Below are 144,179 nucleotides of genomic sequence, written 5' to 3'. Positions count from 1 at the left end.
CAAATTTTCAATAATGTTTAAGTCGGGGGATTGTGAGGGCCATGGCAAAACCTTCAGGTTGCGCCTCTTGAGGTAGAACATTATGGATTTTGAGGTGTGTTTAGGATCATTGTCCTGTTGCAGAAGCCATGCTCGTTTCATCTTCAGCTTTTTTACAAACGGTGTGACGTTTGCTTCCAGAATTTGCTGGTATCTAATTGAATTCATTCTTCCCTCTACTAGTGAAATGTTCCTCATGCCACTGGCTGCAACCCAAGCCCCAAAGCATGATTGATCCACCCCCAAGCTTAACAGTTGGAGAGGTGTTCTTTTCATGAAATTCTGCACCCTTTTTTCTCCAAACACACCTTTGCTTATTACGGCCAAAACATTCTATTTTAACTTCATCAGTCCACAGGACTTGTTTCCAAAATGCATCAGGCTTGTTTAGATGTTCCTTTGCAAACTTCTGACACTGAATTTTGTGGTGAGGATGCAGAAAATGTTTTCTTCTGATGACTCTTCCATGAAGGTCATATTTGTCCAGGTGTCACTGCACAGTAGAACAGTGCACCATCACTCCAGAGTCTGCTAAATCTTCCTGAAGGTCTTTTGCAGTCAAACAGGGGTTTTGATTTGCCTTTCTAGCAATCCTACAAGCAGTTCTCTTGTAAAGTTTTCCTGGTCTTCCAGACCTCAATTTGACCTCCATCGTTCCTGTTAACTGCCATTTCTTAATTACATTACGAACTGAGGAAACAGCTACCTGAAAATGCTTTGCTATCTTCTTATAGCCTTCTCCTGCTTTGTGGGCATCATTTATTTTAATTTTCAGAGGGCGAAGCAGCTGCTTAGAGGAGCCCATGGCTGCTGATTGTTGGGACGAGGTTTGAGGAGTCAGGGTTTGAAGTTTTGAAATTTACATCACGTGGCCTTTCCTAACGATGACTGTGAACAAGCATTGCCCTAACAAGCTAATTAAGTTCTGAGACCTCAGTAAAAGTTATCTGTAAGCTCAAATCACTTGGGGTGCCTGAACTTTTGCATGGTTCCCTTTTCTTTTTTTCTACTCTAAAACTGTACAAAACAAAAATAATACACTAATCTTGCTTAAAATGTTGAAAAGAATGTTTCATCTTTAACTTTATGACTTTTGGAGATCAGTTCATTGTCTACTCACTTAACTATTCACAGTAACAGAAATTTTGACCAGGTGTGCCCTAACTTTTGCATGCTACTGTATACGGTGTTGGAGCTCTACCTATCCACATAGTCATAAAGGTAAAGTGAATAGAACAGGGGGATAAGTGCACATCCCTGCAGTGCTCCTGTGCTGATGGAGAATTTTTTTTGCCAATCCAGACTGACTGGGATCTACAGATGAGGAAATCCAGGATCCAATTGAACAAGGAGGTATTAGGGCCCAGGTCATGCAGTTTACTGATTAATTTTGAGGGGATGATGGTGTTGAATTTCAAGCTGTAATCAATAAAAAGCATCCTGATGTAGGCATTTTTACTGTCCAGATGTTTCAGGGTTGTGTGAAAAGCCAACGAGATAGCATCTGCTGTGGTCCTGTTGCTTCAGTAGGTATATTGGAAAGGATCCAAGTCACCGTTCAGACAGGAGCTGATATGCTTGAACACCAGCCTCTCAAAACACTTTATCACTGTGGATGTAAGTGCAACTGGGCAATAGTCATTGAGACAGGTTACCATGCTCTTCTTGGGCACCGGTATGACTGAAGCCTGTTTGAAACAGTTGGGTACCACACACTGCTGGAGCAAGAGGTTGAAATATCTGTGAATACACCAGCCAGTTGGTCGGCACAGGTCTTTGGTGCTCGGCCGGATACTCCGTTCGAATAGGATACTTTCCTTGGATTTGCTCTCCTGAAGTAAGTCTGCATGTCATCTTCAGACACTGAGACAAAAGGAGGTGTGCGCTGTTTCCTCCCTGTTCTGGTGGTCAAAGTGAATGTAGAAGGCATTGAGCTCATCTGTAAGTGAAGCTCTGCTGTCCCCTATGTTACAAGATTTAACTTTGTAGGAGGTTATGGTGTTCAAACCCTGCCAAAGCTGTTGAGTATCTCTTGTTGTTTCCAGTCTAGTCCAGAATCTCTACTTTGCCTGGCACATGGCTTCCTGGAGATCAAACCTGCACCTCTTGTAGCATTCTTGATCTCCAGACTTGAATGCCACTGATCTGGGTCTCAGCAAGTGCCAGATTCCATTGTTCATCTGGGGCTTCTGATTGGGGAAAACCCTGAATGATTTCATGGGGACACACACATCCACAGCTTTTTTAACAATGTCTGTAACGACTCTGATGTAGTCATTCAGGTCGTTAAAAGAGTTCTTGAACACGTCCCAGTTCATTGACTCAAGGCAAACCATTCCTCAGCCTCTTGCGACCATCTCTAGGTTGTGTTGATCTCTTGAGCCTTTCTCTTTGGCCTTTGTCTGTACGCTGGTAGCAGGAGTACAGCAAAACAATCCAACTTGACAAAACGTTGTGTCGGAAAGGATCAATAGGCATTCCTTACCGTGGTCTAACAATGGTCTAGTGTGTTGCGACCTTTGGTACAACAGGTAAATTGCTGGTGATAATTGGGCAGGGGTTTTTTCAAAGGGCCTGGTTAAAGTCATTGACCATGATTTGAAATACTTCGGAATGGGCCGCTTCTTGTTTACAGACAGCGTCTTGAAGTTTTGAGACTGCTTGTTTATAATCAGCCGCTGGTGACATGTAAACTGTGGTCAGGAGCATTGCTGCGAGCCCTCGAGGCAAATAGAATGGTCTACATTCCATTGTCAGTTGTTCTAATTCAGGGGAACAAGGAGTTCAATATAGCCCCAACATCCAAGTGCCAACAAGAATTGACTAAAAAGCATACGCCGCCACCTCTTTCCTTACCAGAATTCAAGGTTCGATCCATTCTGAAAATCTTAAAACCTTCTGGTCAGACAGCTGCATCTGGCTTGTTTGCTGTTAACCAAGTCTCAGTGTAACAAACTATTGAGATCTGCCTCATCAGCCTCTGACTCAGCAGCCTCATCCTGAGATCATCAGTCTTATTTTCAACTGACTACATATTCGCTAACAAGATGATAGGCAGAGGAGGCTGCGTCCCTCTGTGCTTCAGCCTGGTTTGACTCCTGCCTCTCCTGCCATAATTTTGGCCTTGACCTTGGCATTGATTCTTAAAGGCGCCGCGCTTTAATGGTCCACAGTTAACCATCGAACATGAGATCTGAAGATGACTGATGTAATCAATGTCAGTTCAGCCTTCAACATTATTGTCCCACAGAACTTGGTGAACAAACCGCTACTCTTTGGTCCATATACACCACCGTGCAATTTGGTCTTAGACTTCCCAACCAATAAACATCGTCTTTGCTCAAGATGGTTCCAGTAAACAATGTGACCAATAGCAATGTCCTGCAGAGAGTTCACAAACTACTTCTTTTACTTCATTCAAATATGATTCTACTACTAAGCTGTGTGAGATTGGAACCTATGATGTACATTTTGATTGTGTGCTTCAGGGCCCATTGAGCAATTTGTCACTCTGCTGGCTCTGAGGGATTTCAATGAGGTTTGGAGTAGAGTATGCGGCCTGAAGACAGAGCATGAGCCGATGATTAACTCCATTACTGCTCTACGATTGAGGCATCAAGGGTACGAGCCCATGATTGACTCCATTACTGCTCTACGATTGAGGCATCAAGGGTACGAGCCCATGATTGACTCCATTGCTACTCTCTGATTGAGGCATCAAGTAAGGTGGAAGTCAACGAGGATGAGAGCAGAAGACAAGCGGGTGTTTGGTGCAACCTGCTTGCCTTTGACCATGCTGTCAGAGGAAGGTGCAGGAGTCTTTGGATCCACGTTGCTCAGATTGATTGGCAAGGCTGTGGACTTGTTTTGGGGGACTTTGAGGTTCACGTTGCATGTGTTCCTGGATCTTGATTACTCTACTTTTTGCTGCTTTTGAGCAGTTTGATCAGGGCGATCGATGCGGGCTGGGGTGCTTCGGCGAAGAATGTCCCTGTGATCTTCACTAGCTACCAGTACAGCACTGAACTGAACTAACTGAATACCTCTGGTTTGATGTTTGTGTTGTTCACTCGTTTTTTGTTGTTAGTGCAATTTGTTCTTTTCTTTCATGTGTTGCATGTTTGATGTTTTCTTGACAGGGTTCCATGGTGTTTCTTTGTTTTGTGGCTGCCTGTGGGAGGATGAGTCTCAGAGACCTGCTCTGTTTATGAAGAATAAAGGTACTTTGAATCTTTCAATAGTCAGGATGTACAACCACTCCTCTCTCTCCATCTTCCTCAACATGGGTGGCACCCAGGGCTGTGTGCTGAGGCCAATTGCTGAACATTCTGCTCACACATGACAACACAGCCAAACATCTGAGTAATCACATTGTCAAGTTTGCCAGTGACACAACAGTGGCGTGGCTCATTACCAACAGTGATGAAGTGACCTACAGAGAGGAGGTGGGAGAGACTAAGGCCTGGTGCCAGGGAAATAACCTCTTCTTCAATGTTAGTAAGACAAAGGAGATGGTTATTGGCTTCACGAGAACTCAGACCATTCACACCTCCCTTTACATTGGTGGCCCAGGTGTGGAAACTGCGAGCAGTTTCAAACACTTGTGTGTGCACATCTCAAAAACCCCCATGGTCCCAGAACACATTATACACAATCAGAAAAGCTCACCAATGTCACTACTTTCTGAGAAGGCTGAAGTCAGCTGGACTTTGCACATCTATACTCACATCATTCTACAGATGTGTAATAGAGAGCATCCTAACAGGTTGCATCACTGCCTGGTGCAGAAACTGCACGTTGGCAGACGGGAAGGCTCTACAACAGGTAGTCAAAACTACCCAATGCACCAGTCTACCCGCTAACATGGACAAAAGTACAGAGAGGTGCTGGAAAAGGGTCAGTAATATCATGAAGGATCCCACCCACCCTGTTCATGGACTGTTTATCACACTCCCATCAGGGAGGAGGCTACGTAACATCCCTGCTGGGAACACCAGACATAAAAACAGTTACTTTCTCCAAACAGTAAGAATGATCAACACCTCAGCCCACTAACCCATCACTTTACATCCCCACCACTCCTTTTTATACCATTTCCTGTCAGTCACTTTATGTACAGACACTCCTCTGCCTAGCATCGCTTTATTGTCATACAATCAATCTAAATATATATAGTATATCTTGCATACTTATATTTATTGTGTGTTTTATTATTATTGTGTTTCTTCATCTTATTGAGGTTTTTATTTGTGCTGCATTGGATCTGAAAGAACAATTATTTCATTCTCCTTTACACTTTGGTCCTGGAAACAACATTAAACAGTTTTGAGTCTTGAATCTTACTTCAGTACACAAGTATGTGAAGGTTCTCAGTCATCCAGGTCATTGTATATCAAGCAGTGATATATCAAGGCAACTAGACTTGTTGTGTTGTCTAGAAGATGCCTCGCCGCTCATCCAAGAGGCTTCTTCAGTTCTGATCCATGGTGGGTAGTTTTCCAGCTTATAAACCCTGAGAGTTGATAACAGGTATAGCAATACCTTCGCATGAATGGTGGTGTGAACTGTTGTGGAGACTCCAAGGCAGAGATGTAAAGCACTGCATTGTAAATAGCTGATAGGTGATAGGTCTGCTCAGGGATGGATTTTCCAGTTTGACAAAAATGGCTTCTTTAGCCCCTCTTTCAAACCACCTGTCCTCCCTGTCTAAAATCTGCACATTGTTATCATCAAAGAAGTGATCCTTGTCTTTTAGGTGTTGATATACAGCCAAGTCTTGACCTTAAGTGTTTGCCTCCTATGTTGGGCTATCTACTTATGGAGTGGTTGTTTCGACTCACCAGTAAGCACAGAAGCAATTTAGCGGGTAATATCCTTAGAATTAAAAGTGAAGATAAATTAACAAAGAAGGGTAAACTGGAATATTCTAGTGTTTATGTGAACTGATAACATTTAAACCAAACTGGTCAGACAATATCTTCAGTGCAATGCTGGGAAGCACTGGGATGTAGACCAAGAACTACAGGTGGCAGGAATCCCACTTAGGGGTGGATCTTCCCTGCCAAGTCAATGGCACTGGAGGGATGGGCTAGTAATGTGCACTGTCACTATTTCAGCCAGCTGAGAGAGAAAGGAGAGGAATGTCCTTGACTTTCAAAGCTGAAGGATAGGATCCACTGTGGACAATACTAACTATAAGAAGGGGAAGAGGTGCAAGGCACACACAGCAGCTTCACTACCTTGGCACATTTGTCCTTGAGCCAAACTTGCTGTCTATATAAGGTGGTTGCTATCTCAAAGTATTTGTGAGAGCATTCACCTTTTCAAATTAAGGTGGGACCTCCATTTGACCCTATGAATTTATAGTAGGGATTTGTAGAATTCTCAATGAGCCCACCTCACCTCTATACTACATTTTCAGGACTTATTTGTTTAATTATACTTCCACAGAAAAGCACGCCTTTTATTTTTAGCAAGCCATGGTGTCTTTTTGCTGAGAGATGCCAGTGATCATTCGAGTTTTATTAGTGGCTGATTCAATATGATTGCACGGTCAGTCAAGGCCTTCACTGTCAATCTCTGTCTGGCTCAATAATTAATTACAGAAATTCTAGTAAGTTTCCTGTGACATGAAGGAATAATTTGAATCTGACCCTTTGCTTTGCTTTCATCCCCGTACATTTGTTTTTTTTAAAAAAATATCCAATAACCACTGAAATACGAATGTGCTACCAATCCAATGTTAGCACATAGAATCAAAATGCCAGTTATAGTGAAAGTCAGCAGATGTCAATCATTCAGGCACTGCTGTTTCCTTTGTATATATTAGCCTTCGATTTAACCTTCCCTTCCAAAATTGTGGACTAGAACATCAGATAAATGAACCTGGCATAACCCAATGAATTCTTGCTAACCCATTTTTACTTCTTATTTTCATTGTTGAGGAGAACCGGAGGAGAACTGTTAATCAATATGCACATTTTTGATGCAGCTTCACACTCTGCAGTGAGATGTTAGATTGCTGCTAGCTGTCTGGAGTTCCTCTGACAATGTGTTATCGGGTCGTGTTTGTGCTGACAGTCGCAACCCATGCAGGAAACATTAAGTCATATGGTTTTTTTTTGAGGTGGAATAAATCAAGCGTGCAGTATAACTGCAAGGAACTAATTTCCACCTTCAAATGGGATGATTATCTGTGTATCAGATGAGACACTTCCAGCTCCGGCACACTTTCTTACAGGTTCAGTGCTGTCACATGAATTTTAATGAATGCAGTTAGTTGTTATATGAAGTTAAAGTTGATTCTTTGATTTACATGCAAATTTTTGCTGTGACAACAGGCTTTTGCTCTAACAGCAGATAGCAATTAAACACATTGTTGTCTATATCTTGGAATAAAGTGGAGTGGACATCTCATAGTGTGAAAGTTTCCACAGCTTTCCAGCTGAAAAATGTTTTGCCTACAAAGAAATGTAGTGCGAGCTAATAATAACTCAGTGAGGACACCAGGAGCAGTGCACGACTGAATCAGAAACAGAATCAGCTTTAATATTACTGGCATATGTCTGAAAGGTGTCAAAATGGTTGTTGTGATGCGTCTAATGTGGTAGGGTGGTGGGATGTGCTTGTGGCTCTCACTTTCAGCTTCCTCTGCTGGCTGGCAGTCTTTCAAAAGGGAGAACTGAATGTGTAAGTCTCTCCCTGCCAGTACATAGCCTCTCCAACAGCAAGCCTCATGTAGTGCCTCCTCGCTGGTGAAACTGAACTTCTTCTGGACTCAGGCTGAACTACAGATGACAGGGAGGAGTTCTGGCCTCTGCACATGCAGCACGCAGGCCCACCACCATGTGGATACACCCTGGTGCTCGTAAAGCAGAACCCCAGCTATGAGTAAATAGCCCCACTGCCTTATGGGTAACCTCAGGAGAGCCGAAGGCTACGGGGAGTAAACCTGGACAGCAAATCTGGAGTGCAGCCCCTAATGCAGCTGGACGACATTAAACAACCTTCCGGCAGCAAGATATATGTATATACCTTGCCCAGTACACTGCTGGTGTTTAGCGCAGCAATGAAGGTTCTCCATCTTTGGTGGCATTCACAGCTTCCTTCATCATCTCAGTTACTTCCTCTCAGTTTACTGTTAGTCATGAACGTCCAGGTGGAGACTCAGGAATCCCTTCATGCTGTAGAAGGACTTCATTGCTGATGCCATAACAGTTTTGTTTAACCAGTCATTGTTGTTAGCCTTGAGTTAAAAACCCTGAATCTGGAGGATCGGTGGACCACTCTTAGCCTGGCCTCTACCCTTTGACCTGCTTGGCATGGGTGATCCTACCAACAGCCATTAGCCAAAGCATAAAGCCCTGACTCCAGCCAATATAGCTCTCTGGGTCATTGAGGCACGCAAGCATCCAAACTATGAAAATCTTGTGGTCCTTCTGCAGGATTTAAATATAATTAAATTGAACTAGTAGTGCAAAAAAAGAGAAAAGAAACTGGTGCAGCATACACTAAATGCTGGAGGAACTCAGAAGGTCAGGCGGCATCATCCATGGAAATGAACAAGCAATCAGCATTTCAGGCACAGATCCTTCTTCACGTGTCCTGAAGAAGGGTCTCAGATGATGCTCGACCTGCTGAGATCCTCCAGCAATTTGTGTATGCTGTTTTGGATTTCCAACATCAGCAGAATTTGTAGTGTTTGTGAAAAAACAACTGAGTTAGTTTTCATAGGTTCATTGTCCATTTAGAAATCTGATGACAGAGAGGAAGAAGCTGCCCCTGAAACACTGAGTGTCTGTCTTTAGACTCCTTTACCTGATCCTTGATGGTAGCAATGAGAAGAGGCATGTTCTAGATGATGGGGGTCCTTAATGATGGATGCTGCTTTTTGAGGCATCATCTTTTGAAGGTGTCCTTGTTGCTGGTGTGGCTACTGCCCATGATGGAGCTGGCTGAGTTTACAGTTCTTTGCAGTCTTTTCCAATTCTGTGTAGTGGCCCCTCTATACCAGACAGTGATGCAGATCTGTAGACATTCATGAGTGTCTTTGGTGACATACCTATTCTCCTCAAACTCCAAATGAAATACAGCCACTGACATACCTTTCTTGTAGTTGCAAAAATATGTTGGGTCCAGAGTAGATCTTCAGAGAAGCTGACACCCAAGAACTTGAAACTGCTCACTCTTTTCACTTCTGAATCCCTCAAATGAGGACCTACGTGTGTTCCCTTAATTTCCCCTTCCTGAGGTCCACAATCAATTCCTTGGTCTTACTGATGTTGAGTGCATGGCTGTTGCTGTGAGACCACTCAACCAGCTGATCTATCTCGCTCCTGTATGCCTCCTCATTACCATCTGAAATTCTGTCAACAATAGTTCTGTCAGCAGCCAATTTATAGATGGCATTTGAGCTGTACCTAGCCACACAATCGTGGGTGTAGAGAGAGTAGAGCAATGGGCAAAGCACACATCCTTGCGGTGTGCCAGTGTTGATTGTCAGCGAAGAGGAGATGTTTTGATCCGCACAGACTATGGTTGAGGATTCAGTTTGAAGCTTGTTGATTAGAAATGAGGGTATGAATTTGTTGAACACTGATCTGTAATCAATAAACAGCAGCCTGATGTAGGTATGACTATTGTCCAGGTGATCCAAGACCGAATGGAGAGACAGTGAGTTTGTATCCACTGTAGACCTATTGTAGCTATTGGCATATTGTGATAGGTCCAGGTCCTTGCTTAGGCAGGAGATGATTCAAGATGTGCAACATCTCAAAGCACTTTACTACTGTAGATGTGAGTGCCCCTGGGCAATAGACATTGAGGCAGCTCACCCTGATCTTTTTGGCCACTGGTATGATTGTTGCCCTTTTGAATCAGATGAGAACCTGCTGACTGCAGCAGTGAGAGATTGAGGATATCCTTGAACACTCCTGCCAGTTGGTTGGCACAGGTTTTCATTGTCCTACTAGATACACCATCAGAGCCTGACACCTTGCGAGGGTTCACCCTCTTGGAAGATGTTCTGATGTTGGCCTCTGAAACAGAGATCACCAGGTCACCAGGTGCTGCAGGGATGTATTTTTATTCTCCCTTTCAAAGCGTGCACAAAATGCATTGAGCTTATCTGGGAGTGAAGCGTCACAGCCATTCATGATGTTAGGTTCACTTTATAGGAAGAATGGCCTGCAAACCCTCCCAGAGCTGATGCGCATCTGATTCCATCTCTAACCTCTATTGGAATTGTTTTTCCACCCTTAAAAGAGCTTTCTGAATAAGCAGAGAGCCTGTATAACCAATAATAAATAGATTAAGAAATAAACAGGGTGAATTGTTGTAGACGAATTCAATGTAAACTCGGTTACCAGAGTGGAAACAGAAGGGGGAAAGAAACAGACAGAAAAAACAAGGAAATATCTTTGTAAGATTATTTTTTTATCAGGGATAAAGAAGTTTGTCAACAGTAATTATGCTTAAGCAGACTGCTAAATTCTTATTGTTTGCAAATCATTAAGACAAACACTGTAATTATGAATTACTGTCAAAAACCTACTTAGTCCTAAGCAAACAATGCTTACTATTTTCATCTTCGTTAGAGTTGACACATAGCGTGAAAGTTGGTGAATTTCTAGAAAAGTTACGATGATGTGGAGTGTGCTATGATACACCCTTGCAATAAAACAGACACCTTTAATTTGCCTTCTGCTTGGAAATGCATACTAAACATATGAGGCATTGATTATCAACAGATTATGTTCTGAGGGCCCTGCAAAACTCAGCGTCAAAACTTGAGTGAAACTCTGCCTAGGATGAGGGCTCAAGAGACGCTGTCGGAGGTGCTACCAGAGGTGCTTCACAGGCAGACACTCAGATAAGGAGGACCAGCTCGTTGGCCCTCTGAAACTGGATTATCTCAGTGTGGGCAGGTGTCACAATTTAGCTTAATAGAGCTAATACTTTTACTTTATGGAAGGAGAAAGCAGTCACAGTTTCAATATTCTTATTAACACTGAACCAATATTAAATTAAAAGATAATTGAAATTGCATTAAACTTCCATTTCTTTTAGTATGAACTGAAATAACTGCAGAAGTAGCAAATTTGTCATCTCATCGGAGAGGCCTAGTTAAAGAGCACAGAGCAATAAATAGGGTTGGCTTCCCAAGGTTTGAAGAGTCTCATTGACGGCATTATGAGCAAGCTCCATATAACATGAGCAACAACAGCTATTTATTCTCAGGAGATTGAATTGCTTGCTGTATTAAGGAAATGAAACCAGTTTCTATTGTTAAGGATCAGATAAATTTTCATTGTATTGAGCCTTTTGAAGATTGTGTGACCTTGAAGAGCTAGTAAGGGCTGTTAGTTGTATAACTAAGTGAATGAATAATGAGCTGGAAGTATTATATTAAATCACAGAGTTATGAAGCTCTACAGCACATAAGCATGTCCATCGGACCACACTTTCAGTGCTGACCAGCATGTCTATCTACACTAATCCTATTTGCATGCATTAATTTTGTAAGCCTCTGTGCCCTGCTCATTCAAGTACCTGCCCAGATGTCTCCACCATCTCCTCTAGCAGTTCATTCTGGACATCATTTACACATTATGTGAATTATTTACTCCTCAGATCCCCTTTAGATCTTCTTCCTTTCACCAGAAACGTTCCTCCCTCTCCCATTGAGTAGAAGGTACAAAAGCCTGAAAGCACATACCATTTGGCTCAAGGACAACTTCTATCCCACTGTCCTCAGAGTTTTGAAGGACCTTGACCTCACAATCTGATCTTGCACTTTATTGCACCTTCTCTGTAGCTTAGACTTCTTCTGCTTTGCTTTTGTTTTACCTTGTTCAACCTCAAATCACTGTGTGATGATTTGATCTGTATGAACAGTATACAAGACATGTTTTTCACTGTGTCTTGGTACATGTAACAGTAATAAACCAATACCAATACCAGTTAAACCTATGTCCTCTAGCTTTAGTCACTCCCACCATGTGGAAGAGATATTAGCTCACCACCCTGTCTATGCCTTTCATAGTTTTATCAGCTTCTATCACTTCACTTCACAGACTCAAGGAAAGCAATCCAGTTATCCAATCTCCTGATCGTTCAAGCCTTCCAATCCAAGCAACATCCCTGTGAAACTTTCCTGCGCCATCTTTAGCTCAGTCAGATCCTTCCAAGGTGGCACTGGTGACATTCTGTATACCTCTTTCTAATTGCTGTCATTGCAACTTGCAGCATGTAACCCCCTCCCCCCTCCCCAAGTATTGTACCTTTAAATCAGCTTAATAATCTTCACATTTCACATCATCTGAAGGACCCGGCAGTCTAGGTAGGTTCGGTACCTTCAAGCAGTTGATGATTCATTGCCGTGGCTGGAAGCAGGTCAGGAGGGGCAGACTCCAAGCCAGGCTGAAACGCAAAGGGAAAAGGACTCCTCTACCAGCATGTTGTTGGCAAATGTGCAGTCACTGGAGAACAAATTGAGAACATGAGGGCAAGATTGCTATATTAAAGAGAAATGCAAGGCTGTTGTATTCTATGTCCAGCTAAGACATGGCTTTTCCCCAGCACACCAGACAAATCAATCAGACCCGAAGGCTTCTCAGTTTATAGAACGGACCGAACTGCTGGTTTGGAAGATGCACAAGGTAGAGGTGTGTGTTTCATGATAAACTCTTGGTGGTGCTCCAGTGTGGTGGGTTTATCAAACTCATGTTCCTCCGACTTGGAACATCTAATGGTCAAATGTCATCTGTTCTATTTACCCAGGAAACCCTCATCTGTGATCCTGACCACAGTTTATATATCAGCTGCGGCTGACAATAATCAAGCGTGTGAGGTACTGCAAGACATCACCTCTAAACAAGAAACAATATATTTCAAATCATAGTCAGAGACTTCAACCAGGTTTGTTTGAAGAAAACTCTTGTCCAATTACCATCAGTATATAACCTGTAGCACCAGAGGTCCCAACATAAAGGATCAGTGTTATACTGAGGTAAGAAATGTCCAGACCACATTTCAGTAAATCGGATCATTTGGCTGTCCTTCTCTTCCCTGCATACAGGCAGAGGCTAAAGAGGAAGCCTCTGGAGATTAGGACAAAAAAGAGATGGCCGCAGGAGGCAGAGAAGCAACTGCGGGACTGTGCTGTGTTCGAGGACTCATCTGGGGATCTGAATGAATACACCATGGTTGCAACAGACTCTATTGAAACAGCTGTGGACAAATGTATCCCCGCAAAATCATTCAGCCCTGGATGAAACATGAGATTCAAAACCCTTGTGCAATTGGATCCTGGATTTACACACTTGCAGACCCCAGTCAGTTTGGATTGGCAACAACATCTCCTCCATTATCTCCATCAGCACAGGTGCACCAAGAGGCTATGTGCTTGGCCCCCTGCTCTACTCGCTTAATACTTATGACTGTGTGGCTAAGCACAGCTCCAATACTATTTTTAAGTTTGCTGATGACAAATCAAAGGTGAAGAAGGAATCAGCATATAGATGGGAGATTGAAAATCAGGCTGAGTGGTGTCATAACAATAACTTCTTACTCATTGCCAGCAAACCAAGGAGCTGATTATAGATTTCAAAAGAAGGAAACCAGAGATCCATGAGCCAGTCCTCATTAGTGGATCAGAGGTGAAGTGGGTTAGCAACTTTAAATTTCTAAGTGTTATTATTTCGATGACCTGTCCTGGACCCAGCATGTAAATGCAATAATGAAGAAAACACAGCAGAACCTTTACTTCCTTAGGAGTTTGAAGAGATTCCGTATAACATATAAAACTTCGACCAACTTTTATAGATGTGTACTGGAGAGTTTACTGTCTGTCTGCATCACAGCCTGATATGGAAACACCAATGTCCAGAATGGAAAATCCCACAAAAAGTAGTGGAATGACACAGTCCATCACAGGTAAAGCCCTCCCAACCATTTAGTACATCTACATGAAATGCCCTCACAGGTAGGCAGCATCCATCATCAGGGACCCCACCACCAGGTCATGTTCTCTTCTCACTGCTGTTGTCAGCAAGAAAGTGCAGAGCCTCAGGACTCACTCCACCAGGTTCAGGCTCTTGGGCCAAAGGAGATAACTTCACTCAACTTCACTTGCCCAGTCATTGAAATGTTCCCACAACTTGTAGACTCACTTTCAAAGATTCTTCATCTCATGTTCTCAATATTTATTGCAAAGTTATTTATTATTAATGTTTTTCTTTTTGCACACTTTGTTGTCTTCTGCACTTCGGTTGAACACACTAGTTGAGCATTCATTCATTAATTCTGATATGGTTATTATTTTATAAATTTATTGAGTGTGCCCACAAGAAAATGAATCTCAGGGTTGTAAATGTTGACATATATGTACTTTGATAATAAAATTTAATTTGACTTTGACTTTAAAATGTGATGACCATGAAGAGAAGTATTTCATCCATCTTTCTACCACCCTGTCTAGTTATGTTCTGATTTTCCAGGAACTATGTGCTTGCATCGCAAGATCTAGATACTCAACAATACTTTCCAGGACCCTACCAGTTACTATGTATGCCCTGCCCTAACTTAACTTACCAAAATGCATCATTTTCACTTGCCCAAGTTAAATACAATTCAGTATTCCTTTGCCCATTTCCCAATTGATCGATATCCCAAATGTATCATTAGACAACTTTCTTCAATGTCCACGTTGCCACGGGTTGACATGTGAAAACTTTCTAATTGTGCCATCTACACTTTCAAATAAATCATCAATATATATGACAGACAACAGTCGATCTTGCACCAATCCCTTCAAAACACCACTGGTTACAGACCTCCAATCTATTAAGCTGTAACTGGAAGAAATCACAACCACCGTCATTGAGTTGGAGTTTCGCCTTACAAGGCTGGCCTGACATGTTAACGTTATTATGTAAAAGGTTTTTAGCATGCTTTTGTTGCGTAGGTTTTGGAGTTCAATAAAACGTGTTACGGGTTTCATTAAACATAAAATGTTCTCTTTATACACACATGCTGTTCAACTCTCTGAGTGATTATGCAGAAAGTTTGAAGTTAGTAACTCATTAGTTAATAACTCATCGGGGTGATTGATAAGTTTGTGGCCCAAGGTAGGAGATGAGTTATTAACCAAACTTTCTGCATAATAACTCAAAGAGTTGACCTGCTTGTGCATGTAATGAGATCTGTATAACTCATCTCATTCTACCTTAGGCCACGAACTTAACAATCACCCTTGCTGTGCACGCTTCCTGTAGGTCCAAGATCCATATGCTCCACTATTGCTGGACTAAGTGTGTAAATGCAGGAGGGGACTATGTTGAAAAATAAATGTACTAGGTTTTCTAAAATTGACTCCTTCTACCTTAGGCCACAAACATATCAATCGCCGCTCGTGTGTATGTATGTGTGTGTGTATGTATACAAATATATATGTTTCAGCTGAAATTATTGTTACAATGCTTGGTGTTTTTTTTTCTTTAATATAATAAAAAGCCATATTCATTCCTTTAAGAGTGGCATTCACTCCGCCAATAAAATGATTAGATTTTCATTAATTTTTCATGAATTGTTAATCAAATAATTTTAAGAGCTTTATTTTACTTCCCAAAGGCCCTTCATGCTACTAGTGCTATTCTTTCCAAGTATCAATCCTTGATATTCTAGCACCTTAAACTTTGGATTCTCTGAGCTTGGTCTGGATTTAGAAACAGTCACTCAGTTCTCCCTGACAGGAATATTTGTACAGGCCTGATGTTTGAGCCTGTGTGAATGTGCCGATCAAAAAGGATTGAAGTAATGGGCTGACCATTCCGAATAGTCTTTAAAAAGAAGGCCATCTATTCAATAAATGCTTCATGGAACTCATCTCCAGGCAAAGCCTGACATTAAAAGACATGGTAGAGAGAAGATACTGGTCCCCAAGCTTAGAAACATAGAAAATAGCTGCAGGTGTAGGCCATTTGGCCCTTCGAGCCTGCGCCGCCATTCAGTATGATCATGGCTGATCATCCAACTCAAAGCCCTGTACCTGCTTTCTCTCCGTACCCCCTGATCCCTTTAGCCACAAGGGCCATATCTAACTTGCTCTTAAATATAGCCAATGAACCGGCCTCAACTGTTTCCTGTGGCAGAGAATTCCACAGATTCACCACTCTCTGTGTGAAGAAGTTTTTCCTCATCTCGGTCCTAAAAGGCTTCCCCTTTATCCTTAAAATGTGACCCCTCGTTCTGGACTTCTGATGAGACACCGGAAAAACCACACATAGAGGGAAGTGGGCAGTTGACATTTCAGGACAAGACACTTCATTCAGAATGAAAGATAGAGGGCAGGTTGTCAGTGTAAAACAGTGAAGGGTGGGATGGGCAAGAACTGATAAGCAATGTGAGGAGGAGTGAGAGGCAGAAAAATAAGGGCAAAGTAGAAATAACAACAGGGGCTGAGAGGTGGAGGCAACTCAGGGCTGCAAATGATCAAGTATGAGAGGAGAGGAAGGAGGAGAATGGAATCAGAAAATGCAAGTGTGAAAGGCAGCTGTCTGGTGCAGGGGAGGGAAGCATCGATAAAGTCATCGATAAAGATGATAAGCAGATGGAGTGGGTGGAGCAGGGGAAAGAAACAGGGAGCTAAGGTGAGTATAGGAATAACTGGGTAGATTCACTTTGTTCTGCTACCCAAACTACTCAATATACCTGACACATTTGATTGAACAGAATTGAATGGAATATACTGCAAGTAGCAACATTTAATCTCAATTGTCTATGCTGGCAGTTAGGCTCCATCTGAGTCCTTCTCCCACTTTTGCTCATCAAATTGTGTCAGAATAACTTCAGTTCCTTTCTCTCTCTTGTATGCTTATCTAACATCCCACCTAAGCATCGATTCTATTTACTAAAGTTTTCTATAATAAATTCCAGATTCTGTGCCTCTCTGGAAAAAGTTCTGAACTTTCCCATTTGATTGTTTTGGTTATTATATTGATAGCCTTTAGTTTTTACTCTTCTTCAGAGTGGATTCTTTCTCTGTGTGCAAAGCAAAACATAATTTCTGTCTTAATTTTGAAGGTCTCAATTTAACACTATTGATTGCAAGTACACCTCTAGATAAGCTTTCCTTTTATTTTTAAATGGTGAGAAACTAGCAACAGAAGAATTTGTATGTGCTGTACATGAAAAACAGTTAATGTGCAGGTGAAGAGGGCAATTCAGTGGGTAAAGGTGGGCTGGATTCAACACATTGAGGATTGCTCACAGCCAAATGCAGAGTTGGATGAAACCACATCTGAAATATTGTGTGACCTCTCTACCTACAGAAGGATGTTCTTGAAGGATTGAAGGCATAGCACAGGGAATGAGTAGGATTGGTCAGGAATGGCAGGAGACCTCAGTAAAAACATACAAGAATGGGACATGGATTAACAGGATATGTGAATGATACTGAACACTTTAATCATCAGTGGATATGCTTACTCCTGACCTTGCAATTAAAGGAAGGCTATTGAAAACTTTTGCTAGATGGTTGGTCTTAGGACACTACTCTGAGGGAATTCCACAGAGATGTCTTCTGGCTGAGATGATTAGCTTCCAATCAAAACAACCATCTTCCTTTATGCTTGAAATGATTCTTAGCAGGAGTGGGGTTTCCCCCATTTCCCAATAATTCCAATGTAACCACAGCTCCTTGATGCCATACTCTGCCAAATGTACAATAGTATGGCTGCATAGAGCCTGAGCAACATATTATATATATATATGTAGATATTCACAGGCTTGAATGGTTTGCTGCATTAAGGGAATGAAACGGTTTTGAATATTAACAGTTAGATAAATCGTTTTCAGTCATTTCAAGATTGAGTGACTTTGAAGAGTTATCCTTACTCTGGTAAGGGCTGCTAGTTGTAACAATAAACAATGAATAATGAGTTGGAAGTATAATATTAGATCATGGTGTTTATGGTCAAGGCGGAGCTCATCAGATATTTAAGCAGCAAGGAGCATATGCGAAGCAGATGGGATGGAGATGAGATTAAGGATCTGATATGATTTTATTGTATGGCAGAGTTTATCATGAGGTCATAGGACCTCTTCTATGTTTTCATCTTCTTGTGATCATATATTCTCAGTCCTGTTCTCACGTCCTTCCAGTTCATTTACATCCCTGTTATATTACTTTACCAGAATTTGAATTTGTGCAATTAGAATGGTTCTAAAAATGTTTGGAAAAATGAAAAGTGGCCAATAGTTACTATTTTAATTATCAAAACTGAAAGACATGTTACCTCAAAACATAACAGGGACTGAGGAGATTACTAAGAGCCAACATAGACATGACAGGCTAAATGACCCCCTTCCACATCTAAAGGAAATAATGTACACCGGAATAGCAGAGGGTGGACCTGCAATATGTTCATTCCTTCACAGAAGTGGTTCTTTAATCGGAGACTTGCTGTTGAGCATTAACTGCTTTGTTGCCTCCTCATGTCTGATTTACTGTTCCTTCTCAATCCCAGTTACTGCTTTCTCTAAGCAATCTTTGGCACTGTTACTAATCAAGAACCTATCAAACTCTGCTTTAAATATAACCAATGATTTGGCTCCACAGCCATCTGAGGCAATGAATTCCAAAGATTCGCCACCATCTGGCTAAAGAAATTCCTCTTCATCTGTGTTCTAACGGGACATCCTTGTATTCTGAAGCTGACACCTCTGGTCCTAGATTCTGCTACTAATGTAACCACCCTCCTTCTGTCTGTCTAGGCTTTTCAATATATACTTTGCATAGATATACATATAATTTCAATATATAGTGGCATGCAGAAGTTTGGGCACTCCTGGTCAAAATTTCTGTTACTGTGAATAGTGAAGTGAGTAGACGATGAACTGATAGCCAAAAGTTAAAGATGAAACATTCTTTTCAAGATCTTAAGCAAGATTAGTATATTATTTTTGTTTTGTAGAACTTTAGAGTGAAAAAAAGGAAAGGAACACCATGCAAAAGTTTGGGCATCCCAAGTGATTTGAACTTACAGATAACTTTTACCGAGGGCTCAGACCTGAATTAGCTTATTAGGGCTATGGTTTGTTCACAGTCATCATTAGGAAAGGCCACATGTGTAAATTTCAAAGCTTTATAAATACCCTGACTCCTCAAACCTCGTCCCAACAATCAGCAGCCATGGGCTCCTCTAAGCAGCTGCTTAGCGCTCTGAAAACTAAAACAAATGATGCCCACCAAGCAGAAGAAGGCTATAAGAAGATAGCAAAGTGTTTTCAGGTAGCCGTTTCCACAGTTCGTAATGAAATTAAGAAATGGCAGATAACAAGAACAGTGGAGGTCAAGTTGAGGTCTGGAAGACCAGGAAAGCTTTCCGAGAGAACTGCTCATAGGATTGCTAGAAAGGCAAATCAAAACCCCCTTTTGACTGCAAACAACCTTCAGGAAGATCTAGCAGACTCTGGAGTGGTAGTACAACGACCTTCATGGAAGAGTCATCTGAAGAAAACATTTCCTGCATCCTTACCACAAAATTCAGCATCAGGAATTTGTAAAGGAACATCTAAACATGTCTGATACATTTTGGAAACAAGTCCTGTGGGCTGATGAAGTTAAAATAGAACTTCACCAGAACTTTTGCCGCAATGAGCAAAGAAGGAATGTTTGGAGAAAACAAGGGTGCAGAATTTCATGAAAAGAACACCTCTCCAACTGTTAAGTACGGGGGTGGATTGATCATGCTTTGAGCTTGTGTTGCAGCCAGTGGCACGGGGGACATTTCACTGGTAGAGGGAAGAATGAATTCAATTAAATACCAGCAAATTCTCAAAGCAAGCATCACACCGTCTGTAAAAAAGCTGAAGATGAAAACAGGATGGCTTCTGCAGCAGGATAATGATCCCAAACACACCTCAAAATCCACAATGGACTACCTCAAAAGGCGCAAGCTGAAGGTTTTGCCATGGCCCTCACAGTCCCCCGACCAAAACATCATCGAAAATCTGTAGTGTTATGTCTGCAGCCCCCTCCTTTGTGAGAATCGCAAGAGCACTAGTAAGAGGGGGGTCAGTAGACCCAGGAAATGGGAGAGAGAGAGAGAGACGTGCCGAATAGACCCAGGAAATGGGAGAGAGATGCAAAATAATGCGACATTGGCCATTGTCTCCTGGAGATCACGTTTGTGGATTGGGGACTATGCTACGTGCAAGCCCTTGGGCAAAGTGGGCTGGTTGAGAGAGAGATTGCATCATCCCAACCTGATTGACATCTGTGACCCCGTGAGAAAGTATAAAGGAGGGTCTGGGGGGAACACCCCCTTCAGACACACCAGAAGAAACGCTAATGATCCCGTAGTAGTGGGAAGCCATTTGAAGGAAGTCACGTGCATTTGATTCTGTTGCTGGAATCGGTGACTGGAACCACTGAAACCAGCTTTTAGCTAACAACGGGGAAGCCTGCTCCCCTGATTCAACAGATTCGCTTCATAAAAGACCCGGGCAAGTTTCTTTTCTCATCAATCTCTCTCTCTCCAACAAGTGAAAACCCAGCGGTCCCCCAAAAGGCTGAAGCCTGCAGCACCTGAGTGACTTTTGTATTTCCATCGGACAATATATTATCCCCTAGACAAACGATCGAGCTGTTTCTTATTGATGGTTATTATTAGACCCGCTCTTTTAGATTGAGTAGTGATGACGTATATTAGCTGAATGTTTGTATTAATCTTATTTTTGTGCCCCTTTATAAATAAAGACTTTTAAAAATAGTACCGTCAGACTTCAACGGACCTCTCTATCTTTGCTGGTAAGTGATCCAGTTATGGGATTTCGTAACAGTAGATAGATCTCAAAACAGCAGTACATGCAAGATGGCCCAAGAATCTCACAGAAATAGAAGCCTTTTGAAAGGAAGAATGGTCGAAAATTCCCCAAGCAAGAATGGAAAGACTCTTAGCTGGCTATAGAAAGCGTTTACAAGCTGTGATACTTGCCAAAGGGGGTGTTACTAAGTACTGACCATGCAGGGTGCCCAAACGTTTGCTATGGGCCTTTTTCCTTTTTTGTTATTTTGAAACTGTAAAAGATGGAAATAAAACAGTAATCTTGCTTAAGGTATTAATGAAATGTGTCATCTTTAACTTAATGCCTTTTGGAAACCAGGTCGTCTTTTACTTGCTTAGCTATTCACAGTAACATAAATTTTGACCATGGGTGTCCAAACTTTTGCATGCCACTATATATGTTGAATATATTCAATAGGTTTCAAAATGAGTCCTCCCACATTCTTCTAATCTCTGGAGAGTACAGACCCAGAATCATCAGCCTAGATTATTTATGCACGCAATAATCTCTTTTAAAGGAATGTGTGCTTGCAATAATTTTGATTAATTATTTTAATATATGATAAATATGAGCAAATACAGGGGTACATTTTTACCTGCCCTGTCTGGACAAAAATCTGAAGACCGTAAAGGTTCTTTTAAAAACTCAGTCATTGAATTGTGTTACTAGTGATGACACATACCCACAGGAATGTGGAGAGCATCAGATCTCTCTTTAAGCTGACAGAGTACAATTAATGAAGGGAAACGATTAACTGGAGTTCTGTAAAAGTCACAATTTTTATTTCAATTTTGAATTCCAAATTCTTCTGAAGTTTTAAAACATTTTTATTAAGCTTAGCATTCTATTCTTTAATATTCCTATTCTCAATTGCAGTCCAGTTCAGTTTCCATATGCTGTCACTACTAAACCAGAAGATGGCACAATGTACTTTATTAAAGAAATACATGTTTTTATTAGCCTTGAAAACTATTTCAAACTGTACTTTCACAAAAGGAAAGCTTGAAGCACATAAGATTATGGAAATAAGATACAAGACAGAATCAGGATGATCATTGTGAATCCTAATTTATTTTGAGGTGCTGCAGTCCCTTTTTGAAGATTTGCCTCTGTTTGTCTTCCGCCACAGTCACAACTCTGCTGCCTCTGGCCACCAGATTTTTCACGTATGTTGAATTGGAATAAGGTGACTTGTACTCAATGTGCCAGTGTAAAATAACAAAGTTTTTACCTTGTGATTGGTTACAGGACACCACCAACCATATCATTCACATTTTTCAATTTATTTTGCAAGACTTTATCATATAAAATTACCTGGATTCATTGTTACGTTGTTCCATCCATTTCCCTCCCCACCAAGATCCAAGATCCAACCTATCTGTCCTCTCCTCTGATCTTCCTCATGTCCATGCAGCCATAGCAAGTGGGAGTGGTTTACAGCATGCTCCGGTCAGATTTAATGGTGTTACAGGAAAGCAAACTATGAAAATAATGCAATACTGCAAAAATGTATTTCACACTTTTTGTGACTTCTGATATTGTATTTATCTGCAACATCAGTTAGCATACAAAAGAGAAATGATCAAAGGCCAATTCTCAGGCAAAACAGTCTAGCTTTTGTTGTTCATTGTAACTTTTTAGTTCTGATATTCTTCTTATAGATGTTTACTGTACCAATTCAAGACTTTGAACAGTCAATGAACTCATGAACATGAACCCATTCTTTGTTTCATTCGCACTGTTTATTTATTCAGTTTGTAACTTGTAGTAATTTTATGTCTTTGCAATGTTCTGTTTGCACAGTACAACCCATTTCATGTCACATACAAACAATGAACTTGATTCTGAATCTGATTCTCAAGAACCTCAGGGTGGCATGTTAGCATAGTGGTTAGCACAATGCTTTACAGTTTGGGCGATGCAGGTTCAAATCCCACTGCTGCCTGTAAGGAGTTTGTACGTTCTCCCCATGTCCAAGCCAAGACATACCATTTGGTAGGCTAATTGGTCATTATAACTTGCCCTCAAGCTAGCATTAAATAGGGGGTTGCTGGGCAGTGAATGGTCAAAAGGGTTAATCCGTATAAATAAAGCCTCTATATTCCTTGTCTTAACTAGATGACCAGAACTGTGCCCATTGTTTTAAACATGTTATAGCCAAGAGTCTAAGTAAGTTTAGTAATGTCTCTCAGCTTTTAAATTTCTCTGGAAGTAAAACCTGATGACTTGTTAGCGATTTTTCGCTGTTCTGTTTATTTGTGTCGTTGCTTCTAAAAATTGTAATTTTGTGCTCCTCAGCTCCATTACTCCTCTGCCCCAGGCCAGATTTTAAATTTAAGAGTATAATTCAAAGTTTAAAGTAAACTTATTATCTGAGTACATATATGCCACCATATACAACCATTTGATTCATTTTTGTGGGCATTGATCATAAATACAAGAAACACAATAGATTCAATAGGATGCTCCAATAGGATGGACAAGCAACCAATGTGCAAAAGACAACAAACTGTGCAAATACAAAATAAAGGAAAAAAAAACAAAATGATGATTGTAAATAAATAAGCAATAATTATCGAGAATATGAGTTGTAAAGTCTTTGAAAGTGAGTTGTTAGGTTGTGTGAATAATTCAGTGAAGGGACGAGTGAATTTGAGTGAAATTATCTCCTCTGGTTCAAGACCTTGGGAGGTTGTGGGGTAATAACTATTCCAGAACCTGGTGGCATGGGTCCTGAGGCTACTGTACCTTCTTCCTGATGGCAGCAATGAGAAGAGAGCATGACCTGGATGGTGGGGGTTCCAAGGGTTAATAATTAACACCATGCATAGATTTGTGAAGGGAATATCACATCTAACTAACTTTCTTCAGATAAACTAATTGAAAGGGATTGATGATTCTCTGTTGAATACAATGTGGGTTTAAGAGCAAAAGTGAAACCTAAAGGAACAATGGTGGAAGCAGCATCTAAACAGAACTGGTTAAGGAAGAGAAGCAGCAAGTTGTGAATGACGGTTTCCCAGTTCAGAGGGAAGAATCCCGTGGCTGCCCTCAGCGGCTGGTATTTGGATCATGGCTTTGTTCATTGTACTAGTGAGCAGTTTTTCAATATACAGTATATAATTCTAAAGTTTGCAGATGACGTAAAAGCTTAAATAGTGAAAAAAAAGTAGTGGCAGACTCCTGGAGTACAAGGATATACCGATGAAAAGGGCAGTGAGATGGCAGTTATAGTGTAAAGAGAGAACTGTGTAATGAATGCATTATGAAAGAAAGGATAAGCTGAGGAGATTTAAAATGAGTACTACTTCTTTAAAGGAGGTGTAGTAGCAGAGGGAGCTGGGGAGCTCTGCAGATACATCTTTGAAGGTGACGGAGTAAGATGGCGAGGCTATTCTAATGGTATAAAAGATCTTTAGATTTACAAGCAGAATAGCCTACCAAACTAAGTTGCACTAAGTTTTTGCAAATTACCAGTTACACCTCCGATACTGCCCAGTTCACACTACAATACTTTAAGAAGGATGATCAGGCTATGAAACTGTATGGGGATGATTTGCAGGAATGGTATCATGGATATTCACTTACAAGGAGTGGGGTCAAGATTTAAAAGATTGTTTGCCCTTAGACCCAAGTAGATGGACAGGTGATCTTATGTTTTGTAACTTCAAAACATTAAATTAATTCAAAGGAAAACACGGGAGTCTTGGCATGCAGGAGTAACTTTGTCTTTACTTTAAGTGAGGCATGCAAATATCATGTGGTAGTGAGGTGACACATGCAATAAATGCATTTTTAGATATAACCTATAATGAATTATTCAAATGAACAAGCATGCTTAATCAAACAATATATCTACAAGATTACCCAAATATTACTGAAACATTAAATCCACCACAGGTGATTTAATGGAAATATTCAAAATAATAAATAATTTTGATGGAATTTCCATTGACAAAATTAAAAACAGTGAAAAGGGAATTACCCCAAAAGCATTCAAGATAAAGTAACGGAATTATTTTTCAATCAGAGAGTTTTTCACTCAGAGAATTATTTTTCACTCAGCGAATCTGGAATGTTTTGCCTGAATGGCTGATGGAAGCAGAGTTATTAGTAAATTTTAGAAGCAAATTGGATTAATATTTTACAGTGAATATTATAGAAGTAAAGAGACATATCAGAAGTGGGATTAATTTGGACAGCCCCAACAAGGAGATAGCAAGGCGTAAAGGACTGAAAGGCCCAATAGCTATGTTGAACGTCATTTTCCATTTACACGTTCATTGCACAAGAGTGTTAGATACATTGAGAGATGCAGCATAGAATCGTGCCTTTGGCTCAATGATTCCACCCTGATCATGCATCACTAATCTGACATTAATTACATTTTATTCACCCACATTCTCATCATCTCACCCCTCCCCCAAATTCTACCACTCACTTTCACACAGGGCAAATTTATAATGACCAATTAATCTACCAGCCAGTATCTCTTTGGGATGAAGGAGAAAACTGGAGCACCCAGAGGCATTTCCTGATGAGTGCTATCATTTTTAAAGAATTTTGGAATGCACTAGACATTTATATAGTTCCAGTAGGTACTTAACAATTAGTAATGCTTGATTTTTTTAATGGGTGGTGATTGGATGGAGTAAGTAGGTGCCACTGAAACCATGATTAAGAAAGGCATCAATCACTGACAGAACCAAAATATCCTCTAGATAGGGTTTCAAACACTCCAGAGAGGTCAGAAATTTTTTTACCCAAATATCAGTGAATTATTCAGATTTTCTCTCAAGGTATTTGAAAACATGGGGAACTAAGTTTGGTGTGGTAAAGTGGTGATAAAATAAAAAAGAAAATCAGCAACAAACTTTTAAAAAGGACGAACAATAAGAGTCTGAAGTCTACTCTAACTTCTATTTCTTAGGTTGTTATGTTCTTCTTCAGTCTCATAGCCCTTCCATTCACCACCCACAACAGCATCATCAGAAAACAGTGATGGCATGACTACACCAAGTTCCACCTCTTAACCATCTCCCTCGAGCCCTTGCTCTCTCCAATTGATCAGAATGCTTGTTTAGCCTTTTGTCCTAGCTGGGGAGAAGTTATATCCTCCTGAATATTGCAAAAATTGAAGGAATTGTCCTCCACCTCCATTACAGACTCTGCTTCGAGTCATAAATCTTCCCCTCACCCTGTCAGCAAGTGAAGCAGACCATTCACTGTTTTGGCATCTTTTTAACTGAGTCAAACTTCAGAGCACAAAGCTCCATTATCTCTAAGACTGCATATTCTCACCGCACACATCTCTGTCTTTGGCTAGTTTAACTGTTGTGAAATCCTTATGCTTGAGTTTTGAAATTATTGGACTTGACTATTCCAATGCTCTCCTCCTTGACCTCCCTCTTTCTACCCTCCATTGGCAGGTGATATCACATTTGCTGTGCTCTACTCCTTACACTCCCACTTATTTGTGTTGACTTGCAAGGACTCAAGCTAATCAATGTTTTGATGTTTATGATTCTCACTCTGTAATTTGCTCCATCCATATAAATTTAAGATATATTTAGGTCTCACAATTACTGTACCTTGCATTCATGGAATATGATTGCATCAACACTGGCAGACATAACTACACACACCAAGACTCTAAGCACTGAAATTCTCTTCCCACATATCTCAGCTGCTTGCTCTTTTACAAACTTTTCTTAAAACCTGTCTTTTTGACCAAGCTTTAGGTCATCCACCTTAACAATGGGGTTGCTGTTAAATTGTGTTTGTGTTAAATTCCCGTTCAGCCCCTAAGATTGTTTTGATATCTTAAATTCCTTTGCTATTATGTTGCTTAATAAAGATTATTCCCATTGCTTATTGGGAACTGATCCGGGTGATAGAAGTTCTAATTAATCCAATTATTATTTGGAACAAATTGACATTCTCTTCTTTTGTAGAATAATGGATCTACTTAGGCTGGTAGTTTTGAAATGGGGTGAGTGAGCAGTATTTTCCCTTCTGTTGGCCATGATTCTCAGAGAAGCAATAGACAGTATGCATCTGCATATACATATATGTAAACATATATGATGTTAATAACATAAATTTCTTCTGCATTCTTCACTGAAAGAGGTTAAAATCAAAAGGTTTCTTAAACCTTGAAATGGAGTTTATCAGTAGTTCAGACAACTGTAGGTGCAGAAAAAGTCCACAGTTTTTAATGCTTTATTAGTGTACAGCTGCCGAGATGTTGGTCATACATAGAATAAGGTTTGCCACTCCCTACGGTGATTTACTAATAGTAACCCATAAATCTAATGCATTTAAAATTTATACTATCTGTTCTTTATGCCACAGGGAGCTATTAGCATCAATTTGGTGTAATCCCAGTGAGCTCCAAGATTTGTAAACGAGGTGTAATTTACCTGCAAAAGCACTTCCCCCTGCATCTCAATTTCCATTTCCCTTGAATTTATGAAGCCACCTTGGAAGTGGTACATAGGAGTAGTTACCATTTTACCCCCTTACACCTTGTATCTTTCTTATAACCCCATTTTTCAAGTAATGGGCATCGACATATCACACACCAGCTTGTACTCCTACCCCTCTCACCCATCTGCTTATTCTGGCTTCTGCACGTTTCCTTTTCGGTCTGGGCCCAAAATGTCAACTGTAATGAGCACTGGCATGGTCACATGTAATTCTATTGCACCACTATACTTGTGGTTCAGAGTGATCGAGAGTTGTGATTCGATTTAATATTTCCATGCCTCTCAGTGAGCTGGCCAAAGCTGCAAATACACAAGTTGAGGGCATCCAAGATATTTATCGTGACTCAGGGATCTGAGAGTTGGAGGTTTGTGGGTTTATGCCCCAATTTAACCAATTCCTAACAAAATCTGGGCTGGTAATTCAGTACAACCTGTGGGAGGCAGAGTTCTTTTATGAATGTGTAGCAATAAAAATAGATCGAGCATCACTTCTGCTATTTCACAAAAAGTTGCTTAGAACATATTGGCAAATGCATTCGACTACTGAGGAATGATGGACTCTTAGAGAGACAAAAATAAATGTACTCATATTTTCTGAAAATTATATTTCTTTAGTCACTTAACATCAAGAAAAAAACCTGGGAATTATATTGTCCTGCAGTATAACTAGAACTAGGTATTCCTAGAACAATATTCCAAGTTAAGGTGCTACATAGATACAGCTTGGAGAGATTTCATCTCCAGCAGCTCAGCTTCAATTTTGACCTCCAATGCTGTCTATGTGGAGGTTGCAAGTTCTATCCAAGACCATATTCCTCCCAGGCACTCTGCTCTCCTACCACAACACAAAAACCTACCGATCTCTAGGTTAATTGGTCATTGTAACTTGCCTCTGGTGTACAAATGAGTGGCTGAATCTGGGGAGACTTGATGCCGGTGGAATGTAATGGGATCAACATAAACTAAGTATACAGATGCAGTTGCTGTTTTGTGGAATTGGTACAACTTCTATGTAACAAGAAGGATGTTTCAGCCATGCAGTCACTCTGAATTCTGCAGTGTAGATGTCAGTAATTTTCATTCCAATGGTCTGCAGTGTTTTGTATCTCAGAGCACAGAGGTGAAAGGGCAGCGATGGAGTTCAGTTTACAACACAATCTTTTACACTTGTTTTTATTCTGAAAAGCTCATGGTAACCAGTCCCAGGAAAATAAAACGAAAATAATCCATATTGTGCTACATGGTTCACCATTTTATATTTGCCTCTCTTAGTTGTAGCATCATCTTTGGAATGGAAATGTATCCTAAGCCCTTCCTGAGTAACTGTTGCCAGTATCACGGTGCAGTACTGAGACAGTGATGGAGGGAGTTGTGCAGCAGGATGTTAAACTACTCTTTTCAGTTTAGTACAGAAAGTATGTCAATATAGGTAATACTTCAGCAAATTTCCATAAATGTATTTCCCAGTTGTTTACACAAATAAGCTCTGCTATTTGGGTAAATGCAGCGATCAAACAGCTGCCTAATGACCTTTCCCAAAGATGCATCATAATTCACGTAACTCATACGAAATGCTGGAAGATCTCAGCAGAGTAGTTAACATCCACAGAAGAGAATAAACAATTGACGTTTCAGTTCAAGTCTCTTCCTCCGTATCAGAAAGGAACAGATAGAAGACAGAAGAAGGCGGTTGGGGAAGGGGATGGAGTACAAGCTGGCAAGTGATAGGTGAGATCCAGTGAGGGGCAAAGTGAGTGTTGGGGAGGGGCCTGATCTCAGCAGCTGGAAGGTGGTAGGTGAAAGAGAGTGAAGAAGAAATAATCCAAGTAAAGAGGATAGTGGATCACGGAAGGTGGGGAACCAGAAGGAGGTTATAGGCAGGTCATGGGGGTGGGGGAGGAGAAGAGAAGGGATGAAGGGGTCTCAGGAATGGGGGATGGAACTGAGAGAAGAAGGGGTGGAGGAAACAGAACTGTGTGATTAATGGAAGTTAGAGAAACCGATGTTCATACTGTTAGGTTGGAGGCTAGCCTGATGGAATATGAACTGTAGCTCCACCAACCGAAGTTTGGCCTCATCATGGCTGCAGGGTTCTGTCTTCTTTCTTCCCTCTTGTTCTTTCAAGTTCTTTCTTCTTGCCATCTCTAACTATTTTTACTCACTCACTTACACGTCTAACACATGTGAGCAGATAAAAGTGGGATAAATGTCTTCAACTAACATACCAGAATTACACATCCACATGATATTTCAGGTGACCCTGCACATCATGAACTATGTGTAGACATTCCAAAGTTTCACGATATAGAGGCTAGCTATTCAGAACTTTTTTGACACAGTACAATAACTTCAATTTTTAAGTTGGTGTACCAATGTATTCACCAAAAGTAAAGCGAAAGTGATTTTGTTTGTTCAGCTGTACATCATATTTTGAAAATTTTAAAAAATATTAAATATACCCATGAAAGCAAAATGTGCTTATTCTTATTTAAAGTCTAAACTTGGCACATTAGGGTTTACCGAGGATACGTGTAATATTTATAGCTGGATAATAATTGTATCATTATTGTTTGCTTCATGTTAAATTAAATTACAGACCAGAAACCCCATTAAATGATAAACAGATAAAGATACTGTATACGGGGCACCGGGGTGAACCTGGCCAGCAATCCTAATTGATCTTAATCATTATTTCTTGTCATGAATAATGCTTGTGGCAGAAACAAACCTAGTTTGGTTTATTTATAGTAATCTATTGCTCTTTAGCCACAGAAAGTGATCTTCCAACAAGGAGTAATAATAAAAGCATGTTTAGGCATTTTAATGCAACCAACAATGCAATCTAACAGGCAACCAATTACAGAGCAATTTGCTTAAGTGATTGTTGCAGTTCAAAAGGGAATCAAACTTTCCTATTCCAGTTTAAATATTTACTATTAATTACATCTATTCTTGTTGTTTCAGTTTGCTACTATAATGTCCTCCACTCTTAACAACTCTTATCTCATGAGTCACAGCTAGAGGGTGGAGAGTTTTTATTTCAATGGAATCTCACATGCAACCTCACAGAAAATTTCCTATATGTATTCAGTTCTCTTTCTTTAATTTGTTTCAGCTCAACACGATCACTACGTTCACTTTAAATATTAGCCATGGCATCACTGATAATGTGAATTTTCTGCTCCCAACTTACTTCAGAATGATAGGATTCCATGTGTGGAACTGTCTTCCTGATATTTCACTCAGGTTGATGCTTTGAAAGGATGGCCAAGAAAGCTGAATATTCCTATTCATCAGTCAGGATTCTCTTGATATTCAGTCCTGTTCCCGCCGAAACTACACCCCAAGGCCCTACTGCTGAATGGCCTTTCATCTGCTTTAGTTATGCTGTAGGCCCTTTAATTCAATATGCACAGTTGTTATTTCATGACAAAGAGGCTGCAAGACAAGTGCAATTTAAGCTAGTGCTTCAGCCTAAGACACGTCAAAAGGTGATCACATATGAGGCCGTACAGATATAAGATATTTCTCGACATCAACTTTCTGGGCAACTGCAACAGAGCTTCCTCTCAGCCCTGAAAAGTGACCTCCTTGGAGTTATCATCTTCTAATATTCCAAGTCAAAGTGCAAGGCTGAAGATAATGGCTGCAATGAATAATCATTTCTCCCCCTCAGTCCACTGACTTTGTGTTAGACTGAAAGCTGTACATTCAGCTTAATGAGGTGCTTGAGAAAAGGAGAGAAGAGAATTCCACACCTTATTTTCCAGATATGATGATTGAATAGACCTCAGTAATAAACAATGTGATGGTGGAAAATTAGTGTGAAAGGTGGTGGCATCCGTCGGTCTCGAGAGACCATGGATCTGCGCCTGGAGTTTCCAGGGCACAGGCCTGGGCAGGGTTGTATGGGAGACCGGCAGTTGCCCAAGCTGCAGGCCTTCCCCTCTCCACGCCACCGATGTTCTCCAAGGGAAGGGCACTAGGACCCATGCAGCTTGGCACTGGTGACGTCGCAGAGCAATGTGTTGTTAAGTGCCTTGCTCAAAGACACAAACACACCGCCTCAGCTGAGGCTCAAACCAGTGACCTTCAGGTTACTGATGCCTTGCCCACTAGGCCACGCGCCAACAGTGTGAAAGAAAGGTAAATAAAACTGTGTTTTTAATATGAAATACAGTACAGTGCAAAAGTTTTACACTCATATATAGCTGGGGTGCTCAAGACCTTTTCACAGTACTGCAGTAATTTTATGTATTGCACTGTATTGCTGCCACCCAAAAAAAAATTCATGACATATATGAGTGATGATAATCTTGATTCCGATATGGGTCCCTATTGTGGACAGAGAGTGGCAAGGGGGGGCAATGAGAGGAGAAGTCATGATTGGGAAAAGGGGAAGGGAGAGGGGAGGAAACAGAGAGACATTCTGTAATGATCAATAAACCAGTTGTTCGGAATTAATTGACTTTGCTGGTGTCTCAGGGCTGCATGTCTCTGCACTTCTGTCTGTGGCATCCTTTCTCTGCCAACTGTCCCGCAACACTCTCAGGTGCTCCACCCTCGCTATTCCCAATGTTGTTTGCCCATGCCAGACATACAAACTTGCCCTCCGCTGCACATTGATAAATACAGTACTGTGCAAAACTCTTAGGCACCCTAGCTATATATGTGGGCTTAAGGCTTTTATACAGTCCTGTAATACATCCATTTTAGAAGAATATTAATTCAGGTGATATAAGACAGGTTTTGGATGTAATTATTTCAGTCTTGGCACTGTTAATAAACTACTGTCTCTTTGGCTGCAGCACAATTGTTTTTGTCTCTTCTATTTCCCCAATTAGCAGGAGTGCTACTGGAGAATACTTGTGAAAGGATTAATATTACAACAAGAGCATTATTGTACATAGCATTCATATTTCTAATCTTAGTATAGAGGTTCAGTGTCTCTGAATGAGTCACCTAGCACCTAATACCAGTTTTCAGTTCTAACTTCATAATTTAGGAGTACCCAGTCAAAAATTATGAATTTCTGAATAACTAACATACTTTGCATCCTAATTAGTTAAATTCTGTTTGGAATTAAGCAAAGAAAAAGAGCCAGAATAGATTCTTTAACTTACATATGAATGACCATTGTGTTATGGAATCCCTTACTAAGGTCAGAAGCAAATATGAATGGAGCATTTAGCTTCCATCCTCTGACATCTAATTCTGCATTGCATTTATCATAAACTACTGCTGATGAAGGTAGAGGAGCAGTGACTGGATACTTTGTCAGCAAAAGCTTGGGCATCATCTGGAAAGGCATAGAGACCAGTTATGTAGTGTGGCCTCTATATAGATGGTGTCACTCTGTAAAGTGAAATTGCGTCAGAGTACAAACCAGTCAGGCCCCGTCTGGAACTGGCAGAGGAGACTGTGTGCGATCAAGAGACCTTGCTGAACTTCCAGTCAGTCTAATAATAATGCAATAAGGTGTAGCGGTAACAATCACAAAAGCTACCTGCAACCTCACTGGTTCATAAATTCAGTGGCAGTGCAGAAAGGAGAATGGTGTCATGATACGAAACTAAAAGCCTCTTCCAACCAGGATGTTAAGTATGTAATATAATAAATTTTGTTCTTCACTGGTCTGTCTGAATTAGCCTTAAATCTCCCATGTCCCAGACCTGTAGAAATTAAATGAAGGGATAAATAATTGTTATGCATCTGGTTGCAGTGTACACTACGCTGATCTCAGCAAGTGTTCCTCTCATATGAAATAATAAATGCAAGAAACTATCCTACTAAACAGTGATCAATTCCTATAGGAACATGTGATACTTGATCATCCCTAAATGGGGCAGCAGTGATGTATGGTTCCTGTGCAAACACTCATTGCTTTGCTCAGCAAAAATGCTTAAATCCAACACAAGAGGCATCCATCCATAGTTTACTCAGAAGACATATGAATCACCTTGAACTATAATTGGAGAACAGCATCCACTACTGCAGAGGGTAGCAGTACTGCTGTTTTTCTCAGAGCAGTGTTATTATCATCTCTTTTAAGTAAATTCTCAGAGATGCTGCTGAAGAGATCCAGCAGTTCTACAATTATTTTTAAACACAGAGGAAGTAAATGTTGCAAACTGTTTGTGTTATGTTGGGAAATGGAGGTGCTCTGAGGAAATGGCATAATGTATGAGGTCTCACTCTTCCAGTTGATTAGGAGTCAAATTGTAAGAGCAATGGGACTCTTTCACTTTTTTAAAACAATATTATTACCTAAACAAATGGGGTGCAGTAATATAAGCACTTAAGTGGCACTGAAAGCCCAATTTCTATATATTTTCAGTCACCTAGAGGTCATCCATTGTGCTATTTTGTCACACAAAAATGTTGAATTTCACTAACTGTGGATTGCATTTATCATTAACAGTGGGGTTTAAATACTGGTACACTCAGTGGTCATTTTATTAGGTACCTCCTGTTCCTAATTAAGTCTCCACTAGGTGTATGTTCATGGTTTTCTGCTGCTGTAGCCCATCCACTTCAAGGTTCAACGTGTTTGCTTTCTGAGATGCTTCATAGTTGTAACGTGTGCTTATCTGAGTTACTGTCACTTTCTCTTCAGCTCGAACCAGTCTGGCCACTCTCCTCTGACTTCTCTCATTAACAAGGTGTTTTTGTCCACAGAACTGCCACTCACCGTTTTTGTTTTTCACACCATACTCCGTAAACTCTTGTGACATTGTGCGTGAAAATCCCAGGAGATCATCAGCTTCAGAGATACTCAAACCACCCTGTCTGACACCATCATTCCATAGTCAAAGTCACTTGGATCACTTTTCTTCTTCATTCTCATATTTGGTTGAGCATCTCAACCATGTCTGCATGCTTTAATACAGCAAGTTGCAGCCATATGATTGGCTGATTAGATATTTGCATTAATGAGCAGGCGTGCAGGTGTACCTAATAAAGTGGCCACTGAGAGTATATGGAAATTATACTATTGTGCTGATCAATCTCAGCATTGTGCAAATTAATTCAGTGGGACTGTAGCCACTTAGAATGAAGTCAGACATAGGTGAGAATGCAGAATAGGTATCACTGCATGAATTATAATCAGGTGCACTGTATGACTTGAATATTGTAAGCTAATGCGATTTCCCTGCCCCACTCGCAATCTGTTCCTATCCAATCATCTATAAAGGCAAGGAAAACATTGGCATATTCCGATATACAACAGTGGGGAATACTGCAATAAAACTAAAACTAATCAACAATTAACCCCCAAACATCAAAAAACTATAAACACGCGGAAATCTGCAGATGCTGGAAATTCAAGCAACACACACAAAATGCTGGTGGAATGCAACAGGCCGGGCAGCATCTATGGGGAGAAGTACAGTTGATGTTTCGGGCCGAGACCCTTCGTCAGGACTAACACAAAAAAATATTCCCACAGGCTTGAGTAAATTCTCTTACCACAAAAATGAAGAATGATGATTGGCAACTTCAAATTATTTAGGGCTAAAGTTTTTCCTTGCGATTGGAGAAAATATAGTTATAGCATGCAGCTTGCAACACATACTTTGGTTCCTTCCGTACTCATTAACTTTGCCTTAGCTATGGTGCATTTAACCTTAAGACAACAATGCAACTAAAAAAATACAGTACATAACTTTCTGTGCATCATAATTTTCATAGAAATACAGTAACAATGCAACAATGTATAATGTAGGAAGGAGGATTTTTGATAATACATAAATTGTAAAGCTATAAATTCTGTATCTTGTACATTCTAGAAAGTGTGGCATTAATTTTCAATAACAGCAGCAGGTCACCCAGCATTTATAGAATATTTCCACTTTCCAATTCCATTGAAATCAATAAAATTTAAGTTGCTAATAATGTAGAGCAAAATTAAAAGTCTTTCTATAAATTCCCCACTAATAAATTTATGCACAAGAAGCCTATTTAAATGATGACAGTCATCACACATACAGTGATGTAATGGAGCTAGCTTAAACTTATATTACAATGTCCTTTACACACGTTGTTCTAATGCAGGCAGCTTCACACACATATTGCACATGCATGCATAAGATGTAGGATCCATCATGATATGGTAGAATATTGCCATCCCTTCATTGTCACTGGATCAAAGTCAGAATTGGCTTATGTTCTGAAATTTGTTGTCTTTGCAGCAGCAGTACAATGCAATGCATACTAATAGAGAAAAAAAGCCCTCAAATTCCTTAAATAGCCATATAGTAGTAGTTTGTTCAACTGAAGGATTTCAGTGCTCGCCATTTCACTTAGAAGGACCATTCACGCTGGACTGGCTAGAAATACCCAGATCCCCAATAATAAACAAGTATTAAAAAGTTAATTCCTAGTGGTACTGGTTGTAATGCAAGAAAAGATTATCTGGTCATTACAACCTTATTGGAGGTGAGAGCTTCCTACATGAAAGTTGACTGTGTTTTTCTTGCCTTACAATTGAGGCCACATTTTACATTCCATCAAATTTAAAACCTGCCAGAAACTGAATTGCATGACCCTTTTCTCTGTCAAGAGCTGCCAGATATTGCATATTATCCACTTAAAACAAACTGGTACAGCTCGTCTCTCATACTTTTCCAGCTGGTTTTCAAAAACTACTGAATTCCTAGGCCATAGAAGGGTTAACTTCAAGTACATGTTCATGTCTTTAAATGAAGCCTGTGTAAAAGTACAGTCAGCAGAGACAACATCTACTGCTGCTCTTTGCTGCCTGTCACAAATTACTATTGTTAACACAAAATAGTACCAACTGACAAAGCTGCCTTCAATATATCAATAAAATGACAGTATATATAATAATAATAAACTCTGTATGACAGAACAAAATAATAATTTAAATATGTAATAACTAAGTTCAAGGTTGTTTATGCCAATGGAATTCAAAGCAAATTTGGAATTAACATTTATAAGAAAACTGAATATATCTTCCTGGCTCTACCCTAATATTTAAATTTATGACAAAGATTTAATTAATATGAAATGTGCATGCAGTTTTCTGTACTGCGCTGATACCTGTAAAATCATATGCTTTACATTCCATCTCTCATAGAGAGCTGCTGAACACATTTTTGAGCTATCTTTTACGATAATCAAAGCATTAAATTAGGATATATACTTTAAAATAAGATAATTCACTAAGAAACATACAATGTTGCTGTCACCATATTGGAAACGGCAATTTTTCCTCAGCTAATATTAATAGCTAAATGTATTAAGTATCCCATTTCACACACTAATTGACAATGAGTAACAAATGCTCTTCTTATTGGCGGTGAACAATTCATTAGTCATCTTTATATAAAAACATATTTATTTCTCTGCTGCGTGGTCTAGACTTAATAAGATGTATATTTTCCTTTCAGGTAGCCATTTTAAGAAATTGAGCCAAAGGCTTTCCATCTCACTTAGTTTTTGCTTTGAACAGGATCCAAAACCAATCATCTTAATACCTAACCGGCCAATGTGTTTTCACAGCTGACACAATAATGCCTGTGCTGAGTGTTTGTGCAGGTGCTGGTGTTATCCTTCATTCTATGCTGAATGGATAAATTCTATTCTGATTCTGTAGCCCTGCTCACAATTACAGGACTTCCTAAACATATTTTGTTGATCCTTGGTAATCAGGGCATATTTCTACACATGGTCCTAGAGAGACAGAAACAGCTACATACATTTCATATTGTGGCTTTCATCACAGACTCCACCATAATGGCTTTTGAACTCACAGTATACCTTCTTTCATAAATATACTTTTTCAATCTAGACAATTACCAACAGCTGACTTCATTTTTACTCATATGTAAAATAAACAATGCAATAGCCTTCATTTGATTATGTTGTCCTCTCCTAAAGACACTGACTCATGCTAGTGTCCAGTTCCCTGGGTGCTGGCAGCTGTCCAGTATCTCACATCATCTTTCTGCCTAATCTACCCATTCTAACTCTAGCCATTGACTGTGTGTGATTGAACGACCGATTTGCAAGGGTCACCAGAACAAAGTCTGGCCTAGCACCCTCAGCAGAGGCAGACAACATTTGGATAGCTCCTCTTATCAAGCATCCCATGCCGTTTCATAATAGTGTTAGCTGACTAAACTTCTCAAGTAGCTGCATTAGCTCTTTGAAGATGTAGGTTTGAAGCAGTGTTATAAGGGAGAACAAAAGGCAAACAGATTGAGGGAAAAATTCCAGACTGTTGAAACTCAACTGAAGACACGGCTGCTAGTGGTGAACTGAGTAAAACTGGGAATGCACAGGAGCTTTGAATTGAAGGAATTCAAAAATTGCTGAGGATTGCAGGGCCGCAAATCCACGTCTGGAGAACAATAAATGATTGGAAAAGAAGAGAATTTTTAAAACCAACCTCTGAGTGCAGAGGTAAGGGAAGCTGGTTTACAACCATCTAGGTACTGGGTGACCTCAGGATGGCAAGGTCAAGCCTAAATGTAACAAAAATATTGAGGAGAGATTTAGCAGCAGATGAGCTAATGCAGAGGCAGAGAATCACTTTATACATTTCCAGCAAGGATTCATCGTTTAGGTCAGGTTTATTGTTGCCAATTGTCATTTTTGTTCTTCCACCTGGTTGGTTCATTCTTGCCTGAAATATTGATGTAGACTGAAACACATATAATTTAGTAGCCCTTTGTCTCCTGCAGAGATAAAATTAGATCCAAATTACTTTTGTGTCCTTACCTATTTACTTGGCTACTCCCTGCCCCCACTAAATCCTGTAGTTATGCTTTAATAAAAGGCAAACTTAAGGTTTAATATGCAACAATACAAGAGAGTGACAATTAGAACTATTAAAATATACTAGAAATATATACAAATCTACCATTAATTATAAGCATTTTGGGCCCAATAATGTGCAGATTTTTAATAATAGTAGATTACTTTACATTGATCCAATGCTTTTCTTCCTTTCCATGCCTATAACGTTAGTTTTAACAGGTGTAAAAAGATGGTACTTTGCACTAAGGGAAAGCTAATCCTTCGTAAAAGTATTCCTCAGACCAACCACACCTCGAGGAAAATTGTCCCTTATTTTGACAGTTCATAGTGGAAGTTCACCACTTCATTGGAGTCCCTGTACAGAACAATTCATTTATGCAAATAGAATGAATATTAAGATTTGAGAAACTTGTGCACCAGAGGAGACTTAATGTAATCTAAACACATAATAAATCTTCATCATAAGCAAGGAAAGTCAGAGCAGAGATCAGTAAATTTAAAACTGAAATGGTGATAAACTTCTTTATCGTAAATTAGATTATATATTTAAATAACAGTAGAGTAACAGAAAGTTTTCAGATGGTTGGACATCATAGTGGCTGAAGAAGGGAAAAAAAGCATAAGATAGGGTTATGATTTTCTGGGCCAGCAGGCTTGTCTCTGTATTCATGATATTGAGAGAATTATTAACAGTTTGATCACCTTAGTGTGGGAATCTTAACCTTTCACTGTTTGAGGCATAAGTATTTTTTGGCTATGCTGTGCACATACTTGCATCAACTTTTAATCCAACAGAACCCTTGTTTACTAATTTTGTTGCCTTTGCCCTAGTTACTGCATTGCACTCTGATGTGATAACTCTTTAAGCCATGGATAAATGGTATAATTTAATACTTATTGGATCAGCTTTCCAGTTTGATCCTTTGATGTAAACCATGTGGAATTAAAGTCAATCCTGGAAATGTTTAGAGTTAACATTTGAATGAAAAATTACTATCAAAAGGGAACAAAGAACTTCTGTTTAAATCTAGCCTTTCACAAGCTCCGGACATGTTTTAGAACCAAATGTAGTGCTTTGGAAAAACCGATACTTTTTGTGATGCAGGAAAACATAATCAGCCAATTAAACACTGTATGGTCTAAGATTTATACAAGCAGATTAGCCTTCAAGCAACCTGATTAAAACAGATTAATATTAGCCAGATGAGTTAGAAAGCTCCCTCACTTTTCTTCAAACAGCGTGATGGGATGTTTTACTGCAGCCTCATGGGAACAGGTAGGGCTTTGGTTTAATGTCTCATCCACAAAACTGAGGGTACTTGCCTTCCTTGCATTGTGCTGAAATTTAAATTGTGATTAGGTTTTTCAAATTGTTATACCTCATTGTTACAACAAAAGAAGTCTTTTACGTAATGTGCCCAAGCTGTACACAGGCGAATCTTTCCTGAGAAAGCTGTTGGATTGGGCAAAAGTAAAAAACAGAACACGCAAAACAGAAGAGCCTTGTGAGCCATTTATGCTAATTAAATGACAAAATATCTTTATCACCATGAGATGTTTCCAAGATCTTTTACAAAAAACTGGACAGCAGGCTGAGATGTAAAAGAAGATAATGGAATACCCAAAGGAATTGCATCACCCTGAAGTAAAAATTAAGGATTTGGAGGTGCTTGGGAAAATGAGGAGAAGAATAGGAAATCAAAAGTCTAACATTAGACATTGAATGAATGAACACAGAAAAGCCAAGTTTGAAGAAAACAGATAAATTAAGTTTTGAAGTGAAATGTGGTAGGCACCATAGCTGCATATGTTGAGGTAATAAAACTCTTATAACAAGAGCCAGGATAACATGAAGTGTAAATGGGATGGGATGTGACTGGTAAAGTTTAAAACTACTATTCATTTATGTAGATCAGACCTTTGAACCTTACTGATGGTGGTGTGGATAAGAATTTGAGGATGATAGTGCAATGAAGAGGTTGTTGATAATCTTTAGAAAGATGGAAAGACTATCTTGAGAGGGACTGGATCAGTGGTTTAAACTTAGAATCAAACTTCAAGTACATTATAAACAATAGATTCTACACATGCTGGAAATCCAGTGCAACACACATAAAATGATGGAAAAACTGAGCAGGCCAGGCAGCGTCTTTGGAAGTGAATGAACAGTTGATATTTTGGGCTGAGACCCCATATCAGGACAGGAAAAGAAGGGCGAAGATGCCGAATAAGAAGGTGTGTGAGAGGAATGAGGAAAAGCTAGTAGGGGATAGGTGAAGCCGGGAGGGTGGGAAAGATAAAGGGCTGGAGAAGAAGGAATCTGATAGGAGAATGGAGTGGACCATGGGAGACAGGGAAGAAGGATGGACAACAGGGGGAGGTGAGGAGAGGAGATAAAAGGCCAATGTGGGGAATAGAAGAAGAGGGAAGGGAGAAGAGAAAAAAAAGAAAAAATAATAATTACCAGAAGGAGAAATCAATGTTTATCGATGTTGAAGGCTACCTAGATGGAATATGAAGTGTTGTTCCTCCACCCTGAGAGTGGTAAGAGGAGGCCATGGATGAACATGTCAGAATGGGAATGGAGATTGAAATGAACATGGTTGACCACTAGGAAATTCCACTTTTGATGGACTGAGCAGAGGTACTCAGCAAAGTGGTCTCCCAATTTACATTGGGTTTCACTGATGTAAAGAAGGCTGCATCAGGAGCACCAAACACAATAGACATCCCCAACAGATTTGCAGGTGAAGTATTGACTTTTTGAGACCATAATTGGAGGTGAGGGAGGAGATGAATGGGCAGCAGTAGCATTCTGTCACATTGCAGGGCTATATGTCAGGAGGGAGATCAGAGGGGAGGGATGAGTAGACTAGGGAATCATGGAGGGACTGATGTCTGCAGAAAGTGGAGAGTGGGCCATGGGGAGGGAGGTAAAGATGTGTTTAGTAGTAGGATTAAGTATGTTATCCAACTCCATCAACAAGAATGAAATAGATTGGGTCTGATGTTTTCAGGGAAATGTGCAGTATTAAACCTTGATTAGATATTCAGTGAGACTTAATGGTTTATCTTCTTCTGGCTAAAAGTAGGAATTATAGGATATTTTCTGAAGGTCATCAGGCTCAGAATGAATACGAATAAACATGTTAGAGTGGCTTGATCAGGCATTATTTATGCCAAGGTCTACACTCATGGAAATTGCAGAGTAATGATATATTTGTTGCAGTGTTTTTATTTGTTCTCCATTAAACTAAATGCTAAACAACTTCATATTGCTTAGAATTTGATTTCTTCCTTTCATTTATGCTTGGAATCCAATTCTCTAGATCTTAAAGACAACAGATCAGGTCACTTTTTACAGGCATCTTGCTGCACTCAAACAGATTGCAGTGTTTTTAAGTTGCTGAATTGACAAAAAGGTCACAGCTACCTCATTGATCGTAGAGGACCTTGGTTCATACTAGGTCATAGAGGTGCTATATGTATCCAAGTTCTGTCAGTACTATTAAAGATGTGTAACTTTGATGTCTCCTTTGGAAATGGTTTCCCATAATAAGTCCCCTCACATTTATTTTAGATACCTTTTCACATCTTTGCCATTGGTGTTTTCTCCTGGGACATATATATCTTTGCATATTCACATGGAAAAGCTATCTCTCAAAAATTTGATATCATGTCATAGTCTTTCCAGATCACTGTAAGAAAAAAAATCTCTTACATCAGTGCGATTTTGTAAAAGTGCTTTCCCAATCACTCTACCACCATATGTTCCTCCTGCATTCAGTAAACACAGTTTTTGAGCTTTCTCCAAGATTAGAATCTGGAATTAGACGACAAAGCAATTTTCAGATGCATACACGTGTTCACTGCCAGTTGCACTGATCTTGCCTGAATAGAGTTCCCAGTTGTCAGCAAAAGAGAACCATTATCATTGATTTAAACTCAGTTTCTCAGATGTTAAGAATAGAGATGGAGGATACTGAAAAGGCTGGCAATGGCACGTAATTTGCCTGCCAACATGTCATTTTCATGTGATGGGATTTTATGGAGAAGTGCATATTTCTAAAGATGTACTTTGGAAAGCAAACTGACTGGTTGCATCACAGCCTGGTATGAAGGCTCCAATGCAGAGGATCACCAGAGGCTGCAAAGGGTGGTAGACTCAATCAGCTCCATTGTGAGCTTTTCCTCCCTACTGTCAACAATATTTTCAAGAGGTGATACCTCAAGAAGGTTGCATCCATCATCGAGGATCTTCATTATCCAGGACATGCCTCTTTTCATTACTACCATCAAGGGATGTGAAAGTAGTAATGAGACATCTTATTCACATCCACCATCAGGTTTTTGAACAGTCCATGAACCCTACCTCATTATTCCCTTATTTTTGCACTTTTTATTTGTTTAGTAATATATAGAAATTTTATGTCTTTGCACTATACTGCTGCCACAAACCAACAAATTTCACTCCATATAAGGCAGCAATAATAAACCTGACTCTGATTCTGATTATGGATAGTCCCTATTATTGCAGCTGTCTCATGGAATGAAAATCTCTGTTTGATGGCTGAGGGTCCTAGTTGGGCAGTTACTAGTCCAGCTGTTCCTGAGCCTTTGACTAAAATGACATCTCTCATTAATGCTTCTAATATACTAATGTACTTCTCAAGCTGGGATTCAAAGGAACATTATAAGAGAAGAAATAAATTACCGGTCTACGCCATGTAAAGTGATACTAGAACAGGTGATCAGAAGATTGGTCATTGAACATGACTAAAGGAGAAACTCAGAAGGAGGGGAAAGAAAAAGAAACAAAGGTTCAGTGAGGAAATTCAAATGCTAAAGTGATAATTTCAAGGCAAAGTTTACATCAGTGGAGTAATGAAATTTAGGGATAATAGAGGTGAGCTGTGATTAATGGGAGATTTTGATGAGCAAGTCCATTGGGATATTTGTACACAGGAAGAAGGCACAAGTCAGCATTCAGCAAAAAAGGACTTGGAGAAGCTACTTGCAGTAAATCCATATTCAACGAGGTGGAAGTATGTTTTTGTACAAGTGCCTCAGGTCTTACATCCCCAGGTTTAAGAACAGTTACTACCCCTCAGCCATCATGCTCTTGAACCTGGGGTTGTAAGACTTGAAACACTTGTACCTTCTATCTGATGGCAACAGCGAGAAAAGAGCATGGCCTCGGTGGTGAGGATCTTTGATAATGGATGCTGCTTTTCTATGGCGTTTCATTTAGACGTGCTCAATGGCTGGGAAGATTTTACCCATGATGTACTGGGCCAAATCCAGGATGTTTAGTAGGATTTTCCACTCAGAGACATTGGTGTTCCCATACCAGGCCATAATGAAGCCAGTCTGCACACTTTCCACCACACATCTAGAGAAGTTTGCCAAGGTCTTTGATAACATACTGAATCTCCACAGGAAGTAGAGGAGCAGTTGTTCCTTCCTTGCTGTTATATTTATATGATGGGTCCAGGACCAGGTCTTCTGAGATAACAACAGGCAAGAGTTTAAAGTTACTGACCCTCTTCACCTCTGATCCTCTGTTGATTACTGGCTCTGGTTTCCCTCTCCTGAAGTCTTCAATCAATTCCAATGAAGATATTATCAAAATTCATCAAAAAGGAAGATATTGTAGTTGCAAATTTCAGGGAGGAACATATGGGGTATTTCAGAGCACATTAAGATTAAAATATTTACCAGGCATAAATTTAGATAAATCTACAGGGTTAGATGATGTCCCAGACTGCAATGTGAGGCAAGAGGGAAATTCATAATAATTTTCATCAACAAAATTACTTCCATTAGTGAAAATATAGTTACAGGTATCAGTAATTTTTACAGCCAACCTCGAGAAAAGATGACAGCCGTGTCAAAATTTACAAGTACTTCTGACTCAGAACTCAATGTTTGTAACTAAAGATAAATCATCTATTTGTTTTCTTGACCTGATTCTGACAACACTTCTTAAGGATTCTTTTAAAAGTCTTTTCAATTCTATTAGGAAAATTATTAATACATCCATTGAAATTGGAGTTTTTCCAGATGCCTTCAAAATTGCTGCTATTACACCCCTACTTAAAAAGCCAAAAATTGATACTGAGATACTAGCTAACTACAGCCCTATATCAAATCTTCCCTTCCTGGGCAAGACTCTTGCGAAATCATTTTCAATTCATTGATCGACTTTCCGAATGAGAGCAATATTCGAGAAAAGTTTCAGTCAGGTTTTCAAGCAAACCATAGCACAGAGAACTCCCTTAATAAAATTGCCTGTGACCTTAGGCTCTGCACCTATGCCAGCAGAGTCTCAGTTCTTATTGTTCTAGATATACAGTAAATGTTGCCTTCAACACAACTGACCACAACATTCTCCTGGATCAATGGGGTGACCTCTCAGGTAGTCCCATAATTGGTTTTGTTCATAAATCTTAGAGAGAATATTTTAGAGAAGCAAAAATGAATCTCTAGGTTAGATATGGTGACATATATGTTGCTTGATAATAAATTTACTTTAAACTTTGAACTTGAGTTACATATGATGTTCTCCAAAGGATGTTTTTCCCTTTATGAACAATAGTTATGCATGACTTTGTTTAACCTGGGAAGACTGATGCACGAGCAGCCACCACATGCTCCTGGGCAGATTAGAATAAGGGTCCAGTGGCATGGAATGCAAGACCCATCACTGCTGCAGCCATCCTCTGCCTTCACTTCCATTGGGATGTGTCATCATCTTCCACAAGCTCAACTGCTGAGGTCTTGTTTGGATTGCTCTTTGGAACCTTCCCCTTGACCTTGCTTCAATGAGTGACCCTACCAGGAGCCAAGCACCAGACTGCATTGTTCTCGGAATCTAAGGAACTCACCATCCTCTCCACCATGACCAAGCGACGATCCTCCGAGAAGATAAGAGAACTAGAAGAGATTGGAATGGAAATGGTGGGCTGCAGGGGTTTTTTTTTGCTCTGTGACTATCACTCCAGTGAGACCCTTTTAATAAAAAAAAATGCTGGACTTTTAGTTTCAGGATTCATAAGTTTCATCCTTGGTATGCATGTTGGATACTGGGACCAGTGCTTTGGAATATGTATGAATATAGGGGCCAAAGAAGGGAGTCACCAAAAAGCATTTGAAAAACTGATTAAGAAAGAAAGAGTTTGACAAGGTACAAAAGGACAGCTGCATTACAAAGGCAGAAGTAGAGAATTTTGGGAACAGAGAAGATATGGAGGTAGAGTCTCAGTTTGGGATTGAACAAGACAGATTAAGTACCCATCAGGCAGAGGTTACAAAAGCCTAAAAGAACATACCACCAGGCTCAAGGACAGCTTTCATCCCACTGTTATAAGACTATTGAATGGTTCCCTAGCATAATAAGTTGGTCTCCTGACCTGATAATTTACTTCATTGCACCTTGTTGTCTACCTGCACTGCACTTCTCTGTAACTATAACATTATATTCAGTAATCTGTTATTGTTTTATCTTGTACTACCTCAATAGTTTGTGTAATGAATTGATCTGCATGAACAGTATGCAAGACAAGTTTTCCACTATACTTAAGTAGATATGACAATAATAAACCAATTTACCAATTTACTATTACAGCCCCTATCAAGGGTGGGCAAGTCAAAGTGTTGTCATGACTATTAATGGCTTTTGTTTCATAGTAATTAAACAGAAGGAATATTATAAGATTGATTTGAAGAAGCAAAGTTGCAGTCTTATACAACAGTTTTCTGAAGGGAGAGGGGAATTTGGGAATTCTGTGGAAATGTAGTTCATGTTCCTGTCAGCTCCACAATAGATTAGAACGTGCTCACTTTGCAAAATTTATTATTGAAATTGAAGAAAAAGAAGCACTGAGGAAATAAAAGATAGATGATTGCAGTTTTCACCCTGTGACTGTGCTCATGATCACTATGCAAGTGAACTTTGTACACATTAATAGATTGCCAACAAGAGTTATCCTATTTCAGATTTCCACTAAGTGATTAGTAGAAATGACCATCTTATTATCCTCAGACCTCACTCCATATCATCATGCTTGGCAACTGAATCAAAGAATCAACATCTTAATAAATAAAATATGGTTCTAATATTATAAATTATTACTGTTTGAAAGATATCTGACATGTATTTGACAGGAAGTGTTCAGTGCCAGACAATAAAATCATGAGTAATTGGAGAATAATCTAACTTAAACACTTCAGTGATCAAAGTTTTGTACTTATGCAGAATAATGATGTGAAGAAGTTTAACTTGGCACAGAACAATTTCTTATTTTTGGGGTGCAATGAGGGACTTTGAATTTTGGTGTATAATGTCAATACAAAGTCACCAAATATTTCTGCCTGCTTCCAATATACCCAATTTAGTTACGGCAAAGCAAGATAACTTACAAAACTACTTTCTAACCTCAGCTTCAAATGAATGGACCTTGCTGAATAACTGAAATGGTTATTTTTCCCCAGCAACTTTGCAATAACTTTGGTAGGTATAGCAACAGACAATATAGCAGGACTTCCAAGGTCAAGCTTAATTTTAAGTTTATTGTCATTCAACCATATACATGTATACTGCCAAATGAAACACCATTCCTCCATACTAAGGTGCACATTATAGTTAATATAATTCATACACAACAAATAGCATAATATTACCAAAAATAAATTTACAAATAATGAGGTGGACTTACAACACAAGTTAAAAAAGTAAACAGTACAACTCTACTAGCGTTTTACATGTGATGAGACCTAGGTGTTTGGCAGGGAGTTCAGTAGTCTCACGGCATGGAGGAAATAGACATTTCACATCCTATCAGTCCTTGTCCTAATGCTATGGTCCACTATTCCGGCACCAAACTGCTTCTGAATTTCAGAGACAGAGGAGTGTTCCAAACTTTAAAATAATAGATCAAGCGAGAAACTTTAGAAGATTCCAAAGTGAACATGTTACTCTTAAAAATTTCACCTTAACCCTATTGAGAAAAGCTATTCTGGTTTTAAATATATCTAGCTTACAGATTTAAACTTATGCACCAGTAATAAAAATGCAAGAAATCTTTGTAAAGCCATTGACTATTTTCAAAAGTAATTAATTGGTTACAAAGCATTCAATGACAATGACAGGGTGCTATATAAATGTGATTGTCTTCTAAATAAAGTAGAAAGCAGAACATACTAGGATTATAAATCAGTTCAGGGAGCATCAGAAAGACAAAGATAGATTAAAATTCAGGTGCAAGGATGTAAATATATAAATTTACCACTCAGGCTGAACATTGAATACAGCTGAGAGATAGTCATTATTTTATTTTCACCTGTGTGGACTGCAGTGTAATTGATGCATTACAGAACTGCAGAGTGTGGCTATAATGATCATTTTCAAGAACTGTAAAGGCAGATAAAGTGAAAAAAGCTTGTGCTCTTTAAAAGAGACAACAAGGTCAATCTTTTAAAATTGGCGGAAAGGATAATCCTAAATGGATTAAAAGTTGCATTATGTTCTGCCCTGGTAGCAATTGCTACCACTTCTGAAGAGATTCTCCATGAAAACTTAAACAAAATGAATGCAATAAAATCTTTAACCAATGTTAAAATGGGTAGCTTAAATTAATTAATTTACATCATCCTGTGGGTACCATAAGAATTCCTGATACAACAATCCTGTTCTGGCCTCTACAGGTGCAGTTCATTTTGTACGAACATCACTTCCTGTAGGTAAGCTGCTTTTTATATAATTTCCTGCATTGTTGGATGTAATTTGAAAGACCATCTCCATTGTCTCTTTATTTCCCCTTGAAACAGCAATATCTTTTCTCAAGTAAGATCTCATTTAAAAATCCTGAAGAAAGTTTCCATCTTGGGTGATATCTGAGAGGGTGTTTAACTCACTGCATAGCTTGGTATGTAGGCACTGCAAGGGCAGTAGAGTGAAAAGATAACATGCCTTCAAAGGCATTGAATAAGAACTGGAGATGCATCTGAATGTTGTAGATGACAATGTCAACTACCAGCCAGACAGATGTTGATCGTCAAGACCTGGTAGTGAGGTTAGAATGTGGTGCATCGAATGCATCTTCGAGATCCTCGAACAAATCCACGACTAGTATTGCTGCAGTTCAATCTCACAAAAATGGCTCAGGGTAAGTGCAAAGCTGAGAGTCCGGGAACGCAGGTCTACTTTAAGCGAGGAGCGCACATATCATGTGGAAGCATGGTGACATGTGCCATTCACAAGTTTCTACATATAGTCTTTAATGAAGAATTTAAATGAACAAGAATGCTTAATCAAACAACTATATTTGCAAGATTACTCAAATATCCTCGACTTCCTAACTGGAATATCACAATATGTGGGAATTGGTGATAATATCTCCTCCTTACTGACGATCAACAGTGTGTACTCTCAGCTGCTCTACTCTCTCTATACCCATGACTATGTAGCTAGGCATAGCTCAAATACCATCTATAAATTTGCTGATGATACAACCATTATCTCAGATGGAGACGAGAAGGCGTACAGGAGCAAAATATGCCAACTAGTGGAGTGATGTCACAGCAACAACCTTGCATTCAACGTTAGTAAAATGGAAGAGCTGATTGTGAACTTCAGGAAGGATAAGATGAAGGAACTCATTCCAATCCTCATAGAGGGATCAGAAGTGGAGAGAGCGAGCAATTTCAAGTTCCTGAGTGTTAAGATTTCTGAGGACCTAACCTGGTCCCAACTTATAAATAAGGCAAGAGAAAGACTATACTTCATTAGGAGTTTGAAGAGATTTAATATGTCAACAAAAACACTCAAAAACTTTTATAGATGTACAGTGGAGAGCATTCTGACAGGCTGCATCACTGTCTGGTATGGGGGGTGGGTGTTTGCTACTGCACAGGACTGAAATAAGCTATAGAGGGTTGTAAATCTAGTCAGCTCCATCTTGGGTACTAGCCTACAATGTACCCAGGACATCTTCAAAGAGCAGTGTCTCAGAACGGCAGTGTCCATTAATAAGGACTCTCAGCACCCAGGGCATGCCGTTTTCTCACTGTAACCATCAGGGAGGAGGTACAGAAGCCTGAAGGCACACACTCATTATTTCAGGAACAGCTTCTTCCCCTCTGCCATCCGTTTCCTAATTGGACATTGCACCGGTGAACACTACCTTACTTTCTAACTATATATTATTTCCGTTTTGCACAATTTTTAAGCTATTCAATATACATATACTGTAATTGATTGATTGATTTATTTATTATTTTTTCTTCTATGTTATGTATTGCATTGAATTGCTGCTGCTAAGTTAACAAATTTCATGCTGGTGATAATAAACCTGATTCTTACTTAAATATTAAATGCACAACACTTGCCACTCTCCAAGACAATTCCTACCAAACAACAGAGAGCAGACCCTTGGTCGACCCATGTTTTTCAGTCGCACATTGAGAAGGAAAGCCAAAGTGAATGATCATTATGGAGTTCATGAAGAGTCTCTTCATGAACATGAACGTTCAGTTAGCACCTCCACTAAACTCCAACAAAGAAAACTGGTATTTGTCCAATTTCAGCTTTTACCACCCCCATAAACCTGCACGAATATGAACTGTCTTTAATTCAAGTATGTCGTACAAAGGTCTATCACTGAACATTGTGCTTTTGCAGGGTCCGGACCTCAGCAGCAGTCTGCTCAGAGTCCTCATACACATCAGAACTGAGTCTGTCGCAGTGATGGCAAGCAATAAACAAATGCTCCACACCTTCTGACTGAGAGAGGGTCAACAAGGCTACCTCAGATTCTTGCAGTTTTGTGACCACCAAATGGACACCAAGATTCTGGAGGTGCACATGAGTGTTCATTTATTTGGTTACTGTCCTTTACCAGCTATGGCATCTGCTGGCCTTAAGAGGACAGCTACTGAGAGAGAGAGAATTTACAACTGAACCATGGAGGTACATAGAATGGCATTTCTATGTCGATGATGGTCTTAAATGATTTCCAGTGCAGAAGAAGCAGTCAGCATGTCGAAAGCAGCACAAGCTATGTTAGTGTAGTGTAAACACAGACTGCTAAACAGTATTGAGGTCATGCAATGTTTCCCATCTGAAGATCTGGCCAAAGGTCTACAGAATCTTGATTCTGGACAAGACATCTCTCCCTTGCAATACAGTCTGGGCCTTAGGTGGGACCTCGTTACCAACATCTGTACTTTCCCTGCCAATGGTACCAAAAGACCAATGACATGCTTTTGACTACCAACGACCTATTTGACCCTCTTGTACTTACTGCTCCAATCAGTATCCAGGGCTGCTTTGTGTTAAGCAAGCTGAACTCAGCCACTTGTGAATGAGATGTCCTATTCCATAAAAGAGAAATATGAGTAGCGGCAGCACAGATGTTCTCCCTGTCAGGATCCTAAAGGTTTGAAAATTCCAAGAACCAACACAACAAGTCCGGTCTTTACAGCCCAAGAGAAAGAAGTCTGTGATCTTCTGTGAGCGACAGCTAGAGATATTGCTGCTGTTGCACGCATGAAGGTCACAGGTGCTGCTGGATATAGTGAAGTTGCATTCGTCCTGGGAAAGGCAAAGCTTGCTCCTAAAGCAGATTTCAGCATATCAATGCTTGAACTCAGTGCTGCTCTTCCAGGAGTCGAGATCGCAGAGATGATATCGAACACAAAACTAATTGATATCAAGTTCTTTACTGACAGCAAGGTTATGCTTGGTCATATATTTGAAGAAAGAAGGAAATTTTATGTTTATTACGTAATAATAACCCAGAAGAACTGATAGAACTATATTCCTACAGATCTTAACCTGACTGATCATGCTGCTAGAGAGGTCCAAGCTGAACAGCTCACCCTCTCCTCATTGCTAACTGGCCTGGCATCTCTTGCTGATCTCCACCAGGATAGTCATCAAGGCTGGTATTTTCGACATGTGAACAGTTAAAAGTGGTACGCAAGACTGCTTTCAAGATGCATCTCTGAGTCAAAGAGTCATTGAAAATTATTTGGCAACAGGCTTTTTGGCCCATCTAGTTGGTGCTAAAACATTTAAGCTACCTAGTCCCATCGACCTGCACCCAGACCAGAGTCTTCCATACCCCTGCCATCCATGTATCTATCCAAACTTCTCTTAAACATTGAAATCGATCTTGCATGCACCACTTGTGCTGGCATCTCATTCCACACTCCCATGACCCTCTGAATGAAGAAATTACCCTCCATATTCCCCTTAAACTTTGCACCACATACCCTTAACCCGCAGTCTCTAGTTATGGTCCCACACAACTTCCATGGAAAAAGACCTGTTTACATTTACTCTATCTATAGTCTTCATCATTGTGTATACATCTATGAAATCTCCCCTCAAACTTCTACATTCCAAAGAATAAAATCCTAAGCTATTCAATCTTTCCTTATAACATAGGTCCTCCAGTCCTGGCAACATTCTTGTAAATTCTCTCTGTATTCTTTCATCTTAGTTACATCTTTCTTGTAGGCAGGTGAACAAAACTGCATGCAATACTCCAAATTAGGTCTTCTGCAACTTAGCATAACATCCATCTCCTGTACTCAGTACTTTGATCTATGAAGACCAATGTGTCAAAAGCTTCCTTTATGATCTTATCTACCTGTGCCTCCATTTTCGATGAATTATGGATCTGCATTATCGGATCCCTTTGTTCTACCACTCTCTTCAGTTCCCTACTATTCACTATATGAGATCCACCCTAGTTGATCCTATCAAAGTGAAATATGTTAAACATGTCTGCATTAAACTCCATCTGCCATTTTTCAGCCCATCTTTCCAGCTGGTTCAGATCCCTCTGCAAGGTTTGATAGTCTTCCTCGCTGTCCACTGTCATCAAATTTGAAATAGTTAAGTTTGACATCCTAATTGCTTTTAATTATTTTCAGGTTAGTTGGTTGTTGAGTTGGAAGACAGCTTGTATGGGGCTATGGAAATAGGTTTGGGTATTTTGGAATGGGTGAGCTAGAATGGCTTCAGTGTTTTGTTGAGTCTAATGGTATAATGGTATAATAAAAATTAGGGTATAAATACTAAATACTAAGATAGTTCTTCTGTCATTGGAATTTTAATTATCTCCATGTAAAGTTTTGTTTTAATTGAACAGATTAATAATTGTGTTATCCTAATATATGTAGGTTTTTAAGAAAGCATGTTTGTGAGCAGATTATTAGCAGACAGAGGACATGAAACTAACTGATCTTCATTTTGCAAGTTACTACATAATGGTCCTGATCAAAGCCAAGCCACTTCATAATTGGCTGTACCTTCCCAATTAGGGAAGAGGCACAGTAATTTTCAAAGCGTAAAACAATGCAAGGAATATCTGTTACTACCTGCAAATACATTCCTCAATATCTGAACAATAGTTAAATCAATTTGGATAATGATCAAATTTGAACAGTGGTGATAGGAGAGAGGTGGTAGAGGTTCAGTTTTATTTTTCATGTGTGCATTGAAACATTCTGTACAGTGGAATGTGTTGTTTGAGTTCACAAGCAGCACACCCAAGGTTGTGCTGGGGACAGCCTGCAGGTGTCACCACCCATTCTTGCACTAAAGTAATACGCCCACGATGTTCTGTAGAACAACACAAGTAACAACAATGAGCAAACTAAACAAGACAACAGCAGCAACCCAAGTCCCTTTTCAATCCCTCTCATCTACCCATCCATCTACACAGACACCCAGACAACCTCCAATCCCAGGGCAGGTCAGATCTGAGCCATCAGTCCTTGTCCCCGGATTCTTAGACTTCAAATTCAGACTACCTACCCCAGAACTCGCTCTTCGTGGGTTTGTCCTTCAGGTTTCAGACCTGTGTGGACCTCTGACCGTAATGTCTCCTTATGCCCTTGTGATTCCTTTGGGCCTCTACATTTCACCTTCACCCTTCAGGAGTCACTGTAATAAGGACATTGACCTTTAGCTTTGCCCTCTGAACCACGTCATGTCTGACCTTTGGGCCTCAACTTCCAGACTCGCACGGACCTCCGACCCCAGTGACCCGGTGGAGAGGAGGTCACTACCCCTTGTAACTCCTGCCCATACAGACCTCTGACCCAACACCAGTTCCCAACCTGGGCATGGCTGATCTCCTCAATGCCTGCTGACACCACTTCTTGGATTGCTGACGTTCGACCACAGATCACTTTGAACTGGACTCAAACACCTGCCCAGACTCTTCATTTACTAACCATGACCCCTTACTCCCCCTCATTCATAACCTGACCCCTAAATGCCTGTGCAGTCCCTTCTATCTGTGGTGGAAATCTGGTATTAGTATTAAATATGAATTGTTTTCATGCTTTCCTTAGCTGCAGCAGCACTCTCCTTGTTCACTCTGACTTTTAGTAGATTTACTTCTAAATGGATTGCACAGAAAACAATTTCTTTTTCTTTCACACAGTCTCATAATGCAAGTTAATGTTTTTCTAATGGTTTTCCTTGAGCTGCCTTTCAGAACATATTTGGTGAGCAATACCCTATAATCCAACACTCCTGGAGCAATATGTTTTAATTGTGAGGGTTCAAATGTATCGCTTGGTCTCCTAATGGTAGTCACAATTAAGTTATCATTTAAATTTTGACTATTCTTCATTGGGATGAAGGTATATTATACCTTCATCTGGAAAATAATGCAGGGCAGCAAATTTTATTAAAGTTGTTTTGAGTAAATTTTATTGGCACGCCATAGGACAGTGATAACAACTGGAAATATGCTTGCAATCATCAATAATGCAATTTAAATGAAGGTAGTAAAAAGAGAGCTTGCAAAAGAGTTTTATTATTTTTTAATCAGTGTGGATCTTCTCCCAGCGCTTTGTATTTTATGTTTCAAAGAAAGTCTCCAGCATATCAGCCAGCCTTATGAAATATTGCATGGCTTTCAAGTGAATTCTACATGAAATTTACAAAAAAAAATCAGCTGAGAAGAAGGAATTATTTCTGCACCCACTTTATTTCGGTGTTAACATTCCCTATGACTCCTTAAAAAAGATTGCTCCATTTGAGTCTACAATGATTTGTACAAGAAACTTATGTTTTATAGTCAAGTGCTCAGACCTCAGTTGTATTGAAACTGCACTGAGGAGATAATTATATTTTCAAGAAACTCCTTTATTTTTATGTCTGCTTTGCAGCATTGAAATTGGAAGCTAGTACACCCAATTTCTGATGCCAGTGAATGAACAGAGCTACTGTACAATTGACATAAATCCAGAAATGTATTCTTTCTAGCTTAAAGTTTGCATGAGAAGATTGTACCCAGGGTACACGTTGCTAGTGAACACTTCTGGGTGAATCAAGGTGGATCATTTGACGGAGTGGTGTAAGGACAATGACCTGGTCCTTAACACTTCTAAAACAAAAGAGATGATCATTGACTTCAGGAGATCAAAGGACAGAGTACACACCCCCTCCATATATATGGAGAGGTAGTGGAAAGTGTGGAAAACCTCAAGTTCCTTGGAGTTATGTTATCAAAACAGCTGACATGGACCACCAACACCTCGCTGACATGGACCACCAGCACCTCGCTGACATGGACCATCAAGACCTCACTGACATGGACCACCGACACCTCGCTGACATGGACCACCAACACCTCGCTGACATGGACCACCAACACCTCGCTGACGTGGACCACCGACACCTCGCTGACATGGACCACCAACACCTCACTGACATGGACCACCAACACCTCGCTGCTTGTAAAAAAGCACAACAAAGACTCTTCTTCCTCAGAAAGCTGAAACAGGCCAAACTCCCACAAAAGCTGTTGCTTAACTTCTACAGAAGCACAATTGAAACCATCCTGACCAACAGTGTGGTCTGCTAGCTGCACAGCCGCTGAGCCACAAGACCTGCATTGCTTGGTGAAGGCGGCCCAGCGAATTGTCTGGATGGAGTTCCCAGGACTGTATATCACCTATTCCAGCAGACTCAGGAGGAAAGCAATCAGCATAACCAGAGACACCACACACCCCAGCCACTCCCTGTTTGATCCGCTGCTGTCCAGCAAAAGGTTCAGGACACTAAAAGCCAGAACAAATAGACTGAGGAACAGCTTCTACCCCAGAGCTGTGGCCTCCATCACACCACTCCCACAGAGCAATGACTGAAACTGTGAGCACACACAAGCACACACAAGGATTCAAATATTTGCACTAATGGCACTTTGTGCATTACTGTGATATTCTGGTGCTGCTGCAACTTATTTTCTGCTACTTATCTATTTAATACTGTTTTTCTATTACTGTCTTGTTTTTATCTACTGCTTTATTTAATTGCCTGAGAGGAAGCCAAACAGAGTTTCATTGTATCTATGTATAATGGCAATAAAAATCATTCATTCAAGTCATACCCACTGAGCATCAGTCCTAGGCCCTTCTGTTCACAATTTATTCTAGTAAAGGATACGTTTTCCTAGAATCTGGTGCTCATGTAACAAAACCTCAAATTATACCGCTTCACTCAGTGGCCACTTGTACACCTGTACATCTGCTCACAATTGCAAATATCTAATCAGCCTATCAGGTGGCAGCAACTCAATGCATAAAAGTATGCAGATATGGTCAAGAGGTTCAGTTGTTGTTCAGACCAAATGTCACAAGAGGGAAGAAAAGTGATCGTAGAATGATTGCCCGATGGGGTGGTTTGACTATCTCAGAAACTGCTGATCTCCTGGGATTTTCATGTACAACTGTCTCTAGCATTTACAGAAAATGATGCAAAATACAAAAAATATCCGGTTCTGTGGGCAAAAACACCTTGTTAATGTGAGAGGGTCGAGGAGAATGGTCAGACTGGTTCAAGCTGACAGGACAGTGACAGCAACTCAGATATCTATGTGTTACAACGGAGGTGTGCAGAAGAGCATCTCTGAATCCACAACACATGGAGCCTTGAAGTGGATGGGCTACAACATCAGAAGACCTTCGACATACACACAGTGGCCATTTTATTAGGTAAGATAAAGATGATGAAATCCAGAGCAACACACAAAAATAGCAGGAGGAGCTCAGCAGGTCAGGCAGTATCTATGGAAATGAACAAAGAGTCAAGATCCTCATTAGGCCTGGAAAGGAAGGGGGAAGATGCTAAAGTAAGAAGATGGGAGGAGGGGAATGAGAATACGTTAGAAGGTGATAGATGAGACCATGTGGGTGGGGTGGGGGTGGAAAAAGAAGCTGGGAGGTGAGAGGTAGAAAGGCAAAGGGTTAGACAACTGGATAGAAGAGGATAGTGGACCAGAGAGAAAAGAATGGAGGAATGTACCAGAGGGAATTGACAGGAAGGTGAGGAGAAGAGGTAAGAGGCCAGATTGAGAAATTGAAAAACAGTGGAGGGAGGGAAAAAATTACTTGGAGTTGGAGAAATCAACATTCATGCCATCAGATTCGAGGCTACCGTCATGGAATATGAGATGGTGCGCCTCCAACTTGAAAGAAACCTCATCACGGTAGAAGAGGAAGCCATGGACCAACATGTAAGAATGGGAATGGTGGTAGGAGTTAAAATGGTTGGCCACCAGAAAATTCCATTTCATGTGGATGGAGCAGTGGTATCGACAAAGCATTGCCCCAATCTATGTTGGATTTCACCAGTGTGAGGAGACCACATTGGGAGCACCAGAAGCAGTAAGTGACTTGCAGGTGAAGTGCTGTGTCACCTGGAAGGACCAAATGGAGGTGAGGGAGGAGATGAATGGGCAGGTGCAGCATTTCTGTTGCTTTCGGGGCTGAGTGCTGGGAGTGAAAATAGTAGGGAGGGATGAGTGGACAAGGGTGTCATGGAGGGAGTGATCCCTGTGGAAAGCGGAGAGAGGAGGGGAGGGGGAGGTAAAGGATAAAGATGTAGGATCCTGTTGAAGATGGCAGAAGTTGAGGAGAATAGTTCAAGTTTAGGTTCAAGTTTAAATACCTATGAATACAGCCATATGAGACATCATTACCCTGAAGCCAAGGTGCAAAACACAGTACCAACAGTCATACCCAGCTCCAGGCACATATAACACATATAAGATAGCTGTAAAATACAGTCACACAGAAAAAAATAGTCCAAGTACCTCAGCCCATGAATATTGCAGCAGTCTGCAGTCGAACAGAGTACAGCTCGTCTTTTGTCAAGTGAACCATGGAGGGCAGCACTGACTCCAATGCCTCTCTCCTAGACAGCCACAGACAGGCGACGCCATGACCCAAGGCCTAGTCCTCGCTACAACCAAAGGCCACACAGCACATACAAAACAGCAGTAAAACAGGCACATAAAAAAAGAACACACTCCAATTCCCTGAGACCACGAACGGCACAGCAGCCTGCAGCCAAACACAATACATTTTGTCCTCCACTGGGCGAACTCTGAGGCCATTGACTGAAAAGCCCCCTTCCTGAATGGGTACTAACAGGTATCACCACAGCTTGAGGACTAGCCCTCTGTACAACTGAGAACCTGCATCTTCCCTGCCATCCACATCTGCCATTCGCTAATAAACCAGGTAACTGAACTTACTGCATTCCACACTATAATGTCCAACAGAGACTTGGGATCAAAATATAAGACCATCACTTGCTTTTAGACTGCACACCAACTTCACACACCGACTCTGATGCCTCACCAGCGGCACAGTCTGCACCAAGACCAGCTCCTTCAGTTTCTCTGCCAATGAGCAGTTTGCTAATGGAGTAGATCTTGACTACTTTAAGTTCTTATTGTGCAGTAGGGTCTTGCGATTGTAAAAAATACGTTCAAAAAAGACTGCAACGTCATTGGTGGCCCAATAAAAGTAGATCTATCTGAACATGCTGCCATCTTACAGGAATGATGAGGAAAGAAATTATCGACACTTTAGGTCAAGACCCTGCATCCCTGCATTGTGTCGCCATTAAGTTTTCCTGCTCTTTCCATCCACAGGGGCCGCTTGACCTACTGACTTTCTCTAGAAATGTGTTCCTTTTCTTCTCTATATACTCCAGTATATCAAAGTTCAAAGTTCGGAGTAATTTACTATCAAAGTGTATATATGTCACCATATACTGCCAAGATTAGTTTTCTTGCAGGCATGCACAGTAGATACAAACAAACAAGATTGAAAAAATGAAGAACTGCAAACAAATACGAACATGCAACTGTTGTGCAAAAGACAACAAATCATGCAAATCCAGAAAAGGAAAAAAACAAAATAATTATATTTATATTCAGAACGTGAGTAGTAGAGAGCTCTTGTGGAATCAGTTCAGTGTCGAGATGAGTGAAGTTATCCCCTCTGGTTCAAGAGCCCGATGGTTAAAGAGTAATAACTGTTCCTGAACCAGGTGGTGTGGACCTGAGGCTCCTGTGCCTCCTTTCTGAAAGTAGCACCAAGAAGAGAGCATGGTGTGGATGTTGGTTGGGGTCCTTGATGGTGAACGCTGTTTTCTTGTTACCACGTTCCTTGTAAATGAGCTCAGCGATGGGCAGGACCTACCCTCTGATGGACTGGGCTGTGCTTACTGCTTAATGTAGGTTACTCCATTCAAAGGCTTTGGTGTTTCCCCACCAGGCCATGATGTAAGCAGTCAGTATTCATTCCAGCTCATATCTATAGAAGTTTGTCAAAGTTTTAGAAGACATGTCAAATCTTTGGAAATTTCTAACAATGTAAAAGCGCTGTAGTTCCTTCTTTGTAATGGCACTTAAGAGCTTCAGCCAGGACAGATCATCTGCAATGAGGAATTTAAAGTTGCTGATTCTCTCCATCTCTCATCCCCAGATGAGGGCTGGCTCAATGAGCTCGAGTTTATTTCTCCTGTAGTCAATAGTCAGCTTTTTGGTTTTGCTGATATTGAATGAGATATTGTTGTTTTGGCACCACTCACTAGATTTTCAATCTCCCTCCTATATGACTATTTGATTTGGCCAACAGTGTTGTCATCAGCAAACTTAAATATGGTATTGGAGCTGTGCTTAGCCTCACAGTCGTAAGTGTAAAGTGAGGAGAGCAGGAGCTAGGCACAGAGTTTCGCGGTGCACACATGCTGATTGATGATTGCGCAGGAGATGTTGTTGTCAATCTGAACTGAATGGGGTTTGTAGGTGAGGAAATCGAGGATCCAGTTTCCCAAGGGGGTATCGAGGCCTAGTTCTTGGAGCTTATTGATCAGTGTTGGGGGCATGATAGTGTTGAATGCTGAGCTGTAATCAATGAAGAGCATCCTAATGTATGCACCTTCACTGTCCAGAGGTTCCAAGGTTGAGTGAAGGGCCAATGAAATGGCATCTGTTGTTGACTTGTTGTGACACTAGCAGACATCCCACCCTGCAAAAACTTATTTCAGGGAGGTAGCACCCCCCACCCCGCCATATCCCACCCCCCCCCGATCGACCTCCAAGGGTGTATGTAATCGTTTGTTTAATGATTTTGTCTAATCTGTGAACCAAGTTGGGTATATGCAGAAAATGTGACATTAAAATATGTACTTTTATTATATAATATTATATTATCATGGAGTCACTTTTTCATTCTATTACAACTTTAAGTAATTCGCTAATGGAGTAGAATTGAAGGAGTTTGGCCTCATCACGTAGGACATCAATAAAGTAGCTCCTTAGCAGCTAGCCAGCTAGTTTAATTAATGTTAGCTATGCTAATAAATGAATGACACCTGTTAAACTCACCTCAACATGTCTTTCACATTTTAACCCACCATGGGCAATAAAAAGTCACTGTTACAAACAGTGCAGCGAGCAACACTGTCATTATTTTTGAGAGCAAACACGAGGAAATCTGCAGCTGCTGGAAATTCAAACAACAACACACACAAAATGCTGGTAGAACACAGCAGGCTAGGCAGAATCTATAGGGAGGAGCGATGTCGACGTTTTGGGCCGAGACCCTTCCTTATTTTTGAGGTTGACTGTAAAGCCCGCCCACAGTGAAAACTGATAGGTCTACTTAGCATCAAGAGAGACCAATCAGGATGCTCCTGCTCGTTCTCGCTCTTCCTCTCCCTCTTCCTCTCCCTCTCAAAAGAATCGATTTCCGAGATATTGTATATAATTTGCAGGCGTCAGGGAGTCACTATCAATATGCGGGAGACTCCCGGAACTTCCGGGAGAGGTGGGATGTCTGCACTAGGCAAATTGGAGCGGATCCAAGTTGCTCCTCAGATAGGAGTTGATGTGATTTGTATTGATCATTGCTTGAAGTTGTACCGGTAACCCTGTCGATGCATGTAGATTGTAATTCTGACAAAATGAACTCAGTGGAGTTGGAGTATCCATGGAGATTTTCATTTCCTCCAAGGAGTTCCTCCAGCATCTTCTGCATTGTTCCAGGTTTCCAGCCTGTTGTTGTGCACAGGAATCAAACTCAAATTTTAGAGTATAAATGAAACATAACTGTTGGCCCCTTCCCTGTTCCTGTAGAGCAAAGCTGCTTAAGAAAAATAAGCCCATCTTTTCTACTTTCCTTTACTGAATTACCCTTCTGTGAATTTCCAGTATTTTCAGGTTGTTTATCTCAAGCTTGAATATTAAAATATGTCACTGGAGCCAAGCAGCAAAATCTGTGAAATATTCACAGTGGAACCAATAATGAATGGCTGTGACAGTGTAACCTACTGACTGACTAATAATTTTCCAAGTGGCAGGGCTGTTAGATATTCAACATATAATAAGACCATAAGATATAGGAGCAGAAGTGGGCCATTTGGCCTTTCAAGTCTGCTCTGCCTTACAATAATGGATGTTAAGGTCTAGTACACCAATAATATAGCTATTTTCACAACCTCAAAATGTCCTAAGTTGCTTTGGAGCTTTTTGAAGTCCTTTTGAAGTACAGTTAATTATTGCGATGTAGAAAAATCATGCAGAAATTGACATCTAATATCACCACTCTAAAGCATGTTTTCTTTTTTAGAGTAACAAGGGTATAAATGGGAATAAATTTTTTATCCATATGTATTTTGGACGTCATCTGTCTTGTTTCTTGTATTATATACTGAAAGTATCTCCTGGTCTTTTGCCTTCTTTGTGTATAAACTCCAACAGTAAATGCCAGTACATTATCCATTTTTGAGTATAATGGTAGATGAGTGACTTAAAGGTCTTTATGTATTTGATCTATCCATCTTAAATCTAGCTGCTACGGGAAACAAGAGATTGCTGGGGCTCTGGCTGAGTTTTTAAAGTAATAAGGTACTAGATGACTGAAATACTGCAGACATCCCCCTTCCCTTTAAACAAAATAGCAGAAGGGAAAAGCATGATGACTATAAACCTGAGACGAACATCAGTGGAAGGGAAGACACTGGGAAAAAAGTTCTGAGGGATAAGATTAATGAATACTCTCAAAGGCAAGGACTAATCAACAAGGGCAGATCCTGTCCGACAAGAATGATTGATTTCTTCAAAGAACTCCATTACATTGCTGAGGGCAGGATAGTAGATGTGATTTACATGGACTTCAGTAAAGTATTTGATAAGTTACTAGTTAAAAGTCTGGGTCAAAAGGTTAGGCCTTTAGGATCTCTTGCAGGATGGAAAACTGGATCCAAAACTGGCTTAGTAGCAGATGACACAGAGTGATGGTAGGAGGCTGCTTTTACTGTTGGATGCCGGAGTTTTGTGTCATCCCAAAAGAACAGGTGGTGGAAAATAGTTATTTGTAAAATATATGAATGACTTGAATGTGGATGTAGGAGGAAAGATCAAATTAGTAAGTTCACAGATAACACAAAGATTGGCAGAGTTGATCATATGTGGAAGGTAACTTGGACTGTAGAGAGATATTGATATGTTGGTGAAGTGGGCTGAGAAATGGTAGATGAAATTTAACGCAAACAAGTCAGATTTATTGTCATTTAACCATGTACATGTATACTGTCAAATGAGACAACATTTCTTTGAACCAGGGTGTAAAGGTCCATAGTACTCATAACTTAACACACAACAGCATGTAAAAGTAAGGGTAAAATCTACAGATGAATTATACATAAATAAACTAAAGTGCATAAATTAAATATTGTAACGTGCAACGGATTAACCAGCGACACTTTGCAAGTGATGCTGCAGGGAGTTCAGAAGTTTAATGGCCGGAGGGAAAAAAATGTTTCCCATTCTGATATTCATTTTTTTATGCATCAGAGTCTCTTGTCAAAGAGGATGCTGGAAGGATGGGTGGGGCCCTTAATAATACTAAGGGTCCTGCATATGCAACACTTCTAATAATTGTCCTTGATGGATGGAAGTGGAGACACTGCTGTGCCTTCTTGTTCAAGGAGACGATATTAAGGGTCCAGGTGAGGTCATCCATGATGTGAACTCCCAGGAACTTGGTGCACTTAGTTGTCTCTACAGAGGAGCCATGTATTTGCAAAAGTCGATGGTTCAACTGCACCTTCTTGAAGTCCACAATGATTTCCTTGGCCTTCTCCACGTTCAGACTTCGGTTGTTCTTCTCACACCAATCCGCCAGCCACTCCACTTCCTGTCTGTGCTCTGTCTCGTCATCGTTGTTGATGAGGGCAGCCACTGTCGTGCTGTTAGCAAACCCGATGACACAGTTCGAGCTGAACCATGTGACGTGATGTAAGATGATGAATTTTGAGAATATTAATAAGGCTAGGATATACACCATGGATTGTTGGTAAGACATATGGGGTACTGGAGCAGCGCACACAATTCTGAAGGATCTCAACAAGTCAGGCAGCACCTATGGTCAGAATCTAAGGAATTGACATTTTGGTCAGAGAGCCTTCATCAGAACATTGATCTCCATGACATACTGAATGCAGAAACTGTAAAGTTTTCCACAAAAGTTATAAATAAACTATATACTTAGCTGGAGAACTGTTTGCATTTCTGGTCATCTGCCTCCTGACAGTCAACCCCATAAGGTAGCCGGGGCAGACAACATCCCAGTGCTAGTACTCAGGGGGTGAGCACACCAGCTCACTGATGTCTCCACGAACATCTAGTCATCTAGGATGCATGTTTCAAATTAGCCACCATCATCCCTGCACCAAAGAACTCGAAACCTCCAGAACTAAACAGCTACTGCCCAGTGGCACTGATACCAATCATTATGAAGTGCTTCAAGTGGCTGATAATGGCATAGATCAAAAACTCCACGCCTGCTCCACTGGACACTCACCAAAATGCTTATCAACAGAATCACTCTATGGCAGATGCCATAACATCTGTCATTCTCCTGGCCCTGATACCCATAGAACGTTGTTTCTGGGTTTCAGTTCGTCATTCAACAATATTGTCCCATAGGTCTTGGTGAACAAACTCCTACTCCTGAGAGTACACCCCTGTGCAACTGGGTGATGACTTCCTAACAAACGGACCTCAGATAGTCAGGATGTATGGTTGCTCCTCCCTCCCAATCCTCCTCTACATGGGTGCACCCAGGACTGTGCGCTGATCCCATTGCTGTACAGTCTGCTCACACAAGACTGCATGGCCAAACACCCAATCAATCACATCATCAAGTTCACTGATGACACGACAGTCGAAGGGTTCATCACCAATAGAGATGAGATGACCTACAGAGAGCAGGTAAAAGCCTGCTGTCAGGCCAATAACTTTTTCCTTAATGTCAACAAGACAAAGAAGGTCCATTTATACCCACCTTTACATCAGCAGCAGTTTCAAATTCCCGGGAACGGACATTACACACAACCTCTCATGTTCCCAGAACACATCCTACACAGTCAAGAAAGCTGGAAACTGCATTGAGGTATACAGGAAGGGTCTACAACAGGTAGAGCCAAAACAGCCTCATGCATCACTAGTACCAGCCGAACTACCATCAAGGGCGTGTACAGAAAGGTGCCAGAACTGGGCCAGTAACATCATGCTCAAGACCCATCCTACTCATGGGCTGTTTATTCTACTGACATCAGGGAGGACACTATTTGGCATCCACGCCAGGACCACCAGACTTAAAAATGGTTACTTTCCCCAAGCAGTAAGGCTGACCAGCACCTCCATCCACAACTTTATTATTTCCTATCAATCACCTTATATGTAGCCTAGCATCAATTTAAGGACATATAATCAATTTATGTACTGTATACAACCTATCATATGTGTTTATATTTATTGTGTTTATTTATTATTATTGTGTTCCTTTTTGTGTTTTTTTGTGCCACATCAGATCTGGAGTAACAATTAATCTCTTCTCCTTACATCTGTGTACATAAAAATGATATCAAGCAATCTTGATGATATAGGAGGGATGTGATATTGCAGGAGGGGATACAGAGGACATTCATCAGGACATTGACTAGAATGGAACTGTTCAGTTATGAGGAGTGACTCGAGAAGTTCAGTCTGTTCTCCCTAGAGTGGAGGAGATTAAGAAGGTATTTAAGATTATATGATAGAGGTATTTAAACTAATAAAGGGTAAAGAGAGCAAACCGAGGAACCCTTCCACATATCGAAGGGAGATAAAACTAGAGGCCACAGAGTTAGATTATGAGGAAAGAGATTCAGAAGGAGATTGAGGTTATCTTCTTCACCCAAAGAATGGAGTAGTTGAGGGAACTAAGAAATTGTCTGAAAAGATGAAAATCCAATTTGTCCAAGTAACACTGTGTTCCTATTGTAAGATGAATCTGCCTCATCGAGGATGAGATGCTCTCCTTCTAAGGTTTCCACTGGGCTTTGCTGGAGCAGAAAATCTAAAACTGAGAGGTCAGAGAGGAAGTTGGATGAAGAATTAAAACAGAAAGTGACTGGAAGCTCAGGATAATCTGTGCTAACTAATTGGTAGTATACCACTAAGTTATCACACGATCTGTGTTTGATTTCTCCAACCTCATCATTTGTTTTTGATGCATTGCCGCTCCCAAGACTCAATAGTCAAGTCAAGTCAAGTCACTTTTATTGTCATTTCGACCACAACTGCTGGTGCAGTACATAGTAAAAATGAGACAACGTTTTTCAGGACCATGGTGTTACATGACACAGTACAAAAACTAGACTGAACTACGTAAAAAAAACAACACAGAGAAAGCTACACTAGACTACAGACCTTCACAGGACTGCGTAAAGTGCACAAAAATAGTGCAGGCATTACAATAAATAATAAACAGGACAATAGGGCAAGGTGTCAGTCCAGGATTCGGGTATTCAGGGGAATGCTTGGGGGAAGAAACTGTTACATAGTCTGTTCGTGAGAGCCCGAATGCTTCGGAGCCTTTTCCCAGACAGCAGGAAGGAGAAGAGATTGTATTGAATAATGAATTCAATAGATTTAGATAATTAACCTCTCTTGTTTGTGTGAGATGTTGCCAGAACTATGCTCATTCATCCACCAGTAACATTAGTTTAATTTCTCTCTGTCTGTAAATGCTGCCTGACCTGCTGAGTAATTCCAGCATTTTCTGTTCTCATATCTGGACATTACAGTTGCTCAAATTTATGATCGAATTCCTTGCGTGGTAATGCTATGATGTTTTGAAAAGAGTAACTAGCATTCAAAATAAATATTCTCCACAACCTGGATCAACACGTTGAAGTCATGTTGAGGCTTGCATGCTTCAAGGACTCCACCAGGCGATGCCAACTCGGGGCCACCAATGTTGGAACTGCTCTGGAAGAGATGCCAGACAAAGAGTGATCCAACCCTGGCTCCCAAATGGACAGACTTACATCTGCCCCTCCCAGGCCACACTTCATCATGCCATACAAAACAATAAAAAAATTAAATATCAACACTTTTGTCAAAATACCAAAGTAATGCTGTGCCAATTCCGTACACCTTCTGACCATTGTGACTGGTACAATGGACAGAACATAGTAGGTAACATCCCACTGAATAACTATTGCCTCCTATGTCATACTCTGTAAGTGAGACTTCATTGTTTAGAAACTCAACTTCAGTTGCCTACACAAAATATGGTGTATCGTGATGTTCGCATGTTGCCAGCGCTGTTTCAGAAATTTAATCCACTGACGTCAGTGAAATGGATTTTAGAAGTAAAGTACAATGTGTTAAAGCTGTCACCCAGTGGGTTTAACACAACAATTACTCAGCATATAAAGTCAGCTGATCCTCACAGATTTTGTTTTTTTATGCATGTTTAACTGCTGCCTAAATTCATCTTTTGGTATTTATAGCAGACAGCTGATGTGACCACAAAGCACAAAATCAAAAATTTATTATGACATGAATGGTCTGTATGATTCACTCTGGAATGTTTTGACAAGTTTGGAGTGTTATAATGGGACGCTTTTATTTTGTAAAAGAACAAAAGGAAGCTTTTTTTTTTGCAAAGGAACAAGATGTATCCTTTTAATCCTATAATTACATTCTGAGTATATTCTATAAGTATTCCAATCTAAACAAACTTGCAGAAATCTCAATAGAATTAGAAATAATGGAAATATTCAGTAGGTTAGGCAGTATTTATGTGAAGAAAAACAAGGTCTGCATGTCAGGTTAAGATCACAAGACCATAAGACATAAGAGCAGAATTAGGCTATCTGGCCCATCGAGACTGCTCTGCCATTATCATGGCTGATCCTTTTATCCCCTCCTTATCTCCACTCCCCGGTCTTCTCCCCGTAATCTATGATGCTATGTCCAAAGAAGAACCTATCAAGCTCTGCCTTAAATACATCCAACAACCTGGCCTCCACAGTTGCTTATGGTAACAAATTCCACAAGTTCACCACAATCTGGCTAAAGAAATTTCTTTAAACACCTTTCATCAAAATTGGAGAGAAAACAAATTAGTTTTAAGTTGCAGAGAGGGAAGGGATATGACAAATGAAATATCTCCGATGGCGTGAGGCCAAGAATACATGGTGATAACTTGCAGAGGTCAATTGCTCAAGGGGTTAATGTAGGTGTTTAGAAAAACTATGAAACAAGGGAATAAGGAAGTTGTGAAGTGTGGAACCATGGTAATGCTAGTTATTCAGATTATGTTAATGGAGAGAGAAAAACTGAGGCAAACTCTCAGATAGAACACAGAGCGGTACAGCACAGGACAAGCTTTCTGGTCCACCATGTCTGTGCCAACCACAATACTAATCTAAATGATAGATCAGCTGGCTGAGTAGTGTGGCAATGACAATCTTGCACTCAGCGTCAGCAAGACCATGAAATTGATTGTGGTCTTCAGGAATGGGAAGTCAAGGAGAACACATACCAATTCTTATTGAAGGGTCACCAGAGGAAAAGGTGAACAGCTTCAATTCCTAGGAGTCACTTCCTAGGATCTATCCTAGCCGCAACATATTGATGCAATCACGAAGAAGACACGCTTGTGGGGGGCATTACCGGAAGTTTTAAAAATTGATGTTCATGCCATCATTTCAGAGGCTACCCAAATGGAATATAAGGTGTTGTTCCTCCAAACTGAGTGTGGCCTCATCACAACAGTGGAGGAGGCCATGGATGGACATATAGGAATGGGAATAGGAAGTGGAGTTAAAATGGGTGGCTACTGGGAAATCGCGCTTGTTCTGGCAGACAGAATGCAGATGCTCGGTGAAGCGGTCTCCCAATCCCACCCCCTTCTCCATTTCCCATCCACTTTTCCCTTTCTCACTTTATTTCCTTGCCTACCCACTACCTAGTGCTTTTTCTTTCTTCCATGGCCTCTGTCTCTTTCACCAATCAACTTCCCAGCTCGTTGCTTCATCCCTCTACTTCCAGGTTTCACCTATCACCTGGTGGCTCTCTCCTCCCCACCCCCACCCTTTTAAATCTACTCCTCGGCTTTCTTTCTCCAGTCCCAAAACATCAATTGCATTTTTGTTTTTCATAGATGCTGCCTGACCCACTGAGTTCCTCCAGCATTTTGTGTGTGCTGCTCTCCTTTAATCCTATTGTGTACAATATTATCCAAGTTATAATGTGCAATTCTGGTCACCTACTGCCAGGAGAGCTATCAATAAGCTTAAAAGAGTGCAGAGAAAAATTACAAGGATGTTACCAAGAGTTGAGGACCTTAAGGGCTTATGGTCCCAACACACTAGATCTCTGCTATACTGCAATAAGGAATGCCTAGCGTTCTACATCCAGACTGCATTTTAGGAAATCTGATCACTTGGCTGTCTTCAGCCTACCTGCCTACAGGCAAAGGCTCCAGAGATAAGGACAACAAAGAGGTGGTCACCGGAGGCAGAGGAGTGGCTATCAGATTGCTTCAATTTGGTGGACTGGTCCATGTTCAAGGACTCAGAGGATCTGAATGAATACACCACAGACTTTGTAAAAATAGTCATAGATGAGTTGGCCCCACAAAATCATTCAGAGACTTCTCTAGTCAAAAGTCCTGGATGAATCATGAGATCCATAATCTGCTAAGGGCCAGATTAGAGTTATTCAAGTTTGGCAATGAATGAAGATACAAGAAGTCTATGTACAATATCTGGAAAGGTGCCTCATGGGCAAAATGACAAAGCCAGGCGAAATGGCAAATCTGGACTAAATGAAGGATGCTTGACAGCTATGGCAGGGCTTGAATGCTCTCACAAAGTGAAAGCAAGCAACATAGGTGACAACAGGACCTCACTTCCAGATAAGCTCAATGCCTTCTCTGCTCATTTTGACCATCAAAGTATGAAGGAACCTTCACAAACTCCCCCGCCCCCACACTGATGGCCTTGTGATTTCAGACTCTGAGGCCGACGTGAGAGCTTCCTTCAGAAGGGTGAACCCATGGAGAGAATCTGGCCCAGATGGGCTGAGTACTAAAACCTGTGCTGATCATCGGCTGGCCTGTTCACCGATATCTTTAACCCCTCATTTCAGCAGTCTGAAGTACCCACCTACTTCAAGCAGTCTTCAGTTATACTGGCACCTAAGAATGTGGTAACTTGCCTCAATGACTATCGTTCAGTAACACTTATATCCACTGTGATGAAATGTTTTGAGAGGCTGGTGATGGAACACATCAGCTGCAACCTGAGAAGAAGTTTTCATCTGCTGCAGTTTGCCTCCACAGCTGATCCCACCTTATTGGTTCTTCTCAACCTTGGAATATCTGGAAAACAGAGTTGTATACATCAGGGTGCCCTTTGTCGACTACAGCTCGGCATTCAATACAATCATCCCCTCAAAACTAATCAATAAGCTTCAAGGCCTTGACTTGGATATTTAATTTCATCACTTGTCGATCCCAGTCAGTTAGGATTGGCAATAACGTCTCCTCCACAATCGCCATCAGCACAGGTGAACCATAAAGCTGTGCTGTGTGCTTGGCCCTCTGCTCCACTCACTATACACTTATGACTATTTGGCTAAGCACAGCTCGAATACCATATTTAAGTTTGCTAATGACACCACAGTCACTGGCAAAATCAAACGTGGCGACGACTCATCATATGGGGGGGAGATTGGAAACGTGACGGAGTCGTGCCACAACAACAAACTCTTATTCAATGTCGGCGTGATCAAGGAGCTGATTATTAACTTCAGGAGGAGGAAACTGGAGGTCCATGAGCCAGTCCTCATTGAGGCATCAGAGGTGGAGAGGGGCAGCAGCGTTAAATTCCTCGGTGCTATCAATTCAGAAGAATTGTTCTGGGATCAGCATGTAAGAGTAATTATGCAGAAAGCACAGCAGCAGTTCCTCTTCCTGAGAAGGTGGCAAAGACTCAGCATGGCATCTAAAACTTTGACGAGCTTCTTTAGATATGTAGTGGAGAGGATATTGACTGGCTGCATCACAGCCTGGTATGGAAACACCAATGCCTTTGAACAGAAAATTCTTCAAAAAGCAATGGGTATGGCCGAGTCCATCATGGGTAAAGCCCTCCCAATGATTGAACACATCTACATGATATGTTGTCGCAGGAAAGCAGCATCTATCATCAGGGATCTTCACAATCAGGTCATGCTCTTTTCTCATTGCTGTTTTCAGAAAGAAGGTGCAGGAGCCTCAGGATACACACCACCAAGTTCAGGAACAGTTACTACTCCTCAACCAACTGGTTCATGAACCAGTAAAGGTAACATTACTCAACTTCACTTGTCCCATCACTGAACTATTCCCACAACCTATGGACTTACCTTCAAGGACTGTTCATGTCATGTTCTCGATATTATTGCTTATTTATTTATTTATTTTTAAATTTACGCTTTGAATTATAGGGAATGGTTGTACAAGTTAGGTCTTTATTCTCTGGAGCACAGGAGAATAAGGAGGGATCTTATAGAAGTATACAAAATTCTGGGAGGGATAGATAGGGTGACTACATGCATGCTTTTCTCCCTCATATTGAGTGAGACTAGAACTAGAGGTCAAAGATTTAAGGTGAAAAGTGAAATATATAAGGGGATTCTGAGGGGGAAGGTCTTCACTCCAAGGGTGGTATGTACTGCCAGTGGAAGTGGTAGATTCAGGTTCAATTGTAACATTTAAGAGAAGGTTGGATCGGTGCATGGATAAGAGGGGTAAGGAGTACTAATGTCTGGGTGCAGGTTGATGTGACAAGGCATAAGCCAGGTCAGCATAGACTGGATGGGCTGTATGGCCTGATTCTGTGCCATACCAATCTATGGCTCCAAGACTCTATCTCTGATTATGTGTGTTGTCATAGTGGCTTCCTTAGGTTTTCTTGAAAATGAAGTTTTATGATCTTTGATTAATCAGGAAGATTACTTCTGTGTTTACAAAGGTAGATAATGCCCTTGCAGAGTAAGTACCCTTGGCTGGAGATCTTCTTAAAAGAATATATAGCATGGCATAGTGCTTGTATTAATGGCCTGTAATTCAGAAGTCCATTTCTGAGTTGGAATCCTGCATTGAAATTGGGAAATTGAACTTGAAAGAACACAAATGTTGGAAACCTGAAATAAAGAGGAAAACCTGGTGGAAATGCTCAGCAGGTCAGGCAGCGTGTATGGGAAGAGAAACAGTTAAAGTTTCAGATGTGGGATCCTTCATCAGAATACAAATACAAATACTTTATTGTCACCAAACAATTGATACTAGAGCGTACAATCATCACAGTGATATTTGCTTCTACGCTTCGTAGAACTGAGATAAAGAGAATTAGGTTAAATCAGGCAAAGAGAAGATGGGGGAGGAATGGGTAAAACAAAAGGAGTACATCTGACAAGGTGAGACCAGGTAGCATAATATGATGGAATCAGGTTTAATATCACCAGCATATGTCATGAAATTTGTTGTTAACTTATTGTTTAACTCATCTGGAATAAAACTACAAGATTAATGTCAAATCTCAGTAGGTTCACCAATGGCCTTCAGCCAACAAAACCTACTGTCATCTCCAGTTGGCTATGCATCAGAATATCAATTTCCACTAAAGCCCACAAAATTCCTGAAGTTCCATCGAAGTCACTCAGCTCTTGACTTCATGACAGTTTTAGTCCATATTTGGACAGTAGAGCTGAACTCCAGAAGTGAAATGTGGTATCCACCTTTTATATGAATGCAGCACTCAATCAAACATTTCACCAGGGATCCATCGATAAGCGGGACGATGGAAAACTGGAGAGAAAGTCTTCTGCTGCTTCAAATCGTACCTAACAGAAAGAAAGTTGCCTATGGTTGTTGAAGGTCACTGCAGGAGTTGTTCAAAGAACCGTGCTAGACACAACTAGCTTCAGCTGCTTTATCAATGACCGTAAGACCTTAAAATTCAGAGTTCAAATTTTAAAGCACATTTATTATCAAAGTTTATATGCAGTATACAGTTCTGTGAATCATCTTCTCCAGGCAGCCACGAAACAAAGAAAACCATGGATACTGTTCAAAGAAAAACATTAACCCCCCCCCACACAAAAAAAGAACAAATTGCACAAGCAGCAACAAGAACATCAAGTGCCCAAGTGCAAATGAACAAATCGTGCAAACGGCAGCAACAAAAAAATGAGTGAAAACATAGAATATAAAAACACAAGATCAAAGGATTCCAATCAAACTGTAGTCCAATCCATAAACTGCAGACCCAGAACTTTGGTATCATCCTCTGATAGCATCGAGGGGAGATCATTTGAACGCAGGGAACTTCCTTTGGGAGCAGCAAGTGAGAGGGAGACAGAGATTATCACAAACTCTTTCCTCCGGCAGCAGGGAACGAGAGGCTCATAGACAGCCCTGAGCACTCGCTCGCCTTCCACACTCACTTTAATGTTTCAATTTTCCTTGATGCTTTAATTGGCAAGATCGGCATGAAATTGAGTTGATTGTGGGCTCCAGGCTCTTGGCCTTGAGGCCGCACATCTCGTGGATCTTGCTCGGAGACAGAAAAGTGTCAGGTTGCTCAATCAACCCAAAAACACATTATCAAACTGTAGATCACAGGCTCCAACAGTGCCAGAAACAGACTTAAAAGCAAAAGATGATGTTTAAAAAGTGAAAGAAACAGCATAAGAACCATCTGGAAGATGTTGCCTGAGATAGCAGTGTTTGCTGCCACCATCTTGACCAGATGCCATAAGACATTGGAGCAAAATTAGATCAATCCTCCATCGAGTGTGCTCCACCATTCCATCGTGCCTGATTTATTATCCCTCTCAACCCCATTCTCTTGCCTTCTCCCTCTAAACTTTGATGATAATGTTCACTTTATATTGACAATCAACACACCAAAGAATGTGCTGGGGATAGCCCACAAGTATCTCTACACATTCCACTGCCAACATAGCACATCTACAATGTTCAGCAGAACAACACAGAACACAGTAAGTGACAAAAAAACCAACAGCAAATCCAAGACCTGTTCCTCTCTCAGGCCAAAACTTCTGACCGACTTTCAGGCCTCAATCTTTGGTATCTATCCAGGACTCACTGACGATGACAACTGAAGGCTCTGGACAAGAGCCCAAACTCCAGGCCCTGAGCTTCGTGCTGGCTGATAATGGAACTCTAGGCTTGCCAGTTCGAATACCTAGGGGGCCACCGGCCCTCAAGCCTCCAGCCTGATGGAACTCCTATCCGGGAACCAACTGATGACTAGTTGCCCTGAGAGTCACCTGCCCTCAATGTCGTCAGTCAGCTGGCCTGACATCTGAGCACGGATGTCCCACGTTCTCGTCACTAGCTTTCGAATGTGGAGCAGAGGCCTGGAGTGCAGCCTGACCAGTGTCACTCCCTTAGGTCACCAACCAGCTCTTGCATGTTCCCGAAGTTAAAGGCTGGGTTGCTGTTCTGACACCATGAAACAGGGCTCACCTTCTCTTTCCCGTACCCCATCTCATCATGGTGGTTAATCCGGTTTTTAACAGTCGTGTCATCAGTGAACTTAAAGATCAAATTGACACTGCATCTGGCTACACAGTCCTGGGTATAGAGGGAGTGGAGCAGGGGTTGCACACACCTTCCTGGGGAGCACCAGTGTTAAGAGTCAGGGTGGATGAAGTGTTATGACCAATTCTAACCAATGGAGGCCTGCTGGTCAGAAAGCCAAAAAGATAGCTGCAAGCGGGGGCCTCCAAACCAAGCTCCAAGAGTTTAGCAATTAGTTTATTAGGTATTATGATGTTGAAGGCTAATCTGTAATTAATCAATATCATCCTGACAAATGTATTCTTATCGTCTTGTGATCCAGAGCTGAACATAGTGCAAAGGTGATGGTGTCCTTCATAAACCTATTTCTCCTGTCTGCAAATTTCAGAGGTCCATATTGTCTTGGGAGGGTAGCACTGATGTGGGGTGTTATCAATCTCTGAAAGCACTTCATTATGTTTGATGTTAAACCTACTGGTCGGTGGTTATTGAGACAGTATCCTTGAGGACTGGAGTGCTGCAGATTTCTTTGAAGCAAATGGGGACAGTAGACTTGTGAAGTAAGAGATGAACATGCCAGCAAAGACAATGACCAGTTCACAGTTTATCTTCATGAAAGCAAATTGGACTTCTGCCACAAAGAGGTCAGCCATAGAATCAGCAGGAGAAATTTGCCGGTCTCCTCACAATGGACAGAGAAGGCATTGAGTCCGCGTGGTGGAGATGCATTGTTGCCATAGATTACACCTAGTTTTGTCTTAGGTATTCAGATCTGGCCACAGTCGTCTAGCACCCATCTGACTCAACTGAGGCTCTACCTTGCTTTGGTATTCTCTCTTAGCATTCCTGACTGGAGAACTCACTACTACCTTCTCAAAGGCAATTAGAGATAAACAATTAAATGTTAGTTTAGATCATGAAGTCCATATTCCATGAATGTATATTTTAAAAATTCTTTAAACCACCTTCTGCTTAGACATACATCATTACTTTGCTCACCCATTAAAAAAGAATTAAACCGGTATAATCAATTCCACTATTTAATAGGTATAAGTTTATGCAGTTAATGAATTACCTTGAGCTATTGTTATGAATTCAATCAAATCACGAAACCCTTCACTGCAACAGCACCTCATCATTTTGAACTGTTCATTATAAATGCCGGTGAATCCGGTCGATCCCCTCTCCATGTAAGTTTTTATCGATCTGGTCTCACAGCCTTTTCTTCAATTATTCCATCAATGTAATCATCTGCATATCATCGAAGACATTGCACTATGTATTCTAGATTAGATTTGTTTTAAAGTCATTAGTATGTACTAAACGATCCATGTAAACACAGTCTGAAATATCCCATTAGACAGGTAAAGTTCTACACAACACTTGGCACATTACTGGATACCATGAACTCCATTGTAACAATTTCCTCTTTTCTTGATTCTTTTACCTCTTGTCCTTGTGTCCTGTATTCTAACTTCATACTACAGATACCAGATCATTCTCCTTTTCTGCTGTCAGATTTTAATTTATGCAGTCCTCCTGCGTGATTTCCTTTGCTGGATTAACACCAAGATTTTCATCTGTGACTATACCTTTTTTCCTGTCTCAACTTACCTATTCTATACTGAGCTAACAATTCCATGTGTATTGCAACTTCAAAAGATCTTGGGAGTTTTGGAAGTCTGATTGTCTGCACGCTGTAAAACAGTCCTGACTCCACTCAGACAACTCATCCTGGCTTGATCTACTCCATTCAAAAGTCCTGTAAAGAGCAATAGTCATGTAGGAACTGAGTTCTTCCCTGGAGCTTGTGAAGTCTCAGCTTTCTGTGTGACCTTTGCTACAGCTAATCGATAGGATCTGACTACAGAGTTTTGCACTAAACCTTTTGCTCCTCTTATTTATGGACTCTAGTGTTGATGCAGCTATTTTTGTGCAGCTTTTGTGAACTGTTTCTCTCACGCTGTTCAAATAGCCTACAGACTTTTTTCTCCAAACTGTTTGGCTCTAAGGTTTATTCTGGAACTGATAAGTCACTGCCTAAGCAACAGCTCTCATCACTCTTAATGACACCATTTCACTGGCTCCATGCCCAGCACACCTTTGGCTCTGGGGCACCCCACCCTTGTCCACCTCTCTGACCACCTTCTTGTTACACTCTGCAGGGCTGTCAAACTTGAAGTTTGTGTTTGCAGGAACTTTGGTAATCCAGACTCTTTATCCTAATAGTTCAATGTGATTATGGGATTATGGTATGATGATGAGCAGTTACAACATATGAGTATCTCCAGTATCTATTATCTATAACAAGCATTAAGATCTATATTTCCATAATTCTTAAATAAGGCCTTCAGTATTTTTGATATAGTTCAGAGTAAATGTTCTTTGTTAGTATCATCTGCTTCCACCACCAGCCACATCTGGAGTAACCATGCTCTCATTCACTGCCATTCTGCTTCAGTGCATCTCCTGGCACTATGGCACATACTCCAGCCAAGCCTCTCTATCCTATCTTTTCCCAGGGAGGTCCCATCTGTATGTCTTTGTCTTTAGGCTAATCTTTACAATTACTTATTGCCTATATTAGTCCTCTGTAAAATAGATAAACCTGAGGACTAATGCAGACATTTAAGGTACGTCCAACATGGTTGCCTGATACCAGACTAATTAATCTCGTAGGATCCAAGGCTGCTAATTTTCTATCTGAATAGAATCATCTTGTAGTGGAAGACCAAGGCTGCAACTGCTTCTCAGCTCTTCTAAAATAATTTTAGAAGACTTGACATAATTATCTTGAAGCAGAAAGATAACTGAAATGGATCTAGGAGTCCTGGTTGGCGTAGCTGACCTGTCAAATGCTGCTTCGTGTCTTTCAATGCTGACACCACTACTAAGATCAGCTTTGCAGTTGTGGTAACAGTTTTTCCTGGTAGAGACAAAATTCATTTGGTGTAAGTGTCAAAACAGTTAAGTCCCAAAAGTGCGAAGCCTCTGAACATTGATAGCATCATGCCATCATCTTTTTTTTTTTTGTTTAACTGACCCGCCAGTGTTAAATGCTTTCCTTCTTCTTTTTGCTTATAGATTACATTTTTTTCCTACATTTTCCAAGATATCAATTCTGTTCTCAAATTTTGAGCCATAGCAAGTAAAAGCAAATTACAGCACAGAAGCAAACTCTTCAGTCCAACTCAAACGTGCTGGTTAGTTCCATTTGTCCGCATTTGGCCCGCACCCCGCTAAACCTGTACACAGTACTCCAACTGTATCCTCACCAATGACTTAAACAACAGCACCATGTTGTCTCACCTCCTAAACTGAATGCCTTCACTGATAAGCGCCAGTATGTTAAATGTCTTTTTCATCATTTTGTCTTCCTGCAGTGTCACTTTCAATGAACTAGACACTTGGACGCATAAATCCCTCTGTTTCATTACACTCCCTAGTGCCTCCAGTACCTTCCATCGTATAGTTCTAATGCTGGGTATAACTTCCCAGAATACATCACTGCACACTCATCTGCATTGAAATCCAAGTTGATTAAAGTTGTCTCTGCACTGACTAACTCAAACACCTCAGGCCTAGTGAGGCTCGTGCAGTTACCAGAGCAACTGACAATCTCCAGCAAAGTCCTTCTCCAGTGTTTGACATTAGGTCATTTGCTACCGCAAAAGAACTATAGAAGTTTTCAGTAGTGACATTTGTTAACTATTTCAAACTGAGCGAATATTAATGCATAGACCTGGACACTGTGTTGTGGGAGCTGGAAGATCTTCAGCTGTGTGCCTAGAGACGTGAGATCTTTGGGCACAGAGCTCGGAAAAAGCAACGCCACAGACTTCTAACGTCACAAACCAGCAGGTTGTTTGTTATGTCTCCCCTCTCGCTGTGCAACAGAAACTCATCTTCCTCCCTTATTAGGGAGAGAGAGAAAGTTAGGTATGTTGAATACTGGGTGAACACGTAGTCTTTGGAATCCTGCAAGTCTGTGTCTTTGCTGTTGCTTTTGCTGCACGCTTGAGTGCTCAGTGGCGGGTGCCAATGATTATCTTTGCTTGCTGCTGCTTACACACGGGAGGGAGGGGAGCTGGGGGGTACTTTGGGGTTCTAACATTTAACCGTCATTCATTCCTTGGGGCACTCCTCCGTTTTCATTGATGGTTGCGAAGAAAAAGCATTTCAGAATGTACATTATACGTATACATTTATCTCACATTAAATTTACCTTTGAAACCTTTGAAACTACAGTAAATTCATTTTTTCTGTAGAATAGTGTATTCACAGATCACATTTAATAATCCACCTTTAAGCCAATTTCTATTACATAAAATTGCATAAAAGAATTTCTGTGTTCAGGTCTTATTTTGAGCTTCTCAATAAGGAGTTCCTGGAGGTTTTCAAAGTTCAAAGTAAGTTTATTATCAAAGTATATATATGTCACCATATACAACCCTGAGATTCATTTTTGTGGACATAATAAATCCAGAAGAGAATAATAACCATAACGGTATCAATGAGAAGGTGCACCAACTTGGCTATTCGATCTGTCTATAAAAGACATCAAACTGAGCAAATAAAAAACAGAAATAATAAATAAATAAATAATCAATGAAAATTGAGAACGAGATGAAGTGTACTTGAAAGTGAGCCCATAGTTTGCGGGAACATTTCAATGCTGGGGCAAATGAAGTTGAGTGAAGTTATCCCTTTTGGTTGAGGAGCCTGATGGGTGAGGGGTAATGACTGCTCCTGAACCTGGTGATGTGAGTCCTGATGCTCCTGTACCTTCTTCCTGAAGGCAGCAGTGAGACGAGAGCATGTCCTGGGTGGTGAGGGTCCCTGATAATAGATGCTGACAGCATTTCAAGTTGATGTGCTTGGTGGTAGGGAGGCCTTTACCCATGATGGGCTGAGCCTTATCCACGATATATTGTAGGATTTTCAAGCTCCAGTATCCAAGTGACTTTGAATCTGGAACTTGCATAAAGTGTACAAGGGGAGAGATTATCAGAAGTCTTGTCATTGTTAACTAGCTCCAATTTTAAGCTTTGTACTAACTCACTCTCTAAAGCAGGAGTTCCCAACCTAGGGTTCATGGAACCCTCAATTAATGGTAGGAGTCCACACATGAAAAAGGTTGGGAACTGCTGCTCTAGGGGAGTGCCAATGATAGGCCACGAGCGCTTGCTCATTTTATAGTAATTTTAATTGGTCTAAATTTCTGACTGGGTCAATATATCTGAAAACTGGTTTCACTCCACAGTAGCAATAACAACAGAACAACTCCTCAGATATTCATGCCCAATGGCCAAATTTCTCTCCAACAACATGTCAATAAAAATGAGGAAAAATGGCTGTACAACTTAATTTGATTAATTTGTAGCAGTTTTCTCTTGATTAATAGACTTGATTGATAGGATCATTTTGTCCATGTTGCAATCACAGTCTTTTCTAATAATTCAGCAAATTAACATTGTTGGCCTGATCAGGTGCAAGCCTGGCAGACAATTTACATATGTTGAAAAGTGATGTGTGACATTTCTAAACACCTCGCCCAATGACCAGAGAAGACTAATAAATGTAGTACTTTGGTTGCATAGTTTTAAATCTACCAGATATGGCATAGACTGAGAATACATATCATGACAATTCATGCACTGAAATAGGTATATGTTGGGAAATGAAAGAAAAGATAAAGCAATTATGAATTTTAGAGACAAAAGAAAATCTGCAGGTGCTGGAAATCCGAACAACACACACAAAATGCTAGAGGAACTCAGCAGGCCAGGCAGCATCTAGGAAAAGAGTACAGTTGACATTTGGGGCTGAAACCCTTCAGCAGGATTAAAATGTTGACTGCACTCATCGTAGCTGCTGCCTGGCCTGTTGAGTTCCTCCACCATTTTGTATGTGTTTCTAAGTATTTTAGAGAGTAGTTTAAGTTAAATAGAAATGCTATATAATTGCTAAGTATTATTTGGCTGTACTTAGAGAAATGGAATTATAATGAAAAAGTAAAATTGTGCTGAAACAAATGGAAATTACTGCTATGCAACACTGCGGAGCACAAAGAAGAAAAATGAAAAATGAAAGAAGAGCTGCCTTGGAATGTCAAGATTCAAAAATTACCACAGAGTTGATCAAGGGCATGTCATTTATGTGCAGCCTTTACAATCAAAAGGAAAAATAAAGTAATTCTGAAATGTTTCTCTGTAATAGCTTTTTTCCCCCAGAGGCAACAGTTGATTATTGATAAAATAAATAGATTGGCTGCTTAGGAATTTTTTTGAATGATAAAGGTATTGGTATCAAAGGTGGTGTGAGTTTTGTTTGACTTTGATGAAACTGGAATTATACTTGGGTTTACGATCAGAGTACTATTGGTGAAAAACAGGTCCTGTTGTTCAATATATTAAGAAATATGCTGTGTAACAAGAAGCCACTCTTCAAACTTACTATGGTAAGCTTACTCTTAAGTACCAAAAGGAAGTCCACCAAATAAATACTGTAATTGTCTAATCCCAGCAAAGTGGGATTGTCTGTGCAGTCAACTGTGGTTAGCTGCAAGTCAAAACATAACTTATCCCCAGTATGATAAAACACATTCTTGATCATGCTGTGATCTCAGTTTAACACTTTATCTGAAAGCTTCTTCCCCTGTGCCATCCGATTCCTAAATGGGACATTGAACCTGTGAACACTAGCTCACTTTTTCAACACATATTATTTCTGTTTTTGCATGATTTTTATCTCCAATATACATATGCTGTAAATGATTTTATTATTCATATATTTATTTTATCTTCTATACGCAACCTTGTGGAGCACCAGTGTTTAGAATAATTATGGTGAGCATGATTCTGCCTATCCTTATCGATTGCAGTCAGTTGGTCAGGAAGTTGAGGATCCCGATATAGAGGGATGTGTTAACTCCCAGGGTGCAGAGTCTGGCAGTGAGTTTGGTTGGAATTATAGAGCTGTAGTCAATAAACTATTGTCTAACGTCAGTGCCTTGACTGTTCATATGCTTCAGAAATGAGTGTAGGGCCAAGAAGTTGATTTGCTTCAGGGGTAGGTGAATTACAGTGAGGTAAGGTTGTCTGGAAGGCTGGAGTTAATGTGTGTCATGACTAGCATCTCAAAGCACTTCATGATGATAATGTCAGAGCCACTTGCTGGTAGTCATTAAGGCATGTTATATTGCTTAACTTAAGTATCAGGATCATAGTGGTCTTCTTAAATCAGATGGGAACCAAAGATTGAGTGGGGAGAAGTTTAAAAAAATCTGCAAATACTATCATCTACTGATATTCACAGGATCTAAGGACACAGCCAGAGACACCATCTAAATCAAATGGTTTCCATGGATTCATTCCCTGGAAGACTGATCTTACATCTGCAACAACAACTGCATATTACCATTAAGAAAAATACCTACATTTTCAAAATTAACTTTTCCATTTTGTGGCTGGTTAATAATGTAAATTCCTAAATATTCCAATGAAATAATATGTTTAGAAATTTGAATGGAGGTAATTCTGGAGTCATGTCCTAGTTCCCAAGAAGAACATGATAATCTGCCTCAATAACTATCATCCAGTAGCATTTGCATCCACTATGATGAATTGCTTGAATATGTTGGTGACGAAACAAATCAACTCACGCCTGAGGAGTGACTTGGATCTGCTCCAGTTTTCCGACTGTTACAACAGTTCAACAGCAACTACCAATTCATTGGCTTTTCATTCAACCCTAGAACAGCTGGATAATCAAGATGCACACATCAGGATGCTCTTCATTGACAACAGTTCAGCATTCAATACCATCATCCACTCAAAACTAATCAATAAGCCCTAAGGACTAGGCCTCAATACCTCCTTGTGCAACTGGATCCTTGATTTCCTCGCTTTCTGACCCCGGTTATTTTGGATCGGCAACAACATCTCCTCCACAATCTCCATCAGCACAGGTGAACCAGAAAGTTCAAAGTAAATTTATTATCAAAATACATGTATGTTACCATATACAACGCTGAGATTAATTTCCTTGTGGGCACTCTCAATAAATCCATAATAGAACAATAACCATAGTAGAGTCAATAAAAGACCGCTCCAAATTAGGCATTCAACCAGTGTGCAAAAAAACAATAATGTGTGCAAATACAAAACGGAAGTTATAATAAACAAGTAAATAAATAAATAAATTATTAAATAGATAGATAGATAGATAAATAAATAAATAAATAGATAAATACATACATAAGCAAGCAATAAATATTGAGAACATGAGATAACGAGTCCTTGAAAGTGAGTCCATAGGTTGTGGGAACAGTTCAATGATTAGACAAGTGAAGCTTAGTGAAGTTATCCCTTTGGTTCAAGAGCCTGAAGACTGAGAAGTAATAACTGTTCCTGAACCTGGTGTTGTGAGTCCAGAGGCTCTTGTACAGCAAGAAGGAGCATGATCCGGGTTGTGGGGGTCCCTGATGATGAACACTGTTTCCTGCAATGATGCTTCATGTTGATATGCTTTACATATGATGGACTAAGTTATATCTACTACCTTTTGTAGGATTTCCCATTCAAAGGCATTGGAACTGTGTGCTTATCCCTGCTCCACTCACTTCATACTTGTGAATGTGAGGCTCACAGCTCTAATGCCATATTTAATTTGCTGATTGCACCACTGTTGTTGGCTGAATCAAAGGTGGTGATGAATCTAGAGGGAGATTGGTGCCTGGATAACCTCAGGAAACCACAGAGCTGATTATTGGAAACAGGAAGAGGAAACCCGAGATCCATGAGCCAGTCCTCAGCAGGTAATCAGAGATGGAGAAGGTCAGCAACTTTAAATTCCTTGCATTATCATTTCAGAGGTTCTGTCCTGGGTCCATGGCATGTAAGTGCCATTACAAAGAAGGCACCTCTACTTTCTTAGAAGTTTGAGCAGATCTGGCATGCTGTCTAAAGCCTCAACAAACTTTTATAGATGGGTGGTGGAGAATATACAGACATTTTGCATCATGGCCTGGTGTAGAAAAAAGACAATGCCCTTGAATAGAAAAGCCTACAAAAAGTAGTAGATGCAGCCCAGTCTTACACAGGTAAAGCCCTCCACATGACTGAGCATATGTACAAGGAGCTCTGTTGCAGGAAAGTAGCATCCATCACCAAGGAACCCCACCATCCAGGCCATGCTCTTTTCTCATTGCTGTCATCAGGAAGGAGGAACAGGAGCCTCAGGACACAATCCACCAAGTTCAGAAACAGTTTCTACATCTAAACCATCAGGCTCTTGAACCAGAGGTAATTACTTCATTCAACTTCACTCACCCCAATATTCTACTGCTCCCACAACCTATGGACTCACTTTCAAGGTCTTTTCATTTCACATTCTTGGCATTTATTACTTTTTTTTCTTTTTGTATTGCACAATTTGTTGTCTTTTGCACATTGGTTGTTAGTCTTGTGTATGGTTTTTCATTGATTCTGTTGTGTTTCTTCATATTTAGTATGAATGCCCTTAAAAAAACAAATCTCAGGGTTGTAAATAGTTACATTTTTGTACTTTGATACTAAATTTACTTTAAATTTTGAACTTTGATGCTGTAGAACAGCAGATCAAAATAACATAATAAATATTAAATACTGAAAAATTAAAAAATACAAATATGCTTATTCTACTCAAAACAGTACATACAAAATGTTGGAAGAAATCAGCAGTTCTGGCAGCATCCATGGAAAAAAGTAAACAGTCAATGTTTTAGGCCGATACCTTTCTTCAGGACAAACAAATTTCACATCACACGCCAGTGATAATAAATCTAATTCTGATTCTGATTCTGAAATATTGTCCCAGCTTGAAACATCAACTGTTTACTCTTTGCCATAGATGCTGCCTGACCTGCTGAGTTCCTCCAGCATTTTCTGTGTGTTGCTTTAGATTTCCAACTTCTGCAGGCTTTCTTGTATTCGTGTTTATTCTATTATAATGTTAACTTTCATAAACAAATTGAAATATGAGTAAGAAATATAATGAAATACTGTTTTCTAAACTCATAATGTTGAACAACTAATTCAAATTATCATCCAGTAATGCATATATCAGAGAAGGTGCTTTCACTCCTTCGAGAACATAATCAAATTTGACATGACTTTATATACAAGAATAACAATACCTCTAAATGTCGTAAGTAATTTAAAAGGCCCCTGTTTTAAGAAAATGAAGGAAGACTTCAAACAAAGTCATACTCAAAATGCATGATCCACATTCAGTTAGGGGAATACAAATTGCCCCATGAAAAGCAAAAGTTAGTGCACTCTTCATAAGCAAGTATTCAGATTGTGGAATTTGTCAAGCAGAATATATTAGTAAAAGTAATCACTGTCATCTAATCAAGAAGATGTCTTTGGCATGGTCTATTTGAATTAATAGTATGTTCATGTGGTGTCAGCAGAGAGTAGAATGGCTTTGCATTTAAACATTTTTAAATAGTGATGAGCTTTAAAGGGTTTGTAAGCAAATCAGCTGTTTTGATCGGTTTAGCACAACATTGTGGGCCAAGGAACCTGTTCCTGTTCTGTACTGTTCTATGTTCTCTGTTCTCTTTGGATTTATCTGGCCATTATTTGATCTGTAGGCATGTGTTCCATTGTGTTGCTCAAGCACTGCTATGTAAAATAAACATGTTGATCCCAAGTCATGCAAAATAAATTATCGCTTCTAACTAAAAGCAAATTGCTAAAGTAACTCAGTGAGTCTAGTAACATTTGTGGGGTAAAAAGTTTAGACCTCAATATTTCTTGTCAAGACCTTGAATCAGAACAGAGAGGAGAGGCAAGATGACTGATATATATTATGAGCCACCTTTGTTCTCCGCTGCACTCCTCTTTACACTTTATCGAAGGAGTCTAGCCCACTTAATCTCTCTAGTAGTTTGGATTTTGTTCAATATCTGCAGTCTCTTAAAACAGATCTGAGTAGTCTGTCTGTATTATCCATCTTTGTGATCCATCTCCAGCATTTCTCATTGTATAGTTTTAACAGAGTTGTTTTAATGTGTCTCCTTTAACAGAAGCTAGATATGTTAAAAATAAACATGGCATTCAAACTGCTTGCAGTAAAGTCCCAGATACATTGTAATGATCAGTTAATATATTTTTGCTGTTGGACATAGAACACAGGAAGCACTCTGCACATCCAAGAATCTCTTCCATTGATCTTGGCACATATTAAATACAACATCTGCTTTAAGGTTTAAACTTGTCTCTGTGACTTTGCTCATCTTATTATGTTCATAACAAGAATGTCGTTCCAAAAGATCCTATCATCCAACAGTGCACAGACTTTTATGTACATTTTTATCTTCTCTTCTTAAGTGAATATGTCTTTTTTTCTAATTATCCATTGTCATCCATCACCATTTTTCTTTGGTAGTTGGTAGGGGGTTGACTTCTTTTATAATAAAAAAAATTCTTTTATGATGTATGACTTATCTTTAAATTTTTGATTACAGAGTGGTATACCTTTATGTGTTATGCTATAATATTTTGATCAATTTTATTACAATATATGAATGTACACAAGAAAGGATGTTGGTTGTCACAACAAACCCTTTGACATTTGAACAACCATGAAAATGGAATTACATGAGGGTATATAAAACCACATGCATTCTTGCTCTTTTTTAAGAGATATCAAAGTCTCATGATATGTCTATTCCAGGCATTTGGCAGCAGTTCCTACCTCTGCAAATACATGATGAGTGCAAATTTGATCAGAAAACATTTTCCAACATGATTAGGTCAAAGACAGTTTGAGTGAAATTGCATGATACTAGCCTTAATATACTTTATCAATTAACAGTTAATTGAGGTTTTAAAATGATGGTAGGAGGGGTTGAATAATTTCCACGTAAGGAGATCTCAACCATAAGAAAGTAAAAATAAAAAGTAATTTAGCAGAAGTAATCAGGAGATTTAGATTGCACCCCCAGAGATGGTCACTAAAGTTGGGGCAGTGCTAATGAATGAAAGCCGAATCAGAAGGAGTGCTGAATCAGCATAAAGGAAGAAAATTAAAAATCTGGCTGAGTGATACCATAGAAACAACCCTTTACTCAACATCAGCAAAACCAAGAAGCTGATTATTGACTTCAGGAGGAAGAAACCAGAGGTCCATGAGCCAGTCCTCATCAGAGGAACAAAGGCGGAGAGGGTCCGCACCTTTAAATTCTTCGTTGTTATAATTTTGAAAGGCCTGTCCTGGGCCCAGCACATAAGTGCAGTTATGATAAAAACACAGCAGCTCCTCTACTTCCTTAGGAATTTAAGGAATGACATCTAAAACCTAGACAAACTTCTAGAGATAGGTAGTGGAGAGTATATTGACTGGCTGCATCACAGCCAGGTATGGAGATACCAATGGCCTTAAGCATAAAATCCTACAAAAAGTAGTGAGTATGGTCCAGTCCATCAGGGGTAAAGCCCTCCACACTATTGAGCACATCTGCACAAATTGTCGCACCACCAGGTTATGCTGTCTTCTTGCTGCAGAAATCAGAGAAAAGGTACAGGAGCCTCAGGACTCACATCACACTTCTTTCAAGATGCATATGGCTAAACAGAAGGTGCCTGATAGAGCAAAATGGACTCCAAGAGTGAATAGACCTGAAGCATGGTAATGGCCCACTCAAAGCAAACTCTGGTTGCCCTTCTCATCTCTCCAGTTCTTTAATAATTCTTCGATGTGCTCCCTCCTTTCTGCAGCACTCCACTGCTTGCCCTGGACCCTGTGAAACAGCATCTTGGAACCATATATCTGCAGAAGTCCAAAACAAGCATAGCCATGAATGGTTAATAGCCAATGACTCCCTTAGGAGCTGCCAGCTCTTAGTCAGAACAACTTGTGCCAGAATTTTAGGATAGGATCAATTCCATGCAAAGAATTCAAGAAGTTTTTATTTGTCTAAGCTATATCCATCTCGTAAATATATGTACTGGATGCTTTATTACATTAATTATAAAATTTTAAACACCAAATCAAAACTGTTTCAGATTTTTCCTCAATTATAGCAGATGTGGTTTTTAAAAAAATCTTTTATATCTCAGAGCTCTCCTTAAGAGTCACTTTCTTCATTTTTTACATTAAATCATCAAGCATTTAGAAGTGAATGTGTATTTTCTAAATTGCGGATTAGAGTTGCTGAATTTTCAGTCTATTTGATAATGATGATGGTTGCTAGACTGCATCTGCAGAAATGATACTAGTTCTGTGCAGTGCTGTTCGGTAAAACATTCATTCAGGATCCTTCTACTTTGTGTGTGGCAAAAATAGTGGACGTTCATTCAAATGGTTCCCAGTGCACATTGGTGAATGGACTATTCATTCACACGTGAAATGAAGTCTACATCAACAATTCCTGCAGTAAAACATCCAGGATGAATTTGCCTCTTGGGTGCTTTGACAGCTGCAGCTTAGTATCAAACATTTCCTTTCTCTTTGGATAGTGATTGGTGGTTATACAGTACTTCCTTTGCTCATAAGGGTTCCACCCTTCAGATGAAGACTGAGTTTAAATCTGGTATGAATAATTGTGTGATCTGTATTTATTTAGCTGAGTGAGTCCTTTGACACCACTGCCATTCCTGGGGGAAGTCAACGTTCAGTAACAATGGTAACTTGCCAAACGCACAATTTGTTTCTAATTTTAATTTTTAATTGCAGGAGTGTGCATCTCCATTCCTTTAAACAGTGTACCACTCTCATGTGGAAAAATACAATAATAAAGTTTTAACATTCCAACAAACATAGGTATGGAATTATGTCAGGGACTTCACCCTTGATTAAGAAGTTACAATATCACATATCTGCTCTAACTTGCTCAGCCTAACCATTTAGAGCAAGAGGTGGAATTTAGGTTGGGCTCTTCATAAACAAGGATCATAGGACATGGAAGAACATGGCACAGGAACAGGCCCTTGGGCCCACAATGTTGTGCTGATCAATTGAATTAATGATCATATGCCCAACTAAACTGATCCTTTCTGCCTACATAATGTCCTTCAATTTCCTGCACATTCATGTGCCTCTGTAAGATCCTCATGTATGCTTTTGTTACTTTTGCCTCCACCACCACCCCAGGGAATGCACTTCAGGCACACACTGCACTCTGTAAAAAAATACTCGTCGCACATATCTCCTTTGAACAGACTCCCCTCAGCTTAAATACATGTCCTCTGGTATTAGACATTTAAATCTTGAGAAAACGTTACTGGCTAGCTGTTCTGTTTATGCCTGCCATAATCTTATGAACCTCTAGCTGATCTCCCCTCAGCCTCTGCCATTCCAGAGAAAATATAGGGCAGATCGTTACAGCGCAGTACAAGCCCTTTAGCCCTCAATGTTATGCCAACCTTTTAACCTACTCTAAGACGAATCTAACCCTTCATTCCTACATTTTTCTATCATCCATGGGCCTATCTAAGAGTTTCTTAAAAGTCTCTAATATATCTGCCTCTATGTATCCAATCCAGTTTGTCCAAACTCTCCTTGTAATGCAGGATGCATCTGCACCCCCTCCAAACCCTGAACCTCATTTTTATAATGGGGCAACCAGAAACGAATACAATTCGATGATTCTAGATACAGTCATTCTCAGCTATTGAATTTAATGCCTTGACTATAAAGGCTAACATACCATATGCCTCCTTTACCACCTATCAACATTATTTAGCCACTTTTGGAGAGCTATGGACATTGATTACAGGATCTCTCTGCTTATCAATGTCAAGTAAAAATGGTTATTTAAATTAAAATTCCCATTTTGGGCAATCAAAGAGTCATTAACCACAGAAAAGGGTTCTTCTGCTCAATTTAGATCCCCATCCAAGCTAGTCTCATTTGCCAGTTGGCCCATAACCTTCTGAATGTTGTCCATCCATGTACATGTCCAACTGTCTTTTAAAAGTTGCCTCAAATACTTTCTCTGGCAACTTATTCTACTGTGCATACTACCCCCTTTGAATAAATGTTGCCCCTCAAGTTTCTGTTAAATCTTTCCCTTTCACCTTAAACCTATGAACGCTAGTTCTTGATTACCCAACTCTCGGGTAAAGGCTGCACACGTTGACTAATAGACTGTGTCTCTCATGATTTTATATAACTGTTGGATCACATCTCAGTCTCCTATTCTCTAAGTCTTCTGCAACAAGTTGGAGTTGGGGGTGGTGTGTGTCACATGAGCTAGTGTGAGTACAGAGGATAACCTATAAATTTATAAATCACACTCTTAACAAAATCCCAAATTCAATGAGTGCCCTCACACTGACTACACAGATCAAAGGATGTTTCCGATATTCTGAGTCTTATGTAATCATTGGACTATATATTGGTTTCCTTCAGCTTTCTGGCATTTTCTTTCTAGTGGCTGATTGGCGTGTGGATGATCTGATCTTTTTTTTTGTGTGTAAGAGGGAGTGGGGTTGGGGGTTTTGATGTTTCTGCCACTGTTCTTTCTGTGAGTGAGAGGGTCGGGGACCGCCATTGTCACTGTGTTTTTCTGTGAGTGAGAGTTATTACTGCCACAGTTTTTCTCTGTGGGGGTAGGGGGTGATAAAGTTATTGTTGCTGTTTTATTTCAGAGGGGGAGGGGGTGGATTTTCGGATCTGCAAGTTTTGTTTCTTTTCTTTTTCGTGACAAATGGGGAAAGTTGATGACTTTTCTTTCATCAACTCTATGGTCTTACCGTACGTCATGGCTCTCTGGAGGAAACAAATATCCGAGTTGTATTGTACATACCTACTTTGACAATAAAATGAACCTTTGGACTTTTGAACATTTTGAAACTGTTTTGAAGAGATGTAGTACAGAGTGTACTGGGTAGGGTGAATGGTAATGATGCACCTGAGGGAAACATTAAAAGGACACAGTGACTGAACACAAGGCTGAAATGTCAGGGGTTCAATTACTGTAACTACCAACTCCTATCCAAAGGGAAAGGGATTCAATTTTGCAAAGTAGGAAATATTGAAATCTGTAGGCAGTTGTCCAAGGTACCTTTTGATAGGTTTTCATATGCAGCTGGGTTTGGTTCCTTACAGCTAAACCTGATTACTCAATTTTCCTTATGATGTTTTGGAGCATTGAGTAGTCTTTTCATGTTAAACACTGAGTTACTGCTGCCACTATTTCCCCACATTTAATTGCTTGATCTGTTTCCTTGCCTCTGACTGATTTGCCCAATGCTGAGAGAGATTTCAGAGGAGTTTGTGGGTTTGTCATCCATGGCTCTGCAAAGTGTGTAGCCACTTGATAAGATATTCTCTTGAGTTGCTGTTTTGGCTGCCATCTCTATCCTTGCTGCATTATAATGCTTCCTTCTGCCCAGAGTATTGACTATCATCTTAATTAACTTTCTGGCAGCTGCTCTTTACAGCTCAGCCAGTCGATTTTCAAGGTGTTTCTTTTCATTGCCTGGTACAGATCAAGAACCTTTGAGAATTGATATATTAATGATTCTTGGAGTGTTGTGCCGTTCCACTGATAATGAGCTTTGTCTCACCTTCTGTGCTTTTGCCTGGATTTCACACAAAGCCCAAAATGTGATTTTTGAGTGCTCTACAAGGTAAAGGTATTTTATCACTGTCTCTTCATGGATTTCTAAAGCATTGTGCTATTCCTGTAATTTGAGATTTTCTATATTCATCTGAAGCACTTGACACATGAAAATAAAATGCAAGACACATCACATATCATACTTTACTATCGTCCTGAGTAAATGTGTTGCATGCCTGTTCTTGGCTTCCACTGGTACTCAGATTTTTCATGTCAAGAGAGAACTTGTGATTCAAATATATGGTATATTTCTGTTTTACACTAGTCATTCAGCTCAAAACGCTATTCACTTAGTAGACCATCCTATCTCTGACGACTAGATACTTCACCTTCCTGACATCTAGGCCCATTACAACCTTCTGATGTGGGATGAATTGAAATTCTCTCCAGACACATACAATGAGATTTTACATAAAAGCCTGTTCTGACGGTTGGTGTTAACACTATGCCAGGCTGGTAGACTGGCACTGCAATTTCAGTGGCTTATAGAACTTTGGCCTTGGATTGTTCCAATAATAGAGCAAAAGATCATTAGGAAAATAACAGTGGAAACATGGAATTGCAGATGAGTACAGACTCCTTAATGAAACTAGTGACAGATTAATGTTTGCAAAAGATCTAATCTCATGTGAGAACTGTGTTCTGATATTTCTGAATTCTCTGTTCTTTTATTTACTCATCTAAGCCATCAGAGATCAAAGTACAAAGTAAATTTATTATGAAATTACATAAATACAACCATATATGTCACCATAAACAGCCCTTTTGGCATGCATTTTCTAACTCCCATTTTAATTAGTAGTCCACATCCTGGCTACTGTATATAACTCCCATCAGGGTCTTTTTACCCTTGCAGTTCCTTTGCTCTACCCACAACGATTCAACATCTTCTGATCCTATGTTACCTCTTTCTGATTATTTGACTTTCATTTTTTTTACCACCCCACCCCCTCTGCCTACCTGTTTATCCTTTTGATACAATGTGCATCCTTGGATGTTAAGCTCCCAGCAATAATCTTCTTTCAGCCACAACGTTATATGTGCCAATCTGCAACTGTGCTAAAAGTTCATCTACCTTACGCTGTGCATTGCAGGCATTTAAATTAACACCTTTAATCCTGAATTCATCACCCTTTTTGATTTTGTCATCCTTTTGTATTGCAACTCATCCAATTGACTGCAATTTTGCCCTATCTTCAGCCTCTACTTCTTAGCAGTCTCCTTGCACACTGTAAACCAACTACCCCAACCTCAGCCCTATTACTCTGGGTTCTATCCCAATTGGTGTAAACCCACCCTAACAGCTCTAGCAAACTTGTCAGCAAGGATATTTGTCTCCCTCAAGTTCAGGTGCAGCCCATCCCTTTAGTACAGTTCATAATTTCCTCAGAAGAGATCCCGACGATCCATATATCTGAACCCCTGCCCACTGTACCAACCACGCATTCATCTGCCAAATCGTCTTATTCTTACCCTCACTGGCATGTGGCACAGGCAGTAATTGATAAATTACTACCCTGGAGGGCCTGTTTTTTAACTTTCTACCTAGCTGTCTAAAATTTCTCTTTAGGACCTCCCCACCATTCCTACCTATCATGTCCATGGAATCTCACCTCTATTCCTCTAACCTTAGAATCTCTTACCTCTATGCAGTCTTCTCTTCTGGGCCACAATGCCATACTCAGTGTCAGAGATCTGGTTGCCCGAGTTTGTTCATCCTACTCAGAAGTATCCAAAATGGTATATATATTATTAAGGGGAACAGCCACAGGGCACTCTGCACTGGCTACCTATTTTCCTTCCTTCTTCTAAATGTTGCTTATGCTATAGATTCCATAGTAAATAACTTCATAACAAATTCACTTGTTTGTATTATAATACCCTTGCTTGCACTTTTCAATTGTCTATTAATGCCAAAACATTACATTAGATTATCTTTTAAGTAATAAAATCAAAATGATTTGGCTGTGAGGCAAGTTCTTCAAAAAACATTTCACCTTTTATTCACAAACCAGAGAAAATCTGCAGATGCAGGAAATCCAAGCAACACACTCAAATTGCTGGAGGACCTCAACAGGCCAGGAAGTATCTATGGAAAAGAGCACAGTCAACATTTTGGGCCGACATCTTTCAGCAGGACTGAAGGGAAAAAAAGATGAGGAGTCTGTTTTGGAAGGTGGGGAGAGGGGAGGGAGAAACACAAAGTGTTAGGTGAAATCAGGAGGGGAAAGGATGAAGTAAAGAGCTGGGAAGCTGATTGGTGAATTAGATACAAGGCTGGAGAAGAGGAAATCTAATAGGAGAGGACTGAAGGACATGGAAGAAAGAAAAGGGGGGAAGAGCACTGGAGGGAGGCAATAGGTAGGCAAGGAGATAAAGTGAGAGAGGGAAAAGGGGATGGGGACTGTTGAAGGAGTGAGGAAGCGATATACATGTCATCAGGTTGGAGGCTACCCAAATGGAACATAAACTGAATGTAGCCTCATTGCAACAGTAGAGGCCATGGATAGACATATCGGAATGGGAATGGGAACTGGAATTAAATTTGGTGGCCACTGGGAGATCCTGCTTTCTCTGGTAGATGGAGCATAGGTGCTTGATGAAGTGGTCTCCCAATCTACATTGGGTCTCACCAATATACAAAAAACCACACAGGGAGCAGCGAACAGAGTATATGACCCCAACAGACTCACAAGTGAAGTGTTGCCTCACCTGGAAGGACTATTTGGGGCCCCGAATGGTTGTGAGGGAGGAGGTGTGGGGGCAGGCGTAGCAATTGTTTGGACTGCAAGGATAAGTGCCAGGAGGGATGAATGGACAAGGAGGTTGTGTAGGCAGTGATCTCTGTGGGAAGCAGAAAGTGGGGGGGGAGGGAAAGATGCGCTTGGAGGTTGGATCACGTTGGAGGTGGTGGAAGTTATGGAAAATTATGCGCTGGATGCAGAGCCTGGTGGAGTGGTAGGTGAGGACAAAAGGAACCCTATCCCTGGTTGGATGGCGGGAGGATGGGGTGAGGGCATATGTGTGTGAAGTGGAAGAGATACGGTTGAGGGCAGCACTGATGATGGAGGAAGCGAATCCCCTTTATTTGAAGAAGGAGGGCATTTCCGTTTTGGAATGAAAAACCTCATCCTAAGAGTAAATGCGTGGACATGGAGGAATTGAGAGAAGGGGGTGGCATTTTTACAAATATCAGGGTGGGGAAAGTATAGCCAAGGTAGTTGTGAGAGTCCATGGGTTTATAATAAATTCAGTAGATAAGCTGTCTCCAGAGATAGAGAGATTGAGAAATGGGAGGGAGGTGTCAGAAATGGACCAGGTAAAATTAAGGGCAGGGTGGATGTTGGAGGCAAAGTGGATGAAGTCAATGAATTCCGCATAGGTGCAGGAAGCAGCACCAGTGCAGTCATCGATGTAGCGTAGGAAAAGTAGGGGATAGCCACCACTGTCGGCTTGGAACATTGACTGTTCCACATAGCCAACAAAAAGGCAGGCATGGCTGGGACCCTTGCAAGTGCCCATGTGATTTCCTCTCCTAATAGACTCCCCCGTCTCTAACCTTGTATCTCTTTCACCAATCAGCTTCTCAGATCTTTACTTCACCCTTCCCCCTCCCCGTTTCACCTGCCACCTTGCGTTTCACCCTCCCCTAACCCCACCTTTTAACTCTACTCCTCATCTTTTTACCTCCAGTCCTGCTGAAGAGTCTCGGCCCGAAACATCGACTGTACTCTTTTCCATGTATGCTGCCTGGCCTGCTGAGTTCCTTCAGCATTTTGTGTGTGTGTTTCAATTTTTATTCATGAGTCTCTGCTTTTGCAAGTTACACATTTGTTTTTCACAAACATAATAAAAAAAAAGGTTACTGTATTCTGTGCACAGACAACAGATCCATTGGGTTTATTTGTCCTTGCTTTAATAAGAATTCGCAACTAGCAGAGTCATCTGTTGGGTACAGCCATTTTTTAACCTACACATTTCTAGTAACATGCCACCAGCGGTTTAGTTATAGATTGATTAATGGTATAAATAGGCTTTACAGGTCTTGGGCCATTTCAAATCGAAGCATAAACTTAGAAAAGATAGTTTGCTTTCTTAGAGAAGACCCTTAAGCACTATTTATGTTAAATTATTTATGTTATGTTCCACCTCCAGGCTTGCCATTGCATAGAAAAGCCCTCCTGTTTCAATTAATTGTGGAACTCCTAGCCAACACTCCCAATAAGATTGGTACTGTATGTGTTAGGAGTTGAACAGGTTAATTTTACCACTTAGCTTCAGGAACATTCCACCACCACTCTCTCAAATTGAGAGCTGTGAGCTCAGCCCCACGATAGTAGGAAATTAAAATAAGCCTTTCAGTAAATTGAACCAAGGGCACACTCTATGAATAATATTACACCAAGTTCAGTTTTCTGGTTTTGACCTAGTAGAAGAGTGGAAGCAGCAAGATCAACATGTGCCTGACTGAGCTGAGTGCATTCTGATTGACGTTCAGCATCATTTATTCTAGGCAACTGTCAGGCCCAGTGTGTGCCCAGAACAGATCTTAATGGGCTGCAGCACCACATTTTCCTGTAACAAATCTCATCAGAATCTCATCAGATAGTCAAGGGAGTGGGATTTAATAGAAGCTGCTGTGTGCATACACCTACTGATGCTTCTGGACACATCATCAGTGATGTTCCTGGAATCATCGGGTGTTTCGGGTCTTTCAACACCATACACCCTTCTCCAGGTGACCCAGCCAGGGCTGATCAGACCCCAGGTGTCCAGATGGCTGGCTACACATGACTCCATGGCTCCCCTCTTTTGATCCACAACCATCTTGAGGCCATCTCTGCCGCATCGGTGGTACTGCGGATGGCTCTCCTCTTCCTCTCTCCCTCGATGCCTAAATTGCTGAAGGCTCTGGCTAAGGAATGGACTGCAAATCCCCTATATCCGACCTCCACTGGAAGACACCTTGCTCTGCATGCAGCCTGCTGGCAGTTGCTGACCAGCCCTGCATACTTGGAGAGCTTCCTTTCAAAGGGCTCTTCCAAATGATCTTCCCATGGGACTGTCAGCTCCAGCAGCACCACTTGCTTAGTAGACTCAGACACAAGGACAATGTCTGGTCGCAGGGTGGTGGCTGCGATATGGTTGGGGAACTTCAGCTGCTGTTTGAAGTCCACCAACAGCTGCCAGTCCCTTGCAGAGGTCAGGATACCTGTAGATGTTCTTTTGGCAGGTATTGGCTACTCCCCAGCTCTGACAAAGGTAATGGCCTTCTTGGAGGGTTGGGACCACTTTGCCCACTCAACCTGCACTGATGGCTTCAGCGACGGTCTTCAGGACCTGATCATGCCTCCATCGGTACCGTCCCTCACCAAGTGCCCTTGTGCAGCTGCTGAGGATGTGCTCCGGGGTTCCTCGCTTGGAACACAGTGGGCACGCTGATGACTCTGTCGTGTCCCACGTGTGCAGGTTTGACGGACTTGGAAGCACATCGTACACTGCCTGTATGAGAAATTGGATGCGGTGTGGCTCGGCTTTCCAAAGCTCAGTCCAGGTCACTTTTCCATTAATTGCATTCTCCCATCTTGTCCAAGCTCTCTGTTGCTTCATTCCCTTGCAGGTCTTTGTCTCCTCCACTGCTGCTGCTGTAGTATTTAGAGGAGGTGCTGCCTCAAGAAGGCAACATCTGTCTAAAATCCCCACCATCTGGGCCATGGTATCTTTTTGCAGCTATCATCGGGCAGTAGATATGGAAGTCTGAAGTCTTACTCTACCAGGTTCAAGAGCAGCTATATAGTATATGAATATGGATAGTATATGAATAGGAAAGGTTTAGAGGCATGCAGGCTAAACGCAGGCCTGTGGGACCATCTTAGGTAGGCACCTTCGCTAGCATGGGTGCATTGATCCAGGAGGTTTGTTTCTGTGCTGCACTACTCTAAAATTCTTTGACTCTAATGCAAGATAAATATGCAGAGGCATATTTAGGAAAAGGGGATAGTAGTCTGTTTTATCTGGGCAGTGAAGGAATTGTTCCCAGTGTGAATAGGAGCACTGTGGACAGGGATGATGACAAGTTTGGGATAACTGGGTGAGGCAGTGGTGGGTGTGGACAGTACTGTGAGGGGGGATTTCTTGCCATGAGGGACAGAGAATAATACACTTATCAAAATCTAATGGCTCCAATAAGAATGGCTCATTGGAACAAAGTGATGCAGTGCTTCAAAAGGAACATTGTATGGGAGGCAACGTTTCTTGAATGCTCAGAAGTATATGGCCCATTTTTTCAGAGTGACATAAAGGAATTTTGAAATGATCATTACCATAGTTGGGAATTGTTGATCTAACTCACATCTTACTGCAATCAAATTTATGCATTCACACAATCGATGTAACACATCTCCTCAGACAGCTATATTGAGAGAAATATTCAATTTAGGAGTAACTTGTGGACAACAAATGGAAACCAAGAGGTTTTCTATAATTACTGATTTATGCTGTAAATAGAAATGTTGGTGACTGAAGGTCACAAAATCCACATTATGAATTTAGTTTTATTAATTTGTTGCACTCTTAGCATTTTCTGCTAAGACAGCCCACAGAGTTTGCTGATAAAATACAGGACCTGGGCAACATAAGGGAAATAGAAAGCTAAGGCATTCATAAGCTTTCTGCCCACATAGGTTGGTAAGCAATGAGACTGTGGAAATAAGCAATGGTGTTTTCAATGGACTGCAGTCTACAGAAGATATAATCTGTGAGGTTGGTCTGAAGAGAATTGGAATATATGCGTCTGGAGGTGACACATAAATAGGCAATGCTTGAGATGGAGGTAGACATGGATGCAGTTACAGTGATGACAGAATACCTTTGCCAAAGGAGTGGAATTGGGGTAAGATAAAGAGGATAAAGAGACAATCATTCTGTTTTGTCCTTAGGCAGATGGCAGAGAGGGGAAAATTGGACGCTGGGGAATAAAATTTTCAGCGGAGACCAGCAATTATAATTTTGATTGTTTGAATATTTAATGAGAAGAAATTCATGCCCGTGTGAAATGTTGGAGTATAATAGTAAAAATTGGTTATTATACAAGACTTTGTTTCAATAAAAAGCTAATTCTGAAGGAAGTTCCACATTCAAAGAACTCAATCAGAATCATAAACAAGTAAATTATCACCGTCCTATGTTGTGAACTTTGTTGTTCTGCACTAGCAGTACAGAGCAAGACATAAAAATGACTATAGCTTACATAAATAAATAAATAAATAGTGCAAAAGAGGAATAACAAGGTAGTGTTCAGGGGTTCATAGACTGTTCAGAAATCTGGAGGGGAAGAAGCTGTCCTAAAATACTGAACATAGCCTTCGGGCTCACAGGGGGCATGCTCTGGATGGTTGACAGTCCTTAATGATAGATACTGCCTGCTTGAGGCACTTCCTCTTAAAAATGTCCTCTCGTGATGGAGCTGGCTGAATCTACAATTAGAAGTCCAACACTTCTAATATTGAAATGAAATCCACAAGGCAGAAAGATCATCACAAAGCCTCTGTCCATGTTTTTATTATTAAATTCATTGTATAGCAGCATTTTTCAAAATCTTTGGATGCGATGTTGTAGCCAAGTTGCCCACAATATTAACACATATATTATCCATTGGTTTCATTGAAGTATTTGTTGCATAAGCCACTGTGCTTTATTTCAAAAATGGAAAATATGATTAATATTTTCTGTGACGCCTCATTTCAGCCTGATACAGCTAAAAAGCACAACAGCTTCCAAGGTCAGTACAGTCAACAAAGATATCTTAGTGCGTTTAAATGAACTATTGCTGCTTAGAACAGACGGAAACAACACTGATTGTGGACAGAAGCAATTACGTAGGATTCCACGGAGGAGGCAAGGCTGCAGATCAGGGATACAAGTGCATTTAAGGAAATGGGGTTTTAAACTCTCGATACCAACTATTTTGCTGGCAAATGTGCAGTCTTTGGTGAATAAAATCGATGATCTCAGAGCTGGGGTGCTGAATCATATGGTTATTAGGATCACGTGTGTCCTTCGTTTCATGGAATCCTAGTTTATCCCTTCCGTACCGGATGCAGCGATTCAGATTGACAGGTTTACTATACACCGTCAGGATAGATCTATACGGTCTCTCAAAAGCAGAGGTGGTGGAGTATGCCTCATGATCAACTCTTCTTGGTGCACAAATATATCAGTGCTGTTGCAGACCTGGAATATCTAGCAGTTAAGTGCTGTCCTTTTTACCTACTATGGGAGTTCTCCAGGATCATTTTGGTAGCAGTCTACATTCCACCTCAGGCCAATGTCAATCAGGCTTTAGATGATCTGAGCAGTGGGATCAACATGCACAAAACATTAAACAGCACACCCTAATGCCTTCACCATTGTTTTGGGAGATTTTAACTAGGCCAGTCCGAAAATCACTAAGCAATTACCATCAACAGTTCGCTCGCAATACCAGAGGAAGCAACACACTGGACCATTGCTACACCACCATCACGAATGCCTACCGTGCTATTCCACGCCCTCACTTCAGGAAGTCTGATTACCTGGCTGTACTTCTACTCCCTGAGTACAGGCAGAGACTGAAGTCTGCAGCACCAGTGGTGAGGACAAGAAGGTATGGACAAGGGAAGCACAGGAGTGCCTACAGGACTGCTTTGCATTGGTGGACTGGACTGTATTCAGGAATTCATCTTCGAACCTGGATGAGTATGCTGCAGTGAAGGTATAACCATTGTTGGTAGAATCTCAGATGGTGACGAGAGGGCGTACAGGAGTGAGATATGCCAGCAAGTAGAATGGTGTCACAGCAACAACCTGGCACTCAATGTCAGTAAGATGAAAAAGCTGATTGTGGACTTCTGGAAGGGTAAGACGAAGGAACACATACCAATCCTCATAGAGGAATCAGAAATGGAGAGAGTGAGCAGTTTCAAGTTCCTGGGTGTCAAGATCTCTGAGGATCTAACCTGGTCCCAACATATCAATGCAGTTATAAAGAAGGCAAGACAGCAGCTATACTTCATTAGGAGTTTGAAGAGATTTGGTATGTCAGCAAATGCACTCAAAAACTTCTATAGATGTATCATAGAGAGCATTCTGACAGGCTACATCACTGTCTGGTATGGACTGGGGAGCGGGGGCTACTGCACAGGACTGAAAGAAGCTGCAGAGAGTTGTAAATTTATTTGGCTCCATCTTGTGTACCAGCCTACAAGGTACCCAGGACATCTTCAAGGAGTGCTGTCTCAGAAAGGCAGCGTCCATTATTAAGGACCTCCTGTACCCAGGGCATGCCCTTTTCTCACTGTAACCATTAGGTAGGAGGTACAGAAGCCTGAAGGCACACACTCAGCGATTCAGGAACAGCTTCTTCCCTTCTGCCATCTGATTCCTAAATGGACATTGAATCCTTGGACACTACCTCACTTTTTAAATATATATTATTTCTATTTTTTGCACGATTTTTAATCTACTCAATATACATGTACTGTAATTGATTTACTTATTTATTATTATTATTATTATTTTATTTTGTTTTTTTCTCTCTGCTAGATTATGTATTGCATTGAACTGCTGCTGCTAAGTTAACATATTTCATGACAAATGCCAATGATAATAAACCTGATTCTGATTCTGATAATATCACTGATTGTATGTGCTGAGAAAAAATTAAGTGTTTTATATTTCAAACTAACTGGCTGTAACATAAACATATGGAGTAATCCCTGATTTTTGGACAGTATGCCAAAACAATGGTTTTGATATTTCAAACGAGAGAAAATCTGCAGATGCTGGAAATCCAAGCAACGCACACAATAAGCTGGAGGAACTCAGCAGACCAGGCAGCATCTATGGAAAAGAGTACAGTTGATGTTTCAGGCCAAGGCCCTTCCTGGTGAGTTCCTCCAGCATTTTGTGTGTGTTACTTTAATATTTCAACTCAGTCAGAGTAATTATTTAATAATTAGTCCTTTAATATGGTGTAATTATTGTCATGTAAATACTTGGCTGTCAAATATATGTCTGTAACAGCATAATTATTTTATTGGTTTTAATAAGATCCAAGTAGTTTCTGCTGTTTAAATCTCATAATGCTTTGCCTATATTTTGATGGCGATGCATTAAACACTGCAAACCTGTTAGAAATAATTTTGAACTGTTGAAAGTGACTTTAAATTTACTTGATTAATAATAATCTCTTCAGTTTCCAGTATAATATAAATTGAGTTATTTACAACTGTGCACTAGTCCAATGGGCAAGCGAATAACAAATAAGGTGATTGTCACAAGTGTGATCTATTTCATTCTTAGAATAAGCAGATACGTAAAACAAGTAAATAAAATGATAGGAGTTGAATATGACTGACCATAAGATGAAAAAATAAATATATAAGAGCAATCTGCTTTTTTTTTGCTCAAAGGGAAAGAAAACTTAATAAGGGATTTCTTAAAGTAGTCTCTCATTTTTGCTGAAGAATGGCATTCAACCGTAATATGTAAGATAATGATTCTTTTCTTTACATGGATATTTCATTTGGGCCTGGTAGCCTACGCCAGACATGTGCCTTTGATTGAACCTGATTGATATTGAATCCTGAGCTTTGGGACACAGCGTATCCACGGTTTAGTTGAAGAGGCTGGAAGTCCATCTTAGGCTTTGTGGTTCAGAGGCAAGTCAAAGGCCAAGAACATCAGAAAAGTCTGCAGATGACAATTTGTTTTGTAAAATGGTTAGCTACATTTAACAACAGAACCTTGGGTATCCATTTCTGTGTTCTATCTCTAACAATAGTATAATGGGAATCAGAAAATGCTACACTTGCCAGTTATTTAAAGGGAAAAAAAGGAGAGAAAGTGAGAGTAAAGAGAAAATTGAAAGTAAACAGCACACATCGCCACACAGGATTGAATCTTTGTTGCTTGACCTTTAAAGTAGTTTTTAATTATGTTCCATTCTTCTGATGAAGTAGTTCATTAGAGTGTCTCCATTCCCTGAAGGATCTTCTGACTATGATCAACTCTTTGATAGGATAAAACTAATTAGTTTCCTGTCTCAGAAATATTAGATTAAAGATGGTTTTCCCTGCACATTTGTGCTCCAAGATACTACTCCATTTATAGAAAAGATTTCCTTCTTTATATGGGAATCAAAATGAAACTTGATAAATCTTCAAAGCTACTATTGTGGTAGAATTCACATTGTGCTGAACTGAGCTGTGCTTTATCATGCACTGTAATATACAGCAGCCATTAAAAACAAATTAAGATTAGACTTTAAAAATGGGTATATACAGTATTTTACACATCTTTAAACTTTGAACGAATTTGAAACAGATCATTCCATAGATGTTCACACTTTATACTTGGAATTAACTTACTTGGCTGCTCATTTTGGAGAGCACGGAACTATTTGGAAAAGATTCTAATCTGCCAAACAACATCTTGGGTTACTGCTAGAATTGTCTGAACAGAGTGAGAAACATATCTCCTCAGCAGAAGTGTCTCTAACTAAATGACCTTGATTTAAGGGAGGAGGTAGGAGTCTTAGAGGGACTTGAGGGAGAACATTTTTGTACAGAGGTTGTTTTAAATCTGCAATATATTAAGTCAGAAAATCATAAAGAAACACTGCGGGGAAACAGATACTTTCATCAACCGAATCCACACCAACCATCAAATATCCATTTGAACTAATCCTGTATTGATCCCATTTTTATTCTCCCAACATTCTTGTCAACTCTTCTAAAATTCTCCCACTGACCAAGCTATACTGTATAAGAGCAAAATAACATGTGAATATCATGGAGATGGCAGCTGAGATTAGGAATGAACCCAGATTTCTGGTGAAGGAAGGCAGCAGTTCTATCGGCTATAATATTAGTCCATGAATCATAGGACCAGAATTAGGTCATTTGGCCCATCAACTCTGCTCTACCATTCGATCATGTTTGATTTATTTTCCCTCTCAACCCCATCCTCCAAACCTTTGACACCCTTACGAATAAAGAAACCATCAACCTCTGCTTTAAATATACCCAATGACTGGCCTCCACACCCAGCTCGAGTAATGCATTCCACAGATTCACAACTTACTGGTTTAAGGTGCTCTTCATCATTTCAGTTCTAAAGGGATATCCTTCTGTTCTGAGGCTGTGCCTTCTGGTTCTGGACTCTCTCAGTACAGGAAACATTCTTTCCATGTCCACTCTATATAAACCTTGCAATATTTGGTAGGTTTCATGAGATCCCCCTCTCATTCTTCTAAACTTCAGTGAGTACAGGCCCAGAGACATCAAGCGTGCCTCATATGTTAACCCCTTCATTCCCCGGATCATTCTTGTAAACCTTCTCTGGACTGTCTCCAATTACAGTCCATATGGAACCCCAAATTGCTCACAATACGCCAAGTGCAGTCTGGTCCAATGTTTTATATAGCCTCAGTATTACATCCTTGCTCTTATATTCTAGTCCTCTCGAAATGAATGCTAACATTGCATTTGCCTTCCTTACCACTAACTCGACCTTTGGAAATTGGACAGAAGAATTCCCAAGTCCCTTTGCACCTCTGATTTTCCCTCTATTTAGTAAATAAGTAGTCTACACTTTATTTCCTTCTACCAAAGTGCAAGAAATTACTCTTGATTGGTGTTGCTCCTTTCCACACCTTGTGGTGCTTTGGATGTCAACCTTGCCGTTCCTTTAGCTTTTTCTGTCTGCTTTTTAAGTTGCTAGCCTGACGTTCAACCCAGCATGAATGGAAAATGTTCAAGCAGCTGGCCAGATTCGAACCCAGGACCACTCGCCTCGGAGTCTGTTGCAGATGCCCCACATCACCAGATGACCTTACTCTTCTTTGCACGATATTCTATCAGCCACTTCCTTAATCATTCTCCCTGAAAGAAGTGGTCCCAATATCGAGCCCCGCAGTACACCACTAGTCACTGGCAGTCTTTTATTTCGGCAAAGAGTTCCAACAGACATGTCAGGAAAAGATTCCCCTTACTGCCTGACTTTCTGTCTCACTCACTGTACTGTTTGAGCAAGTGTTGGAAGTCGGTATTGTTAGTACATAAATGAAGACTTGAAACACCATTGCACAGGAAGTCAAGGCTAAGTGCAAGAAAATAAAATTAGTATAGATAGATACTTGATAGCTGACATGAGTACAGGAGGCTGAAGGTTGTGTTTCTATACTGTATGTCTCTGTAATTCTGTGAGAGCCCATATCATTGGTGGCAAATAAACAGCACACATTGTAGTTAAGCAGCTTTAATGCAGCAGACTAATTTGATTAGAGGCCATTTTAGCACAGTGCTCTCTATTGGCAGTTTGTGGTCTGTGGGAGTAATGAAAGCAGAAATGCAAATCCTTAGCTAATTAGTTTGGATGACTTTTTTTCTGTGACACAAGTGGCTACAGATTGAATCTTGATCAACAGCACTAATACTGAAGACATATGGAGGTATTGCTAATATAGTTGTTCATGTACATTGAGCTAGCTACTAAATGGAAGTGAATTTTTGGGTGTCCAAACCAAGAAGTGTGTGTAGACTATTTATTACAGTGTGATAACACCTCTTTACATGGGCAGCACAACAGTGGAAACTGCGAGCCATTTCAAACTTTTGAGAGTGCACCTTTGCGCGACCTCTCATGGTCCCAGAACACATCCTACACAATTAAACTCACCAAATCCTTTTCTTTCTGTGGAGACTGCAGAGAGCTGGACTGTGTTGTGCCTGTACAAATACATATCAAATAAATAAAGACATACACTCAGAGGTAGTTAATGTGTGTATTCACTTTACAGAGAGAGCAACAAATCAATGTGCATGTGTAAGTAATCAGTCAATGTATGTTTTCTAAGTTTTCTAATAATTAGTGCTTATGCTATAAGCAATAGATCCGTACACTACACTTCCTCCCTTTACATTAATGTAACATAAAACTGTATATGTAACAAAACATTCAATGTTCAAATAAACAACAGCTGTGTTAGCTTGAGTTTTTTTAAAAACAACAGTCCACAACTAACTTCAATATGCTCTTTTGGGGAGCGCTCTGTTTCTTTCAGGATAGTGTCTCTGGACCTGTGAAGTGGCATCAGGTTTGCAGGTGTCCTGCCAAAGGCAACTTTCTCTGTTGCAGGTGCCATGTCGTTAACATGATCATCACTGAGAGATAAGTTAGGTGGATGCAATGTGTCCATCTTGTTGGACGCAGACAGGCCAGCTGTGTTCTTTGGCTGAGCATCCAGTATCCAGTATCTAGTTTCAAGAGGTCTAAGCGAGACCTCGGATTCTTGCTCATGAACAGCATTTCATGTTCTTGTTTTGTTGTCACATGAACAGAGTTCTGATACACAAAAACGAAGTTGTCCACCTTGTGCTGAAGAGAAAAGTCCTCTTTGTCCACAGCTTTAATGGACTTCTTGAACATTTGGACAAGCCTTTCAGCTAACCCATTCGTTGCTGGGTGGTGAGGACCTGACTTGAGGACATCACTTTTCAGATGTGTGTTGTGGTCCTTTGCCACTCAAACTTTGTTCAAGTAAGCCATCTCTGGAGAAGATAGTCCTCAGAGGGGAAGCAGTCTTTTCTGATGTGCTTGCTGCAGTGGTATAAGCTCATGCCACCTTGAGTGAGCATCCATAGCAAGCAGAAACACGGAGTCCATGAATGCCCAGCAAAGTCAATGTGCACTCTTTACCATGGTGAAGACGGCCACTCCCACTGGTGTAAGGGTGCCTTTGGGGGTGTATTTTGAACTTTGTGGCATCCAAACAGCTTTTGGCCAATTCTTCAATCTGTCTATCTATATCTGGACACTTCACATATCTTTGAGTGAGACTCTTCATCTTGATTGTACCCAGGTGTCCTTCATGCAGGTTCTCTAACACTGATACACAATTCAGAGGGAATCACAACACAAGGTCCACACAACAGGGTTCTTTGACAAACTGACAGTTGGTCTCGTCTCACTGAGAACTCTGGAAACATGGGATTACCATGAACTGGCCATCCTTGCGTGGTGATTTCATAGACTTTTGACACAGTTGAGTCATTCCTTGTTTCTCTTCGTATTTCAGAATTTGTTGTTGGCAACTGGCCCACCAATATTGTCTGCTGGGTCACCGTATGAGGACTTTTCTTCAGTTGTCAGCAGTGGAAGATGTGACAGCATTGCTGTTTCGTTTGTTATCCCTGAAATTTGTCATCAATGCTGCAACTGGGTAGCAGTCGGCCTTCCTGGGATTGCAAATGAGCACAAGGGACTGGCAGTCTGTCACTAGAATAAGCTTTTGTCCATAGAGGTAATGGTAGAAATTCCTTATTCCCCACACTAGAGTAAAGGCCTCTCGGTCAGTCTCCGTGTAGTTGATCTCTTCAGTGATCTTGAAGCAAATGCAATTGGACATTAAGATCCATTTTTCATAGTGTGTGACAAAATGGCAGCAATACCATAAGGGGTTGCATCGCATGTCCATCTGATGGGCAGAGATGAAGCGTAATGGGTGAGCAGTTCATATGATGTTACAGTATCGTTTCCTTGAATGCTCTTTCACATTTTTCTGACCATTCCTAGTTTGCACCTATCTGCAACAGTGCATTCAACACTGTAGCAAGATTTTGGAGAAACCTGTGATAGTAGTTTACATGGCCCAAATATGAACTAAGGTGTGAAACTTTTTCTGGCTTGGGTGCCTGAAGCAGTGCTTCAGTCTTCTCTTGTGACTTATGGAAGACATGCTTGTCAATGACATGTCCACAGTATGAGATTTCATTCTTGAAAATGTACATTACTCTCTCTTTGTGCGCAGACCATAATCTCTGAGCTTGGTAAGCACTTTACCAAAGTTCTGGAGGTGCTCTACACTCTTCTTGCCAGTCACAATGATGTCCTCAAGATAACACTGTGTTCCTGGGATGTCTTGGAGCACTTGGTCGATTGTCCTTTGCCAAATTGCTGCAGCTGATGCAACACCAAAGGCGACGTGATTATGCTGGAACAGTCCCTTGTGAATGTTGATTGTAAGGAACTTCCTGCTTGACTCTTCAATCTCCTTTTGCAGATAGGCTTGTGACAAATCAATCTTTGAAAACCTCTCCCTACCTGCCAAAGATGCAGAAATATCTTCTATTTGTGGCAGGGGATATTGCACAGTATGCAGCTCTGGGTTGATACTCACCTTGAAATCCCAACATATGCAAACAGCTCCAGCCTTCCCTTTCTTGATCACCAGGACAGTGGGCAAGACCCAATTGCGCCACTCAACCTCAGACAGAATGCCAAGTGCCTCCAAGCTCTGGAGTTCAGCATCCATTTTAGGACATAGTGTATAAGGCACAATACGCACTTTATGGAATCTTGGTGTTGTTGCTTCATTGAGTTCAATTCTGGCCTTCATGCCTTTGGGTTTGCCAATGCCCTTCACAAACAGCTTTCATTAGCATTAAGCAGCTATGCCAGTCTCTGGTTAGTATTACCGTTTGGGCTCCACTTGCCTGTTGATGACACATTGACAGCTTTGATTGTGTGCCAGTCTAGTTGGATTTTTCTCAACCATTCTCATCTGAAAATTGCTGGCCTTCCACTTTTCAACACATGAAGCTGTAATTGCTGTGGTTTGCCTCCATACATTACATTCACTTTAATTTTGCCTTTGGGGGACATTTTTTGCCTGTGTAGGTCTTTAGCATCACTGAGGTCTTTCTCACGGTAGTTTAGAAAACATTCTGTTGTAGTCAGTCTCTGAAATTGCAGACAAAGCTGACCCCATATCCACCTCCATTTTTAGTTTTATACCAGACACATCTGATGTGATCTATCTTATCTTGTGATTTGCTTCAGCAATGCTATGCAGTTCTAGGCATGACAGCTCAGCTTTTTCAGACTCTGTGCTGTTTGATTCAGTTTCATACACAGTCACGTTATGCATTTCTTCAGTTTTGTGTTTGAAACTTTTCACTCTGTGTGGTTTTTCTCTTTGGTTGTGCGTTTTGTCTGACTTGCCCATTCTGTCTATGTGGCCTTGTCTGTGACATTTTCTGCAAACTTTTTCTTTGAATCAACAATTATTTGCATCATGGGAGGACTTGCCACATTGATGACATTTTTTGCTTTTTGCACCATTCAGGGACATATAGTGCTTTTCATATTCTAAACTCTTCTTCAGTAGTTCTGACACATCCTTTGCTGTTGACTCTATTGATATTGAAATAGCCATTGCCTATTCTAATGTTAAGTCTCTTTATGTCAGTAGCTTCTTCTGAGTGCCTCATACAAACCTATCCCTTAATGCGTTAGAAATTCCGTCTCCAAAGTCACAGTATTGGGAAAGTTAGCACAGTTCTGCAATATATTTAGAAACATTTTCATCCCTTGACTGGTTCTTTTTGTGAAATCTAAATCTCTCAGCTATTATTAGCGGTTTTGGGTTCAAGTGATTGTGTAAAATTTCAATAATTTCATCAAATGTCTTGCTGTTTGGCTTTTCAGGAGTTACTAAGTTGAATAAGAGACTACACGTTTTAGCACCCATTTAGCTAAGAAATGTACACACTTTCTTTTCTGCATCCATGTCATTAGCAGTACAATGCAATTCTACCCTCTCAATATACAATTGCAAGTCCTCATTAACACTATCACATTTGTCAACTTCCCTGACTGAGGCTATTGTAATGTTATTTTCAATTTAGCTTTGCTAGTTGTACGTCTCTCACTGTGTACCGTGCACTGTCACACATCCCTGTACTAGCATTGTGACTACCCTCTCTGCACTGGTTCTCGCTTTCCTCTCACTGTCTCTCTCTCTTCCTCTGAGTTCTGTTGTCTCATAATGGTCGGTGACATTCAGGATTGTACTCACTGCCAGTTTGTTGTGTCTGCACAACTACATGTCAAATAAATAAAGTCACACACTCGGAGGGGAATTTAACTTGTGTATTCACTTTGTGGGGAAAGCAACAAATCAATCTGTGTGGGTAAGTAATCAGTCAATAATTACAGCTAAGGGGAGTAATTGTGCTAAAAGAAGTAGATCTGAACACCACACTGTACACATCTATACTTAGGTCCTTCTACTGAAGCACAGTAGAGAGTATCCTAACATGCTGTATCATTGCATGGTGTGGAAACTGCACTGCTCTGGATAGGAAGGCTCTACAACAGGTAATCAAAACTACCTAAAGCATCATTGGCTCCAGCCTACCTGGCATCAAGGACATATATACACAGAAAGGTACTGGAAAAGTGCCAGTAGCATCATGAAGGATCCCACCCAACCTGCTCATGAACTGTTTCTCCCGTTCCCATCATGGTGAAGGCTACATAGCATTCACACTAGGACCACTAAACACAGAAACAGTTAGTTTCCCCCGAAGAGTTAGTCTGATCAAAACCTTCACCCACCACTTCTATCATTTCCTGTCAGAGTCACCTTATGTACAGATACTCCTTATGTACAGATGGCCTAGGGTCACTTTATGGACAAACAATTGATCTCTGTACTATATATAAGCTATTGCCTACATTTATATTTATTGTGTGTTTTTATCATTGTGTTCCTTATCTTATTGTGATTTTTTTTTAGCTGCGCCAGATCTGGAGTAATAATTATTTCATTCTCCTTTCTGATACTTTCTGCTACTATCATTCTGCTACTATCATTCAGTAACTCTTACAACTACAGTGATGAAGTGCTTTGAGAGGTTGTTTATGACTAGAATTGGCTCCCATCTCAGCAAGGAGCTGGACCCACTGCAATTTGCCTATCACCACAATAGGTCTACAGTGGATGTGACCTCATTGGCTCTTCATGCAGCCTTGGATCATCAAATACTTATGTCAGGCTGTTGTTTATTGACTACAGCTCAAACACCATCTAGAGGTTTGCTGATGATACAAATATTGTTGGCAGAGTTTCAGATAGTGATGAGATGGTGCCAAGGAGCAAGACTGTTCGGCTGGTTGAGAGATGTCATAGTAACAACCTTGCACTCAACGTTAGTAAGGCCAAAGAACTGATCGTGGACTTCAGAAAGGGTAAGATAAGTGAAAAAAACTTCAGTCCTCATAGAGTGATCAGAAGTGGAAAGAGTGAGTAACTTCAATTCCCTGGGTGTCAATATTTCATTAGCAGTTTGAGAAAATTTGGTACATCACCAAAAGCACTTAAAAATTTCTACAGATGTACCATGGAGAGCAATCTAACTGGCTGCATCACCATTTGGTATGTGGGGAAGGGCTACTGCACAGGATTGAATTAAGCTGCAGAAATTTGAAAACTTGGTCAGCTCCATCATGAGCTCTAACTTCCATAGTATCCAGGACGTCTTCAAGGAGCAATGCATCAAAAAGGTGGTGGCATCCATTATTAAGAACCCCCATCGTCAAGAAGGAGGTACAGAATTCTGAAGCCACATACTCAACATACTCAGGAACAGCTTCTTCCCCTCTGCCATCCGATTTCTGAATGGACATTGAACCCATGAACACTGCCTCACTACTTTTTAAAGTCTATTTTTGCACTAACTATTAAATTTAACTACTTACTGTAAATCACAGTTTCTTCTTCTCTATTATTATGTTTTGCATTGTACAGCTACCACAAAGTCAACAACTTTCATGACACATGTTGGAGAAATTAAACCTGATTCTGATTCAGTTGTGTCCTGGAAATTGCATTGAACAAACAGACAGGAAGAATAATGGAATAAGAAGACATAAAAGAAAAGAACAAAAAGAAGTCATTATTGTTGTTTTTTATCTCTAAAAATTATTAAAATCTTTAAGATTGAGGTTCCATTGTTATAATAGTTGCTTTTCGGTGTCAAACTGGTTGCTTGGCTTATCACACTATAAAAATGAATTAAATGGACGAGCCCTAGCAATTTTTTTCAATTGAATCTTTTACCAAAATTCAGTAGTTTATGGAGGAGTGGGACTGTTCATACAGCAGTATCCCAATTTCCGTGTTTAATTGCACAGATGAAGACTTTGGAAATTGCTGTCCTTTATATCAGTAGGCCTTATTGTTATTCTTATCAAAACCTTCAGGCCCATGATTATAATTTCTACTCAGATAGCTATACTCAAGCATGATGGTGGTATCTATTATTCAGTTTTCCTTTAGTACTTCTCCTTCAAAATTAAGTCCTTTATTAGACCAGACTCTGGAGCGTGTTAAACAAGCACATTCCATTTCACCCGGCAAGAGGCCTTCACCACATCGACAAAAACAGATGCTGTTGAAGTAACAGGCTGCCTTAGAGCTAGATAGATGAGTTTGTAAAATCTCTAATTTTAGCTAAGGTTAACTTTTTTGGATATTAAAGTACACCTGGCCTAGGATGAATAATCTGTTTATGAGACCTTGCACAGTCTTGGTTCATATCCACACTTGGATTTTTCAACGCTTTTCTTTTTAAAAAATTCTCCCTTCTTTATACTCTGTCAGTATTTTCGTGTGAGGATGGTAATTGCCTCTATTTTGTTTTGGTGAAATTCCATTGGATATTAAGTTATCCAATCATTACTACCTCCCTGACTGGGTCTGTAACTTATTATAAAATCAAATTAATGCAGATGCTCGAATAATGAAGTAAAGACAGAAGGGGATGCAAATATCAAGTATGTGAGATGAGAAACAGTTAATATTTCAGACCATCATCTGTTCTGAAGAATAAATTCAGTTTCTCTCTCCATAGAAGCTCTCTGACCTGCAATGTATTTCTACCATTTTCTGTTGTTGATGTCTGCAATGTTTTAGTCTAAAGCAATCTATCTCAGTAAAGTATATTTTTCTGTATTCTCCATTTTTTTTTTGGAATGGACTCCAAACAGTTAGTCTTTCAGGCTTGATAATGAATTATGTACAATATATCATCTGATGGCTAAAAGCCACACCAGTAACTGGAGGATTCAATCATCAGGAGTTAAGTTGGACTGAGATAAAATCACCTAATCTCGCAATTATTGCACTATAATTCTAACTGCACAGTTATCTGACAAGAAGAGTAACACATTGTCCTGCTAAAGCTTGAATTAAACCCTACTGCATTGGGTTTTACTTGCTCAACTTTTGTATACTGTATATTAATATAAGGAAAATGGGCTTTGCAGATTGAGTCAGTACTTAACCCAACCAGTGGAAACTCTGAAGGAGATGGTGAAAGCTAGCATGAATATCGCTTGCTTCAGCTTCTCCCATGGGACACATGGGCTGCGACACAAAATCCACCACCCCCTCCTCACCCTTGAAGGTCCCACACATGAGGCCGCTTAACAAGATGAAATCCTATGGCATTACAGGAAAGATACTGGCATGGATAGTGGAATGGCTGACAGGAGGAAGGCAGCGAGTGAGAATAAAAGGGGCCTTTTCTGGCTGGCAACAGGTGTTCCTGTGGTGTTCCTCAGGGGTCAGCATTGGCACCTCTACTTTTCACATTATTGCCGGTGATTTAGATAATGGAATTAATGGCTTTCTGCAAGGTTTGCAGATCATATGAAGATAGTTGGAGGGGTAGGTAGTGCTGAGAAAATTATGCGATTTCAGCAGGACTTAGACAAATCGGGAAAAAAATGGCAATGAAGTTGCAGATGGAATACAGTGTTGGGAAATGTATAACAATGTATTTTGGTAAAAAGAACAATAGTGCGGATGATTATCTAAATGATGAGAAGGTTCAGACATCAGAGGGACTTAGGAGTCCTTGTGCAAGACTCCCAGAAGGTTAATTTACAGGCTGAGTCTGTGGTAAAGAAGACAAATCCAATTTTGGCATTTATTTCAAGGGGAATAGAATACAAAAATAAGGCGATAATGCTGAGCTTTTATAGGACACTAGTCAGGCTGCTAGTCAGGTTTGGAGTATTGTCAACCGTTTTGGAGCCCATATCTCAGAAAGGATGTGTTGTCATTGGAGAGAGTACAGAGGAGGTTCACGAAGATGCTTCCAAGAATGAAGGGGTTAACATATGAGGAGCGTTTGGCAGCTTTGGGCCTGTACTCACTAGAATTTAGTAAAATGCGGGAGGATCTAATTGAAACCTTCTGAATGTTGAAAGGACTAGATAGGGTGGATGTGGAGAGGATGTTTCATATGGTAGAGGTATCTAGAACTAGACAGCACAGCCTCAAAATTGAGGGGAGACCCTTTAGAACAGAGGTAACGAGGAATTTATCGCTAGAGCGTAGGAAATCCGTGTAACACTCTACCACAGACTGCGATGGAGGCCAAGTCTGTGCATATACTTAAGGTGAAGTTGATCGTTTCCTGATTGGTCAGGGCTTCAAAGGATATGGCAAGAAGATAGGTACATAGGGTTAAGTGGGATCCGGATCAGCCATGATGGAATGGCAGAGTAGACACTATTGCCTAATTCTGCTCCTACGTCTAATGATCTTATGGTCTTAATAGCCCTTGAGAAGGTAGTTCTGAGCTGCCTTCCTGAACCATTGCACTTGAGGTGTGAGTATACCCACACTGCCATTAGGGAAAGCACACCAAGACCTTGAACCAGTAAAGGTGAAGGAACTGTGGCTTATCTCCAAGTCAGGATGGGGTGTGACTTGGAATGCAACTTTTGGGAGGAAGTGTTTCTCAATGTATTTGGTGCCCTTGACCTTGATAAATGAAGGTCATGGATCTAGATGGTGTTGTCCTGGATGTCTTGACGAGTTGCTGCAGTTCATCCTGTTGCTATTGTAAGTTGCTGCAGCTGCAGCTAGTGGAGTGAGCGAATGTTTGTAGATGCTGCCCCTATTAAGTGGGCTTCAATGTCCTGAGTGGTGTCAAGGTTCTTCCAGAACAGCAATGATGGAGTTCCGCAGTTATAATTTTCTTAATTAGCATCACAAATGGGGGGCCTTGGACAAAATAAGTGATTGCTATGCATCTGCCTTGATATTAGTTCAGTGCCTATAATGGCCCATTCATAGCTACTTTTTATTTCATGTGTTTCATTTTGTTTGTGTGCCCATCCCGCCACAGTGAAACTCTGTCATGCATGCAACTGGGTCATTGTGGAAAAGAGGTAGGAAATCAGGGAAGTCTAGGCGCCTGCTCTGTGTCCTGGGTGTAATGGGAGGCATGATCATTGGGGAGTTTCAGGATTGGTAAGAAACATAAGAAATAGGAATAGGAATAGGCCATCTGGCCCATTGAGCCTGCTCCGCCATTCAGTAAAATCATGGCTGATCTGGCCATGGACTCATCTCCACCAGCCTGCTTTTTCTCCATAACCCTTAATTCCCCTACTATGCAACCTTGTCTTAAATATATTTACTGCGGTCAGGGTGACTATTGAGAGGACAGGCCATGGTTGTCAGGAATGTGTGAGAATTAGGTTCATTAATCACAGGGTAACTTGCAAGCTAAGTATTGGCAATCAAGAGGTGAACTTGGTAGTTGAAAAGCTTGATGGTAGTTATTGAAAGGGAATCCACCCACAGATCAAGGTTGTCAGTGGTTAGTTGACATTATTTAGAGGTAGGGGAGGGTCTTGTGAATTCAGATCAGATTGATGTGTAGAGTAAGTTGATTACACAAGGTAATATGAGGGAAATAGCTGCCACTCCAGTGGTTGGAGCACGGTAGTGAGAGTCCTAAAGGAGATCTTCATTAAAGGGGATCTGGCTAACTGAGGTCCCTGACACTAGTTCAGATGGGCAACTGGCCTTGTAAGGACACATTAATAGTTGATTCCCAGATATCGGCAAATCCTTAATCTGACACAACACAAAATCCTCCTGAGACTTCACCGGCTGCAATACAACTTGATTCAAACTTTACAGAAAAGCTTTGAAGTCCTCAGATGGTTTCATGTCTGCCACCGGGAAATCCTGATGCAACTGCTGAGTAGAACTGTCCCATCCACAGGGTCTACATAAATGGTGGTCGTGAGGCTTAATAAATCAGCCATGATGGAATGGTCCAGCAAACTCAATGGGCTGAATGGCCTACTTCTGCTTCTATGTCTTATGGATCTTGTGGTGGGCATAAATGCATCCCTTTGGGTCATTCAGTCATAGCAACTGACATTAACTTCTAAATATTTTTCTCATCTTTAGGCATATTTATTTTAACTTATTTTGTCAGAGACTGGAGATCATAAGTCAGCTGCTTTGATGTTGCTGGTTGCTGAGTAGGGAAAATCTTGTTTGTATCCACAGGCTATCTGCTGTTCAGTGGCATCAGATGGGCAGAGCATCTTGCTGCATGAAATGATAATTTATTTGCAATGCAATCCGCAGTATATCATCTTTGCCTCCCTTCCACAGCAAGCTGTCCAAGGTCCAGATTTCAAAGTATGTGTAGCCAGGAGCATGTAGCTCATCTCCAGTTCCCATGCACTGCCTCTATGTAACCTTCTGCATTTTTGACTGAATCTGTAAAGCCTCTAGAGTTTCTGGCAAGTTCCTGCCTTAAGTGAAAAACGATGCTAAGTATTGTGGTTAGGATTTCTGCTGGGAAGGCTCACTTGCTGTTTCTGCGGTTACTGAATATTTATAATATAAAGGAAATGATACAGTCACACAGCACATTTATGGCATATCACATTCTGAGCTTCTCACCCATTGTAATAAAATTGCATAGGCAAGGTTTGCAATTTCAACTCTGCAAAGCAGGATTGAATTCCTTTTTCCTATGTACATGTCACTCATGCCATCTGCTGCCTCTTATCTACTGTCTCCCATTAAAGTCATTTGAAAAGAGTGAAGAACTTGGCCTTTATCCATTTACACCTTTTGCCCTTCTGTCTTATTTTGCCTTTTTGCAGGAAAAGGCAAATTAAGTGTAGTATTTATACCATGCATTTCAGGATATTGCGCAGTTTATTGGTTTTATGTGCAATTTATTGTAAAGTACCTTGAACATAAAATTTTTTAAAAGCTGTTTGAAAATAAGTCATATTGTCAGCCTTTGAAGTGAATGAGGATGGTCAGTTATTAATCTTCTCAGTTGAACTTTTAACGTCAATCTTACTGTACATCGACTTGTTAAAGATCATCTCCAGCATTTTGCGTAAACTGCAATCACAGTTATTGGATCAATTTGAGCTAAATATTCTGAGATATTTGAAGAAATTTAACTGACACCCTTAATTTTGACTGGCATCTAGGTTGACTACACATACTGTGTTTTCTACTTAGGATGTTTGCCTTAAAATATTTTAAAGCTATTTTTCTGCAGACAAATTTCTGGTAGATAGTGAGTGACCAGAACGATTTCTCTCAAGGGAGTAAGTGGTCATTCTCAAAAGGGTGTATTTGGTAATTTCTTTTTGCAACTCTGCTGTTTGCTCTATGGTTGAATTCAGGTGAGTCCAAAATCGAAAATGATGTGATTTGTTTTGGATGGGATAATAAGATGCTCCATCAACTGACATTAGTGTTGGTTGGAAGTTTCCTCAGCAACCATGTTTTCTATCCAGCAAAGTGACTGAAGAGCTAACACACTGAAGTTAATGAATGGTCTAATATTGATTGTACCCAATATCAGGTGTGAGCTTTGTCTTCCAAAAATTCTTTGATAATATTTCAGGTGAAATGTAAATTATATGATGCCTAAGTAAAAGAAAAACACAGCAGGCTATTTTAGTGAGGTGTCAAGGATGAATGATGAAGGTAGAGGTGTAGATACTGTCTACATGGATTTTAGTAAGGCGTTTGACGAGGTCCCTCATTGGAGGCTCATCCAGAAGATTAAGGTGCATGGGATCAATGATGAATTTGCTCCTTGAAATCAGAACTGGCTTACCATAGAAGACAGGGCAGTAGTCAAAGGGACATTTTCTAGCTGGAGGTCTATATGTAGTGGTGCTGTACAGGAATCTATACTTACGACCTCTGCCGTTTGTGATGTATATAAATAACATCAATAAAAATAACAATGAGTGTACTAGTGAGTTTGCAGTGATGCAAGTATTGGTCATGTTGTGGATAGTGTAGATGCCTGGCAAAGAATACAGTGGAATATAGATCAGTTACATATATAGGTGGCTATACAGGTTGAGAGGGTGGTTAAGAAGGCATATGGCATACTTGCCTTAATTACTCGAAGCATTGAGTTCATAAGTCAGGAAGTTATGTTGCAGTTTTACAAAACTCTAGTCAAGCCATATCTGGAATATTGCATACAGTTCTGGTTGCCCCATTATAGGAAGAATGTCAGTGTTTTGGAGAAGGTGCTGAAGAGGTTTACCAGGATATTGTCTGGATTAGGGGACATGTGCTAAAACAAGATTTTGGACAAACTTGGCTTGTGTTGTCTGGAATGATGGAGGCTAAGGGAAGATCTGATAGAGGTTTATAAGATTATGAGAGGCAGAAATAGAGTAGACAGACAGTATCTTTTTCTCACGTTTGAAATGCCTAATACTAGAGGACATGCATTTAAGGTGAGAGGGAATCATTTCAAAGGAGATATGAGGGGCAAGTTTTTTTACCCAGAAAGTCATGGGTATCTGGTATGCACTGCCTAGAGTGGTGGCAGAGGCAGATACATTATGGATTTTAAGAGACATTTAGATAAGCACGTGAACGTGACCTAAGTGGAAAGATATAGGCATTGTGTAGACAGAAGAGATTAGTTTAATTAGCCATTTGATTGCTAATTTAATTGGTTTAGCACAACATTGTGGGCTGAAGGGCCTGTTCCTGTGCTGTACTGTTCTATATTCTATGTTTTATAATATTTCTTTGGAAGAAATTTCTTTAGGTACCTGTGAAATTGCTTCACTTTGCAGGTGCTTTTCCAGTTTCCCCTTGAAAGTTATAGTTGAATCTATTTCTACACCCATTTCAGTAAAACGTCAAGACTATACCTTAGTTGGAAGCTCACCCTGAACTGCTGCACCCAGGAATCTCTTGCTTTTGAGTGAGTTCCTAGCCCACTTTGGAGAATAGTTGAGAATCAATGACATTGGTATGGTCACACATAACATGACAAGCTTTATTCCTAGAAGCAAGTTAGTGTACCACTTGTCCTTGTCCTAACAGGTTCATTATCACCTTTTATTTCCAGAACGTTTAAATGGCCTTCAAGTCCTCCAATTGCCAGTCGGAGATTTTGAAAATTCTCTGACTGTTAGTGTAGGAACACTGATCTAGGAATACTACTACTTCACTAGTACATGCAGATTCTCAGAATAGTGTTCCTACAAGATCCTAATCTCATCCTCTTCAAAAATCATCATTTTATTGGAAGTTTCTAGCTTGCTATGAGTGGGCAAGCCGGATGCAGCATTATCAGTGTGGGCACCGGTTACTAGCTATATCTAATAATATAAACACTGGTGAGTGTGTCGTGGAGATCCGAAAGGGATCATATCAAATACACATGGCCATTTTGTGCAGATTATTAGTATCTGATCTACTTAATTATATTTGAAAGCAAACAAAAAAAAAAACCTGTAATACTGGAAATCTGAAACAGATTGTAAAATGTTGGCAATTCTTAGCAGGTTGGGCAGATCTGCTGATAGAGGACCAGAGTTAGCATTTTGCGTCAATAATCATTCATTACTACTTTGTTTTTTTCTCTCTATAGATTATCGTATCATTCATTTGAGAAGCTGGGTGGAAGGATGTGCACTTTAGTTTTACAGTGACACCACGTGACTGTTCCCTATCTCCTCTTCCTGTGCTGTAATGTTCTATATCCTATGTGCTATGATAATTCTTTGAAATAAATTTCTTTAGTGAGACCTGAAGTTGTTTCCCTTTTCAGGTGCTTTTCCAGTTTCTCGTCGAATCTATATAATTTATATACTATTTTAACTAATATCCTTTAATTTAAAGTTGTGATACACCGGAACTTTGGAACAAAGTGGGAAGATTTTCTAGCAGCAGCAGCAGCATATTGAAAAGAAAGGGATGGATTTATGAAGTTCCAGTTAGCCCTTTTGGAGACATCATAAGATGCTTTAAATGACATTAAATACTTTTCATTCACTCTTGTAATTTAGGAAACAAGGCAGTTTGCAAGCAATAAGCTTCTCCATACAGCAATGTAATAATGACCAGATAATGTGTTTTTTGTGATGTTATGATATATGTCTAAGAAGCCAGAAATAATTGCCTTTCACTTCTACTGAGTAATTGCTTGGCATCTTTTACAACTCATTGGGAAAGCGGCAAGAGCCTTGGTCTGACAGCTAACTTCAACATCAATCCACCAGCAAAGTCGCCCCCTAGTACTGCACAGAGTATCAACGTGTAGCGGTGTGCTACACGCAGCGCTAAAATTACGACACGGAGTCGGTAACTACAGTCGAAGGAAAAGACTTTATTCGAAATCCTCAGCCTCACTTTTAAGCCTCCCTCAACCTGCCCCCCGTGGCGCAGAGGCTCCAAAGCTCTGTGCTCGCAAACCCCCGTAGGCTATCTAATTGTGAGTCGGTTCGGATGTGCCAGGAAATGGGTCGCCACAAACGTATACTTTTGTCTTCAAATAGTTTTCATGCAGTGGAATGTCACAATATGCATCGAATCAGGATCAGTTTTAATATCACTGGCATATTTCATGGAATTTTTTGCTTTGTGGCAGCAGTATGATGCAATACATAATGATGAAAAACTATAAATTACAGGGAGAAATATATGCAAAACGTGGACAAATAGTGCAAAGATAGAGCAAAAAGGAAAAAAATAGTGAGATAGTGTAGATGGGTTCATTGTCCCTTCAGAAATCCGATCCAGAGGGGATGAGGTTGCTTCTGAAACACTGAATGTGCGTCTTCAGGCTTCCGTACCTTCTCCTTGATGGTTGCAATGAGAGAAAGGCATGTCCAGGGTGATGGGGATCTTCAATGATTGTTGCTGCCATTCTGAGGTGTCAACATTTGAAGGTGTCATCAATACTAGTGAGGCTAATGTCCATGACAGAGCTGGCAGAGTTTACTACTGATCCTGTGCAGTGGTCCCTCCATACCAGACAGTGCTACAACTAGTTAGAATGCTCTCCATGATACGTACATCTGTAGAAATGTGCATGAGTCTTTGGTGACACACCAAGTCCACTCAAACATCTAATGAAATATCGCTGCTGTTGTGCCTTCTTTGTAATAACATCAATATGTTGGACCCAGGATAGACCGTCAGACATATTGACGCCCAGGAACTTGTAACTGCTCACCTTTTCTATTGCTGATCCCTCAATGAGGACTGTTGTCCCCTTCCTGAAGTCCACAATCAATTCCATAGATCTTACTGACCAACGAATTGCAACTGTGTCACTGGACAGGCGACTGAACACTTAAGGCATTTAAGTTACAAGAGCATCTTAGGTGAGAAAGAGAAGGAATAGAATGAATTCTGAATCTTAAATCTTAGTCAATAACAGAATATGCCACAGACCAGAATTGAAAGTTTCTCAAAGGAGTTTACAGAGACAGAGAAGTTAAATCCATGCTGCAATTTGAAGATAGGAATAAGAGCTTTTAAGATGAGGTTTTTAATTGAACCATAGTCTGTGGATTCACCTGTAATGTTCATCATCTGTTGGCTCAATTTTATGCAATTCTAAGTGAGATTACAAGGATAGAGCTACCAACAGAAAAGTTTCTATTGAAAGCAGAGAACACTATTCAATCTACCAATATTTTGATAGGCACATGAACATGCAGAGAATGGAGGTATGGGGAACATATGCTGGCAGAATGGATTAGTTTAATTTGGCATTGTGTTCAGTCCAGAAGTTGAGGAATGATCTTTAACCAGAGAATGGTGAATCTGTGAATTCATTGCCACGGACTGTTGTGGTGGCCAAATCAATGGGTATATTTAAAGTGGGCATTGTTAGGTTACTGATTAGTAGGGCATCTATCTCTACACTCATGACTGAGTAGGTAAGCACAGTTCATATGCCATCTGTAAAATTGCTGATGACATCTCTGTTATTGGCAAAACCTCCGATGGTGATGAAGAGGCATACTGGAGCAAGATAAATCAGCTGATTGAGTGGTGGTACAACAAATCATTCAGCATTAGCAAGACCAAGGATTTGCTTGTGGACTTCAGGAAGAGGAAATCAGGACACCACATACCAATCCTCATTGAGGGTCCAATAGCTTCTTATTTCCCACCCAATGTACCATAGTACCTTGCCTGTATAGGTCTGGAAATTACACATTTCTGTCAGGCATTTGACCTGACTTGTATTGCCAACATTTTCTTTTGCTTCCTGATCAAAACTACTAGACTTCTCACTCCATTTATACTTCTTACTGCCAATGCTACAGCAGCCAACAAAATCAAAGACAACAGCCACCTGGAAATATTCTCTTCTCCCTCTTTCTATTTGGCAAAAGATTAAAAAAAAAGCCTGAAAGTACATACCACCAGGCACAAAAGTAGTTTTTATCCCATTGTTATAAAAATAATGTAAGCTCCCTATTAGTGTAAGTCGGGCTCTTGACCTCACGGTCTACATTGTAATGGTCTTGCACCTCATTTTCTACCTTCACTGCATTTTCTCTGTAACTATAATATTTTATTCTGCATTCTGTTATTGTTTCCCTTGTACTTCCATAATACTGTGTAGTAATGAAAGGATCTGTTTCTCAATGTACCTCGGTTACAATAATAAACCATCTTGTCAGTTTCATTTTCAAAAACTCTGAAGGCTCTAGATTAAAATGTCCCTCATGACCTTTACCAAATCCTCATCACAATCTCATCCTTAGTTTGTGTAACTAATTAATTCATCAATAGTTCCTACTATCTTGTGCAAATGGCATCTTTCTTTTGCATGTGGCATGTTCCTTTGTTACCATGTTGTCTTCCATGAGCTTGACAATATTGTTCTCTCTCTGGAAAATCTGCACAGGTACAAACTCATCAAGTGATCAGTAGATGAGTAAAGTGTAAAAACAGGGAAATTATCCTGAAAGTTTATAAAATATTGATCTATGATTGGTGTACTTCATTCATTCCTAGTTGCCACTTTATCAGAAGCACGTGAGGATGTTAAAAAAGATTTCTGAAAATGGTTGATTTGATGAGGGATTACAGTTACAAGTAAAGGTGAGAGAGACTTTGATTGTTTTCAGAAGAACAGGCAAGATTTGAAAGAAGGAGATAAAATGAAGAGAGATCTCAATTGAGTAGATAGTAAAATCCATTCCACTAGTGGAGGGGTTCAAGCAAGAGAGATCACAGCCATAAAATGAAAGGGAGGAGACATAACTGTGTTGCAGGATGAGGAATAGCTTTGTTACATAATGTGTGGTTGGATCTGGAATGTACTCACTGAAATGGTAGAGGCAGGTGTCATTGTTTCCTAAAGAAGGGAACTGGAGAAATATAGGACAAATTTGGATGGCTGAGGAAAAGATGTGGGAGAAAGAATTTGATTTGTAATGGTAGAAAGCTGATATCAGCTGAATGGCCTTCTTTGGTACGGTAGCCATTCTATGATTTGATTATTCCTTTTAGTTGCCATGCCTAATAACCCTCCGCACTACTGCCTTAACAAGAAGCCCCTTTTCTTTATTAATTAATACTTGATTAATCTGTTAATTAGTAATACACAATATCCCAAAATTGCTCTGTTATTATATTATCCCACCCTGTTACTTGTACTCTTACCACTAACTGGACTATACCCCTTCCGACCCTGTTACACGTAAAAACGCCATCCCCTTCTCAATTCCTCCATCTCTGTTGCCTATGCTGTCAGGATGAGGCTTTCCATTCTAGAATGAAGAAGATGTCCTCTTTTTTTAAGGAAAGGGGCTTCCATTCCTCCATCAGTGCTGCCCTCAACTGTATCTCTTCCATTTCACACACCCACACCTTCTCTTACCCCATCCTCCTGCCACCTACCAGGGATAGGGTTCCTCTTGTCCTCGCCTACCATCCAACAGCTCCACGTCCAGCACATAATTCTCCAAAGCTTCTGCCATCTTCAACAGCTTATCTTTCACTCCTTCCCACTTCCTGCTTTCCGCAGGCATTGCTCCTTACACAACTCCCTTGTCCATTTGTTCCTCACCACTGATCTCCCTCCTGACACTTATCCTTACAAGCGGAACAAATGCTACACCTGTCCCTACACCTCCTCCCTCACCACCATTCAGGACCCTAAACAGTCCTTTGTCAAGCACCAATGTACTGTCTGCCAGAAAAAGTGGGATCTCCCAGTAGTCACCCAATTTAATTCCACTTCCCATTCCCACTCCAATATGTCTACTCATGGCCTCTTCCACTGTTATGATGAGGCCACACTTCGGTTGGAGGAACAATTCCTTATATTCTGCTTGGGTAGTCTCCAACTTGAAGACATGGACATCGATTTCTCTAACTTCTGGTAATGCCCCCCCCCACCCCCCTCTCCTTCACCATTTCCCATCCCCTTTTCCCTCTCTCACCTTACCTTCTCGCCCAACCATCACCTCCCTCTGGTGCTCCTTCCACCTTTTCTTTCTTCTATGGCCTTCTGTCTCTTTCACCAATCAACCTCCCAGTTCTTTACTTCATCCTTCTCCCTTCATTTGCACCTATCACCTTGTGCTTCTCTCTCCACTCCCTCCACCTTTTAAATCTACTCCTCAGTTTTTTTTCTCCAGTCCTACCAAAGGGTTTCGGCCCAAAATTTTAACTGTACTTTGTAGTGATGTGCTACACACAGAGCTAGAGACGACACGCAGTCGGTAAGTCGTTTCGAGACTAGTTCATTCAAACCGCGGCGCTGGCATTTAATCCCTAGCACCCGCCCTCTCCAGGCGGAAATGACATCAGAGGTGCATTACCAAAGTCTCCCCCCGCGCGCTGGCGATTTGTGAGCCGGTTCGCCTGCGCAGAAAGTGGGTCACCACAGCTTTAATTTTCCATAGATGCTTCCTGGCCTGCTGAGTTCCTCCAACATTTTGTATGTGTTGCTTGGATATCCCAAACTTATTGATTCTACTCTGTCTGTAAGCATTTTCATTTGCAGTTCCCTGATGCAATAAGCAACTGCAGATTCTCAACAAAACATCCTTTATAGGTCAATGCTCAACTAATAGTGCAGCTAACGCAATGTATAAAAAGATATATCAGACTTTCTTTCTGATTATATAAGAAGTGGCCGTCCATTTTTATTTTGTATAGTCACACTATACATTATGCAAAGAATTTTCACCTTATCCGAACTTATCCAGCATTTCACTTTGTCAGAGATATTCCTTTTGTTCCACTCATCATCTTTTCTGCTACCTCAGCTAATTTGTTTCTCCAGGTTCAGATGAAGGGTGTGCTGTCTTTACGACAGTTATTTAGTTTATAATATTTTCGCTTAGTAATTCATTCAATAGTATTTTCTAGTTAGAATTAGAAGTGTTTAAAGTGTATTCATTGCATGTAAAATATATCGGCATGCGATGACGTCACATCCGGTTTCGCCGCGTCTTGTGGGAAAACACCGGTTTGAAATTAGCGCGAGGGTGGGGGCTTTCCACGAGGCTCACCTGAGCACAAGCAGTTTTGCAGGCATGAGAAATCACAGTGAGAGCAACGCTGTAAGTTAATAGATACTCGATATATTGAACTAAGATGTTAATGCTGATCCTGTTAGAGGTAACGACGGTAGATAATGTTTATGCTTTCGTTAGTTAAAGAGTCGCGGATAGTTTGCATGGAAGTGTATTTAAAGTAGTCAATGGAGCAGGTAAACTCTCCCTGTATACTGCACCTTAGTGTAATGTAGTTATAGTCACCTTTGCAAGTATTTACACTTGAAATGTGATATTAAGGAAGGAACAAATACTGTATCAATCTTGTATTGTTTTATCAACAGTTTTCACCATATGTTAATGTGAAGAGTGAACAGTAAATGGTTAATCTTACTGCGATCTGGTTCTTATTAACTGTGGTTTATCCGGACGTTAAATTCGGCGTTTCGTTACACCCGAAGGAGAACGTTACAAAGGGTATTAGACCTGAAGCAGCGACTGCCTCTTTTTTACAGGTGCTGCCTGACCTACTGAGCCTATCCAGCATTTTATGATTTACTTTAGATTTCCAGTGTCTCAGTTTCTTTTTACTTTCAAGACTTAACATATTCTTCAACAGTTCTTAAAACTACACCCACAGTAGTATACTCTATAATCGAAACATAGAAACATAGAAAACCTAGAGCACAATACAAGCCCTTCAGCCCACAGTGCTCATAGCCCTCATTTTTCTGAGCTCCATGTAGTACTTATATTGGGTGGAAGATAACAGCTAGCCAGGAAGGCAATAGAAAGATCAAAAGGAGACAAAAGGTTCTGCAGATGCTGGAATCTGGAGTAACAAATACTCTACTGTAGGAACTCAGTAGGTCAGGTTATAGATGTAGGGTGGAAAAATCAATCCTCAACAAAAGTGTAACAGTTGATGACCTAAAACATAAATTAAAATATGTTGTATATAGTTGATAAATTTATAGTTGGAAGACTATGGTCACAGAATCATACAGCCCATCATGCTCACGTTCTCTGGTGTACATATCTGTATTAATCCCATTTACCTGCATTAGTTCTGTAGTATTTTGTGCCTTGGCTATTCAAGTACGTGTTCAGATGCTTCTTAGTTCTGTGAGTATCTGCCTCCACCATCTCTTCAGGTTGTTCCTTGCAGACTCCAATCGTGTAGAAAAAATCCCTCTCAGATCCCTTCTGAACCTTCGATTTCTCACCTTAATCCAAGTTGCCTTGTCAAAGGCACCCCTAAAAAGTCTTTTACATGCATCACCATCTATTTCTTCATAATTATTTAAACCTCTATTGGTTCACCCCTCAGTCTCCTGTCCACCAGGATAAAACAGACCCATCCTATCCAGGCTCAGATAGGATGCCTTTATTGAGCTGGTCTAGTTCAAGCAGGTAAAACAACAGGAAAAGCAGCAGCATCTGGGAACTGAGATTGCTTGGTAGTTCTGGGTTTCCCAGTGCTTATTTAGAATAAAGAGTTTTTCCTGACATTATACAAGCTGTATGATAGACCAAGGAAAGTGGAAGGGCTGAGAAAGGTAGTGGTGAGATCAAGCAAATTATTATCAGTGAGCATGTGTAAGCTGACATGGGATCGTTTACTGGCTAATAACAATTGACTGACAGCCTTTGCGTTTTATTTTTTTTCTAGGCATGTTACCTACATCTCCAAATTAAAAAGAAGTTTGGGACTTATTCATGTGTGAACAGTGCCCTTATTGAAAGTAGAACTTCTCCTATTATTTTGCCAAGCTCGGAATGAAATGGAGAACTGTTCTGCTGTAAAGTGTCAAATAGTTCCCCTGCTGTGGACCATTGAATACCAGAATAAAATGTGTTCTGTCATGAATACGATTGACACTAAGGCCTGAGGACCAATGCCACTAGCAGTACAGAATGGTTTCTCTTTTTTATGTAAAGTACTGTCCAAGTTGTATTCTTAAGTAATTCATGTCACAGGATGCTCTGTAATTTACAAGCTCTGCAAAGAAAAAATCCAAAACAACATTCAAAACTAATCTCTGGATCAATAAAACTGTTTTATACTCTTCCCAGGTACTAATCTTTCTGTTACAAGAGGATCTATAATTCTGTGAAGAGTAACATTTACCACTTAGCCTTAGCAAGCCTGACCAGCACCTCAATCCTGACCCAGTGTCATGTCACACAATCTTTTACTTATGACCCTGATCATGATCGGCAGAAATCTGTGCTTTTTAGCAATGAACTTTTTTCCATGTACACTTTCACTATATAGCAAGAGTATATGCAAAATCTCAGAAAGAAATTGAAACCTGCACACTGTTTTTGACAGGACAAAATGATTTTCTTTAATGTGAATGTTCAAATTGTATTATTTTGTGTTACAATTGCTAGGGAAAATTGTTACAAGAAAGGAAAAGCTTCTCTAATGCTGGAGGGTTATGATTTCGTGTAAATGTAAGTGGGTGATCTAATGAAAGGAGATGATCAAATGTCACTTGAATATATAGCACTGTGTTTTAGTCTTCAAAGTTAAAAGTGCACTGCCAATCAAGTTTGAAAATGAAATTGCCCCAGACTTACAATTTTTCACGACTTAATTTAGCGTCTTGTACAGTTTTAGTGCAAAGTTTGCTGAAAGTGTTTGCATAGTAGGGGGAACTTTAATAAAATCCTATTTAATGCTAAAATGTCACTTTGCAAATATGCATGCTGTCTACATTGCTATAGCATGTATAATTAATAATTGAAGTTCCTTTGACAGTTGCAATCCTAATGCAATTTCTCTAAGCCTTTCTGGTCTCAGAATTGGCTGAGGTCAAATTCTTGAGGCACCTGTCCTTGTTATGGTTGTCACCAGACTTAGCCTGTTCTTATGCTACCTCAGACACACAGAGAATGGTTTTATGTTAATATGAGGATGACAGATGCATTCATATGTACATAAAGAAGCCATATGTTAAACACCTAAATAGGACTATATTTCTTTTTATAACTTCCTAATTATAGATTCTGTGAAGTGAAGTGTTGAAAGCACAAGGCCCAGTATATTGCAGAGAAAGGCTGCCTGTGACTGTGCCAAATACCTTATAATGTCATAATTGCCGTGAAACCAGACAAAGCACTTTGCACGGTTGAGAATGCAGGAAACGGTCAATTGCAACATGACAATGGATTCTAATCTCTCTGCACAGTGACAGCGGGAGGCAAGCTTGGGTATTAGAGAAAAAAAATGCATTGATTTGTTGACAAAGTGAGTGAAGCTTGACAGCTATCACAATGAAACATTGGTCTTCTCCACTTAATCAATGTCAGCCTTCTAACCAAATGGTTTCACAGCCAAGATGAAAAGCAATCAAGAAGAACACCCTCATAAGCATGAAACCTGGAAGATGGAGTTCAATGAAGTGTGTCATTTAGTTCTGTGTCCCAAAGTCTGATACACAACCCAAATGCTAATCGCGAACACTTAACCCTTTAGGAGATGAACAGCAATTGGAATGTGTGTGAACAGGTAAATGTTAGTATTCTAAATTAGAGCCTTCCGACTCAAAACATTAATTAATTAGCCTATTTCTGTTCCAAAAAGAATTGGTATTAGTACTCAAAATAAATAACATCCAGCATATATTTTTATTTAACCTTTCTGCATCTGATTTTGTCCAAGTCAGATTCGCCATTTAACTAGTCCAGTGATGATGTGACTGAATTTCAATCACACTTCAGTCATGACTATGCTGAAAGTTAAGATTTTCTAAGACAGCAATAAAATGTAACTCTAGAATAAAGACTTTTGTTTGAGACTTGTTTAAAATGAGGAATTTGTTGATATTAGGTTGGCTAACTCTACGGTTAAATTAGAAGTTGTTTGAAAGAGCTAATTAGTTTACTGTGATTTTTGTAAAATTTCTAGTGCCCTGATGAAGGGTCTCATCCTGAAGCATTGACCATTAGATGCTGGCTGGCCTACTGAGTTCCTCCAGTATTTTGTATGCATTGCTTTGGATTTCCAGGACCTCCAGTGTCTATTAAAATCTTGATATGTAATGGAGTGATAATTGTGTTTATTCTTATTTTAAATTCTCATTCTTGTTTAGAAACATTGAACGATGAACATGAACATAGGACTTTTCGTATCGATCTTTGTTCAGTGAAAAGACGAAAGCCTTTCTGTTGTCTAACACAATGTCCTAAATGTAAAAATATCTCAGAGAAATTATACAAAATGTACATTGATGAACCTGAGGTGGGCAAAGTCATGTGTTCTTTTGCATGCATTGAATAAACATAAATATGAATATTATTGACCAACTGCTTTTGATGGTATGAGAAACAAGTGGTGTGCCGACTACCTAAAGATCTGTTGGTCACTGATGACCTCAAGGTGACTCCAGACAATTCATTATGGGATAGCATCTAGGATTTCTTCAAATTGCTCCTCCCAGTGGGTACATTGCCTTTCTACATTGGCTATTTCTCCATCCTTGGCTGTCAGTGGACCTTTGGGTCATAGATGTCCTTCACAGTGCTAAAGAATACACCCACATTGATATTGCAAGGACATGGCCAAAATCTTTTTTAAAGTTTGGATGTAAGTCCTCCTTGGTCTCATGTAGGATGCTGATTTTATGTTATGGTGAGCTGCAAGATTATTTATCCCCTAGGAGGGAGCTACTGAGATGCTTGGCTAACTTAATCTTGACAGTAAAGTGCAACCCTTGAAGATAGGATTCCTCTTCCTATTTGCCTTTTTGGAAAAGATATGCTAACCTCATTACCTCCTGTCCGTGTGAATGGCATTGCCAAAGCGTTTAGATTGTCAGGCTCTGACTTTAAAAAATATAGATGTTGGCTTGTCCACAAAGGCAACAAGACTATTTGTCAGCTAAGAAGCGACAAGGAAGCAAATGGTCTCCCTGTTGATGTTCTTTGCTCCATCGGAGAGGAACCTCAGTGGCAATTTGACAGCCTCATCTCCTAAGTTTGTGAGAGGAGTACATGTTAGAGAACCTCTGAGCTTCTACTCCCCTGAGTGAAATGCAGAATTGCCCATTTTCACTTGCAGCCTGACTATCCTCAGTAACAGACATAATCTGTGCTGTTCTCCTCTTTTTCTTTCTCTTTATACATTGGTACGCAAATTTTAACTCCTTCAATGTCTTCCTACTCAACCTCCTTATCCCACACACAAATGTATTCTCTTCCACACCAATTTCTACCTTCATCCAACTATTGACATTCTCTGTTATCGTTACTCACACAAAGATCAAGCCTACAGAAGGAAAGTCATGGAAATGTCAGTCATTATCCTTCAAATCCTCCATTTGGCTTCGGCTACAAGAAAAGGGGACAGAGAACCTACAGAGGAAGCAAGACCCTCTTGAATTCAGCTTCTTACATATATGGACTAACCCATCCTGTGATGATGGATACAGGAGTTTTAAGGACTCATTATCAAAAGCAATTCCTATCCACAATCTTCCAGGTCCGTATGGTAACAATATTAGACAGCAGACAATAGTAAACAACCCTTATTGCCACCGATGATGCTCCATCACCATGAAGGTATGGCTTCAACGTACAGTATTGACTATCGTTGGCTTTTTTACTACAGAGTGTCTGTACCTCCCCCTATCAGAACATCATTACTCCAAGGAACAGGAATGAGAAAAACAGGATAGGAAACTGGAAGGCAAAGGAGAGTGAAAGAAGCAGAAAGGAATGCCGGAGGAAGAGTTGGAGAGGGACAGTTATTGTGATAGAGAGAAAAGTTCACCCAGTACTTAGTGACACTTCTAGTCTCTAACACCACAAGTGATAACCAGTTGGGTGAGAGGAACGTATTTCGCAGGAGGATACACCAAGTCTGGTGCCAGAAATTGGGAGTCCTGTGCAGGAGCTTTCTGAGAGGAGGATCATATATTCATGCTGCTACCGAGGGCTCGGATCAGTCCACAATCAGGATGCTTTTATGACAAGTGTAATTTATGGATCGATTTCTGTTGGAGCAATGCTGCCCCCCCCCCCACCCACTTAACACTATTTTTTTTTAAACTTTTTTTATTGAGTTTTCAAATAATTACAGAAAGAGAAAGAAAATATGTAAAAAGTATATACCCTTCCCCCCTCCCCTTAACCCCTCCCTCCTAACATCCCTATAGAAAAAAAAGAAAGAAAGAAAGAAAGAAAGAAAGAAAGAAAGAAAGAAAGAAAGAATGCTTGGATATCGGGAGATCCCCACATGTTCCATGGAGTTCGTAATAACTTTAGTATATATATTTATTTCTTTCCCCAAATAACCAAGTATTTTATCTTCGGAGCACCTATATATTTAATCCTGTCTTTTGTAAATAAGGGCGCCAAATTTTCAAAAATGTTTCATATTTATCTCTTAAATTATAAGTAATTTTTTCAAGTGGAATACAGCTGTAAATTTCATTCTTCCAACGATCTATACTTAAGTATGCATCCGATTTCCAAGTAACTGCAATAGTCTTTTTGGCTACTGCCAGTGCAATTTTTATAAATTCTTTCTGATATTTATTCAATTTGGGTTTCGATTTTATCCCTTCAATGTCACCTAATGAAAATAATATTGGATTATGTGGAAATTGTGTTCCAATAATTTGTTCCAATAAAACTCATAAATTCGTCCAAAAAGGTTGAATTTTAGAACAAGACCAAGTAGAATGTAAAAAAGTACCGATTTCTTGTTTACATCGGAAACACTGATCGGATAAATTAGGGTTTAATTTATTTATTTTTTTGTGGTGTAATATATAATTGATGTAAAAAATTATATTGCACTAATCTTAACTGGACATTTATTGTATTTGTCATACTATCAAGACATAGTCTTGACCAATTTGTTTCTTCAATTTTAATATTCAAGTCACTTTCCCATTTTTGTCTTTACTTATGGACTCCTTGTTTAATTGCCTGTTTTTGAATCAAGCTATACATACAAGAAATAAATTTTTTAGTCTTTCCTTTTTGAATTAAAGTTTCTATTTCATTAGATTTCGGCAATAACATTGTTTGACCGAATTTTTCTCTTAATTAAGCCCTTAATTGGAAGTAACAAAAAAGAGTGTTGTTTGATACTTTATATTTATTCTTTAATTGATCAAATGACATTAATATACCTCCTTCAAAACAATCTCCTATATATCTAATCACCTTTTGAAACCAATTATATAAAAGTTGATTATCCATTGTAAAAGGAATAAGTCTACTTTGAATTAAAGATCTCTTTGCTAATAAAGATTTCTTTGTCTCATCATCAACATTTATCTTATTCCATAAGTCAATCAAATGCTTTAATATAGGAGATTCTTTCTTTTCCCGTATCCATTTAGATTCACATTTATATATAAAATCTTCTGGTGTATTTTCTCCTATTTTATCTAGTTCTATTCTAATCCATGCCGGTCTATCTCTCTCAAAAAAAGATGCAAGTTGATTTGCTTTATAATTTATAATTTGGAAGTTGTAACCCTCCTAGATCAAATTTCCATGTCAATTTTTCCAATGATATTCTTGACATCTTACCTTTCCAAAGAAACTTCCTCACATATTTATTTAACTCTTGAAAGACCTTCTGGGGTAGTTGTATTGGTAGTGATTGAAATAAGTATTGTAGTCTGGGGAATATATTCATTTTTATGGTATTTACTCTACCTAATAATGTTATTGGTAATACCATCCATTTATCAAGATCTTCTTGAATTTTTTTCAATAATGATAAGTAATTTAATTTATATAAGTTCTTTTTATCATTGCCAACTCTTATACCTAAGTATTTTATACCATTTGCCGGCCATCTAAATTGAATTATTAATCGACATTGACTATAATCTCCTTTAGTAAGAGGTAAAATTTCACTTTTATCCCAATTTATTTTATAACCTGATATTTTCCCATATTCTTCTAAACTACAGGATAATTTACGCAACGAGTGCAATGGGTTTGTTAAATAAAGCAGAAAATCATCTTAGCACTATTTATTGATCTGTTGTCTGCGCATGCACATTGTTCTCGCTCTCTCTTGCTCACTGTAATGTGAATACACCAATTAAAGCCAGCTCCTGAGTGCATGCTTTTTATCTAATAGATATGCAGTTGAGCACAGACACAACAGCAAGGCTGATGTAGACACAGAGTAGATGGTGAGCATTTTGCATGAGATGACTAGGGGCATGGAGTTCACCTCCATACTTTTGCGGGAAGTTCTGAGAAGCCAGGAGACCATGACCTCTCCTCCAGAGGCAGGTGCACTATTTTACCTTGTGAAGTATGAGGTGGTTGTTGGTAATCCCCTCATGCAGTGCCTACTAGTGCAGGGACATGCTGCTCTGGAACTTTACACTGATGTAGCTAAAGGTCTAGTTTTCGACATTGGTATGGGCTTGAAGCTCGACTGGGCTAGCTTCTAGTAATCGTACCACTGAGAATCTGCTCAGTTGTTCATCGTTGACTTCCAGCAGAAGATGTACCCTTGGTTCTTGGTTCATTGTGTCTCACTCAGGTCAATAATATCAATATTGAAACACAAGTTCAAGGGTGTGATGTTTAAGTCCATAACGACTGGGTTTGTCACTGCAGCCAACAAGACTATAAGCCAAAACATAAGCAACAAGGCTTGGAAGCATATGCAATCCCTGCTGATGTTCTAAAACATAATGGGCAGGAACATCATCTGCAAGTTCATGGACTCATCATCCACAACCAGCAGGGGAGAAACCTTCAAGGGGGACTTCCAAGGTGTTGTGATTGTGACCTTACTGAGCAGATCAGAAAGCAACCAATGGGTCAAACTGCATCTGTTGGAAGGAAGGAATTATCAACATTTTGGTTCAAAACCCTGCATCAAATATGACCCAGGGATCCACTCTGAAACATCACCCATTGACTTCTAACAGCAGACTGTTTGATGGTTCATATTCCAGCATCTGCAGTCTCTTGTGCGTCCTGAGCAGATCCATGCTCTAAAGGAACTCTGAGAGTCTGTTCTCAGGAGACAAAAGAAGATTGCAATTGCTGCAATTAAAAAGTATTCCTATTTGGAGTCAATGACACAGCTAACAGTGGTGAGACAGATGTTTTCTTTGCTGTAGAACCTACCATGCCAAACCTAGGAAGGTTACTAAGTCATGTCTGGAAAGAGAATATAGGCAAACTAAAACTTGATTGTGTCTACACTTTAAGATATGGATTTCCTCTCTAAGATTCATTGTACTAGCCCAGCAAAAAAATTAACAATTTAAACTTATGCTATACGCGCCATGTTGTTCCCAAAATCATTCTATATATTCCTCAATGTGATGCTGATCATCATCCCTTAATTCAGGACGCAGTCTGATTTGCTTTTATGCTACTATTATCATGGCCACTGTGGAAAGCACTTCGTAGTGGACCAGAGGAATGGTCACGTGCTGAAAGGGAACATATTCTACAGTGGGGGATTGCTCATAACAGAATGATTGTGTTTTTGCTGGTTTGAAAGTTAACCCTTCATTACATTTTCCTCATATTAAATAGCAATCCCATAATTATACTATAAAATGCATTGCTGTCAGCTGCTGTGGCTACAATATTGACCAGACATGCTGATGTTGAGCAGCTGTCACAAGTGGTCAAAGGTTCAACCAGTGCTTTCACCTACAAAGTTCAGCTGGTGCAACGAGAGTGGATGATGTGAAGAGGTGAAGAGATCATAAATATTTAAGTAAGGCTTTGTCCAATGTCCAATTCCGCCTACAGGTGATCTTGACCCTAATGGAGAGTGTGGTCCAGGCATAAGGAAAAAGCAGGATATTTTCTTGCAACACTTCATTCTTGCCAGTGATGACAGCCTTGGGAAAACTGAGCCGGTGAGCACATTTGTCAGCAGAGAGGTCTGAATATGATCTGGGTCTCTAAAAGCATGTGCTCACATTTCCAATTTCTACATATAAATACTTTAATCAAATAAAACTATTTGCAAGTGTTCCACTGAAGCAGTATTTAATGACAGGGTAAAAATAACAAATTTATTTTAACTCTGTGAGACGATTTTATCAATAACCCACAAATAATGGTGTAAATCTGTTGGATTCCTAGTTTTATCTTTCCCTATAATGTTCAGCCGAGTGAGATAATGACAGCACTATTATGCTGGATTTTTACGCACCCACCCAGTCTGAGTAGAATTTCTTTACCATTTGTTGCTGTGTCTTCAGCTGTCAATGTCCTGAGTGCTGATGTTTTTTTTCACTGAACCTTTTCATCTGCTTCTTTCCCTCAATCTCTGCTCAGAGGTATTCCACAGAATTCCACTCTGACTCCACTTTCATCGGCTATCCTAATATATCTTCATATAACTCAACATCAATTTTGTTTGATAACAATCTTCTGAAATGAATTGGGATGTCTTCATTCTGTGAAGGGCATTATATAACTGGAAGCACATTATTGTTAGCTTTCTATTCCACAGAATCAAATCTTCCCTGGAACAGATTCAGTAAAATGTCAAAAGTTAAACCAAAAGAGGTAATAAAACCAGAACGAGGTCAAGAAAAGTCTGATAAGAACCTAGTTGAGTTAATACATCTCTTTCTTGGCCTCAGGCAATTGGATGGACTATATGGTTTCTGAACATTTTAAATTCATAAGTGCTTTCAAAATTAATTTGCTACACCCTGAAAAAATGTGACTAATGATACATCACATCACCACCACCATCTGCATCACAGTGATTAATGAGAAAGCCAATTGTAATCCTGTAAATTTAAGCAAGAACACATGGCACAGATGTTAGTGTTACGCAGCTGTAAATAGATGTAATAGGTACAGTAATCTACCTATTAATTCATGTATCATCAGTGGCAATCTATACTATATTAAAAAATCCCATTTTGGATTTAATATACAGAAACTATGGAACTATCATCCATTGGGCAACTGAAAGCTTTCAGGTTTATTTCAGGGTTTTTATTTCTTAGCCTTTACAAATAACATCCTGAATTCACATTTCATTGAAAGATTCAAAAACATCTATAACAACTTCTAATTGGTTACAAAAGGCTTAAAGTCCAAATCCATTGCCCACAAATAGAAAAGAAAGTTATTAACATTTTTGTCATGCTAGAAACCAGTAAAAAAAGTTTTCGGAATTGCTTTAAGTGCAGCTGTTGAAATGACTGTTCTTTAAACTAGATATTCCAAGCAAACATACAGGGTGAAAACCTTGGTTTATGTTAGTCTTACATTATTTCAGATCATGGGTTATTACATGGGCTGTTAGACGTGAGTAACACATACAAAATGCTGGAAGCACACAGCAAGTCTGGCAGCATCTATGGAGGGGAATAAACAGTCTATGTTTCAGGCATAGACTGCATTAGGACTCTTAAAAGTTGCTATATTTTGTTTGAAATGGAAACCATTAAGCACATGTTACCAAAATAAGGAATTACATAGTGTCCCTCCAGTGTTCACTATAGCAGACATGCAAAGGCACATCATCCTGGGATTAATATATCTCTATCGTGCTCTCATACCTCCCATTCAGACCTACTTATCTGCTGGCCAGTCTGCCCTCCAAGTTATCAAACGAAGCCAATGAGCTACAGCAGGACAAACATCTAGGCCACAGAATTCATGAGATTTAACAGATCCTTTTCCTGTCAAGATGGTGCCAAGCTTCAGTCTCCATCAAGATCGTGGCTGAGACATACTTGAGTTTTCTAAGTTTGCAGGGGTGCTCTTGTGTACAGAGAGGGGAGATGGAGATCAGGTTGGATCTCAGGGACAGGGATGTAGAGGAAGTTAGAGGTCTAGTCCTCCACTCCACCCTTGAAGGGCAGCAACATGGATATCTGGAGTCTAGGCCTCCGCTCTACAGTCAAAAGCTAGTGATGGGGTCAGGGGACAAAGGATATCTGGAGTCTAGGCCTCCACACTACACTCAAAGGCCAGTGACTTGGATCAGTGATGAAGGACATCCATAGATGTTGGGCACTCCCAGGTCTGTGCGACCCTGGCTTAGATAACCGTGTGAGCAGAAAAGGGCTGGTCTATAAGCAAGCCTGAATTTTCAGCCTAGAGCTCACGGTGTGCCATTAGCTAACCTGGGAGTTGATACTGAAGATTGAAGCCCAAAGATTGATTGGGAGTCCAGAAGTCAAAGTCCCATGGACAAAGTCTGGAGTCTGAATCCTGGAATTGGAGGACTGCTTGTGTGTGTGTGTGTGTGTGTGTGTGTGTGTGTGTGTGTGTGTGTTGGGCGTGGGGGGTGCAATTAGGAGTGAAGAAAGGGGCTTGTATAACTGTTATTGCTTCATTACTTGTTGTGTTGTGTTTTGTTGTGCTCTGCCTAGCATTCTGGGCGTTCCACGTTAGCATCAGAATATGCAGCAACACTTGCAGGCTACCCTAGCACATCCTTTGGCTTGTTGGTTGTTCATGCAAACGGCACATTGCACTGTGTATTTCCATGTACATTTGATAAGCAAAATTAACCTGAATCTGAATGAGGCTTGTGCTTCAAGGTGACCTAGGCCTCTTGCTACGGGGATCCACACATTCCATCAGCCAACTATCAGGAAGTTAAACCACCCCACCCAATTTTATCAGCACTTCTTTTTGGTTCACTTCATCCCAATTTTTAATTACATTATGTATTTTATTGTCATCTTTTTAAAACATGTTTATATGATGAGAGTTGAAACTTAAACAAATATGAAGAATTATTTTGATTTATGGTGATGGAGGTACCCCATGGGCCTAGTGGTAGTCAGATTTTAGAATCTGATAATTGTAATCAATGAGCCATATGGATCAGTGTGCTTTGTTTAATATTTATGACATTGTTATTCCATGTAACTGTGTAGTAAGAGCACTGGACAGTGCAATGGATACTGGCATTCTGCTTTGTTCAATTGACTGCTATTAAACATCAGCGCTGATGCTGCAAGTAACCCCCTACACAAAGATATGAGACTCAATCTAACTGGTTAGTTTTAAGTGAGTTAGTCACCCAATGTAAACATTCAATTTTGTTGTGTATCAACATTCTTTCAACTGGTTGCCAAGAATTCAGCTGCAGGTAAGTATATGATGAGTTGATATTAAAAAAATTTGTCTATGATTTGTTTTTTTATGCCCTTAAAACTAGAAAACATTTACCAAGAATAATTGGAATTGATGATAGGGTAGACATTTAAATCATTCCAACATGCACATTAGTTCACATGAGGTCATAGAATTTAGGCAGGATTAATTACCCCTCAATCACACTATGCCACTCTTTGTCTCTGCATATTTACTCACATGCTTTGGAGCTATTAGCAAAATGCATAACGTATTATTACAAAAGATAACTTGATACTAATTCTAAAGAAATAAATACAGTTTTTATTTTTGGGCTTGATCCCTCTCAGTGTATGACTACCTGAACATTGTGAAACAAACTTTCATCTTGTCAATCATGAATGGAGCTGGGTCTTTTGGATGCTGTAAGGAAAATTGTTAAAATGGGCATTGCACTCACAGAGCCACTCTGCTTGATATCATTTTTGGAGATGAAAGGAGAAGATGAAAGAAATGTTGCTGGGGTAGGAAGCTTGCACCTGAGGCAGACTTGTTTATACCTATTTGAAATGTATGAAGGAACCAGACCTGGCAGCCATATCAGGGAGATCATGATGAATGATGCATTTGTTCCATCTGTTTGAATCTGACGGACAGACAACTTTGATTACAAGGTTAGCAATGTCAGTGACAAAGGAGTTAATTACAATCCTGAACTTAGGGTCCTTTTAAACCACCAGAAAGGGTGAAATCTTTATCTTTGAGGAGAGGTTAAATAAACCGTAGAATGATGTAAGGTCATGTGAAGTGGATGGACAAAATCTAGGTTTGAATTGCAAATGGGTTGAATAAGAAAAAATTACAATCAGAGCTTTTGAAAATTGAGTCACATTCAACTTAATACAAAGCAATGAAAAATCTAATAATTATGGAGCAAAATAACAATACGTAAATGAGTAAAGTAGAAATGATGAAATCTTGCAAACAATTGGTTAGGCAAAAAGTTGACCTAATTTTGGTCACTTTCTTGAAGAAATGACAATAATGCACAAGAGCCCAGTCCATTAGTGGTAAACCCTTCCCACCATCAAACACATCTACACAGTGTTGTTGCAGGAAAGCAGTATCTGTCATCAGGGACCCCTCCCTCCCACCACCCTCATCCAGCTCTTTTCTTGCTGTTACCATCAGGAAGAAGGTACAGGAGCCTCAGAACTCACACTACCAGGTTAAGAAACAATTATTACCCTCACCCATCATGCTCTTGAACGAAATGGGCTAACTTTACTCAAACTTCTCTTGCCCCATTTCTGAAATGTTCCCACAACCTACAGACTCCTCTTCAAAGACTCATTTCACATTCTTGATATTTATTGTTTATTTATCTATTATTATTTCTTTCTCTTTGAACTAGCATAGTTCACTGTTTTTTTTTTGCACATTGGGTTAACACCCAGATTGGTGAGGGCTTTCATTGATTCTATTATGGCTATTATACTTTTACGTATTTATTGAGTATGCCTGCAAGAAAGTGAATCTCCAGGTTGTATATGGTGACATATATGTACTTTGATAATAAATTTACTTTGAATTTTGAGAGTGGACATGAGAGCGGTGTGGGAAGTATTCATTATAAAGAGGATATTTGTGATTCTACAATGAATTCCAGATTTAATTGTTGTTTCCCTCCAAAAAAAGTTTTCTTGTCTAAAGTTTGTCTTCTGTCACACATTTAAATGTTCATATACACTCTGTGCCCTTTTTGCCTTCTTTATTAGGTACACACACTTGTTAATGCAAATATTTAATCATATGGCAGCAGCTCAATGCATAAAAGCATGCAGACATGGTTACAATGTTCTTTTGCTGTTCAGATCAAACAGAAGGATGCGGGGGAGTGGGACTAAATGGGAGAATGGATCAGCTCATGATAAAATGGCGGAGCAGATTCAATGAGCCTAATGGCTGACTTCTGTTCCTTTGTCTTATGGTCTAAAAGAAACATGACCTACATTACTTTATATATGGAATGACTGTTGGTGCCAGATAAGGTGACTTGAGTATCTCAAAAATTGCTGGTCTGCTGGGATTTTCACACACAATGATTGTTGGTTTCCAGACAGCTGATGTGAGTATCTCAAAAACTACTGACTACCTGGAGTTGCCATGCAGTTTACAGAGAGTGATGCGAAAAACAAACAAAAAGCATCCAGTGAGCAGCAGTAGCGTGAACAAAAATGTTTTGTTAATGAGAGAGATTAGAGCAGAATGGCAAGACTGGTTAAATCTGAAAGGAAGTTGTTAGTAGCTCTCTCAACCACACATTACAACATTGATGTGTAGAAGAGCTTCTTTGAACATGCAGCATATCGAACCTTGAAATGGATGGGCTACAGCAGCAGAAGACCATTATCATACACGCAGTGGCCACTTTATTAGGTACAGCAGTGTCCTTGTGTGCTAATTTTAAACTCAAATTCCTTTAAAATTAATAGAAGTGGAGTAAATGCAAAGCCACTTATAAATGTCTTATTTAACTGGAAGTCCTTCTCACTTATAGTACAGTAAGTGAATTATTATCAGTCAGTCAAGTGAATTATTAATACACAAAGTGTATTAACTATATGCTATCAAACAAAATTTGATATAAGCAATGAAGAACCTTAAATACAAATGGACAGCCAAAGAAATCTGAAGGGTGTAGGTTGGAACAAACAGAAGGTAAGTGAAGTAATCCAGAGAAAGAAACAGAGGAACTTTCACTTGTACAGTGTCTTACACAACTTCAATACACCAACGGAATAGCTTTTAAATAGGAGATAGGGTAACTAATTTATACACAGTAAGATCGCACAAGAGGCAGCATTCAGCTAGAATTCAGTGACTATCACCAATGATTCTGAACAGAACCATCAAAAGGACAGTTCTGCTTTCCTTTATTATCAATTTAACTAGATCTTAAGTGTCTCCAAATGGACAATATATAGTAACAAATGTGGTGCCAAGTATGTATCAGACCGACTGAATGCCAAAAGCTCAATTTGAATCCTTTAGTCTCCACCTATATAACTCATCTCGTATCTAATGCTGACTTCCAAGGGTAAATTTCTCTCCTTAGTTCTAACTTTAGATCCATCCACTAGACACAACATGGTAAACTTTACAGTATAAAATTCATTCATTTACTCATTAGAAGAAACAGATTCTTCTGTTGTGCAATCCCTGAAGTAAACATTCCCGAGAGTGTTATTTTTAAACATTCACAGTTGTTCCAAAAATTTAATGACATTTTTCTTTTAATGGTCTTTCAATAGCCTGTGTTCTATTGTTGTCATAGCTTCTGGGCTGGAATCCTTTGATGTTTTTAATATTTGTTAAATGTTTTCAGTGGCTGTAATCACTGTTGAGTGATAGAGGGAAACAAAAATATTGCTCTGCAGTTGCTTAAAATAGGATGTGGTGCATAAGCTAAAAGACCTGCTGGATCTGCTGTTCTATTCCATCATGGCTGATTTATTATGCCTCGCAACCCCATTCTCCTGCTTTCTCCTGTAACCTTTGACAGCTTACTAATCAAGAACCTATCAACCTCCTCTTTAAATGTATCCAATGACTTGGGCTCCTCAGCCGGCTGTGGCAATGAATTTCGCAGATTCACTCCCCTCTGGCTAAAGAAATTCCTCCTCATCTCTGTTCTAATGGGATGCCCAATTCTGAAGTTCTGCCCTCGGGCATTAGACTCCACATCCCCCACCCCACTACAGGAAACATCCTCTCTGCATCCTCATCCAGGCCTTTTAATATTTCATCGGTATCAATGGAATGCCCTCTCGTTCTTCTAAACTCCGGTGAGTACAGGCCCAAAGCCATCAACTGCCCCTTATATGTGATGCACCATCAATAACTCTTGGAGATGTGAGGCAAGATAGGCTTTTATTAGCTGGAAGAAAGCACTGTCAGCAGCAAGAGACCATCACACAACATCCTGGAGACTGAGGGAGGAGCCGTGCCTCCAATCGCCTTTATACCGGGGTCTGTGGGAGGAGCCACAAGAGCAGTCAGCGAGGGGGGGGGGGGCGTCCAGACAGGTATATGTAGTTCACCACATCCACCCCCCCTTTGTTTTCAACGAGAGTCCCCATGGAGCGAAGTTTCTTTCAAGTATATTTACAGGTTAAGTCTATCAGGTGGTCGAATCTGTCACTGCGATCTACATAGCACCGATAGTGATTGCACCAGTGCCGGTGGTGATTGCACCGGAGACAGTGGTTGTGCTGGTTCTGGACTGACTCGAGGTGCCAGCCCGTTAGGCGTCAGTGATCCCTCATGTTTGTGCGTGGCAGCCGGTATGGGAGTGTCATGAGGAGTCTGTGTAGGGCTTGGTGTGCGCGGTGTCAGGTGGGTATATACATCGGTTGGTTCAGGGTTCTTAGTCACCGTGGAGTGTTCGGGGTAGTGGTCTGCTGCTCCTGCAGGCACCAGGTCACGGACGGAGACCATGTCCTCCCTCCCATCAGGTAAGACCATGTAGGCATACTGGGGATTCACATGTAGTAGGTGAACCCTTTCGACCAGCGGGGAGTACTTATTGCTCCTCGCATGTTTCAAGAGCAGCACTGGCCCTGGGGACGCTAGCCAAGCCGGTAGGGTGGTTCCGGTGGCAGACTTCCTGAGAAACGAAAAGAGGCGCTCATGAGGGGTGGCATTGGTGGACGTGCATAACAGGGAGCGGATGGAGTGGAGTGCCTCAGGGAGGACTTCCTGCCAGCGAGAGACCGGCAATCCCTTTGACCCAAGGGCTAAGAGTGTGGCCTTCCACACCGTGGCATTCTCCCGCTCCACCTGTCCATTTCCCCGGGGATTATAGCTCGTGGTCCTACTAGTAGCAATACCCCTAGCCAGCAGGTACTGGCACAGCTCGTCACTCATAAAGGAGGACCCTCTATCACTGTGGATATAGCAGGGATACCCGAACAGAGTGAAGAGCTGGCGCAGGGCTTTTATGACGGACGTGGCAGTGGTATCGGGGTAGGGGATGGTAAAGGGGAACCGCGAGTACTCGTCGATTATGTTGAGAAAGTAGACATTGTGGTCGGTGGAGGGAAGGGAGCCCTTAAAGTCAACACTCAGTCGCTCAAAGGGACGGGTGGCCTTGATAAGTTATGCCTTTTCAGGACAGTAGAAGTGCGGTTTGCACTCAACACAGACTTGGCAGTCCCTGGTCATCATCCTGATGTCCTCAAGGAAGTACGGCAGGTTCCGGGCTTTCACGAAATGGTAAAATCGGGTGACCCCCAGGAGGCAAAGATCTGCATGGAGGGCATATAGCTAGTTGAGCTGTGTGCTGGCACACGCCCCCCAGGATAGGGCATCAGGGGGCTCATTGAGCCTTTCAGGCCGGTACAGGATATCATAGTTGTAGGTGGAGAGTTCTATTCTCCACCACAAAATTTTATCATTTTTGATTTTGCCCCGCTGTTGGTTGCTAAACATGAATGCAACTGAGCACTGGTCGGTCAGCAAGGTGAACCTTTTGCCGGCGAGATAGTGCCTCCAGTGCCTAATAGCTTCCACTATGGCCTGGGCTTCTTTCTCCACTGCAGAGTGCCGAATTTCATGGCCCTGAAGGGGACGAGAGAAGAATGCTACCGGCCTTCCTGCCTGACTGAGGGTAGCAGCCAGCGCGAAGTCGGAGGCGTCACTCTCTACTTGGAAGGGAATGGTCTCATCCATCGCATGCATTGTTGCTGAAAGCCGCGCGGGCCTCGGCAGAGAGGGGAAATGCGGTGGGCTTGACCAGGGGTGGGCCTTGTCTGCGTAATGAGGGACCCATTGGGCTTAATAGGAAAAGAAGCCCAGGCACCGTCTGAGGGCTCTGAGGGTGGTGGGAAGAGGGAGTTCTAACAGGGGGCGCATACGGTCGGGGTCAGGGCCAATGACCCCATTCTCGACGACTTATCCAAGGATAGCGAGTCGGGTGGTTCCGAACACACACTTGTCCCTGTTATAAGTAAGGTTCAGGGCTTTGGCCACTTGGAAAAATCATTGGAGGTTGGTGTTGTGATCCGGCCAGTCGTGACCACAGGTGGCGATGTTATCCAGATACGGAAATGTGGCCTTCAGTTGGCACTGGTCCACCATCAGGTCCATTTCCCTCCGGAAGACAGAGACACCATTCGTGACACCGAAGGGGATGCGCAGGAAGTGATAGAGCCTGCTGCCCGCCTCGAAGGCGGTGTAGGGGCGGTCCTCCGGGCAGATGGGGAGCTGGTGGTAAGCGGATTTAGATCTATGGTCGAGTACACCTTGTACTGAGCTATCTGGTTGACCATATCCGTGATGTGGGGTGGGGGGGTACGCGTCAAGCTGCGTGAACCTATTGATGGTCTGGCTATAGTCCACGACCATCCTATTTTTCTGCCCGGTTCGAACAACCACCACCTGGGCCTCCAAGGACTTGTGCTTAGCTCAATGATCCCCTCCCTGAACAGTCAGTGCACCTCCGATTGAATGAAGGCCCTGTCCCCCGCGCTGTACCTCCCGCTTTTAGTTGCCACAGGTATACAGTCGGGGGTCAGGTTGGCAAACAGCGGTGGGGGAGGGATCTTGAGAGTGGAGAGGCTGCAAGTGGTGTCAGTAGCGCAGCTGTCGGCATGGTGTTGGGTGGGATGTGCGGGTTGGTGTGTGTGTGTGTGGTCAGTAGCGGGGTATATGACGAAGTCCCACAAAACTGAGGATTCCTGACAGTGAGTGGTGGGAGGGGTCCGTCATATGCCATAGTCACACTTTTTAGGTGGCTCTGGAAGTCCAGCCCCAATAGCACAGGGGCACACATTTGAGGCATGACCAGTAGCGCAAAGTCCCGATATTCTGTGCCCTGCACCAATTCGCTAACAACGCCCCCGGATGTCTGCGGAATGCGACCCAGAAGCCAAGGTGACCCTCTGGCTTACCAGCTATGTCATGAGTCCGCAGCGTTGCACCGTGTCCAGGTGAATAAAACTCTCAGTGCTGCCTATGTCAAACAGGCAGCTAGCCCTGTGCCCCTCCACCAGGATGTCCATCATTGACCTTGCAAGCTGCTGTGGGGCGCTTTGGTCGAGGGTTATGGAGGCCAGAGTTGAATCGCTGACTTGGTGTCCAGTAAGCACCTGTGGGTTGGAGGCAGGGCGAGGTGGCACCGACAAAGATGGCCACCTCCATGCCTTGCACAAGGCGGGCAGGCAAGATGGCAGCCCCCATGCCTCGCATGCAGCACTGCTCGACCCTGCTCATGGTTTAGACTTACAGACCTTGGCAAAATGGCCCTTCTTTCTGCAGCTGGAGCAGGTAGCATCTCGGGCCGGGCAGCGTTTTCGGGGGTGCTTTTCGAGTCTGCAGAACTAACACTGCGCGGACTTGCGACTGGCAGCAGCAGTGGTCGAGGGTTGTGGGGAGTTCACAGACTCGCAAGTGGCAGCAGTTGAGGTTGATTGGCCGGGTAGCAGGGTCTGCAGCGTCCACGGGGCCGGCGGGAGATCGCGCGGCTGGACAGTGTCAGCATTGTGCAGAGCAGCCTCCAGCGTGTCGGCCAGCTCGATTGCCGAGCGTAAGGTAAG

General features: G+C 40.5%; 1 long non-coding RNA gene across 1 annotated transcript; it reads left to right on the top strand.

The window, feature by feature from the left end:
* The first annotated feature begins 31,428 nt into the window (after positions 1-31,428).
* Positions 31,429-127,771, top strand: LOC132394077 (uncharacterized). Its single transcript, XR_009512167.1, has 3 exons — positions 31,429-31,523; positions 47,868-47,903; positions 125,180-127,771. It is a non-coding gene; the product is annotated as an uncharacterized LOC132394077 (long non-coding RNA).
* The last annotated feature ends 16,408 nt before the right edge of the window (positions 127,772-144,179 follow it).

Source organism: Hypanus sabinus, chromosome 5 (assembly GCF_030144855.1).
Source record: "Hypanus sabinus isolate sHypSab1 chromosome 5, sHypSab1.hap1, whole genome shotgun sequence".
Taxonomy (NCBI): Eukaryota; Metazoa; Chordata; class Chondrichthyes; order Myliobatiformes; family Dasyatidae; genus Hypanus; species Hypanus sabinus.
The sequence above is the reverse complement of the archived record's forward strand: the minus strand, read 5'-3'. Positions and strand labels throughout refer to the sequence as shown.